The 144,179-nt window shown below is 41.9% G+C and overlaps 1 protein-coding gene across 7 annotated transcripts; it reads left to right on the top strand.

Moving 5' to 3' along the window:
* Positions 1–25,133: 25,133 nt before the first annotated feature.
* NEK7 (NIMA related kinase 7) lies at positions 25,134–141,087 on the top strand. 7 transcript variants are annotated; one of them, XM_053245249.1, is made up of 10 exons: positions 25,134–25,673; positions 62,180–62,262; positions 69,981–70,121; positions 87,545–87,607; positions 93,648–93,758; positions 113,935–114,043; positions 117,002–117,109; positions 120,778–120,872; positions 126,946–127,059; positions 135,717–141,087. In XM_053245249.1, the coding sequence occupies exons 2-10, from the start codon at positions 62,206–62,208 to the stop codon at positions 135,825–135,827; spliced, it is 909 nt and encodes a 302-aa protein (XP_053101224.1). In that variant the 5' UTR covers positions 25,134–25,673; positions 62,180–62,205; the 3' UTR covers positions 135,828–141,087. The 7 variants fall into 7 exon arrangements, with proteins under 7 accessions (XP_053101224.1, XP_053101228.1, XP_053101227.1 ...); XM_053245250.1 differs by lacking the exon at positions 25,134–25,673 and adding an exon at positions 61,118–61,251; XM_053245251.1 differs by lacking the exon at positions 25,134–25,673 and adding an exon at positions 61,295–61,537.
* The last annotated feature ends 3,092 nt before the right edge of the window (positions 141,088–144,179 follow it).

Genomic DNA, 144,179 nt, shown 5'->3' with positions numbered 1-144,179 from the left:
CTGATTTTCTGGTCCTGTTCCAGGATTACCCTTTTCAATTAATGTTCACTGCTTTGTTGTATGGTCATTATAGAAAATGTTATTTCATACACAACACCGTATATTTTTATTTATTTATTTATTTATGCATTTATATACCGCCTTTCGTTAAAAGACAACCCCAAGGCGGTTTACAAAAGTTAAAACATACAATAAAAAGACAATAAAAACATCAAGCTAAAGAGTATTAAAACATATAAAAACAGGCATAAAAACAATACAACAGATAAAAACACACAGAAGCAGCAGTAAAAACGATTATGTAAAAGCCTGGGTAAAAAGCCAAGTCTTTACAAGCTTTCTAAAAGCCGTGATGGAGTCCGAGGAACGAATAGTTATTTGGTGAAAGAACAGTGAAGGACTTGCCTGATTATTGTTGCATTATTCTATTTGTAAAGATAAAAGATGTAAATACCTGGGACATTTACTTGGTGGAAATAACTATTGGTGCAACCAGCAAAAGTTGTACTCCCCCCTCACCCACAAACAAATTACAACAAATATATTCCTGAAAATGTCGCTTCATTTGTCTTGGTGGCGGCAAATATCCACCAAAAAACTGAAACTACTTGAGTAGTTTACTTGTTTTACTACAACTAATTGTTTGTTTTATTTTTATATAAAAATACATAAACCAATAGTCTAAGCAAAGAAAACCAATTCTGATTTTACATGTTAACTGAGCAATAGTGGTTTTAAATTAACATTTCTGAAGGCAATCTGACCTTCCTAAATATAAATTTCAGCTTCTTTTAAACTCATCATTTCAATTATGATAATCTTAACCATTTAAAATACTGGATTTTCTGAGCAATTTCCCACTCACATCTATTTTGGCTTTGATATTGCTATGGTTACTGTATCCAAGTGAATCCTGCGCCAGTTCCTGAGTAGGGTAAAATCAAGTCGTCCCTCTTTTGAGTTCCTTAACTAACTAAGGCACAGTCATTTGGAGATCATTTACAGCAAGGATAACACAATGTGATATGACATTGTGATATGAACTCGAAAGTCCAAGATGCAAATCTGCCCTGAACTCACCTAGGCAAGCCTCTGCCTCTCTCCCTCAACTCTCTATTTAGAACATGGTGATGATAACAACACTGGCCTACCTATGAATTCCTTTAAAGAATTTGCTCTGGTATCATCCCTAAGCAGACCTAACAAGTTTGAAGCCTAATCCTTGCACACAAAAAATGCTTTAAAAATTTTTTGGATAAAACTTAAGGCCAAATTAAGTCCAGCTTTGTCACCACTTACTGGCTGACATCTTAATTACCTTAGTCAGTGTGGAAAGTGAGCTCTGTACATGGCACAGCAATGCACTAAGAGCATGAGGAGACACAGAGAAGTGGGATGGAAATTTTTCCAAAACAGAATATTTTATAGAAAATTGCCTCATACCTTATTTTCCTGTGGATAATTTTCCATTTCTAAAAATGCATTGGCCAACATCCAGACTAGCTCTGTACATGTGCAGCAGAGCTCTAGATACCACAGCACTGTTGCTTGCATGAGGGAAATGGTAATTTTTGCTCATGTCTCCCTCCCTTCACTCATGTCTCCTTCCCTCCCACTGTGTATCACCAAAATAGGAACATAGGCAACTGCCTTATACCGAGTCAGATCACTGGTCTATCTAGTTCAGTATTGTCTACACAGACTGGCAGCAGCTTCTCCAAGGCTGCAGGCAGGAGTCTCTCTCAGCCCTCTCTTGGAGATGCCAGGGAGGGAACTTAGAACCTTCTGCATGCAAGCATGCAGGTGCTCTTCCCAAAGCAGCCTCATCCCCTAAGGGGAATATGTCACAGTGATTTATTTTATCCCAGGAACTCAAGCTTCCTCCTGGACGCACATGACTAAACAGCAGGGAGCTTCCAATTTCCAGGTGAATTTTCTACCACTCTAGTTTCTGTACAACAGGGATACCTGATCAAGACTTGTGTTTTGGTAGGTATACAAATGAGTTAAATAAATAAATAAATAAATAAATAAATAAAGACCAGATCTTTCTCTGTGGCATCAAATACCTGCTTATGCTGGACTGCTTTAAATGGCAGGCCGTAAGTTCCCAGTGTGGACAAAAAGTTCCAGAACTGACTTTGGCTACTAGTCTTAAAGAAAGTCTGTTTACATTTGTTTTCCCTGGTATTGGACTCCATTAAAATTGAGTTATATCTATTCTGGTTGCCAAGAAAAATGTTGGAGGTGTAATGTTTCTACAGCAAACACAAATGATTCTTGTTAGATATGTTTTGACTACATGTTGTTTTTAGCTTTGTAATGTGATATTGAAAAAACACAATAAAATTTATTTTAAAAAATACTGGTCTAGCTTACAAGTTGCTGTTATTAGTGATATAACATATGTGAAACATTTTGAACACTCTAAAGTGTTAAATAGATCAGGCATGGGCAGACTTCAGGGTCACTTTTGATTCTTACTTGAACCCCGAGATCCACCAGCCACAAGCATGTGCAAAATAAAGGCTTGGGGGAGTGGATGGATGGACAAGCACTCAGAACAAAGGTACAGGGTGTTTCTGACTGCAGGCTGAACCCCAGATCCTCCCCAGTCCCCCCTCCCACAGTAGTAGAACTGAACTTCCAGCCATCTCACACACAAATCAATTTCCAGCTTTCCCAGAAGCATCCTCATTTCATTTCCGCAGGCTAAGTTAGGGAAGAAAAAACCTTTTTGTTATTGCTACTGTTAAAAGAATTGAGAGTCAGAAACCTTTGCTGATCTACTGCAAAATACCCAGAGATCTATCAGTAGTCTGGCTGAATTTCTAGCCTTCTCTGATATAGATTCTTAAGTGTCATTATTAATTGCTACATGTATGCCAAACTAGGCAAAAAGGATTTTTCATTTTATCATGTTGTTGGCCCTTGCATCTTTTGTTTATGTGTAAATAACAATTGGCAGGTCCCCTGGCTTTGGTGGAAGGGTGGTTAACTCTCCCCCCACTCCCAGTGCTCTTGATTTGGATCCCCCTCATCATAGATGCTATTTGCATTGGAAGTGAAGCCACCATTTGGTGCCAAATGGCAGCTTCTCTTCTGGGGCAGACAGCTGTCATTGGGGAAGAGGGATCTAGATCGGGACCTCCTGTATATTTACATGCAGACAAATATACACATGTGAGACCACAGAAAGTGAAACGTGACTGAAGTCACATCTAGTTTGTCTCCTAATCAAGCCATTTGATGGTAGGGGAAATAACCAGTTAATACTACATTTTCCATTTCAGTTGTCTCAATGACATTTTTAATCCCTATATCACCATCACAGTTTCCTAGGATTTTGAAGAAAAGAGAGGGAGTCACCCGAGAAGGCGTTTAATAATGATGCATTCTCTCTAACTTAGGCTCTTATGGTAGGGTATGACCAAGCAATACGGGTTATCAAACAGCGTGCCTTTGATATAGAACTGCAAGAAGAGCTAGCAAAGCTGCCGAGAGGGATCTATATAGGTAACCAGTCTTTAAATGTAAGACCTGCTGAATACCTACTCAATGTAACAGCAGCAACATTTAGGAGAGCCATGACCCTTGCGCAGCTAAATGCACTCCCCACCACAGTTTTAGAGGGGAAGTTTAAGAAAATACCACATTCAGCCCGCCTTTGCCCTTGTGGCTTGGGAGAAATAGAAACAGCCACACACGTAATTCTTTAGTGCACATTCACAGCGATATTCGTATCAATTTTATTTCTTTGCTTTTAATGCAGTTTCCTGGACACACCAATGAGTTTTATTTAGATTACCTGCTGTCAAATTTTAAAGATACTGTGTTTGGGAATGTGGGCAAGTTCTGCTATGTAGCTTGTAAAATCCATTAAAAAAACTTACTGAGGCTATTCTCATGATCGGCTAAAATTGGGCTAGGGGAGCCCAGTTGCCTCACAGCAGGTTACCCACTTATGGAGCCCTCCCATTAGCTTAGGTTAGTGGAGTGAGGGTGCTGCCGCCGCGTGACTCCACGCCACAGCAACTCACGAGGAGACTCCCAATCGCGAGGCTAAAAAGCAGCCTCCCGGCTCGGGGGTCTCTCCAGCATGCTCTGCGCACTTGCACAGCAAGCTGGCAGTCATGTGGGTGGCAGATCCAGCTGCCTAGGGAGGGCTAATGATCAGCTGTGGGGAGAGCAGGCTTAGCCCGCTCTCTCTGCAAACCCTATGGAGGCGGGTCTCACCAATCGTGAGACCCACTTCACTATCTGATTATTGTTGATTGTTGCTATGGTTTATCTACAAATTCTGGTCAATGACCGAAATAAAGCTATCTAACTAAGCCCTTGTGGAGAACATCTCAGCTCAAATGGCTGTATTCTAAACTAAGCTTCATCCCTGAAATCTGAGAAACAAGATATGCATGTTCTAAATGTTTATATCAACAGCATGAACAACATTTAAAACTACACTGAGGTCCTCAATCTTGATATTTACTACATGGGTATTCGTAGTCCATATGACTTGACACCTAAACTTGTTTACTGTTAGGTTCATGTAGCAATATAAAAATGATCTATCCCTTTTCTGATTTCTGTTGTTTGTCCTCATGCTTCACAAACATCCTGGTTTTTCCTAGACAATGAGGCTATTCTCACAATCAGCAAAAATTGGGCAAAGAGAGCCTAGCCCGATTTTTGCTGATCATGTAAACCACGGGGTTTGCAGACTTGAGAAGCCCTCCCCTTAGCCAGGTTAGTGGAGCGAGCACTCCGCTAACCAGGGTTAACAGATCATGTGCTGCCATGGCGCGGCTCTGCGCCACAGCAACTCATGAGGAGACCCCCAACCGGGAGGCTAGAAAGCAGCCTCCTGGCTCGGGGGTCTCTCCAGCATGCTCTGCATGCTTGAGCAGGGCATGCTGGAACTTCCGGGAGCCACACAGCCCCCAAACTCCCAAGCCCCCACCAGCTCCGTTACGGAGCCGGCGGTTGTGTGGGCAGCCGATTCGGCTGCCCAGGCAGGGCTTGCTGATCGTCTGTGAGGAGAGCGGGCTTAGCCCGCTCTCCGCGCAAACCCTTTCAAAGCGGGTCTCACTAATCGTGAGACCCACCTCTTCTCGACATTGTGAAAATTGTGGTAATTGGGTTGGGGCTAGTTTGTTCTCTGTACAGTGTTTGCAATTTTCATTCTGTGAAAGGCTTGACTATACCTGCCAATATTTGTGTGGGAAGGAAACAAGAAAAGGTGGGGACACGGGCACAAGAACAAACAAATGAAATGAACCCATGTAGAATGGGCAAGGTACAAAAATGCAGAGGCACAGTGGAAAGTGAAGAAATACTACATGTAATCTCAAACTAAAGGCATCCAGAAGTCAGCAGCAAAAAATACAACAATGTAGACTGTTACAAACTCCCCAATGGCAAAAATGCACTCCCAAAAGAACAATAGTACAAACACTGGTAATGTTAGCAAACTGATGTGAAGCTGCTGGTGCCAGTTTGCTGAAAGTCCATCCTCCAGCATGGAGAGATAATCCTCTCTGCGCAGACCTTGGAAAATCTGGAAACTTTGCACTGGAATCTTGAAGCTTGAATGAAGACTTGAAATTTAAAAACTTGACAGACTCCCTAGATGATAGTCTGTTTCACATACATCTTCATCAGAAGTCCCTAATGTCTATACATCAATGAACATAATAATGTAACATCAACAGTGCAAAGAACAACATGACATATATATAATGCAAATGCAGCCACACCAACCTTATTTGAGGAAAAGCCTTGTCATAGGAGCAGCATGAAAGTGCCTGCGGAAACATGCTATAATCCTTCATGAGCAAACTAAACCTTGGAGTTAAATACTCTATACAAAACTCAATCGATCACATGTGGGGTGAAAATAATTAGCCAGCTGGGCTCATCTTCATGCCCCCTGATCTTAAAGAAACAACCATTTCCAGAAAGCCATAGGAATGCATCTCATGGGTTCTTAAATGCTGTAAGGTTCCCTCCAAGGGAAGATCCTACCACATACATGGAAAAGCCTTATCACTAAACACAGCACCAAAGTGCCTGCTAAAAATGCTAGACCCTCTTAATGGACTTAACCATGGAGTAAAATACTTTCCACATATATCAATCAGTAACATGATGGGTGGAAATGTGAAGCCAGCTGGACTAATCCTCATACCCTCTAATTATAAGCCAAACACAATCACAAAACACACCTACCAAAAATCATACATGTAATGGGCCCATACATGAAGTGAAATACTCTCAAACAGAGAATCCTATGTGTTTCCCTTAGAACAGCACAGGGAGATCAAAGTTACATAGAAATCAAACCTAAGGAAAGAGGAATTCTTCCACAAAATATAGCACCAAAGGGGCAGCCAGTCTTCTATATTATGACCTGGAGCACCTGAACTACAAGGTCTTCTACACTGAATATGCACCTCAATATGGGTGTGACTAAATCAGGAACCAATGGCAGTGATTCTCCAGACAAAACTGCTTTTCGTCTGTCTCGGGGTCCCTTGCTCCTGTGAAAAGAATGGGGGCCCCTAAACTGCCTCTAGAGGTTCTATCCAAACATGGTCTCCCCTCTTGAATATAATTATCATCACTGAAAATAGTGGAGGATTCCTCCTTATCTGTACCCTTAAAGTATGATGTGCTAATGGGTTCCCTCCCTCCATCTAGCCATAGTTTTAGGTGTATTACGCGGGGTATCTGGAGCAGTGAACCAGTCATAAACATGGCCTGATACATAATCCTGACTGTCTCTTGTAAACTTCCAATTTTTAAATTCCTTGAGTCTCTCCTGAAACTGTAAGATATTCGCATCTAGATCCTTATACCTTTTCTCAAACGAATCTGGAGAAAATGACTCCTTCAATGTGGTTTCACAAATCACAATCTCCTTTTGCACAACCTCTGCCTCCCTAAGAGCCTTTTGAATGACCAACAATATGAGATCAAATGAACACTTGTTCAATATAAACATCCACCTATGTTTAAATTCCTCATCATCCCCAAACAAAGCTGGGGATTTTGGAATGCGTAATCCACGTGGAATTTTATATGCTAAACTATAATCTTTAAGGCTACTGGCATGAGATAGCAATATAACAAATTTCTTCTTCAAATGGAACAAATAAGCCCAATCCAAATGATAAGGTAGGTTGCCATTAAAGCTGGGAGGTAAACTCCCTAAAATGAACTCCCTTTCCATACTGGAAAAAGCAAATGAGCTGGTGAATTGAGCCATAAGACAAAACCAACAAATGGCAAGAAAACAAGAAAAGGCGGGGACACGGGCACAAGAACAAACAAATGAAATGAACCCGTGTAGAATGGGCAAGGTACAAATATTTGGTACAAATATTTTGGTACAAGGTACAATATTTATTTGGGAGCTGCCGTGAGTCAGCCTTGTTTTTCACCAAGCTTGCATGAGATTGGGCTTGCAACTTGAAATCTACATTTGAATTCTAAGTGAATGGTATTGGGCCAGTCTGTGGGGTGGGGGTGGGGATTCTGCAGTGCAGGTCAGTATTATTTTCGTTTACACAATCAGACAGGTGTTATTGACTGGTTTGTTTTATCCAGACATCAAGTCCTTCCCAAGGATCTGGGATAGCTGAATTTTATTGTCGGTGTTGTTGCTGATGCTATCATTATCGTCGCAGAATATAGGCTGTTCCCAGTAAAGTTGCTTTTTGTAATTGGCTGATGGTGATTTCTGTGGCCCCTATGTTGTTGAGGTGCTCTTCACGGTCTTTTGGAATTGCACCTAGGGCGCCAATTACCACTGAGATTATTTTGGTCTTCTTCTGCCACAGCCTTTCAATTTCAGTTTGTAGATCTTTGTATTTGGTGATTTTTTTCTATTTCCTTTTCTTCTATTCTGCTATCACCAGGTATTGCTATGTTGATTATTTTAACTTGTTTTTCTTTCTTCTTGACTACAGTTATATCTGGTGTATTGTGTGGCAGATGTTTGTCTGTTTGTAGTCGGAAGTCCCATAATATTTAGGCATCTTCATTTTCTACAACTTTTTCAATGTTATGGTCCCACCAGTTTTTGGCTACAGGTAGCTTCTATTTTTTGCAGATGTTCCAGTGTATCATCCCTGCTACCTTGTCATGCCTTTGTTTGTAGTCAGTCTGTGTGATCTTTTCACAACAGCTGATTAGGTGATCCACGGTTTCATCTGCTTCTTTACAAAGGCAGCACTTGCTGTTTGTTGTTGACTTTTCTACTTTTGCTCTTATTGCATTTATTCTTAGTGCCTGTTCTTGTGCAGTCAGTGTTAAACCCTCTGTTTCTTTCTTCAAGTTATCATTCTTAAGCCATTGCCAGGTCTTGGTGATGTTTGATTTTCCACTTATATTGTGCAAATATTGACCATGCAGTGGCTTCTTTTTCCATTTTTCTACTCGGTTCTTGACTTGTTCTTTCTTGTAGGCCTGCTTTGTTTCATTGGTGTTGAATAGTTTTGCGTTATTGACCATTTGAAGTGCATCTTCTTCACTGTCCTTGATATATTATTCAAGGCCTCTTTTCTCCTCCTCTACTGTTTGATGGACTTGCAGCATTCCTCTTCCACCTGAGCTGCGAGGGAAGTATAGCCTATCTACATCACTGCGGGGGTGCAGAGCATGATTGATGGTCATGATTTTTCTGGTCTTACGATATAGCATCTCTGGCTCTGCCTGGGTCCAGTCTATTATTCCTGCAGTGTATCTGATAATAGGTATAGCCCAGGTGTTTATGGCTTGTATGGTGTTCCCGCTATTGAGTTTGGACTTTAGGATTTTTCTGACTCTCCTGATGTATTCACTTCCAATTCTTCTTTTAACTTCATTGTGTGCGATGTTATCAGCCTGGAGAATGCCCAGGTATTTGTAATGTTCTTTCTCTTCCAGGTTCTTGATCTTGCTTCCATTGGGCAGTTCTATTCCTTCTGTTTTTCTTATTGTTCCTCTGTTCATTTTTAATGCAGCACAGTTGTTTAGTCCAAAGTCCATTGCTATATTGCTACTGAATATACAGACAGTGTTTAGCAATGATTCGATTTCTGATTGGGACTTTCCATACAACTTCAAATCGTCCATGTACAGCAGATGGTTGATTTTACTTGATGTTTTAGATTTTTGGTATCCAAGGCCTGTTTTGTTTAGTATTTGTGAAAGTGGAGTCATGGTGATTACAAACAACAGAGGGGATAGTGAGTCCCCTTGGAAAATACCTCTTCTAATGCTAACCTGTCCAAGTGTCTCACCATTGATTGTTAACTGTGTACTCCACATGCTTTTTAAAATAAATATCTGAATGTATTTGCTTACACCAGTTGCTTCTAAACTTTTTAGTATCCATGTATGAGGCAATGAGTCAAAGGCTTTCTTGTAGTCAATCCATGCAACACTTAGATTTGTTTTTCTTCTCTTGCAATTTTCTAAAATCATTTTGTCAATCAGCAGCTGGTCTTTTGTGCCTCTGGTGTTCGGGCAATTTCCTTTCTGTTCAACTGGAAGCTGCTTATTAGTTAATAAGTACTGCATTACTTCATCTGCTATTATTCCAGTAAATAATTTGAACATGGTTGGCACGCAGGTTATCGGTCTATAATTACTTGGAACTAAACCTTTTTCTGGGTCTTTCATTATGAGATGAGTTTTCCCAGTTGTTAGCCATTGTTCAATATCACCTCCTTGCAAAATGTGATTGAACTGTTTTGATCGTTGTTTATGAAGGGTTGTTAGGTGTTTAAGCCAAAAGCCATGCAGTTCATCGTCGCCTGGTGCAGTCCAATTTTTAATTTTCTTTGCTCTTTCACTTATTAATTCTGGTGTTATTATTAGATCTTGCATTTGTTGGTTACATTTTTGACATCTTTTACCCAGCCTGCTTTTTTATTATAATCTATTGGATTGTCCCATAATTTCCCCCAGAATTGCACTGTTTCTTCTTTATTTGGTGTTTCTATGTTTCTTGCAGTTTCTCCTTCTATGCTTTCGTAGAAATGTCTCTGATTCGACGGGAATTGGAGATTTGGCCTGTGTTGTGTAATTCTGCCTTTGTATCTGCTAATCTTCTTTGACACTGCTGTTATTTGCTGCTTTATTATTTCCAGGACTTTTCTAATTTTCTTTTAATCTAGATGGTATTTTTGGATCAGATACTGTTTGGTGTTTTCATTCGTCAGCTTCTTGTCTGTCATATCTTTCAGTTTACTAGCATCTGATCTAAGCCTGGAGATTTTATTTTCTAATCTAATCTTCCATTTAGGTGATGTACTACTTTCTTTTTTTACAAGTCCACTGATCTTATATCTGAGCTCTTGTGTTTTTATAGTTGCAGCTTGTTTCTTGCAAATTATTGGTTGCTATTTCTTCAAGTGCAGCATTGACATCTTTTAATGCCTGAGCAAGTTGTTTTTTGGCTACTGTTTTTAGAACTGGAAGCCGAACCCTGGTGGTTGTTTGATTCATGTGCTCAGTTATTTTTTGCTTTAGTTCTTCTTGTTTTTCTGTTAAACAGCATTCAGGTTTTTGAGGTGTAGGCAAAGGAGAGGTTGCCTGGTTTTGATTTTGAAACAGTTCAGCAATGGTGATGTACTACTTCAATGGTGATGTACTACCTCTATTTCTGACACCTCCTCCACCTGCGCCTGAGCAACTTCTTCAGTTGGTGGTGATTCTTCTTCCATATCTTGAGCCTGTGTTGCTCTTTGCAGTTCTTCCAGCTCAACTTCTGTGAGTACTTTATTGATTCTTCTTCTTCTTCTTCTTCTTCTTCTTCTTCTTCTTCTTCTTCTTCTTCTTCTTCTTCTTATTTATTCGATTTCTATACTGCCCTTCCAAAATGGCTCAGGGCAGTTTACACAGAGAAATAATAAATAAATAAGATTGATCCCTGTCCCCAAAGGGCTCAAAATCTAAAAAGAAACATGAGACAGACACCAGCAACAGTCACTGGAGGTACTGTGCTGGGGGTAGATAGGGCCAGTTACCCCCCTCCTGCTAAATAAAGAGAATCACCACATTAAAAGGTGCCTCTTTGCCAAGTTAGCAGGGTCTAAGTGAATGGTATAGTAGAAAAAGCCTTTATATTCAGCATTGCTAAAACAGATGGCAGACCCCTCTTTGCCTTGTGGGAGTGTGGGGATCTGGGCAATGGGAGAGGGATGCGGGGCCTGGGTGAGAAGTGGCAACAGTGCAGAGTTGTGGGCCTCCAGCAGCGGTTCCAGCTGGTGACACTGGGGGTGAAGGGCAGGGCTGGTGGGTAAATGCTCACAGCTGTGTCTTCCTCTCTCTTCCCAATTTTCTGCTCTCCTCCCCCCCCTCCCCATGGCTGTAACTGGAGGCAACTTCTTCCTAAGGCACACATAAGGAAGCTTATAAGAAGGATCAAAGTGGGCAGGTCCTAAGAAAGGCACAATGACAGAAGTAGCAGTGGAGCAATGTGTTCAAAGGGCCTTGTGTAAAACCTAAGGACTTCTGTACACATTGGGCAACATCCAGTCTAGGTTAATAATCTTGACTACGTCCCACTGAAATTAATGGGGCTTAAGCTAGTCATGATTTCAATGGTGCTCAGTCATGACTAACTTGTCTGGATGTTGCCATTACAAGGTTTAGGTATATACCTAATATATTCTAAGTGTTTACCTAAAATATAAAGTATAGAGGCAACAAAAAACACATTTGGAAACATATATCATACTAGTGCAGTCAGTGACTGACTAATATCAGTTAGATTTCGTGGACAACCCTTTAACATGACAGTTCTTCAAGTCTATGCCCCAACAACTGATGCAGAAGAATAGGAAGTTGATGAGTTTTATGCTCAAGTTCAGGCTGCAATTGACAGAACATGCAAGCAAGATGTGATGTTGGTGGCTGGAGATCAGAATGCCAAAGTTGGAAAAGGTAAGGAGGAAAACTCAGTTGGCCTTGGCCTATATGGCCTAGGAAACAGAAACGAAGCAGGAGAATGACTTAATAGTTTCTGCCAAGCCAATGATCTCTTCATTGCTAACACATTTTTCAAACAACCAAAGCGGTGCCTGTACACATGGACATCACCAGATGGAGTACACAGAAATCAAATTGATCACATTATTGGTGCAAGGAAGTAGAAGAGCTCAGTTATAAAAGCAAAGACATGGCCGGAGGGCGATTGTAAAACAGATCACAAACTGCTCATGTGCAAATTCCAAGTCAAGCTAAAGCAGAAAAACAAAGCTATCCAGCTTCCACAATATGATCTTGAGAATGTACCCAACATTTTCAAGGAGAACATCAAGAACCGCTTTGAAGTTCTGATTGAACCTCATTGATAGGGAACCAGAGGAGCTGTGGGATGAAATCAAAGAAATAGTTAAGGATGAATGTGAAAAGAGACTGCCAAAGACCAAGGAACCAGTCTGTTTCACCATGTTCCGTTTGGACTGTGGCTTCCTGTCCTGTGTACAGGTTTCTCATGAGAACAAAGAAGTGTGCTGGGACACTCATTTCCCTAAAGATATTCTTGACATGGTCAACTCAATTGAAGGCTTTTCTGTAGTCAATAAAGCACATATTGAGGCTATTCACACGATTGTAGAAAATCAGGCTAGCCTCCGCCTGAAAGCAAAATGGATGTCAGAACAGATGGTGAAAAATGCCAAGAAGAGGAGAGAAGCCAAAGTCAAGAAAAATAAAGACATCAGGAAGGAACTTAATAGGGAATTTCAGAAAGCTGTTAGAAGAGACAAGGAGCAGTATACAATGACATCTGTAAAGACCTTGAGAATGGAAATAGACACGGAAAAACAAGGCAGGTTTTCCAAAAGATCTCTGAACTCAGAGGGAGATTCCAACCTCGAATTGGTATGTTAAGGAATGCCAAAGGACAGATAGTAACTGATTCTGAGAAGATCAAACAGAGATGGAAGGAGTATATTTAAAATCTGTACAGCAGGGACATCAACATTCAAGATACTCTAGAAGATATTTCCTACTTGCAAGAACTTCTAGTACGGAAAGATGAAGTTAGATCAGCAGTCTGGTCATTACCAAATTGGAAGGCTACAGGAATTGATGGAATAGCTACAGAAATATGGCAGGCAACAGAAGAAGAATCAGTCAAGGCTCTAAACAAACTATGCCAGCAAATTTCGAGAACAACACAGTGGCCAACAGATTGCACGAGGTCAGTCTACATACGCATACTAAAGAAATGAGACTTAACAGATTGCACAAACTATCACACAATATCCTTAATTTCACATACAAGCAAAATAATACTCAGGATCATCCAATGCAGATTAGAGCCCTGCGTAGAAAGGGAAATGCCGTATGTTCAAGCTGGTTTCAGAAAAGGCCGAGGAACAACATCATTGCTGATGCATGCTGGATATTTGAGAGAGCCAAAAAATACCAGAAAGAAGTCATTGAGGTGGGTCTCATGATCAAAGAGACCTGCCTGGGGAGGGTGAGCGGGGAGAGCAGGCTTAGCCGCTCTCCCCGCAGACAACCAGCCAGTCTGGTCTGGGCGGCTGCAATGGCTGCCCATACGACTGCCGGCTCCGTCATGGAGCCGGCCAGGACTGGGCATACTGGAGAGACCCCCGAGCCAGGAGGCTGCTTTTAAGCCTCCCGTCCAGGGGTCTATTCATGAGTAGCTGTGCCACGGAGCTGCGCTGCAGCAACTCACGAGCAAAAAAAATGGGTTTGCAGAGTGCTCGCTCTGCAAACCCGGTTTAAGGGGAGGGCTACTTGAGTGGGTTATCCGCTCAGGAACCACTGGGCTTGCAGCCGAGCCCGGTGGTTCACACGGTTGTAGAAAATTGGGCTAGCAGAGGCTAGCCTGATTTTCTACAATCGTGTGAATAGCCTCAATATGTGCTTTATTGACTACAGAAAAGCCTTCAATTGCGTCGACCATGTCAAGAATATCTTTATGGAAATGAGCATCCCAGAACACTTCATTGTTCTCATGAGAAACCTGTACACAAGACAGGAAGCCACAGTCCAGACGGAACATGGTGAAACAGACTGGTTCCAGATCGGCAAAGGAGTAGGACAAGGTTGTCTACTTTCTCCTTCTTTGTTCAATTTATATGCTGAACATATACTGAGAGAAGCTGGATTGGAAGAAGATGAGTGTGGCTTTTAAGCTGGAGGAAGAAACATCAATAACCTGCAATACGCTGATGACTCCACTCTGATAGCTGAGAATGAGGATGATCTGCAAGCTCTAGTAATGAAAGTCAAGGAGCAAAGTGAAAAAATGGGACTACAACTAAATACCAAGAAGACTAAACTAATGACAAGGGTACAGCAACCAGCCTCAGTCTTGACAATGAAGACACTGAAGTGGTGGATAGCGTCTGCCTTTTAGGATCGACAATCAACAGTAAAGGATCCAGCAGTCAAGAAATACGCTGCAGACTAGTACTTGGTAGGTTGCAATGAAGGCCTTGGAAAGCATATTTACAGTAAATGCTGTGACATGTCTATACCTACAAAGATTAGAATTGTTTGGACAATGGTTTTTCCTGTGACACTCTATGGATGTGAAAGCTGGACTTTGAAGAAAAAAGCTAGACTTTGATAGAAAAAGCGTAGACACTTTCGAACTCTGGTGTTGGAGAAGACTTTTGAAGATACCATGGACAGCCAGGAAAACAAACAAATGGATCATACAACAAATCAATCCAGAATTTTCACTTGAGACACAAATGACCAGACTCACACTATCATACTTTGGACACATTATGCGAAAATCCAGCTCCCTTGAGAAGTCCATAATGCTGGGAAAAGTTGAAGGACAGAGAAGAGGATGACCAGCAGCAAGGTGGACTCGATTACGACAGTAACGAATGCACCACTGAAAGACCTTAAAGGCCAAGTTGAAGACAGATCATCCTGCCGGGAATAAATCTATCTATGTGGTCTCTAAGAGTTGACACTGACTTGACAGCACTTAATCAATCAATTAATCAATCAATCAACATATCAAATTGCCCTCAGGGTAGCTATGTATTCAACATACCAGTAAGTTAGTGAGAATCATTTGTCTGTGATTCAACAAACCAAGGTTTTTTGGCTGACAATCTTTAGGTACTGTTAGCTGTAAGGTAAGGTAAAGTGTGCCATCAAGTCGATTTTGACTTCTGGCACCTTTACCATTGCCTCCTCCCTGCAGTATGAGATGATGCTTTTCAGCATCTTCCTATATTGCTGCTGCCCGATATAGTACCAGCGGGGATTTGAACCGGCAACTTTCTGTTTGCTAGTCAAGCATTTCCCCGCTGCGCCACTTAAGGTGGTATGGTTAGCTGTACCTACCTTGAAACAAGATAGTGCAGTAAATTAGATGGCTCTTCAGCAACTCCTGAACTTGGAACCAGAGCCTATGGTGTTTTGATAAATCAGTAAGAGAGAAAGAGAGCACATGAGTGCATATAGGAACAGTGAGGCAAAGGGGGAAAGCAAGAAAAGGGAGAATTCAGAAATAAAAGTGTGCAAAGATGTGAATGCTCAACATTCTAAGCCTCTTGTCATAAGTATGAGTTATAATGCTTCCGTTAGTATGCACAAAGGTAATTTTTCTATTGTATGATTGTGTGATGGTGAATTTTTGACTGACCAACATCTGATCCACCAAAAATGATGGCTACTACTTTTTAAAATGGAAAATATCAGCATGTATTTGGCCTTCAGGCAACCCACAACTCATTTAATCAGAAGACATGACTGAGAGTCCTCTGGCATAAAGGATTTGTGAATTGCAGTTTCTGCTGTAGTCACCCTTATTTGTTCATGAGCTTAATGTAAATAGGCTTGGTCCACAAGTAACTGGACTGTGTGGATTGCAGCTTGCATTTCTACAGCACAGGAGACAAGCTGTAACTCAGTAAAGGAAGAATAAATATTCAGTAGAGTAGAGATGTGGATTACATTTCCTTGGACTAATTTATGGAAATGGCTTCATGGATCTGTAATGTTTTCATTCTATATTCTGAAGAATAATGAAGTATTCTGTGTGCATGGAAGAAATACTAATGTGGATATTCAAACCAAGCTAATGGTTTTGGCACATTTAAATTAATAAAAACTTAACCATCAGATTTGTTTTTAAATGAGAATCTTAGTAGCTCTTGCTGAAGGTTAAATAATCTTTGCTGAATTTTTTTACTGTTTATAAAAATAAAGTCCTTATTTTCTAGCCAAGCAGACCTTGAAATATAAAAATAAAACTAATAAGTATCTTCTTGTTCTGTGGGTGTTGAGTTGAATTTCTATCCCATCCTGTTACCAAAGCTCAGCGTTGGTCACAGCATTTGGGGTAGGAAATCAAGCAAGTCATAGAAAAGAGGAGAAGAGAAACTGTCACTACTAAAGATATCACAGAAGGAAGTGTTGGCTTTAGTAACCTAGAGATGATGCAGACCATGCAGCTAGCTTATTTAAATATGGTAGGTTTCAGGCAGGAATTCTATGTATGTGTGGACTGGAAGAAGGCACCATGCTTTATTAGATGCATTTTCAATTTACTAGGCACCAACTGTACTTATGGTTATCATCTAGTGACTTTTTTTGTTGTTGTTAAATGAGAGATTATCTTCTATACATAGCTGGAAAGCTCTCAGTTCTTAACTTAATCTTATGTATTTTTTCATGCATTTTATTGTTTTTTAAACACACAGTTAAGAATGCTTAAACCCACTGTTCTTAAACACCCTATTGGATTTTGATGTCTATGCATAAGTTGAGAGTGAAACCTAACAGATTGGACAGGTATCTAGAATCACCATTGAAAAACATATATTGTGGCAGTAATAATTCTTACCAGAAGTAATTTGTATTACTGACTATTTATTATTATTATTATTTATTTACACAGTCAGACAGGTGTTATTGACTGGTTTGTTTTATCCAGACATCGAGTCTTTCCCAAGGACCTGGGATGGCTGAATTTTATTGTCAGTGTTGTTGCTGTTGTTATAGATATCGTCGCAGAATATAGGCTGTTCCCAGTAAAGCTGCTTTTTGTAATTGGCTGATGGTGATTTCTGTGGCCCCTATGGTGTTGAGGTGCTCTTCAAGGTCTTTTGGAACTGCACCCAGGGCGCCAATTACCACTGGGATTATTTTGGTCTTCTTCTGCCACAGCCTTTCAATTTCAATTTGTAGATCCTTGTATTTTGTGACTTTTTCTATTTCTATTTCTTCTATTCTGCTATCCCCTGGTATTGCTATGTTGATTATTTTAACTTGTTTTTCTTTCTTCTTGACTACAGTTATATCTGGTGTATTGTGTGGCAGATGTTTATCTGTTTGTAGTTGAAAGTCCCATAATATTTTTACACCTTCATTTTCTTCAACTTTTTCAATTTTATGGTCCCACCAATCTTTGGCTACAGGTAGCTTCTATTTTTTGCAGATGTTCCAGTGTATCATCCCTGCTACCTTATCATGCCTTTGTTTGTAGTCAGTCTGTGCGATCTTTTTACAACAGCTGATTAGGTGGTCCACTGTTTCATCTGCTTCTTTACAAAGGCGGCACTTGCTGTTTGTTGTTGACTTTTCTACTTTTGCTCTTATTGCATTTGTTCTTAGTGCCTGTTCTTGTGCAGTCAGTATTAAACCCTCTGTTTCTTTCTTCAAGTTGCCATTCTTAAGCCATTGCCAGGTCTTGGTGATGTTTGATTTTCCACTTATACTGTGCAAATATTGACCATGCAGTGGCTTCTTTTTCCATTTTTCTGCTCGGTTCTTGACTTGTTCTTTCTTGAAGGCCTGCTTTGTTTCATTGGTGTTGAATAGTTTCGCGTTATTGACCTTTTTAAGTGCATCTTCTTCACTGCCCTTGATATATTCTTCAAGGCCTCTTTTCTCCTCCTCTACTGTTTGATGGACTTGCAGCATTCCTCTTCCACCTGAGCTGCGAGGGAGGTATAGCCTATCTACATCACTGCGGGGGTACAGAGCATGATTGATGGTCATTATTTTCCTGGTCTTATGATCTAGCGTCTCTAGCTCTGCCTGGGTCCAGTCTATTATTCCTGCAGTGTATCTGATAATAGGTATAGCCCAGTTGTTTATGGCTTGTATGGTGTTCCCGCTATTGAGTTTGGACTTTAGGATTTTTCTGACTCTCCTGATGTATTCACTTCCAATTCTTCTTTTAACTTCATTGTGTGCGATGTTATCAGCCTGGAGAATGTCCAAGTATTTGTAATGTTCTTTCTCTTCCAGGTTCTTGATCTTGCTTCCATTGGGCAGTTCTAATCCTTCTGTTCTTCTTATTTTTCCTCTGTTCATTTTTAATGCAGCACAGTTGTTTAGTCCAAAGTCCATTGCTATATTGCTACTGAATATACGGACAGTGTTTAGCAGTGCTTCAATTTCTGACTGGGACTGTCCATACAACTTCAGATCGTCCATGTAGAGCAGAATGTTGATTTTACTTGATGTTTTAGATGTTTGGTATCCGAGACCTGTTTTGTTTAGTATTTGTGAAAGTGGGTTCATGGCGACTACAAACAACAGAGGGGATAGTGAGTCCCCTTTGAAAATGCCTCTACTTATTATTTATTTATTTACACAGTCAGACAGGTGTTATTGACTGGTTTGTTTTATACAGACATCGAGTCATTCCCAAGGACCTGGGATGGCTGAATTTTATTGTCAATGTTGTTGCTGTTGTTATAGATATCGTCACAGAATATAGGCTGTTCCCAGTAAAGTTGCTTTTTGTAATTGGCTGATGGTGATTTCTGTGGCCCCTATGGTGTTGAGGTGCTCTTCAAGGTCTTTTGGAATTGCACCCAGGGCATTTGTTCTTAGTGCCTGTTCTTGTGCAGCCAGTATTAAACCCTCTGTATCTTTCTTCAAGTTGCCAAACGGAGAATAACATTATTTGTTGTTGTTGTTGTTATTATTATTATTATTATTAATAATAATTCGATTTCTATACCGCCCTTCCAAAAATGGCTCAGGGCAGTTTATACAGAGAAATAATAGAAAAATAAGATGGCTCCCTGTCCCCAAAGAGCTCACATTCTAAAAAACAACAACACAAGATAGACACCAGGAAGTACTGTGCTGGGGGTGGATAGGGCCAGTTACTTTCCCCCTCCTAAATAAAGAGAATCACCACAGTAAAAGGTGCCTCTTTGCCCAGTTAGCAGGGGATATTTGTGATAAATTCAATAAATAAAATAATCTCTGTTTATATCAGATGCTACCTTGTGCTACCTATATCAGATACCTACCCAGTGGGGAAATGACTTGCCTCATGAGCAAGAGGTTGATGGTTCGAATATGGGAAGCACCTATATTGGGCAGTAGCGATATAGGAAGATGCTAAAAGGCATAAACTCACACTGCGCAGGAGGAGGCAATGGTAAACCCCTCCTGTATTCTACTAAAGAAAACCAAATGGCTCTGTGGTCACTTGGAATCGATGCCAACTCGAGGGCACAACTTTACCTTTCTATCGGGTAAGTTCTTTAGTTTTTATAGTTCTCAATTTTTAGTTTTTAAAATAACTTTTAATTGGAACTTTTTTTAAAAATTGTAATTTTAAATGTGGTTTTAGCTTGGTCTTTTAGATTGTTTAACTTAAATTTGGTTAACTTTATTAGTCTAATTTTACATTGTATCTTTTTATTATGTTGTGAGGTGCCCCAAGCTGTAGTGTACTGGAGAGGCGGGGTATAACGACTTTAAATAAATAAATAAATTTGGATCTGCCAAGCTCCTGTTGCTGCTGCCCAAATTATCATCATGAAATATATGTAAAACTACTGTGTATTACTCACATAGATTAAGGGAAAGGCCAGAGATTGCTCTTAAAAATTGATGTTTGCCTTTTTGGACATATCTCTTTGAAATGAAACTGAAATGGTGACCTAATGGTTGAAATGGTCATTGTTAGCAAGTTCTTGGTTCTTCTTCTTATTCTCATTTACCATAGGATCTGCTGTTTTGTGGTTTCTGCATAATGCAGTGGAAACACGAAGAGATCTTGCACCTAGCACTATCTAGAATTTGTGGTTTACTAGAGAGCGAGCTTCTTAAAAACACTGCTGTGGAACCTCCAGTTCTACAGCCAGAACTGCATTCCTTTCAACATATTCAAGGCCGTTTCTTTGGCTGACTGTGCCCAATTACCTAAATGCTATATTAAACAGCACGTTTGCTGAATTATTGATGATTCTGGTAACTCTAGAGTAAGGAGACTGACTGACTGACTAATTTCCTCAGGGCATTTGTTAGCAATATCATTGCTTGTACTGCATAAATAGCTGTTCTCAAAACTAAAGAGCTTGCTGTGGGGGCCAAAAGGGATATTTTCATGAGGAGCAGTGGAAGAAATAAATTTCATCTAAATATTGATAGGCACCCATTCATCTTACAACAAAATTGCTTAAGTTAAATTTCAGTGGTGCTTTTCAGAGCTGAAATGTATAGAGAAATACGTTTCTCTTATTCAAGAGAAATGTTGTTTTTAGCCATGCAGTATTGAAAATGAGTAGAAAGAAGATATATTGATGCATTTATTATTCGATTTAAAATGGAGAAATGTGGATAATTCACTAGCTGAATTAATAGTTAATTATTAATTAAAAGTAACTTGTTGAACAATCTGTTTCTGGGGCCTATCCTTCCACAAACAGGTCCTGGCAAGCTTTTCTCAGAAGTGGCCTTCAATTCAAAGTGAATGTGGATGAAACTCCCATTAGAAAAAGTGGCTGGGTGTGTGCAAGTGCTTGTGTACATCTAATGAACAGTTTGGATCAAAGCATGTGGATCAAAGCAATGTATTGCATCATTCTGGCTGGCTGAAGCACATAAAGCTGGAACATTTTAGGAAGTCCCCTGCATGGCTCAAATTATAATACAAAGGTTTATTAGAGTCATGGAAGGTAATGAAATAGTGAACAAAGTTTATCAGTTAGTGCTTCCGCATCTTGAAACCAGGATGGATGTTTTTCCAGTTAATGGTCATTTTTCCTGTTGGAATATTAAATAAAATGCCATATACTGTATTACTTGAATGGGTTGCTGAGCTGTAGTCCTGAGTTTGTTTTTAAAAGTCCCAAGTATGATTTAAAAACAGTTAAATCTAGAGAGACTCTAGATTACGAGGGTGTTTTTTAAAAAACAAACAAACCAAAAACCTAAGATCTATAAAATCTACTATGCCATCTTTGATTATGCAGGGTAATAAGAAGTTGATAAACATGCTGCAGATATATAGACTTATTTTATTTATTTATTGTTAAATTTGTATACTGCCTTTCATTAAAACAATCCCAAGGCACTGCTGCTCCCAACATAACATCCATGATGGATGTGAATATACACTTCCATGGAGGCAAAAATCATACAACAATCTGCCCTTGCAATCCATAGATTACAAAGAAGGACTGCAAATGTGTCCAAACATTATTCAAGATGTAGAGATTCTGAGAGCAAATCATTCAAATTTCTGAATTCACATGCTTAAAATAACCCATGAAGTGATGGAAGATGCTCCTGGAATACTTGCTGCTTCATGTTCAGTCTGGAAGAATATGTAATGCACAAACTGACTTTCATATTTCTCTCATATTCCAACAAAGCCACTTCAAATGTTATGGACTAAGAATATTTACATGAATTCTATCTATCTATCTATCTTCTGTACTGCTTGATATAGACATATCTAGGTTATGTACAAAGATAAAACATAACAAATGTAAAAACAATATAAAAGTTAAAATTCATAAAACAGACAAAACAATTTCAGTGAATAAAAACTTTTAAAAACATTAACATTTACATTTCAGTTAAAAGCCTGGGAAAATAGGTACATCTTGAGGGTCTTCCTAAAAGCAAGCAGAGGAAGAGATGATCTTATTTCAACAGGGAGTGTATTCTAGAGCCCTGGGACAGCCACAGAGAAGGCCCAATCCCGAGTCGCCACCAAACGAGCTGGTAGTAACCGTAACCGGACTTCTCCTGATGATCTTAATAAGCAATAGGGTTCATGACAGAGAAGGTGCTCTCTTAAGTACCCTGGACCCAAGCCGTTGAGGGCTTTATAGGTAATAACCAACACTGTATCTTGTTTGAGAACATATCGGCAGTCAGTACAAGTCTTTCAAAATTGGTATTATATGGTCCCTTCAGGTTGACCCAGAGACCAATATGGCCTCCATATTCTTTACTAATTGTAGTTTCCAGACTACATACAAAGGCAGCCCCATGTGGAGTGCATTACAGTAGTCAACTCTACAGTAGTCAACTCTAGAGGTTATCAGCATATTTACCACTGTTTTAATGTCATTTATGCAGAACTACAATGCAGAAATGGACATATCTGGCCATTATCTGAGAGACCATATCTGAGAGCCAGCGTGGTGTAGTGGTTAGAGTGCTGGACTAGGACCAGGGAGACCCGAGTTCAAATCCCCATTCAGCCATGAAACTAGCTGGGTGACTCTGGGCCAGTCACTTCTCTCTCAGTCTAACCTATTTCACAGGGTTGTTGTGAAAGAGAAACTCAAGTATTTAGTACACCGCTCTGGGCTCCTTGGAGGAAGAGCGGGATATAAATGTAAAAATAATAATAATAATAATATCAATATCAGCCAAAGCTGATAAAATGCCCTCCTGGCCACTGCCTCAACCTAAGAAACCAGGGAGAGTTTGGGATCCAGGAGCATTTCCAGACTACATACCTGATCATTCAAGGGGGGGTGTAACCCTGTCCAGAACAGGCAGATCTAAACCATCTCCTGGGTCCTGACCCCCTACAGTCACTACCTCTGTCTTATTTGGATTCAACCCCAATTTGTTATCTCTCATCCAGCTAATTATTGCCTCCAGGCAGGTATTGGGGGCGGGGGCGGGTTTTGCCATTTCCTGATGAAGTTGATATGGAGAAATACTTTTGGATGTCATCTGCATATGGATAACACCCTACACCAAACCTCCAGATGATCTCTCCCAGAGGTTCCATGTAGATGTTAAAAAGCATTGGAGACAGTATGGAACCCTGTGGAACTCCACACTTCAGCTCTTATATTTTATATTTATCTACTAGCCGACCCTGCACAGAGCATCTGTGCGGCGCTTTGGGGCCGTCTGTTTCCCCCTCCCTCTTCCTCCCAGCCCAGTCTCTCCTCTCTTCCCCTTCCCTCTGGCCCCGCGCTCTCCAGCCCTCTGCCCCTCCCGTTCCTTCCCCCACACAGAGCCGCAGCAGGCGGCAAAGAAAGGCTCCCGCGCTTGTTTCTCCCTCCCGTCCGCCTGCCACGGCGGCGTTTCTCCCCTCCCCTCCGCCTGCCTGCTGCCTTTATCCCCCCCTCCGCCCGCCTGCTGCCTTTATCCCCCCCTCCGCCCGCTGCTGCCTTTCTCTCCCCGCACCCGCTGCCCGCCGCTGCCTTTCTCTCCCTCCACCTGCTGCCGCCTTTCTCCCCCCCGCCCGCCGCCGCTTTTCTTTCCCCCCTCCTCTGCCCGCCGGCTGGCCACCACCGGCACTTTCTTCCCCCTCTCCTCCTCACTTCGGAATTCTCGCAGTGTGTCACGAGAGTTCCACTGTCAAATCCTGGGCACGCATGTCCCAAGAGAATTAAATATGTAGAAGCCCACTCACCCCATCTGGCGCCAGGCCAGGGCCAGTCCATCCCGCTGCCTCCCGCCTCCCAGCCCAGGCTGCAGCCGAGATGGCCCCTCCTCATAATGGCCGGGCCAACGAATCAGGTGCCTCCACGGGCCAAACGGAGCTCAGCCAATCAGGTGCCTCCCTCACCAGCACCTCCCTCACCGGCATGCAGTGCCTTGCCACATCCCCACGCTGGCTGGCTAAGAGAATTATAAAGATTCCACTTGTACGTAAATGGGGAGGTGTGACTAGCTTTAACTCCCTAACATATATACATTCAGTTGGCTATGTGTGTGATATTGTAAATATATTATTTGTACATGGAGTATATCCTTTGAATCCCTAGAGAGTGAGAGAAGTATGAAGGGAAACCCTACTGTGAAGTGTGCCCTACAGTAAATAATCATAAAAATGATCAGGACAAGCCTTTAACAAGTCAGCATACATATCCTCTGTGTGGGCATACATGTCCACAGCTTTCTTCTCCAGTTCATTTATGTCACAAGGCATAATCACCTTAGGGATTGAGAGTATTCGCATGTCTAACTCATATGGCTGAAGCAGTTTTATCTCTCTACTCCACTATGTTTACATGTAACAGGAAACTGTTTGGCTTCAACTTCCATTTCAACACAGTAAAAAACCAACCAACCAACCATGTATTTGTTTCAGATGTGAATGAGTGAGTACATTGGTACATGGAGTGTGCATTCTTGATCCGTTATGACTATGTAGATATTTAATGGACCCATAGTAATGGATCAATTAAATCAAACAATGTAGAATTGGGCAGCAACTATGTGAGGGAAGTCTACTTTTTAATGCAGAGGCTACAGTTATGAGGCAGTGATATTACACCAGGGTTATTACACTGGGGTGATATTACACTGGGGTTGCATAGCAAACATGTGAACAGCATATTTGAATATTTAAATACTTATGTACAAGTGGTTTGGAATCTGTTGGGCTAATTAACTTATAGCAGGGAGTACATGGCTTCCTGCTGCATGCAGCTTTTAGCTGAGTGTGTCCACGTTTTCTGTATTGCAGTATAGCTACAAGAAGTGTGAGAGCCACCCTGAGAAAGGTGTGCAGAATGACTTTTAGGTACCCGCTCCTCCCCCCATACTGCTGAAATAGCTAGATATGAACAGAGTTTGTGAGGACATTGCATTTTCAAATATTGTTCATGCTAATTTAGCATCTGAAGTGAGGAAGATTACAGTGATTACTTGTGAACCACAACAACAAAAAATTACAGCTCACAATAGTTCTAATCACAGAAGTAACTGCCTGAGAGAAGTCTGTCCCAGTATTTAGGGCCTGTATGTTGAGGTGACTGACCGAGCTTTTCTGAGGCTAAGATGTGTGTACATCTTAGGCTTACATGTATCCATAGCCAAATACACACATCTGCAACATTTTCCACCCAAGGGCATCCGCAGGACTTGGGTGGGGTGGGGTGGGGTGGAGGAGGGGCAAAGCCAGCAATCCAATACCCGTCCCCCCGCCACAGTTCCCATTGAACTACATGGGAACTGGCTCAATCGGGATGGGGAGGCAACCACTCTTGCCCTCCACCCCGCGGACGCCCATGACTCCACTATATCCATCCAACGCCAGGCACTTTCTCAGCCTTCCGAAAAACGGACAGGGCTCTGCGCGCTCGCCGAAGGGAGTTGGCAATTAGCGCCGAGCCGGCGGCCGACCAGCCGTCTGACGGGCTGAGGGAGGGCTGGTGCTGGTAGGCGGTGCGCCTGGCCCCCGCCTCCTTCTTGCCCCCCTCGGGGAGGCCAGGATGTTTACAGTCTTGACAGCGGCGACGGCGGCGGCACCACCACCAGGAAGCGGGGAGGAGGCTGAAGGGGCTGGGGTTCTTGGATCTCGTCGCGCTCCCTCCGGCGTCCGCTCGGACCACTTCGCCTCAGGAGCCAGCAGCTCTGCCTAGAGGGGAGTCGAGAAGGAAAAAAGGGGGGGAAATTGGACCTCGCGCGCGGACGCCGGCAGGCACCACCCTGCTGAGGTAACGTGAAGGGCTGAAGTGGGGGAGCGGGGACCAGAAGAGAGCCCAGCAGGGGCCCTCCCTTTGCGGCCTCCTCCTCCTCCGCGTCCTCGCAGGAGCGGTGTAGGGAAGGCGCGAGGCGGGCTATGGGGCGGGCGGGTGATAGCGAGCGAGCTGAGGAGCGACGATGACACGCAACAAGGAAATGGTTATGGGACGGCGGACGAGGAGGAGAAGTTGGCTGCCTGACTAACTCAAGGAACTCCTCCTGCCCGCCCCTCGACCGACAGCAGCTGATAGGCGCGGGGCCGCTCGAGAGCGCTCAGCGCAGGGCCGCCTTCAGCGCGTGCTGATTGGCTGCCTTGGTTAGCGTTAGGGTTCCCCTTGGTTGCTGCCGTTTGCTCTCTCTGACGGACGGCGGGAGGAGGACGGAGGGGGCGCTTGCGCAATGCGTGCTCTGGCGTATCCTAGTGATGGAAAGTTTTCTGGCTTGGTGAAGGGCAAGAAGGGGAGGTGATGCTTCATTGGTACCTCCTGTACACGCCGCTCACTGCGCTGCTGCTGCTGCTGCGTCTTAGTTCCGCTGTGCCCTCTCAGTGAGGCAGTCAGACGCGTGTGCCGTGCTTGGTTCTGAGTTGGCAACTTTGCCTTTTAATGTCCTTCTAATAAAGGGCGAATTGGGAAATATCCAAGGGACGCAACATCTTGAAACTTTAATGGGGAAGAGGCCATTTGCACAGGAATTCGACTACCTCAGAAATTTCTTCTGCAGTTGAGGGTTTTTTATTTTTATTTTTGGCACACTAAGATGCCTGCAGCTGAAGGGAGTGCAAGGCGCCCAAAGGAATGGGAGGAATTTTTATTTTATTTATTCCGATTTCTATAATGCCTTTCCAAAAATGGCTCAGGGCGGTTTACACAGATATATAATGAACAAATAAGATGGAACCCTGTCCCCAAAGGGCTCACAGTCTAAAAAGAAACATAAGGTAGACACCAGCAACAGTCACTGGAGGTACTGTGCTGGGGGTGGATAGGGCCAGTTACTCCCCCCCCCCGCTAAATAAAGAGAATCACCACGTTAAAAGGTGCCTCCCTATTATTATTGTAACAGAGACAGTTCACTCGCCCATACTAGAATGAAGTAGTGACTAAAGGCTAGGGCACTTTAAAAAAGAAAAGGTATACAGCTTCCATCACTGCTGATGCCTGCAGCCTAGAAATAGATTAGGGAAGTTCCATAATACGGATCCCCCACTAAATTATAAAAACATAAGAACAGCCCTACTGGATCAGGCACAAGGCCCATCTAGTCCAGCATCCTGTTTCACACAGTGGCCCACCAGATGCCTCTGGGGAGCCCACAGGCAAGAGGTGTGTGCATGCTCTTTCTCCTGCTGTTGCTCCCCTGTAACTGGTATTGAGAGGCAGCGTGCCTCTGAGGCTGGAGATGGCCCACAGTTTTTCCAAGGTGAAGAACCCCAGAGGCTGTAGCCTTGCCTCATAAGGAAGGTGCTCCAGGCCCCTGATAATTTTGGTTGTGCTCTTCTGCACTTTTTCCAGTTCAACAATATCCTTCTTAAGATACAGTGATCAAAGCTGTACGCAGTATTCCAGATGTGGCTGCACCATAGATAAGGGCATTATAATATTAGCATTTTTATTTTAAATCCCCTTCCTAATGATTCCTAGCATGGAATTTGCCTTTTTCACAGCTGCCGCGCACTGAGACAACACTTTCAATGAGCTCTCCACCACGACTCCAAGATCTCTCTCCTGGTCAGTCACCGAAAGTTCAGATCCCATCAGTGTATATGTGAAGTTGGTGTTTTTTGCCCCAATGTGCATCACTTTACACTTGCTTACACTGAACTGCATTTGCCATTTTGTCGCCCAGTCCCTCAGTTTGAAGAGATCTTTTTGGAGTTCCTCACAATCCATTTACATGATGAAAAAAAGCTATCAGCATACCTTTCTGCATTTATTTAGTCTTCTCTCCACTCTCCACTGGCATTGCTGGGACTAGTAAATTGCAGGGCTATTTGCACTAGAATGTTAGTGTGATTCTGAAGAACAGCTTCTATAGAGGTTTAAAACCACTGTAATGTGGATTACAGTGCAAAGGAACAGTTCCTGTGTGAAATGAGTTTAAGACTCTGCTGTGGGCAACGATAACTACAGCTACCATGTATGTGTGCATACACATGCAATGAATTAGTATTTCTTACTGTGGGAGGGTTTCTTACCTAATGGTGCAGCAGGCAAATGACTTGACTAGCAAGCCAGAGGTTGCTGGTTCGAATCCCCACTGGTATGTTTCCCAGACTATGGGAAAATCCTGTATCGGGCAGCTGCGATATAGGAAGATGCTGAAAGGCATCGTCTCATACTGCACAGGAGATGGCAATGGTAAACCCCTCCTGTATTCTACCAAAGACAACCACAGGGCTCTGTGGTTGCCAGTAGTTGACACCGACTCAACTGCACACTTTACTGTGGGAGAAACATATATAATTTCTACTGTTGTTTTTGTCCGTTCATTGTATTTTAGTTGTATGCAACTTGTACCTGAATCTCAACACTGCTTAGTCATTAAATTCATTGTGACTTTAGGCCATTTACCATCTCTCAGCCTAACCCATCTGTGAGGAAAGAACTGGGGGCAGGAGATCATAAAGTCACCCTGAGCTCCTTGTAAGAAGGGCAATATTAAAAATAGAAGGGCAATATTAAAAAGTAATAAATAAAAACTCTATTATTCCCTACTAACTGAGCAACGAGACACCTTTTAAAATGGTTGTTCTCTTATACTTAGCAGGGGGCGAGCAACTGACCCTATCCAACCCCAGCGCAGCATCCCTCCAGTGGCTGTTGCTGGTATGTTCCTTATGTTTAATTTTAGACTGTGAGCTGTTTGGGGACAGGGGAGGGGACCATCTTTTTTATTTATTCTTTATTTTTCTATGTAAACCGCTTTGAGAACTTTGGTTGAAGAGCTACATCTGGATGACATTCTGAAAACTGCTGTATACGTTTGTGGTATTTCAATATCAATGTACATGTTCCTAGGAAGTGGTAAGAGATAAAGTAGTAAAACATAGAATAGTGGGGACCCAATATATATTCTCTGGCTCTCAGCCAGTGTCAACCACTGGCTAGGACCGGGGAGACCTGAGTTCAAATCCCCATTCAGCTATGATACTTGCTGGGTGACTCTGGGCCAGTCACTTCTCTCTCAGCCTAACCTATTTCACAGGGTTGTTGTGAGGAGAAACCTAAGTACGCAGTACAGCGCTCTGGGCTCCTTGGAGGAAGAGCGGGATATAAAATGTAAAAATAAAATAAATAAATAATAAATAAATAAATAAAACCAGCAATCTCTCTGCCATCTTTGTACACCAGTGTGCATATTTACAAAATAGTTTGCCTGTTACATAGTTAGGATGAATGTTCTGAGAGCTGCTCCCATGGAAGCACGTGTAGATGTGGGGCTTAGTTTCCCCCAAATCCTTTGTTAGGGACAGATTCAAGATTTCATAGAAATGACTTGTTGACTCTGTTACTTGCTTGTTCACTTGAACTTGTCTTTTCATTATAAATGGTAAGCTGCCAAGCTGAAAACAACCCACTAGCCAAGTAGTTTGCCAGGTGTGTGACACTCCTCTGCCCCGTTTTCACAATTGCAAGAGATTTATTGAATTGCTGGTGGGCTGCAAAATAATTGATTAGCTTATTTAGCTCAGTGCATAACAATCCTGATATAAATGAATGCAAGGCTGAAGATAGTACATTGTTCTAGGAAAAATGATTGTGTAGACAGGCTCTTAAAATTAATTGTATGCAAGCATTTTTGCTTCTAAAACCAGGGTCTTTTTAGGTGGTCTAAACTACTGTGATTGCACAGAGTTGCCATAGGGCCTAGATTTTGCAGCGTTCTGGGAATGATTCATGTCTGTTAACTTCACTAACAATGGGGGTAAAAGGTGAGATTTCTTGCACCTCTTTTCTTGCCATTTCCTTTTTTTCCATTCCATTTCTGCCACTTTTAAAAGTGGAACATTTTAAAACCATTTGGCTCTTGCTTTCATCATTCCTTTGGATTTTATTTCTGGTGAAATTGATGTTCCAGTGACAGCACATCTCTCATTTGTTGGTGAGAGATGAGCCTTCCAGAAGTTCCCATTTACTTGAAAAAAGCAGAGAGGAAAAACAGAAATGTCAACAAAGAGTTATGATGTAAGTGTGGGAAGACTCGAACTAAAAAATACATAAGTTTTTGTAACGTGGTACTGAATAACAGCCTGATCTATGCAGGTTTACTCAAAGTCACTTCAAAGCCCAATGGACTTATTCTCAAGGAAGTGTGCATAGGATTGCATCCCAGTTGCGTTATTATTATTATTATTATTATTATTATTATTATACATATTTTTATACCGCCCAAAACTTACATCTCTGGGTGGTTTACAACAAGATAAAAACAAAAGTAAAACATTAGTTAAAAACAAAAACAAGAAATGTAAAACACAACAATTTAAAATTTTAAATCAATATTCTAAAACAACATTAAAACACTCAAAACAATATCAGTTAAAAGCCTGGGTGAACAGATGCGTCTTTAAAGACTTTTAAAAAGTTGTCAGAGATGGGGAGGCTCTTATCTCACTAGGGAGCGCATTCCAAAGCCTCAGGGCAGCAATGGAGAAGGCCCATCCCTGAGTAGCCACCAGACGAGCCGGTGGCAAATGCAGATGGTCCTCTCCTGATGATCTCAGTGGGCGGTGGGGTTCATGACAAAGAAGATGTTCTCTTAAATACCCAGGCCACAAGCTGTTTAGGGCTTATAGGTTATAACCAGCACCTTGTATTTTGCCCAGAAACATATTGGCAGCCAGTGTAACTCCTTCAATATGGGAGTAATATGGTCTCTCCTGGATGACCCAGAAACCAGCCTGGCTACTGCATTCTGGACCAACTGTAGTTTCCGGCCTACGTACAAGGGCAGCCCCACATAGAGCGCATTACAGTAATCCAGTCTGGAGGTTACCAGCAGATGTACCACTGTTTTGAGGTTGTCTATCTCAAGAAACGGATGCAGCTGGCGTATCAGCCAAAGCTGATAGAAGGCACCTCTGGCCACTGCCTCAACCTGGGACACCAGGGAGAGACTTGGATCCAGAAGTACCCCTAGACTGTGTACCTGTTCCTTCTGGGGAAATATGACCCCATCCAGAACAGGCAGATCAAAAATCTCTCAAGTTTCGACCCCGCACAATGAGTACCTCTGTCTTATCTGGATTCAGTCTCAGTTTGTTATCCGTCATCCAGACCATTACTGCCTCCAGGCAGGCATTTAGGGAGGTTATGCCTCCCTACTTATTAACAATAAGATTGTAGGCTCAGTGGAATTTACTTCTGAGTAAACAAGTATGAGATTGAGCTGTGCACTGAGTATGACTGGGTTCAGATGTAACAACAAACCATAGTTTGAGGGTTTACACAAGAGCTGTGTTGAGCCTCAAGCTTCCATACTTCCTTTCCCCATCTCTTTCATGTATAAGGGGGAGGAAAGTTAAAGCTTTTTCATTATGTCTAGGTATGGTTGCATACTTCGAATCTCCCCTTTCATATAGAGAATAATAGTTTTTGTAGGCTCTTTTAATGCCAGCTTAATTGTATTGAATTTCATCCAGTCTTTATGCAACCTGGTCCTATATAAAGTTAGGTATGCCAATGCCTATTGAAATCTAGGGGTTTGGGCACACCTAAGTCTACATAGGACTTAATAGTACTTTTTTTTTTGGTAAGGAATATATAAAAATATTCTTTTTGTGTGTTACAAATGTTACTCTCAGTTAAGCTGGGGTTTATTTGAATTTATTCCTGAAAGGAGGAAACCCTTTTCAAAGCAGGAGAGTAATGGAATGCTAACAAGTTGTTCTAGTAAGAACTAATCAGCCTACTTTCCTTTCACTGTCTCTACAACTGGACTAAATTTGGTGCAAATCGAGGTCCACAAGTTAGATCTCTTGAACCTCAAATGTTCATGTTTCCCATCTTGGATCGGAGTGGATTACAAACTGCACCATTGAAGTGTCCCTGTGTGTCACTCACTACAGCTGTTCCAAATTTGGTTCAAATCAGTTAGACGGTCCTCAAGTTAATGCACTTGTGCCTCAAAGGTTTACGTGTCTGCCATCTTGGATTGGGGTGGAAGACATTGTCACAAACTACGCCGTTGAGGTGTCCCTATGTATCCCTACAACTGTACCTGATATGGTTCATATTAGTCTAGTCATTGTGAAGTTGATAGGCGGGGAAACACGGACGGACACATACAAAATGCCGGGTGGTCTCATAAGCCTACTGGAAAATAGGCTACAAATTACAATGCAGTCTTAGGGTTCTTCTAATATCCTTAAAATGCTGAATTCCTTATAGTGATTTATGTGTTGCCAGCTTTCTTTGTGTGACAATAGTGTTGTTTTTTATCCAATTATAAAAATTTTATCGTAGAGAAATTTATTTTGACATGATAAATATATTTCTTTGTGTGTGTGTGCATTTTCAAAAAAAGAAGCTAAGAAAAATATTGAAGCACACGCCCATTAATCATCTTTAATCAGCCCATCATTTATTGCCTCTTCAGAAATGGAAGTGTTTTCCTTACTATGTTAGTTTTATTATATTGAAACTTTAGTTGTTTTAGAAGATGCTAATGATGAGATATAAAGGTGGTTTGTTTTTAGTTTATTTAGGACTGGGAATATGCTGCATATGTTTCTAATGAATTAGTTTCTTGATAAAAGTACAGCATGCCTGTAGTGTGCAAAGGGATAACAGAGTCTGGGCCTCGTTGCTGAGATAGAGGACATCAGAGTCAGACCAAACCCTGTAATTGTCTGCAGTCTCCCACATAGGAACCAATTCAATTAAAAGTTGGCTTTTCCCTCTTTTTGTGGGGAGGAGGGGTTTCTCTTCTTTTGTGAGTCTCTTCTGAGGTTTTACAGAGCGAGTTGGTGGGGAAGGAGAGAAGAGAAGGTGGCAAAGTGCCTTTCTGTCTCTCTCCCTGAGGCCTTTCTCAGCTTCAGCTGAGAAGGTGGCTTGGAGGCCTGTGCAGTAGAAGAACCCCAAGGAGAAGGATAAAAGCTATAGTCGGGACAGTAATGATAGTCAGTTTGTGTTAGCTCATTCTTTTCTTTCTCTGTATTGCCTGGGTGTTTTAATAAGGCTGAGGCCTATCTTTCTATTCCTCCCCCCCCACCGCCTGCCACCATTTGCTCCAGTTCATATAAGATTGTAACAATGGAGCTTTCTGAGTTGTTAATAGTAAGGCTCTACACACAATTAGTGTGAGGAGCTGAAAGGGGTTCAGCGGGGAGAGCGGGTTTGACCAGGGAGAATGGGTTTGATCATTTACCCCTCCTTGGGTGGGCGGATTGTTGACCCAGATGAGTAGTGGCTTGGCTCCGGTGCTTCCGTGCCTGGCCATGGCTCGCACGGCAGCTCCGGGGGCCGGATGAAGGCATGGTGCCCAGCCCCACCCAAAGCCCCAGTAATGCACCATGCAAGTGCATGGTGCATCCCTGGGATCCCCTCTCCCTTCCCCTGAGTGCGCCAATTGAATGAGGTTGACAGAGCACTCGCTCCGTTAACCTTGTTTAAAGGAGTGGCTCCCTAAGCGGGCTTGCCGCTGAGCCGGCGGCGGAAGCCACACAGGCGGTTCTCATGACCAGCAGAAACCAGGCTGGGCTCCCTTAACCCTGTTTTTGCTTGTCATGAGAATAGCTTCACTGTTTCATGGGTGCTCAGTGGGGAAAGGTGGGCCCCCAGTCACATGCCTCCCAAGCCCTAGGCCGAAGGAGCCACAATTTTCTAATATTTCCCCCAAGTGATTACTTTGCAGTTTCTGGTCTTTGGTGAAACTGTGAGGGAGACTGGGTACCCAGTCTGGTATACCCTCAGGGGAAGGGGTCAGAAAAAACCTTCCCAGATTGTGTACAGGTGGTAGCAACAGTATACTAGTCAGGGCCCACCCAGAAGGTTCAGCACCTTACAGGTGAAACTCGGAAAATTAGAATATCGTGCAAAAGTCCATTAATTTCAGTAATGCAAATTAAAAGGTGAAACTGATATATAAGACAGACGCATTACATGCAAAGCGAGATAAGTCAAGCCTTCATTTGTTATAATTGTGATGATCATGGCGTACAGCTCATAAAAACCCCAAATCCACAATCTCAGAAAATTAGAATATTACATGGAACCAATAAGACAAGGATGGACGAATAGAACAATATCGGACCTCTGAAAAGTATACAGTGTACTGTGCTTGATTGGCCAGCAAACTTGCCTGACCTGACCCCATAGAGAATCTATGGGGCATTGCCAAGAGAAGGATGAGAGACATGAGACCAAACAATGCAGAATTGCTGAAGGCCGCTAATGAAGCATCCTGGTCTTCCATAATACCTCATCAGTGCCACAGGCTGATAGCATCCATGCCACGCCGCATTGAGGCAGTAATTGCTGCAAAAGGGGCCCAAACCAAGTACTGAATACATATGCGTGCTATCAGAGGTCCGATATTGTTCTATTCTTCAATCCTTGTCTTCTTGGTTCCATGTAATATTCTAATTTTCTGAGATTGTGGATTTGGGGTTTTCATGAGCTGTACGCCATGATCATCACAATTATAACAAATTAAGGCTTGACTTATCTCGCTTTGCATGTAATGCATCTGTCTCATATATCAGTTTCACCTTTTAATTTGCATTACTGAAATTAATGGACTTTTGCACGATATTCTAATTTTCCGAGTTTCACCTGTAACTCTTCGACACCTTGACACTTGTATCTCCTAGACATTCATATATAGCAGTAACTTACATTAATTAAAGTATTTATATACCCTCCTTCCAGCACCATGCTGCTTGAGAAGGCTCACAACATCACCACAATGAAACAACATACAGTAAATAAATAAATAAATACACAGGCAGCAAGCAGTATCTAAAACACCAATGGATATATTAATGGGCTTACTGATGCTCCAAGGAACCCTTAGACTGGTTGTCATTTAGACGCTGGAGATCTAAATTCTTTTCTCAGTCTTCCAGGAGACTTTTCAGTTTGTTGCATGTTCCAGCTGGATGCTCCAGAAAGGTTTGATGCATGGCAGGAATACATTTCAATGTGCTCTTAGTTCAGATAATGAGTTTTCTACCTACAGTTATGTGTGTTCTTTATTTTCCATCTCAAGGTCATTCCCCCCCCACCTTAATATCTTTGCTATTGATGAGGAAATGAACAGGTTTCCTTTGCATTCGTGGTTTCCTTCATTATTTATTACTGTCAGTTACTGCAGCCGGAAGAAAGTTTTATTTCCTGTGGAAGTTAGGAAATAAACAAGAGCTGAAAGATACTAATCTTTTCTATTTTATAAGCAGAGACAATATTTTAGAGCTGATTAGTAGATTAAACAAGGCGTGCACACAATTTGTGATCCGCCAACAAGAATGCAGTCAAGGTTGTGTATTGTGCTGGCCTTCCAGATGCTTGACAACCACCAGTTTTGTAGTCTCCGGCAGACAGCAAAAAGAGGTTTTTCAAGCCCCTGGTGGGCCACCACATATGGCAGGTGGGGCTGTGTTTAGCTTTGTAGTTGCAAATTGTGTGGGCTTGGAATTTAAGCAGTAACCAGGACTGTGAACAAGACATTCAATTATAAAATGTCTGTACGTTTTTTTATTCTGTTGAAATGGCTGAGTGCTAGATTACCAATAAACTAAATTAAAACAAATTAAAACAATGTAAAATACACAAAAACTGGAATATAGCCCAGCCATAAAATAATATGTAATATACCTCCAATGAACAGTGTATATTGCAACAGATATAATTGGGAAGCCCCATCCCTGTACTGACACAATTTGAAGCTCTGCCTCCCCTCACTCAGTCCGAGGATAGCATTTGTCCAAAGAGACAAACACTGAACTTGTGGAGAGATTCTCCCTGTGATTTAGAACCCTGGTGCTCCAGTTAAATCCTATACTCAGTCTTCAAAATTTGAATTTAAAAGCCTATTTGTAGCTTTCATTCTGAAAGGTACTCTGGTGACCTACAACATTGCTCCTGCTTCAAGTTTTCTTGTCAACAGTGAGGACTAGGGAGTTTGAACAAAACAAAGCTTAGAAATAGGTAACTTAAAAAGACGCAAGAGATGCAAGTTTTGGGCGGCATAGAAATGTGATAAATACATAAATAAACACCCCAAAATGCAGCAAAATAAGGAAAAACTAAAATACCAATTTTGCAGTAGAAGCTATATGTAAGAGTGCCTCTGTGTGCATGCAGAATGGTATTAAGTAACTAGTCGGTCTGACTCTTTACCAGCTGCTGACAACAACTAATCAGTCCAAGACTCCTGACCTCATTTTCAGTTTAAAACCTGTACAACATGGAGATGACCACATATATTGCGGGCGAGAGGGCAATGGTCATTAACTGGGAGGTAGAAAAGTCACATGCTTTGAGAGCGGAAACGGGAACACGGTGGAGTGCTTGCTTCTGCTTGATGTTGCCATTGGGACTGTCTACAGGTAAAATGTGCCATCAAGTTGATTTTTACTCCTAGCGCCCACAGGGCCCTGTGGTTTTCTTTATACAGGAATACAGGAGGGGTTTACCAGGGGCAAAGTAGTGGCCATGGGCTGCCCCACTACATACAGGTGCTCTTGAGGGAGGGAGGAATGGCTTGTGATCCCTGAAGGTAAGAGATGATAGTCACCCTAAAAATCCCCAAGCAGCAAATAAGGCCTGCTGGCTGTTTTGGTTAAGTGAAAAGAAACAGGTAGGAGAAAATGAGCCCAGGAATAAAGCCTGCAGAAATGCCTCTGCTCCTAGCTACTTTCAATGACAAAAATATGCTTTTAGCAATGTTTTCTATCAGAGCTCATACTGGAATAGGTGATAGCAAGATAAGCAAAAGACTCAGATAAGTAAAGACAATCATTTCAATCTTGATGAGAAGCTGACTTGACTTGAGATATTTCCAAGAGAAAAAACATCATCTTAGAACTAGCAGACCACAGCCACTAGCGGCAGCCTAGCATTTACCGCATTATAGCAAAGGGTGATTACCTTGCAGCTTACATTAATTACATGTGCACATTAGCTGTGTGGTTTTATGTTATTGTTTCACTCTTATTGTTTTATGTTATGTTATTGTTTCACTGCGGTCCTTGGGTATGAAATAAGTTGCCCAGCCCCAGTGGAAACAACTTGAAATGGAGTGGAAAAATATTCCCTTTGTTATGCTTTAACAAAGAAGGTAGCAAAATCCTCTGTGCTGAGGGCCACATCATAAATATATCATGAGCCAAAGGGCAGCTGCAGTGAAACTGCATACCTTATTTGCTGATAATTAACATAAGTTGCCTAACAAATTTCATGTACATGCCAAACAGTGGACAAGATGTCCTTTATTTTACCACATATGGAAATGCTTGAGCCAAATTCTTGAATAATCTTGTTATATGGATAAACAAATCAGTAGTGCAGAAAAAGGCAAAGACTCTGGTCTTCTTTTATTAAGTTTGCTATCACACTTTTCAAATCTAGCATTCATTAAGGCTAGAAACCTATGCCACAAGCCAGAATTTTGTTAAATGCATTTGTGTCCTGTGGAATTTAAGCAGAAATAACTGTATGTTGGGTTACAATTTCTGATTATAATCCATATACTAATGGATTGGTGATCTGACTGACATTGGTTTTAAAGGAGTTGAACTGAATTCCTGATTGTATTAAAGGGACTTATTATGGTTAAGAAGAGATTCTGGAGGCATGAGCATCATCCGTACATCCCCGGAGTTTACGGAATTTAAAACACTTTTGGGTGGGTTTGATATGAGAACTGCTAAAAAAGAATCTCCAAACTGTTTTCTTCTTTAAAAAAAAAAAGCTACTGAGAGGGAAACTTCAGAGAAATTCAGCTGAGTGTACAACTATTGTGCACTCATCACACTCTGAATGATAGTATACATTAGCTGTTCACAGATAAAACAAATGTACTGTTAATCATGTGGACCACACAGTCAACATACTGTCTAGCATTGACACCAACCTGCTTGGCATCCTAATGTGATAGGTATGTGCTTTGGTTTAGGTGCTTTTGAAGCGTACAGTGACTTGTCTATTCAGCAGTAGGAACTACTGTAGCAATGAACAGAGTTAATGAAGCTTTGCCAGTTCTCTCCCATGCATATGGCCTTGACCTTCGTTTAGTGGACACAATGTGGCTCAAGTACGTTAAACAGGACACATATATGTCTGTGTGGTTTGCTGGCATTATCTCTATTGCTTATAAAAGAGTTGAGACAGGAAACATCTCTGGAGCAATAATATTTAGCTACTTAGTACTGTATTAATATGTTGGTAAAGGTGAAAGATGATAACTGGTAGTTTTAGATTTTTAAAAAAATCTAACATTAAAAAACCCTTCTTTTAAAAAGGAGATCATGCTTCTCAAAGTATGTAGTTTATTGCTTTGACATTTGTGAGTGACGTAAAATCATTGTTTGTTTGTTTGCCTTGTGAACCAAAGTGATGTTTCCTCTTGACATATACCTGACAGGAAAGAGCAGAACAGGAGATACACATAGGAAGAATGTGTGAATGTGGGAAGTCAAGTCACCCCCACCCCCCGCCTTTTAAACTATATTTTGAGAACTGAAAAGTTATTCTCTGTTTACACTAGTGTCGTTCCATTGAAGTGAATGGTATTACACCAATATAAAGTGCAAGCCTAGATTTTTGTGAGGAGGGGAATAAATAGTCATAGCTCAATTGCCAATGAGAGCCCACCAAGAATAATACTCCTCTGTAAGTAAGTAAAGCTCTATTTTCCTATTTAAATAAAAGGTGGAAATTGTGTTTGCAATGCTGATATACACTTGGTAAGGAATGACTATTTCTTCAAAGGGTCAAGTACACATTTTTCTTAAAGCAGTCAGGAGCATAATGTAGCCATTTTGCTGACGCTCAACAGGTCAGTGCCTGGATGGGAAACCACTTGGGAACACTATGTACTCTGCTTTGGGTTTCATAATGGAAGAAAGGCAGGATATAGATGAAATAAATGTGAAATGTTGCTGCAACCTAACACTGCTGAATGACTATACACAACAATATAGTAGCAGATTGTAAAGTTGTGCCGTCGAGTCGGTGTCGACTCCTGGTGACCACAGAGCGCTGTGGTTGTCTTTGGTAGAATACAGGAGGGTTTTACCATTGCCTCCACCCACGCAATATGAGACGATGCCTTTCAGCATCTTCCTATATCGCTGTTGCCCGATATAGGGGTTTCCCATAGTCTGGGAAACATACCAGCGGGGATTCGAACCAGCATTGCAATCTCTGGCTCCCTAGGCAAGTTACTTCCCTGCTGTACCATTAGGTGGCTGACTGTAGTCACAAAGAAATGAGAAGCCAATAGATGACTTATTTCAGCTCATGTTTCACTTATTTGGATCAGTTTGAGAATCTAGCTGCTTTAAAAAAAATTGGATTCTTTTTATTCTGTTTTGTCAACTTCTTAATTCTGTTTCTGCTTTTATTAGCTGTCCTGTGTGTTTGGAATATATTTTACATAAACCAGCATGAGCAAGAAAAAATGTTTGGTGGTCTGGTTTTGCAAGTTATTCCTAACCTAAAAACAAGCTGCTGTTTGATTAAAAAGTGCCATAACTCTTTGGCAGGAAAAACTCCAAAGGTGCCAAAATAACACATGCCCCCAACAGTATGCTTGGTTCTTCCTTGTCCATCATACGTGTTATTTGGGTTGTGTTTTGTATATGCCTAACACAGTCCTAAGCATGTCTACCTGGAAGTAATCCCTTGCTCCTAAGTAAAGTGGCAGCCTAAATGTCCCTTCAGGTAGCAAGCTCTCACATTTCCATCACTTTCCAGCAACCCAATGATAAATCAAGTCTAATGTCAAACTATCTTCTTCCTAATAAAATACCAGGCTTTTCACCTTCCATAACAGACAGAGAATAACAAACATGCAAAGTTTCTAGGAAAAGAAAATATATATTGCTTCCAGTCACACTTTCAAAATATCTCAGTACCAAAATAAAAAAACTCGTTATTTCTTTAAAAACAGGATAATGTCACATTTATTTGTAATATACACTAAGAGAGGAGATTACAGCTGCAAGTTTTTATCAACTATGATTAATCACTAATGCTGCGTTTGATTGGTGAGGTCAAATTTTAATTGTTAGTGATGTTTTTTAAGGTAACACTCAGTTCTTGAGGCTATTTGGGTTCTGGTGTATTAGTGTAAAAAGGGATCAAAACAAAAATAGGTAATGAGGTTTTGGTAATATGTAATACTAGCCAACCCTGCACAGAACATCTGTGCGCTCTTTGGGGCCAGTGGTTACCTCTCCCCCCCCGCTTTTGCCCCAGTCTCCGCTTCCAGGCCCAGCCGCCTCTCCTCCCCACCGCCACTTTTGCCCCCCCTTTATTTCCCCCCTCTTGGACTTTGCCTCCGCAGCCAGGCCAGGCCCACCGCCTCTGGCCTCCATGGCCGACCGCCAGCGCGGCAACCAATCTTCCTTGGTGCACCTCAGCCAATCAGGCACTTCCGCTGCCCAGCCAATCAGCTGGCTGCTGGGACACACATTCCAAGGCACACCCAGGAGAATTATATATATAGATGGCACAGTCATGCCAGTATAATAAAGAAAGGAGTGTTTTCAACATTCCGCCATTATATGCCCTGAACATTCTATTACTTATAAAATCAAAAGTATCAACTTAATTCCCTGACATCATGCACACATCACTTTGTGGACAAGAGACACCACCCCTCCAAATGTAGTGCAAATCACAGTTGCAAAATGTCTTAGTTTAAGTTTAAGCAGTGACTTAAACTTAAGCAGTTTACGTTTTTAACTCTTAAAGAGAGGTTTCAAAGTTTTGGAGGTAATTCATACAATCAAAAGCCCTTTTCTACTTGGGTTTGGGAGCTGTGTGTGCTCCCAATTTTAGATTGTGTGGAAGCAAGGTAAGAGGACAACCTGGGTAGAAGAGATTGTGTAAATGACCTCTTGGCGACCTTTCCCCACCACAGATAGTGTGTGTGTAAGCATTCCCCCAAAATTCAGAGCCATACTTGACTGGTGCCTTTTGCTGGTTTGAAAAACACCAATCTAGTGATTTTTGAGAAATTTTTGTTCGAAATCCGCATAACAAAAGGGGAAATAATTATGGGAAAGTTAGCTAAAAGCATACTTGAGTCTGCCCACTGAGAATTCTGAAGCCAAAGTTGGGAGGGGCATGTCTTGGCAACTTTTAGCAGGTGACTTCCTGGTTCTGAAAATAGGTGCCTGACAAGGACAGTCTATGAGAATTCTGGGACTTATATAATTAAACCACAATTTTTCCTCCTCCCTTTCTTTTCATGGGCTTCCCGCACCTGCCCTCTTTGTTCCACTCCCACCAAAGGTGGGTGGGGGGAGAAAAGTTTGAAACAGATTACTAGAAAGCAAGGCCATTGATTTCACTGGAGCTTACTTCTGAGTAAATACACAAATATCAGGACCAGCAGAGATCCTAAGCAAGAATGTGGGCTTTCTTTTTTTCCTTTCTCCCAGCCCCTCAGCAAAACATAGAAAACCTTATTGTGGGGGGACCCCATTTATTTCTCTGAGGTTTGCTTCTAAGTAAATATATAGGGTTGCTAATTGTCCTGAACTATGCAGGATGTCCCAATTTCGTGCAAGGAGATGCTTATCCTGGTCAGGACTCAATTTCTCCCACTTTTTGACCTTTAGGAAGAAGAAAAAAATATTTTTTATACTTTAAAATCCGCTGCTGAGCGACGGGGCAGAGACACAGCGGCGAGAGCTCTCCCGGCCGCTTCCTAAACTATGCATGGCTCTGGATGGGGCAGTGGCAGGGCTTGTTGGGGTGGCGTGCTGGTGACAGGTGTGCCGCTGTGGCGTAGTGCTTACATTCACTGAAAAGCTCTGACTCACCGCCATTCCTTGCAGGAGGGAGGGGAGGACCTGCGAGGGAGGGCGAGAGAAAGGCTCCCTTCCTCGGCCCTGAGAAAGGCTGCCTTCCTTGGCCCAGTAAGGCCCTCCTGAGCCTTAAGACCAGCATTGCAGAGCCTGCTCTCTGGCGCCTGACTAATTCAGATTTGATTTGTTACAACCATAAACAGGGTATTTTCAGTAGTGGCTCTGCAGTAGTGGAATAACTTCCCAGAAAGATCCACCAAACCTCCATACTCGCTGCTTTTGAAGCGGCCTTAATATCTTATTCTGCAAGAATTCTTATTCTGCAAGACTTTTAATAATTTATTGGTGTGTGTCTATTTTTATGGGTTGCTGCTTTTCTACAGTTTGTTTTATTGTAATGTAGTTTAAAATATATGGGGCAGTGGTTATTCCCACTTTTAAATATATACCACCTCATTTTAAAGGCAAGATGTAAAATAAATACTTGACCTAAACAATCCATCTCCTTTCTCATAAATGCACTTGCCATATATATATTTACTAAACCATCCTTGCATTTATTTCACTAGCTTGGCCCTGTGGTCAAACCAATTCTTAGTTATGGACAGAGAAACAAGAATCCCCTGCCAGCCAAAACTATTTGTTTAACCTTTGGAATGAGGACAAATCTTGTGGCAGTTATGCACTGACATATTTATTGTAGTGTGAGCCTATGTGGATTGCAGTACACTTCTTCAGATGTATGAAGTGAAATAATCAGTAGGTAGCATGCGTGTGAGAGAGAGAGAGAGAGAGAAAGAGAGAGAAACTCTGCTTATCGAAGTTTTCAATTCATGCAATTCATGACCACACAAATTGTGTCTGCGCATCCAAAGAAGCCATGTGCACTGTGCATGGGTTGTTGGGAGCGTGGTTGCAGCAGGAAGCTGTATGGGGCAGCGGAAAGCAGGTAAGGACCTGCTGTACTCTCTTTTAAAGGTCCCACTTACTGCTCACCCCGCGCCCCAGTACCGCCAAACCTCGGCACAGTTAGGAACATAGGAAGCTGCCATATACTGAGTCAGACCATAGGTTCATCTAGCTCAATATTGTGTACACAGACTGGCGGCGGCTTCTCCAAGGTTGCAGGTAGGAATCTCTCTCAGCCCTGTCTTGGAGATGCCAGGGAGAGAACTTGAAACCTTCTGCTCTTCCCAGAGCGACTCCATCCCATGAGGGGAATATCTTCCAGTGCTCACACATCAAGTCTCCCATTCATATGTAACCAAGGCAGACCCTGCTTAGCTAAGGGGACAGGGGACAGCTCTCCTTTCCAGTTCTTTGTGCCGATTGATCAGAATGGACTGTGAATGACATTTTAGATTGATACTGCTCTTATTCTTCTGGTTAAAACTAGTCATAAATGACTAAATTAACACTTGCAGGAATAAAAAATCCCAATTTAATATATTCTTTAGACACACTTGTGATTCTAATCCATGCACATCTATTATAGGAACTTTGTGCAGGGCTGCACAACTTCAGCTTTCCAGCAGATGTTGGACCACAACTCCCATCATCCCTAAGTATTGGTCACTGTGGTAGAGGATGATGGGGGTTGTAGTCTAACAACAGCTGGAGGGCCAAAGTTGTGCAGCCCCACAGTAATTTGTAGTGCAGCATAGTGGCTAAGAATTCACTATGTAGCCTTGGACATCCCCTTCCATATGCAACACTGGGATAATAATGTTGATCTACCTCACTGGATCATGAGAAGATCTTCGTATAGGAAGCATTTTGAACGTTCAAAAGCACTAAGAATAGTCATAACAATCATGAAATTTTCTGAGCATGACCTAGGCAAAGTTTAGCACTTTTATGTCCAACTGATTTGACAGAGAGAATTAAGCATGCATTTAAATCTCTTCCACGGAAATCAGTGGAACTTAACTTTGGCTGGACTGTGCCCACTACATTTTGTTACAATGTAAAATCTAAATAGTGGCATTGATAAATTGTACTGTTTAGTGTTAATCATGAGAAGGCTATGCTTACTGGATTTTCAAATGACACTGGAGGTGGTAGTTAAGAGTCTCTTTATCCTTTCATACAGTGCAGTATTTGTAACATACACCAAAGAATGAGTTCGTTTTGTTGAGACAATGTGATTTCCCCCCATCCGTGTCTTACTTTGGAGTGTCCTATTTGTAGATAGGTAGATTTCTTCTTTTACTTGATATTGGAAGCTCTCCAAACACGTCCAGATGCAGTGAAGTGGTTTGTGGGTCTGAATCTATATGGAACTTTGCAATAGGAAGCACTTTTTTTGAGACCTTCCTGTTGCACTACAAGATTGCATTGCTGTTGAGAATAGCTTGCATGAGGTCCCAGTCCTAGATCTGGACTAGTTTCTAGATCTGGACTGGCTTTCGTGGAGGTAAAGGGTGTTTAACTGTTTACTTCAGCACATTTCCCCCCTCCTACTTGCCCATCTCCAAAGCAGCCATTTATCCCAAAAAGTGCCACTGTCATGCGGTGGGGCGGGAGGGGGTGCTTGATTCAATAGCTGGTTGGGAGGGTGATTCTTGACAGACAAAAACAGTATGAAAGTAGTGTTAAATACCCTGGGCAGAAATATGCTATTAAGACTCCTCTAGGGCAAACAGTTGAGGGTCTTGTTGTTGGCCTTGTGGGCCAAACTTTAACTGATAGGAATGGTGAGCAGAAGGTAGCAACAGGCAAAGCAAAACAGGAACTAACCTGGCAGGCAAAGCAGTCCCCAGGTTTTTGTTTTTTTAAACTATTCCTATAATTTCCTTGGGATAAGAATAGCCTCGGCAAGCATATTCAGCTTTGCTTGGCCCTAGTTATGCTTGGAGAAGTTCAAGCATTTGTGAAGGTTCGCTTTGAAAACCCAAACTACAATGTAAGCATAATAATAAAGTCGCCTCATTCTTGGGCTGCATACTGTTACATTTGCAAAAGGATGAGGCATAAGAGTGTACAGTTAACATTTTCTGTTGTGCTAATGCCTCCAGGCCATTTATGTTCTTCGTGTGGTTAGTGCTGTGCAGATCTAAAGAAAGTGACACTCCCTGCTCCAAGGAATTTGTAATATAAAAGATGAAAATCTAAGAAGTGGATTAGTAGTTGGGGGCCTGTAGGGGTTTGGGTACCTATTTTAAAACTCTGATGGCCAATAAAAATCTCGTTATTTAAAAATAGTGCCTACATCCCTCCCCCAGCCCTGCCTTTATATAGGTGATTACCTTATTTCAGTAGTCTTAAATAAGTTAAATAAGGTGATTACCTTATTTCAATAGGCTGAGAATCCATAGATTAGACTGGTGACTTTTGAGCTGTATTTTGGGAATGGAAACCAGGTGCTTCATTGTAAACTTAACAAGGATTTTTCAGTGATAAGATCAGTAATGCCAACAAGCCTCCCCAAAAGACAGCTGGTTCTACCACTGACCTCCCCATGCACTGTGCATTTACTGGAGAGTTCTGGATATCTTCTGTCTCTCTGTAATTGTATTCTATTTCTGTCATTTATTTTTTTTGAATAAGAGAATTGGTTATGTTCTGTATTACTCTCTTGCTTCACTGAGGTCAATGGGCCTGGGCAGTTGCCCATCTGAGCTCACAGGTTAGAGCATGTCTCAGGGCCAAACTAGACAGCACTTTAAATGCATCTGTTGACCTGCAGTTTTCTTTTGTTTACTATAAAGGCAGCCATCGACTTTATGACGTTGGAGTTAAGATGAACGGCACTTAGAACTTTGGTAAATTGCGCCTTGTTTGAATTCTGCAATTGCAACTTGATGACAATCACCATTGGCAGGAGAGGCTCTGCTAGATGGCTGCTGGTGTGCGGGCTAGAGGAGGATGAGACAACCATGGATCAGGCATGCATCATCATTGAGTTTGACAGTCCTGGCAGCAACTGCGTTTGAGGCTGCAGAGGGACTGACTGACTCGCCTGTCCAAGGTGCCTCCCCTTCTGCCACTTCTGCCCCTCCAGGCTCAGATGCTGCATAGTGGCGAGAGGGCGAGAGAACCTGGCCTGTTCCCAGTGCACATGATGCTAACCTTACTGCCTCTTAATGATCACCGAGGAGGATGAGGATACAGAGTTACACTACCCAGTTGCCTCTCTTTGGGGCTCTTTTTCGCTTTCCAGGGAAGGAAGAGAGGTCTGTCTCTTTCTCCTCTTAGCAGGCTCGGACTGGCCCACAGGACATATTCCCAGTGCGCCCCACCTGCAGGGTGCCCCAGCACCCCACCGCACTCAGCAGCAATGAATACTCCCACCCTTAAGTACCCATTCTGCTGAAAACCCGGCACCCTCCCCACATACATTCCACCGCCCTCTCAGTGCCCCCAGTCCGGCCCTGCCTCTTAGGCAATAGTATCTTAGGATCTTGGTGTTTTAGTGGATCACAAGTTGAACATGAGAGGTAGCACTGTGATGCAGCTGCTAAGATAGCTAAGACAATGTCAGGCTGCACTAATAGAAGCATAGGTGCAGATCACAAAAAAGTGAGTTTCACTCCCTTCTGTGCTGGTCAGTGTTGTGTTATTTTATCCTTGTAACAATGCTGCCAGATAGGTCAGACTGACTTGTCCAAGGACATCCAATCAGTCTAATGGCTAAGCAGGAATTTGAACTCAGGTTCAAATATCTGCTTAGCCATTAGATTGACTGGCTCCCAGCCATAAGACTGATGCTTTTTTGCTGTCCTTCTCTGGTTTCATTCCTTTCTGCCTTTAAAAAACATTTTAAAAGAGAAATCTGAGAGATGTTCCTCTGTTAACTCCATCTTATATCTATTTCAGAAAGAGCTGGAAATGTTATGATCCTTATGGATGCATAACTGGAACACCTGCAGGTGAGAGGTACTGGCAGACTTGGGGTAAACCACAGATATGGCGGTTTCACAAAAATCTGAAGGGGGGAAAAGTGGGCAGCCCACCCACAAACTTATCCCAGTATAACTCAATGGAACAGAATATTCATGGATTCAGAGGGCACTTAAAAGATAACCAGGTGGCTGGAGCTAATGGAACTCGGTGATGAGGGTGGGCAGAAGGTGGGCTTGAACAGCAAGAGTGGGGAATTTCTCAGCTTGAAGAATACTCCCTCAAGACAGTCTCAATCATTTCTGCTTCTGAGAAAGAAAGGTGTCTACAACTCTAGTTTTCTCACCAGCTATTTCACACCTTAGTGTTTCTGAGAGAAAAGGGGGTTGACAACCTTAAGCTCTTGATGGGGGAGGTTAACCTCCCCAAAATAACATAAAAACAACTGTATGTGTGTGAACTCTTGAGGAATGGAGGGGGAAGTTGTGCACTGAATTGGTTGATCTGCTGGTTATTTGTGTGCATATGCACACACAATGAACTTGCAACATTCACCATTTTTTCCACACCAGGAATATATTGTACTTACTACAACATTTTGCTGCAGGTCCACACTTGTTTTACATAATATGGTACTGGATCCAATTAGTGAAACCTATTGCTTTGTTTAAGACAGTCTCACAGCCTTAAATTTGTCTATACACCTACTTGGGTACTGAAATCAGTGGTGTAGCTATAATTTAGCAGATGGGTTCAAAGAACCTGGGCCCCCAAGCTCCTGAGGGCCTCCCAGTTCCACCTCTCCCTATCTTCATTATCTCCCTCACTCCAAAGGGCCGCCATAGAGAGGGGTGGACATGGGCCCCCTCTCCCCTAGCTACGCCTCTGATTGAAATTGTGCTTTTTCTCAGGATGACTGCGTCAGAGATCTAATTTTTCCATGGAATATTACTACACTGAGATGTCTTTATATTTTTTGAGTGTTCAAAACCAAGTTGGGATCCTGTAAGAAATTTCCAACATTGTGATCTCATCACACATTCTAAATAACAGGGTGTGTTTGCCAAGTGTTGTGGAGAAAACAGTAGCTGCCAGCAATTTCCCAGCATTATCACCACTTTGTTTTTGTGTTTGGATGTTCTGCTAAATTGTCAGTGTCCCTGTTGCTTAAGAATTATGAGATGCAGTGGCACTTCTCAATTAATTAGTTAAAACTCACAATTGGTGATATAATTAATTGGCAACTATGGGCATTTTTAAGGTGGATTCAATTCAAATGATCATGTTTTTCACATAATGAAAGCAGTTATCATATGGGAGGTGATAGACTTGTGTCTGGGCTGTCCCACTTCAGACTGAAGGTGGGGGCTCGCCTCGTATGACGAAATGTTCCTTCATACTAAAATAAAATTCTGTGTGCATTGAAAACTAGCATGTTAGCAAGAAGGGTTCTAGCGTTCTCACAAATATTCCAATTTTTAGGTGAAGAGAATATTTCTCCTTGTAATATAAATCCTGTCCAGATATTTAATCCCATAAGATATTTAAAATAGGACTACAAATATAGCTTCATATGTATATAAAAATATAGTTTCATATGTATATTAAAACATCTATGTCTAGAAGGAGCATTTAGATTAAAACTCAGCAGAATCAATGAAACAAATAACAAAAACAACAACACTCACAAACAATATAATTCCATTGTACAATACAAACTCCCATAATACAGTGGCAGTCTCTTGGGGCGGGGGCGGGGGGCGGGCAGAGGTAACCAGGCTAATAGCAGGCAGGTCCAGCCCTAAGTTAAAAAGAAGTGTGGAAGGGTAATCACCAGCCAATGGTTTTCTCTAGTCTATAAAGTTGTTTACTTGTCTCAGCCAAAATCTTCATCATTCAAACCAGCCCTTAGCAGCTGGCTGTTTAGTGCTTGTTTAGTGCTTAAAGGAATCATACCCTTAGACTGGTTAGTTGTGGGTGTCAATGTGGAAAATAGCAACACTCTCTCTCAAGTCCCCAGCCTCTTCTTTCCCTTGGTAGCTCCGTCCCTTCTGTCAGCATTGCCTCAATTTCTCCCCCTCCTTGTAACCTCAGCCTTCTCCTCCCCATCCCATGCAGGACTAGGCTAAGATGCTCAACTGAAAAGGGGGTGGTGCGGGGAGGTTTGGAGTCTTGCATCTATTTGCAGGTAGCACACACATTTCACACCACTTGAAAATACCACAATGTATTTGGCCATACACAGAGCCTACTAGTTTCCTTTCTTCTCACAAATATGCACAAACATTTTATTTTAAAAGCAAGCCTTATTTTCTCTGTTTCTCACTATGTAAACATTTCAGGGATATGTCCTTGAGCTGCAATCCTATGCACATGGCAGTTACTTGGGAGTACCTGGAATAAACTATAGAATTGGCTGCAAATCTGGCAACATTTACTAGGTAAAGTGTAGAGGGGATCCTCTATTAGTTTTGAAAATTAAGCCATAAAAATAATAAATCTGTCCAAATAACCTATGCTGTGGACCTCTCCTTTCAATACTACTACAACTTAATACACACACACACCCCCAAGGTAACATACAAAATAACCAACCAACACCACACAAAATCTAAAGATTAAAAATCTAAAGACTAAAGAATGGTGGAGTTACCTGACTATTTTGGACTGGCCTGGTTTCCAAGCTGTGCCTGTTAGGTTGCCCCTAAATAGAAGGCAATAATCTCAGCATTTTTAGAATATATTTATATATTCTTTCTGCAGTATAAACATACATTTCAGACAGGATAAGTTTGAAGTTGCCCATCTAGTAATTTCAGTTAAAATGCCTTCTTTTGTTTGGAAGTAATAACTCCCTCCCCCTCTTTCACTTAGGGCTGTGCACAAAACCAGAAAATCTGATTTGGCTCAATTAGAACCAAACTCAAGGTGAACTGGGCCCAGTCTGACTCTGTACACGTCGAGCTGGGTCCTGGTCAAATGGCCAGTGCAGAAAGGATCCATGTAGAACACAGGAGAGGAGAGCTGGTCTTGTGGTAGCAAGCATGACTTGTCTTAGCTAAGCAGGGTCCGCCCTGGTTGCATATGAAAAGGAGACTAGAAGTGTGAGCACTGTAAGATATTCCCCTCAGGGGATGGAGCCGCTCTGGGAAGAGCAGAAGGTTTCAAGTTCCTTGGCTTCTCCAAGATAGGGCTGAGAGAAATTCCTGCCTGCAACCTTGGAGAAGCCACTGCCAGTCTGTGAAGACAATACTGAGCTAGATAGACCAATGGTCTGACTCAGTATATGGCAGCTTACTATGTTCCTAAGAGCTGGCTTCCATCTGGAGAAAAGGAGGCTGGAGAATGGTAGCAAGGGCCCCTACCTGTTCTGAACTCTATTTGTTTGCTGACTGCTTGCCTCCATTTTGCACAAAGATCTCAAAAGTGTCTGCTCAGCCTGCCTAGAAGGATCTTGGGAAATCAGATGACTGAGCTAACCTTGTTTGCTGGCTATTGGTCAGAATAGGTGCCTGTAAGCTATTGTGACTTCTAATTGGTTGGGGGCAGGGCTCACGCTTGCCCACCCTTAGAACAGCACATCTTGATTGGTGCTGAGGCACTAAATATGCAATTTGGGTAGTGACTATGTGTGATAATTACTTCATTTGGGAGCAAGGGATCCTACTCAACACACTAAGAGGAAGGAAATGGTTTTACAAAGGAATTTAGAAAAAAAGAGCAAGAGACAGCACTATCTATTGGCAAGCAGTAGAAATGCAAGAGCAACATTCAAGCAAGAGAGACAGAAACAGAAAGAGATAGTATGTTTGGTGAAAGAAGTTGGGGGTAAGAAAGTGGGACTGGGCTGGTAAGGAGGGCAATGCCTCCTCTGCCATAATACCAAACCAGGAAAACCAGCAGCCAAACAACTTTAAAATACAAAAACCACTCACCAAAAGTATTTGAAAAAAGCCAAATTTTAACCAATGTCTAAAAACAATGAAGAATGGGGCCATACCCTACTCCTTACCAGTGTTCCCTCTAATTTTTTTTCATCTGTGCATGGAATGAGTTTTGTTCTGGGTGGCAGCATCAATGTAGTGTGTGCACACTTGCATTCAGAGTGGGGCCTTCTAGATTCAATCTGAGTGGTATCTAAAAAGTATTTTTAAAAAAACAAAAAACCCATGTGTGAACATGTGCATGCCTTAAAGAGAACACTGCTCACCATACCTCTGGTCAGGGCATCTGGAGCAAAGCCACAGATGATGGTGTGGAGAAAGCATGTATGGGAGAAGGCAATCCTTATGGTATCCTAGTCCTCAACTACGTTAGGTTTTAAAGGTTATAACCTGCACTTTGAACTAAGTCTGAAAACAAACAGGTAATCTTTTCAGAGGCAGTCTAATTCTGAGCTACCCAAGATTCCAATAGGAGCCTAAGATCAAGGAGCACTACCAATATGTAAATGTAATCCTTAAGAGAGAGTGTGATCCCATCTAGAGCAGGCTGAACACCCACTCCAAGATCAGCTACTGACCCAAACAGCAGTGCCTCCATCTTGTCTGGATTAAATTTCAGCCTGTTCTCCCCCATTTGGTCTTGTATAGCTGACAGACACTGGTTTGGGGGTCTCCACAGCCTCCCTAGGATCCGATGAAAATGAGAAGGAGATATGGGTTCATCAGCATATTAGATGACTTCTCAGCCTAAACCTTCCAATAACTTCACTCAGTGGTTTCACAGAGATACTTCTTTTTAAAACTACCTCTGTGTGTTTGCCATGAGCTTTTATATTGCAGAGGATTGGGGGCTGCATTTTGATACTGCTTGCTTGCTCCATATAGGGTTCCTGCTAGCCTACCTAGCCCCACTGCTGCCCTAGATGACTGTGAGGGTGCTTGTGTGCTCCAGAACACAATCCTGCAGGTGCATATTGCAGGGAAGTCTTTCAGGAAAGCTTCTCTGTTACTACTGATGTTCTCTTTGAGGAACATCTGATAAGGTTCCAAGGAATCCCTCAGCACTCCGTTTAAGAAGTTGAGTGCTTTAAACATAAAAGGAGAAGAAAGTTTAAGGTGGGCTTTTACTGAATGAATTACATAATTCAAACAGGGCAGAAAGGATACATAAAGAAGCTAAATTGCATGGTTGTTAAATTATTATTTTTATTTATTATTATTTTTACATTTTATATCCCACTCTTCCTCCAAGGAGCCCAGAGCGGTGTACTACATACTTGAGTTTCTCCTCACAACAACCCTGTGAAGTAGGTTAGGCTGAGAGAGAAGTGACTGGCCCAGAGTCACCCAGCTAGTACCATGGTTGAATGGGGATTTGAACTCAGGTCTCCCCAGTCCTAGTCCAGCACTCTAACCACTACACCACGCTGGCTCAAAATTCAGTTTCTGCTGAAGTTATTGTCTTAACAATGTGTGCTAATCATTTTAGCATTTACTTCCTAACCCCACCGATAACTGTCTTTGGATGCAAAGGAAGAAAGGAAATTGTATCTGTTACAGAGCAGTTTTATTACCACAATGCAAGCAAAGTGCAAAGACTTATGAACAGTTCTGTAGAAAAGCTTTGCTTCTGGTTCAAGAGTTAAGAGGTGAAAATAGTGATGTTGCCATTACTTCTGAACAGTTACAACAGTTTGAAAACTCCATGAAAGGGGAAAAATAATAAAATACACATTTGAAGTTGATTTATACCACCTTCAAAACTTTAGGCTAGGAAGGGGTTTTAAAACAAAACAAACCAACAAACCAACACCACACAGCCATGCTGTTAGATGTGCTTTCCTTTTGATGGCATTTCCCAGTTAGGTAGACACTTTCACTTTTTTCTGGGTTAAATATATCTGCATTTTGGCTTTGTTTTTAATAATGTTCTGCAGACAAGCTTTTTTTGTTTTTTAAAGCTTTTTCTTTATATATGGATTAGGATGCTTTTGGATTTGATTCTTTCTACATGAACTGAAGCAAAAATGCTGGAAAAGAATTATAAATATCAGTACAGTAATTTTTTGCATTTACATAAATCTTCACTTGTGTTACAGTTTGTTTTGACTGAAGGGCAAGTGATTATACTATTTATGTTTTTGAGCCTATTATTTTAGGTATTTATTGTAGGGGAAGAATGACAGTCCTCAGTCCCCAAATAGCTGAGCAAAACCAGGTTGGTAAGAAAGCAGCAAAGCAAGAGGTCTTGAGACAGTTCTTTAGTATTGAAGAACTACAAGGATTTACTTAAAGAAAAGGTTACAAACAAACGTGAAAAAGCCTGCAGCTTAATTTCAGCTGTCACTCATGGCTGAAGAGAGAGACAAAAAAACCAAACCAAAAAAACCCCAGCCTTTGTCTCTGGAGAGACAAAATGGAGACTAACACTGGAAGTCCAGCACATTTATCCATGACCCTAACCCCTCCCCCCAGTGGTCACTATGAGACATTGCAGCTGAGAGCTGATGCTGCCAGGATCCTAGCTCCAACATTTATCACCTCATACAATATTTCATAAATGTTTAGGAGTGAGCCGCTTTGCACTCAATTAGATTTACTTCTGAGTAAACCTTAAGCTCAGACTGCACAGAATCTTATTTTACCATCATGATATGCACACATACTTGAGAGGGCTGGGCTCTGAACCTACAATCCTATGTACACTTTATGTATGAATGCTCCTGGCCATCCACACTGAGCCTGCTTTGCTTCTCCTCCACAGCTTCACTGCAGGAGGGAACATAGGAAACAGTCTCATACCAATTTAGACCATTGGTCCACACTTACTGGCAGCTGCTCTCCAAGGTTTCAGGCAAGAGTCTTTCCCAACCTGTAATGATCAAAGCAGGGTTGTGTGTGTGTGTGTACAAAATCCTTCCTTTAGCTCTGAGGAGTCCCAAGTAGGCTGCCACTTTTTTATATGGCCAGATTCACCCTTCCTAGGCAATATACTGCGAGAGTAAAGTGAAAAACTCCTCCCTACAAGAAAGGCTTGAGCAGTCTTAGGTTTTCAGGAGTGTGTGACTAGGACAGAACCCTATAAGGAGTGACACTCTATAACAAGAAGGATTTATTGATAATTGGATGATAAGGAAATTATAGAGGCATCAACAATCACTGCTTTCCTAACAATAAGTTAGGATCACTGCTTTCTAATTCAATCACTGCTTCCTAATTCAGTAATCACCCTAACCCTTCCCTAGGAATGACAAGAACCAAACAAAGTCAGATCCAAGCATTTATACATGAATAATAACCCGTCATGTCCAGCTAAACTTATTTCAGGTAAGGAACTTACAGTTGATTCCCAGCCCAAGGCTGTTAGTCTCCCCTTTCTTTACCATAGTTGGTGATAAGACCTCACTCTGAGGCCTCCAGGGAAGAACTGAACTCTATCACACTCCTTCCCTATTCCTCTGTAGGCTGCTTTCCAGTAAACCCTGCCCCTTACTCTGGATTGGGCTGCAGGGATTTGATTCTCCAGGGCTTTCTTCCTGGAGAAATAAATAATTATTTATTTATGAAGATTTATATGTCACCCTACTGCCATAGGACTCAGGGCAGCTTACAAGCAATAACATACACAGCAACACAATTCTATAAAATACATCTTACAAAACGTCATAACCCCAACCCTATACAGTACTCATTCCACATGGCATAGTAACCATGGATTACAAGATCACTCTACGACCAGCTATCTCAGCGACCAAACACCCGACGGAACATTTCAGTCTTACATGCCTTACAGAAAGTCAAGAGATCATGGAGAGCTCTGATATTATCCGGGATACTGTTCCATAGAGCCAGGACCACCACTGAGAAGGCCTTGGCTCTTGTTGATTGCAACAATAATATCCCTAGGGCCTGGGATCACCAAGGTATTACTTGTGGCCGATCAGAGGACCTGGCGAGGGACATATTGAACAAGGTGGTCCTGGAGGTATGGAGGGCCCATACCGTGTAGGGCTTTAAATGTTAAAGTTAATACCTTAAACCTAACCCAGGACTCAACCGGCAACCAGTGCAGCTGAAAGAGCGAAGGTGTCACATGTGCTCGCCAAGGTGCCTTAGTAAGGACCTTGGCTGCTGCATTCTGCACCAGCTGCAATCTCCGAGTTAGGCAGAGTGGGAACCCCACATAAAGCAAGTTGCAATAATCTAACCTAGAAGTGACCGTCGCATGGATCACAGTGGCCAAATCCGGAGGGGACAGATAATACACCGTATTTGGCGTATGAAAAAAGGCCTTTCAAGCGACCTCCATGATCTGAGCCTCCATATTCAAAGAGGCATCAAGAATCACACCCAGACTCTTCACTGTAGGCTGAGGTATCAAACAAGCACTATCAAGGGTTGGTAATTGGAAACTCCCCCCAACCTTTTCAGGCCCAGCCACAGAACTTCAGTCTTATCCGGATTAAGCCGTAGACGACTTTGCTTCAGCCAGTCTACGATCGCGTCCAAGCACCTGGTCAGCTGGGCTATGGTGTCCTCAGCCCTGCTGTCCATCAGCAGAAAAAGCTGGGTGTCATCCACATATTGATGGCACCCTAGCCCAAAACTCCTCACCAGCTTTCCTAAGGGCTGCATATAAATATTGAACAGCAAGGGTGAGAGAATAGCCCCCTGGGGGACGCCACATGTTAATACATGACGTGAAGACCTCTCATCGCCCATTGCTACTCTATATCCTTGGTCGTGTAGGAAAGAACGCAGCAGCCACATCAAGGCCACGCCTCGAATCCCAGCATCAGCTATGCAGTGGTTCAGAATATCATGGTCCACAGTGTCGAATGCTGCTGTGAGATCTAACAGCAACAGCAGCGCCGACCCTCCCCTATCAAGCTGGCGACAGAGATCATCAGCCAAGGCTACAAGGACCGTTTCTACCCCACGCCCAGGCCGAAACCCAGACTGGAAGGGATCGAGAATCACTGCATCCTCCAAAAATGTCTGAAGTGGTACTGCTACCGCTCGCTCTATCTTTACCTAAAAAAGGCAAATTCGATACCGGGCAGTAGTTAGCTGGCTCTGAGACATCCAGTGATGGCTTCTCCAAAAGTGGCCTAACCAATGTCTCCTTCAGCTCTCCTGGGAAAATCCCCATCTCCAGGGAAAGATTGATAATATTCCCAAGGGAGGGCTGCAACCCCTCCTGGGCGGCCTTCACCAGCCAGGAGGGCCAAGGATCTAGGGGACATGTGTTAGGCCTCATAGCCATCAAATTTTTTTAACATCGGCCTCCGAAAGTTGGTTAAAATTCTCCAAAATGGGCCCAGTAGATGACCATGGAGCCTCCAATTCCTCAATTGCATCAGAAGTAAGGGGGAGGTCTCGGCGGAGCAACAAGGTTTTATCCGCAAAAATGCCCTTAAAAACCTCACAGCCAATACCCAATTCTATAACTTCATGATCTGTACCAGAAAAATTTGTCAGAGATAGAACTATCTCAAATACTTTAGCCAGCTGTGAGCTTGCGGATGTGATGGTGGCCCCCCAAACCTCTTTTTTCACATCCCTCACTGCTGTCTCATAGGACCTCATAAATGATCTATAAGATGTTCGCATTGCTTCGTCCTGGGTTCTCTTCCAGCCCCACTCTAATTGTCTGAGATGCCGTTTCATCTCCCTCAACTCCGGGGTATACCACGGAGCTGGGTTCCGGGGACATCTCAGAAGATGCCGCGGTGCGATCGTATCAATAGCCTCAGAAAGCCGGCTATTCCAGTCGGTGACTAAGGCATCCAACGAATCATCAAGGGGCATAGGATCCCGTAAAGCCTGTTGCAATTTCAATGGGTCCATTAATCTCCTCCGAATGAACATAGACCTGCCTTCCCTCTGAACGGGGCAGCGACGTGACCCCCAACCATGCCTTCAAGGTATAATGGTCTGACCATGGCACCCTCTCAGCTGAAAAAGGGACACACCTCTAACCCTATCCCAAAAACCAGATCCAAGGTGTGACCCAATTGATGAGTAGGACCCGTAACAAATTGCGAGAGTCCCAAGGACATCATAGCTGACACTAACTCCTGTGCCTGAGTAGAAACCGAGTCATCAATGTGAACACTGAAATCACCAAGAACTAAAAACCTCGGGTACTTCAGAGACCACTCCGCTACTGCCTCCATCAGACCATGCAAAGCATCTGGCGGTGCATTAGGTGGTCGATACACCAACCAGATAGCTAGACTCTCACTTTAAACGTCCCACTTTAAACCCACACAGTCAACTTCTGGGATCTCAGGGGCGGGGAGTTCACTATAAGAATAATCTTCTCAAATAAGGGCAGCAACCCCACCCCACCCCGACCCCTGACCTGCGACTGATGAAGAACTTTAAACCCAGGCGGAGTTAATTCAATAAAGGTGACTGTCTTGCCTTCCCTCACCCAGGTCTCAGTTACAAATGCCAGATCAACACCTGCCTCCACAAAGTATGTTTGCAAGGTGTTGGTCTTATTAATAATGGATCTGGCGTTATATAACATCAGTATCGGGTGTATCCACTCCGTTCTCCCATTCTCCCTCAAAACAGAGTGAAGGTTAGAGAAGTTCCGAGCCCGTGAATATCTAAGGGCCCTACTCCCTGATATCCTCCGCCTATTGCCATATCTTCCTTTCCCTACCATTGTCCAAATCTCCACCTCCCTTCATTAACCTCTAATCCTCTGCTCTCCATCTCTCGCCCCCTTCCTACTCACCAATATAAAAGCCCAATCCCGTCCCCGGGACCCAGCACCACCAACACTCCTCAGCAGTACCATAACCACAACTAGGCAACAGGTAACAACCTCTAGGTAATACACAAGAATAGCTAATAAGTAACAGGCAGCAACAAATGACAACAGCAACAGAAGAACACAGCAGGCAGGCACTGCTCCACCATGTGCCAGGCTGCTGCTAACGACCTTCTCCTCTAGTAGAAGTCACTGTCATGGTCCAAGCAGCAATGATCTCGCATGTAACGCAAAAGAAATGGGGAGATGACCATAAAGGAGCTATCCAATCACTTCGACAAAGGCCCCAGTTCTGTCCGATGTTCCCGGGTGGCGATCAACAGCTCCCACCAAACCATGATGGCAATCTTATAGGTAGCAGGTGGTGTTGAGAACGATAATCCTCTGGGTAGCAGGTGATACTAGAACGGCGGGCAATCGCAGCAGCAGCAGCAGCAGCAGCAGCAGCAGCAGCAGCAGGGAGGACAGAACGCCAGCAGTCAAAAATGTCAGCTCTCACCTCAACACTAGACTGCTGGCTAAATATCCCTGAGCTCCACTAAGAGATAGTCACAGCCCAGCTATTAGTTGTCTCTTACAGCCCAGGAGAAACAATAGCCGGGAAACTGCTCGGTCATATCCTCTGAGTCTAATTCTGCCAACACTCTCGGTAATCACCGCAGAACGGCAGCCAGTCCACAGTTAGCAGTTGCTTGGTTGGCAATTAGTGGTAAAAGTGAGATATAAACAAAACTTCTCGAAGTCTCGGTCTCCTCGTATTCAGTGGCGATGCAACATGTACAACAGCTGCCGAGTCTCCTCCGTTATGTCAAGAAAGCTGGTCTTATCTTATCTTTGAGTTGGCTCATTGCCAATAGAGCTCATCCACGGTTACAATCCCATTTACAACACTTAATTAAAATAACAAAACTAAGCAATAAAAACAAAACAAAAACAAAACAACAAAATAAACTCCTATCACTCCACACAACAGAACAAATAAACCAGCAAACAATAAAACAATTAAAACCCACTAACTCAGGTCTTCCACACCGCCACTTGAGTGCTCTCTCATTGAGGGAAATCGCTATAAACTCCTCAGGCTTCAGCAACAAGTCGAAAAAAACAGAGGCAGCAGAGATGGGAAATAAGTTGTTATAAACGTTGTAAAAAACCACTCCATTCTGCGTTGGTAGTTAAAAATAGATTAAATACAAATTAAAAAGGCAAGGAGCAACCCACACAGCTTCTTCTGCTCGGCATGCCAAATCGGCATCCCACTCTCCAAGCAGTTATTCTTTGAGGCTTAGTCCTCCCTCAAGCCTGACTATCACTGCACAACCCTATGTGGAGATGAGGCCCTCCTGCTCCCAACCAACTCATTTCTTCAGGCTCAGACTAACCCCTGCTCTGGAAACCTAACCTTCCACTACAGCCATTCTGTCTTCTTCAGCCATTTCCTCCCTTTTACTGAATACCTGCCTGTACTCCCCAAGATATCGTGAGTAGGGATGTGCATGAACTGATTTGGAGGCCCGTTTACGGGCCTCCAAACAGGTTCAAACACTGGGTAGGTTCGAAGGCGGGGGAGGGTGCACTTACCCCTCCCCCCGCTGGCACTCGGTTTTGGTAAAAGCCTTTGGGGTGGCAGTGTACCTCCCTGCCGCCCCTTCAGCCGGAAGTATCGATCGCGCCTGCTCATGTCGTGCACCCGATTGTGACGTGCGCATGTGCGCCCGAAACATTCGGCCACTTCCTGCCGAAGAGGAGGAAGCGGCGGCAGGGGGAAAGCGGGGGGAGGGGTAAGTGCACCCTCCTCCACCCTTAAAGCAAGATACCCCCCCACCCTCTTGAGCCATCCCTAATCGTTAGAGCTCACTCAGCTCTTGTGAAAAAAGCCGTGGGTCTCATGGAACTTCAGCTGTCCGCTCCTTCAGTGGCCATGTTGGTCATCCGGGCAACCCAGTTGGCTTGACTGACATCATCCGGGCATGCCCCAGCTGGATCCATTGTCACTGGTTGGGCTGCGGCTCAGAAAGGGTTACACATCCTCCAATGGATCACTGGGTGAGTCAGAACTGCCTTTATACCCAACACAATGTATTTCAGCTTAGGGGCATAGCAAGGTTGTAGTAGACCCAGAGACAAGATTTTAAAATGCCCCCCCCCTCACTGAAGCTCAGCTCATGAAGTAATGAAATCTTAAATGAGCCTGAATAGTGGTAACAAAAAGCATATATATATATATATATATATATATATATATATATATATATATATGCGCCACAATAGAACATTATCCTAAATTATTTTTTAAAAGGTTTTGTAAATTGTGGATGATGCAAGTCATTTAATGGTACTAGAGAAAGACATGCTGTTCTGGTAGCTCCAGGTCTTAACACTCACATCAATTTCAGAGAATGAATACAACTGAAGGAAGCCCGGGCGGGTGCATGGCTGGGGGAGTCAGTCATGTGACTTGTCTCTGGGCGCCCCCCCCAAGGCAGTGGGCCCCCAGACAACTGTCTCTCCTTGCCCTATTATAGTTACGTCCCTGTTTCAGCTTTATTTTTATTCCCCTTTTCTGCATACACAATCAATGTGTCAAACAATTAAAAATACACACCATTTTAAATTTTAAAAAGTCCTCAAAGCAGTTTACATAGTAAAAAGTGTGAGCACAGGTTTATCTACCCCAATATGGCTCTCCTAATAAGACTTAGTGGCTTAGTGCTTATAAAAATAGCTGATTCACCTATTTTTATAAGCATGTAGTGGAGTAAAGTAGCCCCAAATTCTTTAAAGTGACTTTTTCTCCCCACTCCACCAAAAATGCTTGATATTGTAGTTTCTTTTTCTTTTTTTTAAAAAAATACTGGCCTCAAAATAAGACTTTGCAAAACAGGTGGGGAACTTTTTTAAAAAGTTGCCCTTCTCTCCTCCTCTTGAAATGCTTGCTTATCCTTAAATCCTAAGAAACTGGTGTAACTCCATGTATGTCATGCTACTGTCTGGTTTGAAATCAAACGGAGAGAGAGAGTCTAAAATGATCACAACTACCTTCACATACATATCATTGTATGCGATGATTCCGTTGGAGGGCATGTGGCTAAAAGTCAACATAAATATGCATATGTAATGTGAACACACATACATGTATTATCTGATGATACTTATATCCTGTCCTTCCTTCATGTCACTCAGGTAGGTTCTACTTCCCCCCTTTAATCTGACAACAGTCCTTTGATATGAGGGAAGTTAGGGTGAGAGACAATATCTGGACTATGGTCACCCACGGAGCTTTAAGGCTGAATAAGGAAGGATTTGAGCCCAATTGTTATGCAACACTCCAACTACAGCACACTGACTTTGAATCGTGTGGGGTATTGACTGCAGGAGAAAGATGAGAATGAAATCTTCATTTTTAGCTGCGAAACAATGCAGCGGGTGCCTAAGCATTTATAAGATTAAAAACAATTCTGATTGTATAGGGGCTCCTGCAAACTGCAAACCCGGACCCCGCAAAAACTGGAGACAGCCCTGGTTAAGAAAGACCTAGGTACTCTACTTTGCTCTAAGCCCGGAACAGCCGTGACTCAACAGAACTGTGCCTAGTAAATGCAAGCGCAAATTGAGAATGGATCTGTCCAAATCAAATTGCTCTTGCCCTCCGTTTTTCTATGCACCGACTGTGGCGCACATCCTTCCTTCAGCGCGCAAAAATGCTTGTGACTTGAAAGGTCTATCCTGGCCCCACCCCTCTCTCCATGAGTCCTTCCTCCTCTGTTTGTCATTGGCTGAGGGGTGTGCAGGCTGAGGCTGATTGACAGGCTCCTCTCCAGGCATTTCTCTCAGCCGAGCTGTCAGTCAGATTCAGTCTGTACACGCCTCAGCCAATGACAAGCAGAGGAGGAAGGAGGGATTACTTCTCTCATCTCCTCTTCGGCTTCCCCCTCCCTCTTCTCCTGCTCCGGCGCGGTGCGGACGACGACGCGACAGTCGCGATACTATCAGTAAGTTGTCGCTGCTGCCGCCTAGACGCCGACCGGGGCTGGTGTAATGGGGCCGGCAAGTCGTTTCCTGGGGCCGGGCGCCTTTTGGCTCCAGTGTCGATACGGGCCCGATTGGTCTCAAGCTAGCACCCACGCACTTCAGAGCAGTTCCATCCACTTCAGCAGGACTGATGGACTAAACAAGTTGTGGATTGCAATGACGGCTATTATTTATAGGAACTCTCCGATATGCAGGACATATTGAAAGTGGAATAGCAACACAGTTGTGTGAAAGTTTTGGTGCATGGTGTGTGTTGTTCTGACTTCTGAGCTTTTCTCCTCTCTCTTTCTTTTTGCCTTCTATCCATCTTTTGTCGTATTTGGGGCCGGTTCACACCAGTCCACGTCTTATCATTTGATCTCTCGCAGCTAAACAGACGAATTGCGTCCCTTGAGAAGTTACTGTGCTTGTTGAAGCAATGATAAGAAATGTCTTGCTCTGGTTCGCCTGCTATGGTATCATCGGGCATGATCACGTGACGTGAACTTTTATTCAGTTGTGTTTGTCATTTAAACATTTTTTATGCCACATGGTTGTCACACAATGCATAATTTCATATCACATAAGTTCAAGGTGACTGAATTTGCAAACAGAAAAAGTCTTGTAAAACTAAGGGGTTGACTATTTAACTTCTTAATTGCCACTAGTACTCCCCCGCCGCCAAGCCTTTGTTTATAACTGCAGTTGCACATAATCTTCCTCTTGCTTGCTCTTGCCTTTGCTGTTTCCCGCCCCCTCCACATGTCATAATCAAGACTGTAAGCTCCTTAGGGCAGGGACCTTCTGTTTGTTACCTTGCAGAGTACAACGTATATCCATGGTATTATTTAAATAAGAAGAAAGGATGTATACAAAAATATGATTTCATTGTATCATATTTTTATACAGGTCCTTTGGAAGTGTTGTGATTAACAATGGATGAGCAATCTCAAGGCATGCCAGGCCCTCCTGTTCCACCATTTCAGCCACAGGTAGGAGTTCAAAAAGATACCAAGAGCAGGAAGTAAGCAGTTCATTAAGATGGAATTAAGAAGCCAAATAACCAATTAAACAATATATTTTTTCATTTCTGCTAGTCACTGCTGCCCCAGAATGGTGAAATGGATTTTATTTCTTCTAATTTTGTTTTCTTTGTTGGAACTGGACTTTATAGAGAAGACATGGATCAAACTGCACAGTATTATGCATGATTCTGCTAAGGAAAAAAATGATTCTGCTAAGGAAAAAAAGAATGAACATACCATTGCAAGATTAAAAGGTTTGGTAGTTTTGGATAGTTTTATTTTTCTATGGAGACAAGGGATGCAAGCAGTTGTGACATAAATTATATAGGATGATTGATGGGCACTAACTACTTTTAAAATAGTTTAACTTCATTCATTCAACTACTGCACAAAAAGTAATTAGTTGAATTTCAGTAAAAATTGGAACAACTCCTGTAACTACTTCGAAGCAGTGTTCCCTCTAACAGGGATTCCCAGATGCTGTTGACTACAACTCCCAGAATCCCCAGCTGCAATGGCTTTTGCTTGGGGATCCTGGGAGCTGTAGTCAACAAGATCTGGGAATCCCTGTGAGAGGGAACAATGCTTTGAAGTAGCTAAGTAGTTCAAACTACTTTTAAAGTAACTGTTTCCTCCATCTTTTGATATATAAGCCTTGTGTGTCCCACACCTCTTCAGACTTGCAAAAAAAGAGATGTTGTACTCACATGCAGTATCCTGAGGTCATGCTGGCAAGCCTTGCCCTGGCACTAGCACATGGAGAAGCCTCACACCACCTCTAATTTTTTTCATCTCTGTGTGGAAAGAGTTTTGTTCTGGGCGGCAGTATCAAGGCAGTGTGTTCACACCTGCATTCAGAAAGGGGCCTTCCTGATTCAACCTGAGCAGGATCTAAAATGAACTGAGTAGACATCCAAAAACTTGTGAGCATGCGCACGCCTTAAAGGGAGCAGTGGCCATCATTCTCTCCATGCTTACAGCGCTTGTCTGAAGAGGTAAAGACCATAAGTGTGTCTGAAGAGGTAAACACCACAGGGCTTATGGGCTGGGGGCTCCCCAACCTTCTGATCACAGAAGCAACCGCCCTCACACTCATGGCGTTTGCCTCTTCAGGCAAACGCCGTAAGTGTGGAGAGCCCAGGGTGAGTATGGTAATGCCTCTTGGTTCATTAATGCCAGTTCAGGACTTCAGGTGTGTCCCCAGGACACTGTATGTGAGTAGAACATCCCCCCCTTTTTGTGCATGTCTGAAGAGGGCTCCAGTCTCAGAGTGTATTGGTTAGTCACTACTGCAAAACATTCAGTTTGGACATCTCAAATGTACTTCACTTCTCACCATTATTTTTCAAATTCATCCGTGAAGCCAATGAAAGAATCCTCCAGAACTGAGCCCTGTTTCAAATTAAATCCTGCTGAACACTGGGAGAAGTGAAAGTCATATTGGGTGTGAGGTTTTCAGATTTAATGAGGAGCAGGGCTCCTGTGCTTTCAGTAGCTGCAGAGAAGGGAGAATATACACAGGTCGTTGTCTTTTGCCACACTGCTGCAAGTAGTGGAGGGAATTGCTATTGCTGAAGTTCTCATTTCTCTGCAACTATCCTGTCCAACTTTAGTGTGGAGCAAGCTTTTAATTTAAGTTCCCCGATTTATCAAAAAGTTGTGTAACATCTGGATGAGAATGCAAGTATGGTCCTCTAGGAAGTTGCAAGACTTCTTTTTTTGTAAAGTGGGGGCTTGATGACACATCTGTGAGGCAAGACTTAAGCCTAGAGAATCTTGCTACAGAGCAGTGAATGGGTTCAATGATCCTTGAAGCCTGTCTTTGCTCTCTGATCTGTGACTGTTCTTGGGTCAAGCAGGGATTGGGACCCCTGCTGACTGATAGGAGCCATATGTCATATTTGAATAATTGCTTCAGTCAGAGAATTGGAAATAGGAAGTTGGTGTCTATAACACTATAATCACAGGAGTAGAATATTGCATGGGTGCGGGGGAAGCCATGTATCTGTGCAAGGTTATGTTTGGATAATGTTGTCTTAAGACAGCTCAGATCTCTGGAGCACGTAATATTTTTGTGTAGTTGCATGGGAGTCCTACCAAGGTGCAGCTCTTTCTCCCCCTCTTATTGGCATCATGTTGTGCATGAAGAAAGAATGTGTTTTGTTAATTAGCACAATTGAATCAATGCAAACTGGGGCAATTATGAATAAACAACCAAAAAACCAACCAGCCAAACAAACAAACAAACCCAGTAGCAGAACAGAGTTGTTCTTGAAATTCAGCAATCATAACAATAATGTGCTTGTAATGTTTATGCCTGTGTAGGCTTTATGGAGCTATAAAGTAGCTGTGTCCTGGCTTTTGAAAGAAAAACAAAGTTTAATTTAAAAGTTTGAAAACTTGTTCTCATGTATAGCAGCAGTTCTTAAGGAAGCAAGGGGGTAGAAAGATTGTTAACATTCACACATCTCAGCACAGCTGCTGTTTTGGAATTGGAGCCAATTGGCACTTCATGCTGTAGTCATGTTTTGTGCCTGTACTCTGATAGTTTGCTATCCATATACGTGAAGGGGAGAATGTGTGTCTCCAAACATGCCATTCACCATTTTACATGACATTCACCATTTGGCCAGCTGCAGCTGTCTGGTGTGTATCAGCATATCCCTGAGCATTTGGAGATGTGTGCCTATCTGCTGCATTTTCCTTGCAGTGTTGGGTCAAAATACAGCATGCAAAGTTGTTTCTTAACTGAGGTTCGTAAACCCATTTCACGTCCTGGTTTCAGACTTGAGTTCAGATGGAAACAGGTTAGCATTAGCTCTGATTGGCCCTGATTCATATATGGTATTAAACCATGATTTAGACTGACAAAGAGAGGAGTTCGCATTGGAGGAAGAAGGAAAAGGGAGATGTGACTGCCTTCTGATGTTCAAATTATGGTATACCAGGAGCCTGGGTTTATTGCACTTAACATTCACAATTAGGAAGGGTTTTAATTATCTAGCTCAATATCTGAATTACAGGGTTTTTTTGTTTTTGTTTTTTAAGCAACTAGTTGAGATATGGAAGTCTTTGCTGATTGTTTTTTTTTAATGTGTTGGTTTTAAACGTAGTTTCATTAGCACTGTGATGCATGTAATATGTTCTCTGACCAACTGGTGCCCCCTTGCCCCCCTTATGTGAAATCTTCTTCCTTTTCCAAATTGCATTGTGGCTGGGAGGGAGACCAGGATGATAGTTGGAGATGTGCAGCTATGTTGCTTCTCATGTCAGGTCTCCATGTCTAAATTGTATGACAGGACAAGGGAACAGATGAGACAAGCTGTCAGTCAGGCGCACTGCCCTTTGAAGAAAGGCCATTGGGGGTGGGGGGGAAGGTGCCGCAAATGGGCTGTGAAGTTTACATACACTGCCCACTGTTAAACAGATTACCTCTAATGAAGTGTCTAATGCTCAGGCCATATCAGCCTAATCCTCGGTGGCAGTTCATCCCTCAACTGCCAAAAAAACACCGCCCTCTGGCCCTCTCTCGCCACTCTGGACGCCAAACACAGGGAGGTGCCCGGTCTTAATAAAGCCAGACAGTGTGTGATCTGACATGCAAATGTAGGTCATTGCATATGTAAATGTGTGATTACAAACCTGCATGCCAAAACACATTAGTGAGACTTTGCTCTCAGCATGCGGTTGTCACACTGCCTTAGTAGTTCACGCTAATGTTTGTCAAGTTACTGCACAGACAGAGGATGCAATTCCCAATTCAAATTTTGAAATATATGCTGGTTTGCTTGGTTTTTAAAAAAACAAACAAACCCACAACCCCCCTCCCCCTGCTTAATAAAGCCTCTTTCTGCATCTCCGTAACATGAGCATTGAATAATGAGCACTCCCCAACTTTCTGGGTTTTCCTCCAAATGCTGTAGATAACCTCATTAAACCTACATAGGCTCCTTTTGAATATACATCCCTGAATTAGTGCAGTGCCATCTCTATCAAAGCAGCTGCATACTTTATTTGAATATAGGTCTTCTAATGAGTATTCATTTATTTTTTTGATTGTTTGACCGAGAGTAAGAGAAGCAAAAGCACAGATGCATTTCTAGTATATGAGTCTAGGTGTGCGCTTAAAGAGTTTTTGAATCTCTGCTGTTTGTGCTTTTAAGGAAAGGAAGAAATTACAAAATAGTTGCTATGCTGGAGATCTTCTTGTTATCATTTTTTGTTGCAGATGTTGCATTAGGCCCTGGGTATTTAAGAGACAATTTAAGAATTGTCTTCTTCACTACGAGCCCCACCGCCCATTGAGGTCATCTGAGGAGGTCCGTCTCCAGTTACTGCCAACTTGTTTGGTGGCTACACAGAGACAGACCTTCTCAGTCGCTGCCCCGAAATTGTGGAATGCGCTCCCTGCTGAGATACCTCAGCAGGGGAGCGATCCTCCCCATCTCTGGCAATTATTTTTTTAAAAACCCTGAAAACTAATCTTTTCTCCCAAGCATTCTCAGCTTTTAAAAATGGTCTATTTTAATTTTATGGTTGATTGTAAACTGTTGATTTGTTTTAACTTTTATATGTGTTTTAATTGTTTTATGTTAGGAGCCCAGAGATAGATAAGTTTGTTTGGTCATTGACCAGCAAAACCGCCCAGAGATGAAAGTCTGGGCAGTATATAAGTTCGATCGATGAATGAATGAATGAATGAATAAATATATATAACAAAACAGTATGTAAAAATATGGTGTACAAAATGGTCAGGATACAGAATGATTTGGAAGTATCGGTGACTCTCGGTTTACTATATGGCCCCTTAAAATCTTTACACTATCCCTAAAAAGCATGATGCCACTTGTATATTATACATGAATCAGACGAAGCATGCCATTTTAAATAATGCAAATCGTTAGATAAAATCAGAAAGACTGGAAAATGTGTGGATCTTATTATGCTTCCCCCCTACCCCCTCAGCTTTCTGATTAGTTAAGAAATCAATTAATGGTTTCTTGGTTCTGGTGTGTGTAATGTATGAAGTGCTGATCACAGAGAACATTGCAGTGTACAACTGTGTGAGCTTGTTTTGATTCTAGCCATTCACTTCAGTGCTCTTCAACTACAGTTGCTTGTAGAAGTTACTTGCCCCGATTTCCTTTCCTCCCGCTTTCTTCCATATCCCAGGCCTTGATCAATTTTCTTTGGATTTAGGAGCAAGCACAAAAATTTGAGATCCAGACAGTGAACACTTGACAAAATTACAGGACTTAGTGATGGACACTGTGGTTACCGCATGTGGGACATGAATTGGCTTCTCTTTATCCCCTTTCAAGTAACATACTTCGAACAGAAACAGGGCTGCCTGGGACAAGTCAAGATTTTATTAAATAACACTGCCTCTGAATATTCTAGTCTAGGTGCTATGGCTCCTAGGAACTTGGGATTTGTCAAGCCCTGCCTTATCTGCACTGGTCCTAAGGAAGCTTTATATGGCACAGATATATGATCCTTTTTATCTAGGGTCCATATGGCCAATAATAAATTGACTGAGAGACCACAATAAAACACACACACACACACACACACACACACACACACACACACACACACACATTCACAGTTCACCTGCACTTGGCATGCACAAATGTGTTGCTGGGTGCAGCTTGCTTTTAGGTCTAGCAATCTGAGAGTTCTTTCCTAGAGAGTTAGTTGTAACGGATCTGAATCCTTAGGAAAAATTCCCTGAGGACTTGGGCCAGAGGGGAGCAAATAGAGTTGAAGGTCAAGTGCCAAGTATTTACCCATACCAAAGGATTCATCTACGGAGGACAACTGGAGTCAGTGGGAAAGGGAGGTCATACAGCCACTAACAGGTACTCTGGATCAAGAGCCCAAGGAGCAATAGACATAGTGACTGCTTTGTTGCATATGCCAGCATGGTGTAGTGGTTAGAGTGCTGGACTAGGATGGGGGAGACCTGAGTTCAAATCCCCATTCAGCCATGAAACTAACTGGGTGACTCTTCTCTCTCAGCCTAACCTACTCCACAGGGTTGTTGTGAGGAGAAACCCAAGTATGTAGTACACCGCTTTGGGCTCCTTGGGGGAAGAGCGGGATATAAATATATAATAATAATAATAATAATATGCGCACACTGAGAGGGTTTATTGGAGTGAAATTCTTAGTCTCCTCCTATCCTGTCCTGAAGAGTGTTGCTTGGTAGCTCTTGGTGGCTAGAAAACCTGTTTCCCTGAGAGGTTCATGCCCACTACTCTTCCTCTTTCCTCCCTGCTCCTTTCTGTCTGCATTAAGTTGACTGTGTTTTGAAGGCGTGATTTCCAGGAAGCTGCCCATAGGCATTAGTGACCAGTGAAGCAGAAGTGCCCTGGAAGAGCTGCCCTGCAGTTCCCCTTCTGTAGTGCTTAGACATGGAAAGCAGTTCCCGAAGTGGCTCCATCAACATGCTTCTAAGGCACTCTAGCCATGAATTTAACGTCTGCTAACTGGGCAAAGAGCACCCTTTAAAGTGGTGACTCACTTTTTATTTAACAGGAGGAGAACAATTGTACGTTGTAATTTATATTTAGCAGAAGGAGAATAATTGACCATAGTGTTAGTGTTCTTTCCGGAGGCTGTTGCTGGTGTTTCCCATGTTTGTCTTTTAGACCAGGGGTTGGCAACCTTTTCAGAAGTGGTGTGCCTAGTCTTCAGGGACACTTGAGGAAGGATGCTGCATGAAGCAAAGTTGGCGTCCCTCCCTGCCTTGCTAGCCCCACCCTACCCCCTACATCAGCCAGGCCATAGTTCTGTAAACTTTTGTGCTTTATCTTCTCCATTTTGGGAGCAGACAAAGAAACAGCAGTTAGTTGCTGGAGGGGGGACAGAGAATGCAAGCGCGGAAGACCAACTGCTATGATGCTCACTGTCTGCCTTTGACTGGTGTGTCACTGTTTGTTGTGGCAGGCCCCGAGCATGCAGGATTGGTGACAGTGGCCTTGTTGGTTTACTGGCTGGTGTGCTCTTGCACGTGCATGTTCCTTTTTTCAGAGCGCATACATTCAAGAGAGCCAGCGCAGCCAGAGGGACCTCCACCACTGATCCTGGATATTCGCTGCCTATGACAGCAAGCTGTGGTAAGCAATGCAGAGGCAAGCAGCTGGCATCATAGGCTTCCTAGCATTGTGAGTGGTGCTCAAAATCATTTCACATGCTGCTTTGGCACCCATGCCGTTGACTGCTAACCCTTGTTTTAGACTGTGAGCCCCTTTGAGACAGGGAACCCTTTTCTCATTCCTCTTGCTATGTAAACTGCTTTCTGAACTTTTGGTTGTGAGTGTGACACTTATTAAAACACTTTAATTGTATTTAAAACTGGATGTGTTCTGACTCTCCAACATTAGGACCGTATCCACTGCTAAAATAAGCAGTAGAAAGCTTAGAATGAATGCACCCATCCTGTTTTCAGACGTTGTGACTAGGCACTGCTGGCAACAAAGACTAGAACTGTAAAAGAGTATTTTCCTCCTTCCTGCTAAGACACACATACCTGACTTGATGTGCGCAGCTTCTCTCATATTCATGCTCTTGATGTTCATAGCATGAACAACTGGTTGCCAGAGGGGGGGAAAGGTGACTTCACGTATTCTAGAATGTAATGTATACCTTATTCTATATGTATCTTGTATCTTTTACTGCAGAAAGCCTTGCGACCTGACATGGGCTACAATACTTTAGCCAACTTCCGGATAGAAAAAAAGATTGGCCGTGGACAGTTCAGCGAAGTTTATAGAGCTACGTGCTTATTGGATGGCGTGCCAGTAGCTTTAAAAAAAGTGCAGGTAAGGATGTCTCAAGCTTTGTAATATCAAGAACTCAGCTATTATATGATTGCTTTAATGCTATTTTAGATAACTGTAGTTCCAGAACCTTCCATAAAACAAAGGTTACTGAAATATATTTTAATAATAAAAAGGTACTGATCTGGATCATGATCCATTGAGATCCATAAGAATGGGGTACTGCGCCTGCGCAGGATCCTCGCGGTGGAATGGTGCAGCTCCTCGAGGCAACTGAGCCCCACCTCCATGCCTACAGTGTGCTATGCCTAAGGCAGGCCGGGTGCCATGTTCTTCAGTTCTTTTCCAACTGCTGCTGTGCACAGACCTCATACTTTTGTTCCTTGTCGGTTAAGTTTCTTCTTGTGAGTTCGCTATCTAAACCCCCCTACCCCGCAAAAGGACTGTTTTATTGGTTTTTGACTTTGGAGCGGCTAGACTACCACAACAGTGCTACTGACTTCAGAATGGACTAAGCATATGGATTATGTCTGACGGAAAGAAAACCTTTAAGAGGTGTGAGGGCTGTAATGCCAAACTCACCTCAGAAGGTCTGCATGATTTGTGCCTTATCTGCTTAGGTAAAGGGCATAATGTGTCTGCATGTAAGACTTGTCTGACTTTTTCAAAGCAGCCACGAAAAAATCGGGCTCTTCGGCTGTGCGCAACTATTTACAATGACATGTTGAGTCCATCAACGCTGGGGGGAATCCCATCCATTGACATCGAAATTGGGCTTGATGCCGAAAGCTGGGCCATTGAAATAATCGAGATCATGGATCTGGATTTCCTTTCCAAGGTGGTGTTAGACTTCCACTTTAACCAAGATATTGTCCTTCCAACATTTTTCAGAGACCCCTCGCCTTTAGAGTGTGTAGTGCACTCTCTGGATGTCCGATGGGCTCTCAACGCCTTTTTGTTGCTTACCAGTAAAATGCTTCTGCATTTCGAGACAAAGAAAGTCCTGCTGGCTGGTGGAACTAATTTTGCTGACTTATAAAGCACAGAACGTTGATCCATCAAAGGCTATCAAGGCCCACTCCACCCGTGCCTATGCTTCGTCTGCTGCACACTTGTCTGGTGTGGCTTTTACAGACATTTGCAAAGCTGCAACATGTTCCTCAGAGTTACCATTCATTGAACATTACGTCATAGACTTATGCTCTGCAGTGGAAGCTTACTTCGGGAGAAGTGTTTTAAAGCAGGTGTTACAATAGCTACTACTGTACCCTCCTCCGAGGGCAGCTAGCTAAACACCCATTTTTATGGATCTCATTGGTTGCTCACCTGTAACCTATGAACTGGTAGTGATCTGTTGACATCCATAAGACCCTCCCAAACCACTCCACTGCAGTAGTGTTCCGCAGTGATTGTACTGAGTGTGCATTCATTTGACTTCCAATAGTGAACCTGCCAATAAAGGATGATTGTCCTCTTGGCAGTTGTCCAAGAACTGAAGACTATGACACCTGGCCCCCCTTTAAATAGCATGCTGTTGGCATGGAGGCATGGCTCAGTCGCATCAAGGAGCTGCGGCATTCCACTGCGAGGACCCTGGGCATCTGCGGCATTCCACTGCGAGGACCTGGGCAACCCCATTCTTATGGATGTCAATGGATCACTACCAGATCATAAGTTACAGGTGAGCAACCTGTTTTTAGCTGATGTCAGCAGCCTAGGAAACTGCTTTACTATGAGAGAGGATAAAGAGAGGAAAGCTGCCCAAACTTCATAATACATGTAGGGTTTGAGTGTGTGGTCAAGTTAATGTGCTCCCCTTCTCTCCTTGCCTCATGTTCATCAGTTGCCATTTTAGATGAAATGGCTAGCTGTAGTTTGCCTCAAACCATGAAATAAATTGTTCAATGTTGCTGGTTCAGACAGAGTGGCAAACTGGTTTGTCTCAAGTGAGGAAATTAAGGATGGAATTGCTGTGTATGAGTAGAAGAGGGAGGGAGAGAGAGCAGGGAGACTCCCAAGATTCCTTAAAGCTTGTTCTGAGAGTGTTACACCATAGTTTGCCATTGCATCTGAACCAACACGTGCACTCTCTCAGAGAGATTGTGCATTGAGAAGGTCTGGAGAGGAACATAGTCACAGATCCATCATGCGTATTGCATTGTCTGTATACCAGTTAATTCTGATTGTGGTTTTAGCTTGGGATATTGATTGATTGATTGGTTTTTCAAACTTCTATACCGCCCAAACTTTCATCTCTGGGCGGTTAACTTGTTTAGCTTAATTTGGTTACTTTGATTAGTTTGATTTCACATTGTAACTATTTTATAAATGTTGTGAGCTGCCCTGAACAGTAGTGTACTGGAGGGGTGGAGTATAAATATTTCAAATAAATAATAAACAAAATAGACAGTACTGACCTAGATGGACCATTGGTCTAACTCAGTATGAGGCAGCTTCCTATGTTCCTATGGCCTTCAGTAGAAAACTGTTCTTCCATGGGAATGCCAGAATTCCCAGAGTGGGGTAACTGTGTTTTTCTATGAACAGGCCTCTAATCGTGGTCTGAAAGATATGTGAGGCAGTGATGGTGACTGACTGACACACTGCAGAATAGGATGGTCTTGTCCAACTTTGGTGGCTACCAGTGCAAGGTAATTGCACTGGCAGCCACCAGAGTTGGACAAGACCATCCTATTCTGTAGTGTGTCAGTTCCAAGGCCATTAGTTCAGCTCCAAGGTGGTTCTTCTTGGCTTCTGTGAGGTACCATATATGAACCATTTAGATTTTTGAGGAGGAAGGCTGACGCTCTTGCCCTTTCCATTGCAGCTATATAATTAATTCTCTTAGTAGGCATGCATGTCCTGAATTTGGCGGCGGAACTCTCACGACACATTGCGAGAGGTCTGGCCTTGGGCGAGAGTTGAGGGGGAATAAAAAATGGCAGTGGCGGGACACAAAACAGCCAGAGGAGGTGGCCTCAGCTGGCCACTAGGAGGCGGAGGCGGTGGGTCAGCCTGGCCTGGAAGAGGTGGTGGCAGCCTGACGTGGCGGGAGGCGGAGGTGGCAGGACGGCCTGGCCAGGCCAGGCTGTCCCAGGTATGGAAGAGGCAGCAGAGGTGGCCTGGCTGCTGGGAGCAGGAGGCAGCGGCAGGATGGCTAGGCCCAGGTGAGGGGGGAGGAGGCACCGGCGAGAGGTAACGGGCGGCAGAGCGCAGCCCCAGTGCCCGTTGGAGGCCCGGGTGGGAAGGAAATGGGCGGCAGGACTTCCCAGTTCTCAGCTCGAGAGGAGGAATGGCGGCGGTGGGGCCATTTTCGGCCTGCCGCTGCCCCAGTAAGGATGACCTGGCTGTGGTGGCAGGAGGGAGGAGAGAGGGGGGCAAGAGAGAGTGGGGCAGGAGGGAGGGGGAGGGGGCAAGAGAAAGTGGGGCAGGAGGAGGGGAACAGCAGGCCCCAAAGAGCGCACAGATGCAGATAGTAGAAAGTATTTCCCTTCTACACATGTGTGACAAAATGCAGATCTCCCTCTTAGCTGAAGAGTATCTGACCCTTCCACTTCACCCTGAGTGCTCTGAATGGGGATTTTTCTCACCTTTTGTTATTGAATGAGGGCAATCTTACTCCTTTTTTCACAATAGGTAACCAGCACAACTAGACTTACCTTTAAACACTTAGGTTAAGACCCATTAAGAAGGATGAACCTCCAGTTTGTAGGGAAAGCCTCAACCCTAGATTGGCTTGAGACTAGAGTTACATCAGAGATATGCCTGCTCATTTCATTGGATCAAAGAGCTGTCTATCTCTGGAAGAGTGGGAAATCCTTCTCCCTCTTTAATTGCGATAAATAGAGGCCTAGCCATTAAATCACTAGTCACTATTTTCTATGTGTTCCTGGTGTCCAGAAAGGGAGATGCTGTAGAGAATGGCCCTGAGCCATTTTTGGAAGGACAGTATATAAATCAACTAACTAAATAATAAATTAATGCTCTTTCAGCCAAGGACCCACCTAACCTCTGAAGTCAAGTAAAGCTCAGTGTTAACTAGCTAGTTAATTTTTAAAAAAATTCTTTCTGAATTCCTGTGGGCCTTTCCTTACTCCCATTTCCCCCTATTTTCCCAATTCTTTGTTCAATGTGCAACTCTTATTCTTCTTAATGCATTTAGTGTAATTAGAAGTGGCTTCAGTCTGGTTTTAAAAGTTTCTGGAGGCGTACTTGCGAAATTGTTCCCCGTGCACTTCTTAAGGTCATGCACTACTAATGATTTTGTTTTTAGTCTAATATACTTTTTGGAGCTGGATTCTGTGGACTCTGACTCAGTGCCAATACATCCCAAGCCGGATAGTTTTAGAGTGTTGAAGCTGTATTTGAGCCTGGTCAGTGGCTCTAGATCAGTCTTCAGATGGTGGCATTCTACCTTGAAGGAGTGGCATGTTCCTAAATTGAAATCAGAGCAATCTCTCTGAGGGTAGATCCAGGGAGAATATACAGTAACCCCTCAGCCCATCACAACATGCTTCAAGGAATGGTCAAGAACTTTTCTGCTCAGTTCTCCAGGGTCATAGGAAATTCACTGAGGGACAAGCTCGCAACCTCCTCCCCCTCGCATTGCAAAGTGCCCTAAGCACACACCCTGCGTCAATATCAGATGTCAATGTTCCATGGGACAACCTTTGTTAAACAGATGACAAAGCTTAATCCTAGATTTTCCCTCAACTAATCTGAGCAGGCCCTATAAAGTGCTGGCTAAAATGAGCTGAGGACAGGTTCCAAAAGCTACCTCCTCTGAATAGTGTTGCAATTCACTGTAATGCACAATGTGATGCACAAAGCTCTGGCTGGCCCCGGGGGCTTTTTTCCTCTACCTTGCTGGCTGGAGAGGACTGGGAGAAGGAGCGAACATCTCCTCTTTCTGGAAGTGCCCCCCCCGTGTCAACGTCGGGTGCAGGGGGCATGTCCTATATTGGGAGTGAGGCCACTCAGCCCTGCTCCCAGTTTTCCAGAGTCGGTGCTGACGTTGAGAGAGGGAGCTGTGGCCACTACCAGGAATAGGGGCTGGTCACTCTTCTCCCCATCCTCCCCAGTCAGTACTTTGTACAAGAGCTGACTAGCTGGGGCTTTCTTTCTCTGCCTTGCTGGGAGTGAGGCAGGGAAGAAACCACCAGCCAGTGCTTGAACAAAGTGTCAGCTGGGCGGGAGAGGAGCATGCTTCATGCTCCCAGCCAGTGACTGCTTGGTTGGGTGTGGGAGGGGGCAAGGGAGTGCCTTGGTGCCTTGCCAGATCCAGATGGCCTAGGGATGCTACCATTGTCCAACCCCCTCGTCCAATGGCGGTTTCCCTCAAGATGCAGTGAGAACAGCAACAAAGGGGACCTTTTCATGAGTTCTTCCCCTCCTGTTTTCTTCTTAGGTCCCCCCCCCTTCTTGTTTTTTGATGTTTAGGTGATGTTGTAGATATCTCATGTTCCATCTCTGGGCTATTTTTCTCTTTTTGAGTCCCATATGCGGAGTGCAAGTGAATAGCTTTCCAGTGGTGCCTCTTTTGCATTGGGAAAGTCCCTACATAATTTTATGTGAATGAGTCATCACCTGTCCTGCTGCCATCCTGTACTGGTGATGATCTATCCTGTTGCTTGGCAAAGCACCCAGGCCTGGCTTGTGATGCTGACACATTGTGCATCACCGTGAATCACAGCACTATTCAGATGGGGTTGCTTTTGAAAACTGTACTAAGCACTTTTCGGCCAGCACTTTATAGGGCCAGTTCTGAATAGTTGAGGGAAAGTCTAGGATCAAGCTTTGTCATTTGTTTAGCAAAGGCTGTCCCATGGAGCGCTAGCATCTCTCTCAAAATGTTCTTGAACATGCTCATGGTTCAAAGTTCCCCTCCCCCGCTATTTAGTTTCCAAACAGACCTAAGTAAACTCCTTTATTGTGGTGCAAGGGAAAGGCAGGAGGAAGCAGGTTAGTATTAAATCACAACATAAAATGTCAAAAGGAACACGACTAAGTCAAGCCAGTCTTTCTTTCTTGAGCTATTTTTAAACTTAAGAATGTGGCAGAATTTATAATTGCCCAGCAACAGTAACTTTTTTGTTGTTAGAGAACATTTATCCCTACCTACAGTTGACAATTTCAAGCCATCCTTATCTGCTCAGGAATTAGGTGAATGGGGCAAAACGTTCCAGCAGAATTATCTGGAAAAACTCCTTTGCATTTTGTGCCTTAAGTAGCTCTATGCTTTTCTCCTTTCAATCAACACTTAATACCTTGTGTTAGAAGTTCATAAAAGGATTCCTTTTATCTGGCACATGAATTAATTATTCATTGTGCGTTGTCAGTGAATTGCCTCCTGAGGATTAAATTAGAACTAATTAATCTTAAGGAAAAAGGTCTAGTTTCACATTATATAAAACTATGACTGGCCATTTTGTTGTCCTGGATATAATTTTATTGCTTATATTTTTATAGGTAATTTTGCAGGCTCGTTTAGCCACAGCTTTATTTTTTTGCTGGTTGTGACATATTGCTTAAATACCCTTTATTTAAAGCACCAAGTTTTAAGACCAAAGAGAGAGTACTTTTTCATTGATTAGACTGCCATTCACACATTCTGAATAAAAAAAAGACCTTTGCTCTCTAAGAACACCAGTGATCTCAGAGAAGTATTAAATTTTGCAGAAAAAGGAACTGGATCGCTTGTAGTTGGGGTGTTCCAAAAGAAGTGTCCTTTTAAGTTAACCAACTTATGTTTATATGACTTGAAAAGTTGAGGTTTAAATTAGTTGTTGGATTAGAAGAAATAAATGGTGAATTTGGGAACTTGGATTTAATGGGAGTTTCTTTGGTTTTTAAAATAATTGGTCCAGCTTTGTGCTCCCTCCTGCATGACTCTGCATCTCACTCCCTTCTGCCTGGTGCTACAGTAGCACCGCCCCTTAAGGATCATTGCCTCCACCCTTCCCATGAAGGTTGCCACCCTACTCATGCCCTTGCAAAATATCTTACACTCTAAAGCACCATTGTCCTTTGTCCTTTTCCCTGCGAGGATCCTTGCTGCCCTCTTTGCAGCACTTTGTATTGCCTTTTGGATATAGCTCCTTCAGTCTCATGTCATTGCTACCACCTCCTCACATTTTATTTGGATAGGCAGCAGTGATAGGACTGCCAATTAACAGCTGTTGCTCGCTTCAGAATTGAAACCACATCCACTCAGTGGGTACACTCAACTAGGTTGTTAATCCTGTCCTGAATGGACATAAATCCTTAAGGGGCAAGTCCTAAAACATGGATTTGTCTAGATGTGCCTGAGCTCATTAATAATATATTGGTGCAATAAGTGACAAAAATATGTTTCTGGTTTTCCTTTTGCTGGGAGTGGTGTGTGTGTGTGTGTGTGTGCGTGCGCGCTTAAGAAGCTTTATCAGCCCTCTTCACATTGGGCTGTAGCTCTTGAGAATCTGAAGGCCTCTCTTACAGCAACAAAGGAGAAAAAGCTCTCATTGTTTCTCCTGCAAGCAGACTGCAACCACAACTCAGTACAAGGAAACCTGGCTTGCTCTCTTTCTAGGCCAGCTCTCTTAGGAGCGAGACACAGGCCCGGGGGAATATGTGAGTTTATTTTAAGGGTCCACATAGCTCCTTGTGAAAAATAACAGGTATTAGGCAGTATGACATGGTGCTTAAGGCTGGTTAATGTAACACTCAGGGATTGTTGTGCTCTTTGTGGGGAAAATAATAATTTGATTTAAAATCTCAAATGAACATTATAGATGGCAACATCGACCTCTTAGGAACAATGCAGTCAAAAATCTTCTGCTAGCATTTGAAGTTTCTCTGCTGGTTGATATTAGTCAAAGAGAACGGTCTCATTTGTCACAAAGTTGCTTGGCTGCAGTAGTTAGGGATTGTTAAGGGAAGTAGTAACACAGCATTAATAGTGTGTTAATGGGCTCCTCCACAGTAAACCACAAACAAAGAGCAACTTCTCTTAAATAGTAACCTGTTTTTTTGGAATTCTCCTAAGGCAATCAGATTAATCAGTACCAGGTGCTTTGTGTTGCTTGGACAAACTTGAAAGGATGTCCTTTTAAAAGAATGGCCTCTTAACTTCCTCCCAGTATGATCATTTTAATACTCTAGTTTCTCCTGTTGGTAGAATTATATCTTGGGAAAAGGTTTGATATAGATTATGTCCAATGCTAAACTCAAATCTGACCCTATAACCTAAGGGAAGTATGAAATTGATTCTGACAGGATCAGCCCTTTAGGCCAGGGCTGGACTGACTTCATTCTCTCTCAGACTACCTTCCCCCCCTCTAACTAGACTTTCCATGGAACCAGACAGCTAGGCTACCAGAGTGTAGCAAGAGTCCATATTGAAATGCTTTAATAGTTGAGGCACACCTAAAGTAAAGTAAAGTGTGCTGTCAAGTTGATTTCGACTCCTGGCGCCCACAGAGCCCTGTGGTTTTCTTTGGGTAGAATACAGGTGGGGTTTACCATTGTCTCCTCTCGCACAGTATGAGATGAGTATAACCTTGTTGCACTAGACCAAGATCCACTGAATTCTATTATTATTTCTTGTTTACACAGTCAGACAGGTGTTATTGACTGATTTGTTTTATCCAGACATCGAGTCCTTCCCAAGGACCTGGGATGGCTGAATTTTATTATCAATATCATTGTTGTTGTTCTATTATTTCTTGTTTACACAGTCAGACAGATGTTATTGACTGATTTGTTTTATCCAGACATTGAGTCCTTCCCAAGAACCTGGGATGGCTGAATGTTATTGTCAATGTTGTTGCTGTTGTTATAGATATCGTCGCAGAATATAGGCTGTTCCCAGTAAAGTTGCTTTTTGTAATTGGCTGATGGTGATTTCTGTGGCCCCTATGGTGTTGAGGTGATCTTCAAGATCATTATTATTATTATTGCAAGAATCCCCAGCATCTTTCAGATGCTAGGTAGTCTATTGGAAACTGGCCAATAATCCTCTGATAAAGTGCAGCCTACATCTCTTAGGTTGCTTAGAGCCAGCATTCTGAAAGGATGGAAGAGGATTGTTTCAGCTTTGTGAGATAGTTCCTTCATCTTTAGAAGCAAGTAGACAACTTTCAAGTGTGCAGTACTGGAGTCCTTGCCAGGATCAATGGCCAGCTGCTGGAAATGCTATAAGTGACCTGAAACTGATGAAGCCATCAGGGATGGAAATAGTAGCCCAGATGGGGAACCAAAATCAGGGTCATAGTTAATACAACCAAGAGCAAGGTGGCTTGGATGGGCTGGTAAAGGTAAAGTGTGCCGTTGAGTCGGTGTCGACTCCTGGTGACCACAGAACCTGTCTTTGGTAGTATACAGGAGGGGTTTACCATTGCCATCTCCTGCGCAGTATGAGATGATGCCTTTTAGCATCTTCCTATATTGCTGCTGCCTGATATAGGTGTTTCCCATAGTCTGGGAAACACGCCAGTGGGGATTCGAACTGGCAACCTCTGGCTTGCTAGTCAAGTCATTTCCCCGCTGCGCCATTAGGTGGCAGGTCGTGTGAATAGGGATGCTGGCTCTACTGAATCCGTTTTGCTGAGGAGAATTCTAACCAGTAGCATTGGTTGCCTGGCCCTGAAATGCCAGCAGTTCCCTTCTCTGGCCAGCAGCTGTACTGGCCCAATGAGAAGTGAATTTGTACCTAGCCTGATTCAAGCCTTGAGGTGCCTGACAAAAAAGAAGGCATAAATAATCAGCTGTAAGGAAAATAATGAGTAGTCATGACATAGGCTTGCCAGGATGTTCCTTGGAATGCTTTTTAAAATGCTGAGAAGCCAGGAGATGCAGTTTCACTCTTTCCCCATCATCCTTACCCATAAAAGCCTTGGGCGTGCGTCCGTGCCGCCCGTGTCTTTTTCGCCCGATCTGGGCATGCACGGAGCGCATGCCCAGATCGGGCGAAAAAGATACGGCCGCCCAGAGACGGGCGGCCATGTTGGACCAGGCGGTGGCCGCGGCGGAGCGACTGGCTCCGATGGCGGCCGCCGCCGTTATGGCGAGAGGGCCGGGAGGAGCAGAAGCGGCGGGCCAAGGAGAAGCGGCCGCCGCCAACGGCAGGAGGAGAGTGTGGCCGAGGCGGCGGCGGAGCCGCGGCCTCGGCCAAAGGTAGTTGTGGCCGCGGTGGGGCGACTGGCCCCGTTGGCGGCGGCTGCGACGCCACCGAGAGTGCGGGTGAGGCGGTGGCGGGGCGACTAGCCCCGATGGCGGCCGCGGCCTCAGCAAGAGGTGGCAGTAGCTCCCCTTAAGGCTAGCGCCCGTTATTACAACGGGCTAAAAATTACTAGTTCTTTCATACTTCTGCTGTAGGGCAAAACTGAAGTCCTACGTGCCACAGCAGGGTGGGGAGGAGGGCAGACACAGGGCACAAGAGAGTATTTGCAGCATCTCTGATGTGACTTGGCAACCCTAAATGGGAAGGAAGCTTTTAAAAACTGGAATCTGTGGAGGGGGGGCATTGAATATATTTTATTTATTTAGGATATTTGTACCTGTTTTTCAGTGTTTATAAAATTCATAAGGGTAACAATAAAACAACTAACAAAATGCATTAAAAATTATAAAAGCAGTCAGATCAAACAGCAAAAAGACTTAAAAGGGTACCAAGATAGCATAAAAACCAATACCATATAAAAACCATTCAGTATAAAAGCAAGTCATCCAAGCACTGTTCAATAAAAGCTACTACTAAAATGCTCAGGCCAACAGAATAGTTTTGAACTGATGCTAATTGTCAATATAAGTTGTATGTGCATATGTTGCACACAGCAACCTCTGCTCTGACTCCTTTGTGAGTTCTTTTCAGACTTTATTCTACAGTTCATATAAAAATGTTTTGGGCGCCATTGGAGCTTGCCATTGCCCACTTTGCTCGTGTTGTCTTGGTTGGAACCCTAAATTTGGCATACTGAGATTACAGTTCAGTGGAACTTCTAGGTGCATGGATCAGCTTGTGCATACCCAGTGGGGGAATTTTAATTTTCCCCTCTTAGCAGCTCTTCTCCTCTGTATTACAAACTGCTTTTGAAGCTCCCCTGGGTTTGAAAGGCAACTTGAGATGTGGCATGAAGGGGCTGGTGTGAGATAGGGAGGAAAGATAAAAGCCCTGCTGGGTGTGCAGAGCTAGTTGTACTCCTCTCTGGATTGTGGCCATAGTCTCTTTGACACACACTTGCAAGTGCTCATGGCCTCTTCAAGCTTGTCTAGACAGTAAATTTTACCAGCTTCAGTGTTGATTTCCACGGGGAATGTTGCTGCCTGTATAAATGGCAAACATGCCATTCCACACTTGCTTACTACGAATAGCCCCCAAATCCGTTGAAAAGTTAGAATTTAAAAAACCCTCTTTTGCTGTGTCAAATGCAAGGCGCTTTTGTGAGTGTTAGATTGCAGCATATAGACACTTTCAGCGGGTTTCTTTGGCAGTTGTAGCTGGAACGATTACTTTCTCTGGGCAGAAACTGTAGGTGGGGTTGAGAGGGGTTGCGTGTGGGGCGGGGAGGAGTTTCACGCTGCCCACATCTTTCTGTCTTCTGTGGTCATTACTCTTCTGGTCGAGGCAGGGGCATATTAAGCTGGGCGGTGGCCTAGGGACAGGCTAGAGCAGCGTTTCTCTCCCCCCCCCCCACAGTGGCAGCAGTATTGTTGCTGCTACCACCACTTGCTGCTACCACCACTGCACCCCCACCCCTCGCTGCGGAGGCCAGGCGCATAGGTGTGCACTGGGAAGAACAGTGTGGCGGCCCCTGCCCTCTCCAGCCCACAAAACACTTGCTTCGCGCTGTCTGGCTGCTACCTTTCTAATGAAGCAAGCACTTAATGTGCTGAAGAGGGTGAGAAGGCCACTGTGCTTTCCTTCCCAGTGTGTGCCATGAGGACGCAGAGGAAGGAGCATGGCCATCATGCCTTTGTGCACTCGGCCTCAGCAGAGATGGGAAGAAGGAAGGCAAGCGGAGAGGGACTACAAGGCGGCAGCGTGAAGTGGGAGAGAAATGTCTCTATGGCTGCAGCAGCAGGGAGAAATGAGGGCAGTGGAGTGCGGTGGCGAAGGGCACCCTGTGAGGCGAGGGAGCACCTTGGGGGGCCATGGCTGGAATTTTTTTTTTTTTTTAAAGGATGTGGTTGATTGGGACAAAAGTCAATACCAACAGCCATAAAAATAAGATGGGCAGATGAAAATAAAAGCAACTGAACAACCTGGTTTGTCATGTGATGGTTGCATGCACACCTAGGGCATACTGCCTTTGGGCAATAACAGGTAACAGTAGGCAGAGAAAAAATGGTAAAGATATCAGAGTGGTAGTGATGCGTGGAAGCAAGGCAAGGAGGCAGTGCAGAAAGAGCAAATTTTATATTGCAAAATGACTACAGAGGAGACAAGAAAAGTACACAAAGACTATAGAAGAAAATTATGTGTATGCACAGCCCACAATCACTCTGGATTAAATAAAGTGTGAGAGTCCACCACTCCTGCTGCAAAAAAATACTCCAGTCTAGAAAGGTTCTTCATAGCGCTATCAAGAGCACCATTTTATTAAAACTGATCTCTTGTACTTTTCAGAACTTTTGTTAGTGGTATACCATAAAGGGAACTATGTTCCTCCTGGCTTTGATAAGATGAAATGTAAGAACTGGAGCTTCAATGCTGGTAACTATAGGTGCATTCCAGTGCTATCCAAATCAGTTAGTGGCTTGCCGTAGTGGGATGTACATTCCATCTTTACATCTGCAGAGAATCTGCTCAAATGGATGGGGATTAAATAACTCTGTTCAAAATGGCTTCAGATAGCTAAAGCATTAAAGATGCTGCCCCAGACATTTCTGCTGTTTCAATAGCAGAACTAGTTGTGCCTTTACCATAGATTTTGAACCAGGAGGCTGAAAAACCATTACTGTTGAACTTTCCAAAGGGTTGCTGATTGTTTGCCTTATGTATCATGTAAAATCCAGCAATGCACACATCTAAGTATTAAAGCAGAACACCCCAAGATGACAACTAGTTAGAATTCCTATAATATCAGTATACAGTTCATAATTGGGGGATATGCTGTTGGATTAAATGCTGTTTATATTAAAAATGGGCTGAAAATATTGTTTAAACAACACTTTCAACCAATTTTTAATATAGGCAGCATTTAATTCACTTGCATCCCCCCCCCCAAAAAAAAAATCATTACAAGCATATAGCTAATAATATACAGCTTATATTATAGGAATTCTGGCTAATTAGTTGTTGCCTTGGAGTTCTTTTGCTGTAAAATCTAGATGTTATATGTTATGTAGTCTGCATTCTTGGATTTTATAGAATTAACTATTACAGAAGTGCAATAGTAATGTCTGCTAAGCTTCCTGAGCATGTTTTATTTATTTGATTTTTATACCGCCTCGCCAAATGATTCTAGGCCATTCACAAATATAAAAACAGATAAAAATAGTTTTGCTTATTAAAACAAAATTAAAACCAATTTAAAAACATTTCAATAATCCCAAAAGCCAGATAAATCTGTCACTTTCCAATTCTAATTCTATTTATTTACTTTATTGTATTTCTTTACCCCCCTTCCAAAAGTGGCTCAGGGCAGTTTACATTAATTGTGAATGGTACCATCATGTGATGGTCATTCTGTCTCCTTGATGTAACACAGCTACTCTATTTGCATTACAGAGGTGGTGACCATTTCTTAGCCTTTTGTTTTTGTTCTTTGAGTTGATAATTGCAATAGTGTCCTTTCCCTGTAAAGCACCTGCTCCACCCCCCCATCAATTTTCTAAGGTATGTTGTCATGCATTTCTCTTGGGAAGGTCTCACCATACAAAGAAATTGTTTACTGCTCTCTCTCTCTCTCTCTCTCTCTGATTTTCTTTCTTCCTGCCCCCATTGGTTGAGATGCTTAGAGAGTGACATAGAGGTCCTCTAGCCTAGAGCCTTTGTGGTGGCAGGATCGGTGGATTTCTGCACTTTATTTAATCCAGATGGAGTGTGGGCTGTATACTCATCAATTCCAGCTCCTGGCCTGCCTCTCTTGCTCACTGTCTTGGCAGTGGCAGGAGAAGAGAGAGTGCATGCCTGCTTGAACCATGGGAAGCAGCAGTAGTGGCAGCAGGAGGAGGGAAAAGAGAGAGAATGAGGAGTGTGACTTTGGCAGAAGAAAGGGGTGGGGGAGAGAGAGAGAAATGCACAAGGAGCATACTGAGGGCAGGAGGGAAGAGAGAGCACTGTGTGCTTGAGGCAGCATCCATGTCTGTATCCTGAAATCTAATGAGCATAGGAGCTACTTGCCCATTCAGCACAGCATAAACTAGGTGTGCTTTTGTTCTATCTTTTTTGCAGCTTGGAGCGATTATCATGGTAGAAAAATATGGAATGTCATGTACATCGTTTATATGGCCAGCAACATCTCCCCATATAAATCAACAAATGGCTTGAGACTCTTACAGGCAAGAAGCGAAACAGAATCTGAAGGAAAAACTAGTTGCTTCTAAACTAACAACCCTGACTTATTCTAACCAGAGTTCTGAAACTAACCAGGATCTGAACCCGAGAATCTCTGGTTAGAATAAGCCAGGATTGCTCCCTTTGGAAGTAATGAGTGACCTAACAATAATTGGAAGTAGAATTCTTCCCATCCTTGTGTGTTTGGAGAAGGGACATGCACTCCCAAGGCCATGGGGCATCACACAAATGAGAATTGAATCCTGGGTCCATGTTACACCTGAACTGGTCCCAAATAACTAACTAACTAACTAACTAACTATATATGTGTGTGTGTGTGTGTGTGTGTGTGTGTGTGTGTGTGTGTGTGTGTGTGTATACACACACACACACACTTGCAGGCCAGAATGAAGGAACTACTGCAGGCCAGAATGAAGGAACTACTCTCGCTTAGTTAGATCACCTTGGTATTAAAATCCCGAGGCTCAGCACACACACACACACACATATATATGATGTGCTGAGCCTCGGGATTTTAATACCAAGGTGATCTAACTAAGCGAGAGTAGTTCCTTCATTCTGGCCTGCAAGTACTCTTTTTGCCAGGCATGTTCTGAACCCTAAGTTGTAAACTGTTCCTTCTGTGTTTTCCATCAGCACTGGCTTGCTTTTCAATATTTAGTCAAAACTGAATGTACAGTGCTAAAACGTCGTACTCCCCCCACTCTGTTAGTCAGATGTTGTTTTTTTAGTCTTAACATTCCATTCATGTGACTTGTCTTGCTATCATTCTACTCTGCCCCTCAACCTGCTTCCTGAATCATAACTTGCAGCCTAGAATGTTTGCTTTCTATCATTTGTAATACATGTCGGTGAGAGAATTCTGGGGTGTGTTTCTGTTCAAGTTCTAGATTGACTGTTTAGAATGTATATCTAATAATATCTTTCACATAAGATCTTTGCAAAACTTCCTGATTAATATCTGTTGCCAAAAGTGCTTGGTTTTGCTCTACCTAAGAAGGGGTGTGTGTGTGTTCATGATCAGGTTTGATCATGAGCAAAGATGCACCTTTTAAAGTGGTGATTCTCTTAATATTTAGCAGTGGAGAGCAACTGGCCCTATCCAGCCCCAGCACAGCATCCCTCCAGTGGCTGCTGGTGGTGTCTATCTTATGTTTCTTTTTGTACTGTAAGCCCTTTAGGGACAGGGAGCCATCTTATTAATTTATTATTTTCTCTATGTAAACCGCTTTGGGAACTTCTGGTGAAAAGCGGTATATAAGTGTTTGTTGTTGAAGGAGTGTTTTGAGGAGCAAAAATGGGGACACTTGAATACAGCTTGCTGATGTGCTTCATGAACCTCTACACCTCACCATAATGGCCTTACGCAACTAGAAATATCCTGCTTCTGCAAAACTTGCCTGGGGATCACTTAATATTTTAGAGGGTATCATAAAGGAAATATGATAGAAAGATGCATTGTCCATATCATCTTATAGATAAAGAGGACTTCAGTGACAGAGGGGGGAAATAGACCATTGGTGGTTGTTGCTTGCACTTCTGAGAAATGAGATTGCCTGTACTGAAATACAGATCTGGACTTGTGTAACTGTTCTCATTACAACCACCATCACTCATTTTATGTTAGTGTTTTCCAAACTTCTGATGGCTTAGACAAACTTATTTTTGAATTAGAATTCAAGATGTATTTCACTCTTTCCAGGGTCAGAGTTGGCACAGCTGGGCACCTGCCAACGCCCACACCCTTGCAAGGGGCTCACCAACAAAAGTCCCCAGTCATTGCCTGTCACCAGTGCTGCCTGCCCTTTGACTTAGAAGGAGTGAGTGAGTGGATGACAGTAGTAAGGAACTAGAGGATCTGCTACCATCCGCATTCTCACTTGCTTGTCTATTGGCTCTGTCCCCGGCATGTGAGCAGTCAGTGGTGGTGAGCAATGGCATTGAGGAGGAGATAAGGGCACTTAGTGAAGCCCCTTACTTTGGGTATTTTGCCTAAGGGGAGCCAGCGCTGACTCATTTATCCCAAGCAGTTTACTTCTAGGTATTGTAAACATATCTGACCATGTCAGAGCCTGTGTTTCTGTATGAGTGGCCTCCTAGTTGGAAAGAGGCCAGCCTGTAGCAGTGACTACTTCAGAGGCACAGTAGGAAGCCTTTTCTGCTGTCTCTGCATCAAGAGTGGTCAAATGATCCAATCGCACCCAATGCGGAGATGCTGCAAATTACCCACCTGCCCAGTATACAGGAGACCCTAGTTATTTGTGGGTTCTCCATTCCCAGATTTGCATATCCATAAGGTTTGCATATCCATAAGGACCTAGTTTCTTTATTAACTGGGCTAAAATTGGGTTACTTTTTGCCTATTAGTGGTTCTTGAGTGGCCGGAAATGACTTCCAATGCCATTTCCTGCCTCCATTTTGTAGTACAGAGCTATTTTGTGGCTCGCTTCAGCAAAAAACAAAACAAAAACCCCTCAGAAAAAGAACAAAAACTAGGAGGATTTGGGAGCTTTGGAGGCATTGCTGGAATGCAAGATAGTGTGCTTATTTCTGCTCCTTTTTCTTGTGATTTTTCAGCACACTTCAGTGTGTTTAGGAACCTACCCTCACAGTCCCCATAGGATTATGGTCTCTTTATTTGTGGTTTTGTTAGGTGGAAATGGAACCCCTGCGAATGAAGAGGGCCTCGTGTATCTGATTAGGAGGAGGGATGGTTAGAGCAGTATATCATGTGGAGTTACAGCAGTTGGCTTCCACTATGGATAGGTAATGTGGGCTTACAGGAGCCTTCAGTTATTTTAATTAGTTTATTTCTCATGGTATATGCTTTGGGAAATTCTCATGTGTATATAGTGTATATAGCATACTTTGTATATAGCATACTCTCTGAAACAAACATCGAAGACATATATTTTGTGAATTTACTTTCACTTAGTAAATATCCTTTTTCTTCCTTCCTTCAAAAAAGATATTTGATTTAATGGATGCCAAGGCCCGTGCTGACTGCATCAAAGAAATAGATCTTCTTAAGGTAAATATTATGCTGAGCACTTCTTGGAATTTAAAGTGTGATTCACCATTTTCATATTAATAAGAACAAGATGTAATTAAATGACCAGTGTGTGGTGATAAAAATCTTACATGCGCTATTTCAGTATACAAGTATAATTGGTTTTATTTATTTATGTTTGTATCCCATTCTGTAGAAAGTGCTGAAAAGTAGGCCACAACCCTGCACCTTGTATGAGGGGGAAACAGGGTGCAGGACTGCCTAAGTTTCTGGGTATTTTTTGATAGTGATTGATTTTGTACAAATTAATTGAGCCAAATATATCACACAGTTCCCTCTGCCTCTCGACTACCAGGCTACCTCTGCAGGCTGTTGACTTTTGAATCAGTACCTTCCTGCACCTCATATTAGATTATGTAGGAGTTAACAACAACCGGGCCTAGGTAGCTTGGGGAGAAGTCAACAGGAGCATGGGGGCATATTTTAACATGAGGAATTGGGAAGGTCTTGGTTTTAAAACCAACAGCATGTGGACTTGCAATGCGCTTGGCATGTCAGTAATGCAGCTGTAGAGGTGGACAGGTGGGCAAGGAAATGGCATCCATTTGAAGGGCTGCTTATATACTGCTCAGAACAACAGAAACACACAGCCAGACTTTCAAAACTCTACTACACAGAGCATGCTTTATCAAGGTCAATTAGGGCTATGAACTGATTTTTAAATAATGTTTAGTTGATTAGTCATCTGTATTTTAACTGTTTGATTGGATCAGTCAACTGCATTTAAATACATTCGTGTAATACTGAAATCTACCTCTCACATTTAGGGGGGGAAAGCTCTACTTAATACTACTTTCATATTATAATACATATTATAGTATTATACCAAAATCAAAATATACTCAGAATATAAATAATTGTGCTCATAACTTTCTGCCTCTCCAGTAAAAATGGCGACTTACTGTTTAGTCAGCCTTAATTGATAGATCAGCTGTTCAAATCGGTTAAAGGTTGGAGCCCTAAAAACATAAAACAAAAAGTCAAATGCTCCAGTGGGCTTATTTCTATAAGTCCTTGGGTGCATGTGAGTCTAGGATTGAATTAAATTGCAGTAAAATTGCAACTGCTTAGATGGGTTTAATGAAGTAACACAGTAGTTGAAATCTCTGGCTGCTTCATTGCAGTTGTCGGCCTCAATACGTGCCCAAGGAAAGTACTTTCTGCTTCTCCATATGATAGTTGGAGTCATATCATTGTATGTCTGTGCATCCCAACAGTGCCAGTATTCTTCAGGTTCTCAGGCAAAGACTTTTCGGTCTTTCTTTAATCACACACACACACCCCAAGCCCTGCTACATGGCTGGTAATTTCTGGGATTGAACCTGAGGCTTCCCACAAACACAGCATGTGTTCTTTCCTTAAGTTTTTGGCCTGTTCTTCTTATGGCTGTTGTTTGAAAGCTAATGTTTTGATTGTACGTTAATAAGTTCATTAGTTGAGATTAAGCTCATTTCTATTAGACAAGCCTTCAGGAATAGAATTGTTTTAATTATCTTAGACTTTAAATACTCATTTTTTTTTTTAGACTGAACTGTCATTTTTGTAGGATGTTTTTAAATCACTTTGAAATCCTATTTTCCATGGTTTGCAGTGATCCATAGAATATATGGTCTTGACAGTTTCCAGGTATATCTAGATGGTTTCAGGGTGGTGGTTGTTTTGTAGCAGGGGAGCTAGGAAAGAGTCCCTTAGTAGGTTCCCTTCACCAGCAAAGAGTGGAGAATGCAAAAAAGCTACTGCAGATTCTTCTGCCCAGATTATTCTTCTGCCCAGCAGTAAAGCCAAGCAACATGTTTTTTTTATATATAATATAACCTTCCACCTATCCGTAGCGTATTTAAGTACACTAATTAATTTATATGTATTTAAGTACAAATTTTTTTAAAAAAAATTAAAAAAATATTTTGGTAACTAAATCTGCCATTTTAAACTGGTTCAGATACATGTCATGCAGATTAATTGCCAACTTTTATGATTACAATGTTTTTTCTGTACCATAAATAAATAAAATATATTTATTTTGAGAAATAGTTTTAAACATACTGTTAGCATGAACTAATACCACATCCTCCAGAACTTGGTCAGTCATACTTGTCCACTGAGAAGGAAGAATTAATTTCAATTGCCAAATATTATTTCCATCTGTCTGGTATAGCAGGAACCAAAACCATAATTTCAGTCAGATTTTTTTAATTCTTGTCTCTCCGTGATATAGAATAACATTTATACAGCGATAATATACCTCTATGGGGTAGCCACATCTGTTATACTGAACAGTATCCCGACTAATGCTGCCCTTGTGTTATAACATGATGTGTGAGCAATAACTTTTTTCTTAGACCCACCCCACCATTCCCGCTGCCATACCTCATCTGCCGCTGAGGAGACATCACAGCCCCACAAACATTTGTGCGGAGTGGGCAGCGAGGACAGTAGCATGAAGGAGGGGAGCTGGTCTTGTGGTAGCAAGCATGACTTGTCCCCTTAGCTAAGCAGGGTCTGCCCTGGTTGCATCTGAATGGGAGACTAGAAGTGTGAGCACTATAAGATATTCCCCTTAGGGGATGGAACCGTTCTGGGAATTGCAGAAGGTTTCAAGTTCCCTCTCTGGCATCTCCAAGATAGGGCTGAGAGAGATTCCTGCCTGCAACCTTGGAGAAGCTGCTGCCAGTCTGTGTGGACTATACTGAGCTAGATAGACCAATGGTCTGATTCAGTATATGGCAGCTTCCTATGTTCTTAAGAGGGGATCGGGGAAAATAATTGCTCACACAAACTGCTCTAACTCAAGAGCAGCATTAGTCTGGGTGCTGCTCACTGTGTACAGTTCTGGGCTCCCTCTCTTAAGAAGAAGAAGAAGAAGATGATGATGATTATATAGCTGTAAAAGATATACAAGGTGAACTCAAATGATCCAGGCAGCCTAGGAGGAAGGGATAAAGAGTTTGTCTTTACACTCAGGGCCCTGCCAAATATTTCTCTTTCAACAAGTTGCAATAATTAATTGTAGTTCTCCTAATGGTAGCTACGTTTGTAATAACAAAAGGATGGGAAAGGGTAAAAACCAGTCAAAGATGATTTTTGGGACATGCTAATCATGGACAAAATATACTCAAAAATAAAACAAGTATCAACCCCCAGTCTACAGATTTTACAATGCTGGATACCTTTCTTGAACTATATAGATAAGTCTAAAATAATTCATAATAAAGCTGAATGTTTGGAAATCCGTCCTTATGCATTAAAAAGCAAAACAAAATGACTAGTAGATATAAAAAGATAACATAAATAACTTGACACAATAACTTGACCATTCGTGTGATAACTTTGTTCTTTTGTATTGTGAAAATATCAAAATTAATTTGAAAAAAACCCAATCTGTTGTTTTTGTAAAAATCAGGAAAAAAGTGACTGATGTGGCAGTAAGATAAGAAAGAGGTTTAAATTATGTATAGTTGGAGATAGTAGAGACATCTTTCTGTCTCTTGCAGTATTAAATCATGGAGACATCCACATAATCTGATTAGGCGATTCAGGAGTGATAGAAGTAGTTTTGCACACAAGCTTTTGAAACAACCCAGTGTGGTGGTGGATACTATTCCTTGCTAACTGAGCAAAGAGGCACTTTTTAAAAAGTGGCGATTCTCTTTATTTAGCAGGGGGAGCACAACTGGCCCTATCCAACCGCAGCACAGTATCTCTCGAGTGGCTGCTGGTGGAGTCTATCTTATGTTTCTTTTTTAGATTGCGAGCCCCCTTTGGGGACAAGAGGCCTATTTTTTAATTAGTTAATTATGTAAACCACTTTGGGAACTTTTGTTAAAAAGCAGAATATAAAATAATTGTGGTAGTAATAGAAGGCTGTAGAAAAGGGTTGCACATATTCATGAAGGATATCGGCCATGGTAATTAAATGGATTTGTCTGATTCCTAGGGCAAATAAACAAACAGGATGACCAGCACCATTGTGCTGTGAGATTGCAGAAGTATCTGGGTGGCAGCTGCTGGAAACATAATGGTGGACTTGAGAGATTTTGGTCTTATCCAGGAAGGCTATTCTTACTTTCACCTTTTAACTGAGGCCCAAACTAGATAGGATGTGAAATGCATGTGCATCTAGTTCCCTGCTGCTGCTGTGTGTATCTGTGCTGTGACATCACAGAGGTCTGTACTCCTCCATTGCAGAGACCAGCAGCAGCTGCCAGTGCCATGGACCAGTCCTGGAGTAATATGCTGCAATTTCACCATAAGGGAAAATACTAGTCAGTGTTAAAGTGGGATGCAGAATCTCATGTCTAGGTTGGGCTGGATGACGGACAACAAACTGAGACTGAATTGAGATAAGATGGTGGTACTCTTTGTGCAGGGTCAAAACTCGGGAGATGAGTTTGATCTGTCTGTTCTGGATGGGGTCACACTTCCCTGGAAGGAACTGGTCCGCAGTCTAGTGGTGCTTCTGGATCTGAGCCTCTCTGTGGTGTCCCAGGTTGAGGCAGTGGCCAGAAGTGCATTCTGTCAGCTACGGCTGATACACCATCTGTGTCCGTTTCTTGAGATAAACAACCTCAGAACAGTAGTATATCTGCTGGTAACCTCCAGACTGGATTACTGCAATGCGCTCTAAGTGGGGCTGCCCTTGTATGCCCAGAAACTACAGTTGGTCCAGAATGAGGCATCCAGGTTGGTCTCTGGGTCATCTCAGAGAGAGCATATTACTCACGCATTGAAGGAGCTGCACTGGTTGCTGATGTGTTTCTGGGCAAAATACAAGGTGTGGGTTATAACCTATAAAGCCCTAAACGGCTTGGGTCCTGGGTATTTAAGAGAATGTCTTCTTCGTCATGAACCCCACCACCCATTGAGATCATCAGGAGAGGACCATCTGCAATTGCCACCAGCTTGTCTGGTGGCTACTCAGGGACGGGCCTTCTCTGCCACTGCCCCGAGGCTTTGGAATGCGCTCCCTCCCCATCTCTGACAGCTTTTAAAGTCTTTAAAGACACATCTGTTAACCCAGGCTTTTAATTAAATATATTGTTTTAATAGTTTTAATACTGTTTTAAAATATTATTTAAAATTTTTAAAATTGTAACATTTTAACTTCTTGTTTTTTTGTTTTAGCTAATGTTCTTCTTTTTCTGTTTTTACTATGTTGTATACTGCCCAGAGACGTAGGTTTTGGGTGGTATAAAATATGTATAATAATAGGTTTAAACCTGAGATGAAGTTCATTCATTAAAGTATCCAGGTTGATACCAGTATGTTTGTGTGCCTTACTTTGACAAAGCATCTCTTTCTCTTGCTCCTTGGACCTCTCACTGTTTCAGAAATGTCTTGAGGTCATAATCTGAACTAATGCAGACATTTCTAATTGAAAAATCAGTCACAACTAGTTCACAATTTGGAATACAAGTCCTTGGAAATTCGGAATTAGCCCAGTGATTGCAGAACTACTGATCCGAGAACTCCACCTCACCCCTCTTATGGCTTTCTGGGAAATACAGTATTTTCCCCCTTTCCTTTTATTTAGGGTTGGAGAGATTGAGGTCTTTCCTCACAACTCACAAAAGACTCTCCTGGGCCTCCGATTATGGAACACTTATTCTGAACTAGATGGTGTATTCACAAGTTGAGTTCCCATTTGGATTCAAGGCAATTGAGAGTTTTTAGGTTCACTTCCAGTTCACTGAACAAAACCCTCTTTGAACCAATTTTAAAGTTCTAGTTCAGTCAAATTCCCTGGTCCTTGTTGAGTTTGATCTGATTTTTAAATCACTTTTATGAATTTAATGAACTAAGAATTGCTGTGCATGCAAATGGTAATTAATATATGGTATTAATAGTATTTTTGTACTGTTGTACAGGAGCATACTAACAATTCTCTCATGAGATTTAGTCTTAAATAGAAAAGGACACTTAACAGTGTTGTCACCAACAAATTATTAATACTTGGGGATATGAATGTTCAGCTATAAACTGGAATATTGGTTTATTTTCCTAGCAATTGAATCATCCAAATGTAATTAAATACTATGCCTCATTTATTGAAGAAAATGAGCTAAATATAGTGCTGGAATTAGCAGATGCTGGAGACCTCTCTAGAATGATCAAGGTAGGATTTGTTTTTCTTTTTTAGTAGAATGTTATAAATTTTCTGTTTGAAACTTGTATGAAGAATGTATTTCAATATTAAATTTAAAAACATAAGAAGAGCCTTGCTGGATCAGGCCCAATGCCTATCTAGTCAGGTATCTTGTTTCACACACTGGCCCACCAGATGCCTTCGAGAAGCCCACAGGCAGGAGGTGAGAGCTTGCTCACTCTCCTGCTGTTGCTCTCCTGCAACTGGTATTTAGCGGCATCATGCCTCTGAGGCTGGAGGTGGCCTATAGCCACCAGACTGGTAGCCATTGATAGACCTGTCCTCCATGACTTTGTCTAAACCCCTTTTAAAGCCATCTCAGCTAGTGGTCATCATTATATCCTGTGGAAGATAATTCCATAGGTTAATTCTAAGGGAGCATTCCCCCTTTCCTCAGACTTCTGTCCTCCTTCCCAGAGACTTTCCTTCTCCATGACAGCAGAGGAGCTGTTCAGCCTGGGAGTGGGATGAAGATCTCACCCACACACTTTTCTGTCTCCCTGAGCTTCTCCAGGTCAGCCACCTTGGCTTCGAGGAAACAGACTTGTTCCCTGAGAGCCAGGAGCTCTTTGCACTGAGTGCACACCCATGGATTCTGCCCTTTAGGCAGATAGTCTTACATGCAACACTCTGTTCAAAACACTGGGAAACACCACTCCCTTGCTGGCATTCTACCTTCATAACTGTTTTGATTGGCTATTTAGAATGTATAGTTTGTCCTTCAAGAAAATTACAAAAGTGGGGTAGCACTCACCTTCTCCTTCTGCTTGGTGTTTCCTCTGTGATAAAGGGGGACCTCTTGGGTGCCTCCCTGCACACTTCTCTGCCAGACTCCCACTAAACTCCTGCAAAATGCCTTCAGAATCTGTTTGCAAAGCTCTCCTCTTCTCAAAAGGCAAGAGGCAAAAAATTTATTTTTTGCAAAAATTTATTTTGCTTTGATGCTTTCCTGCTTATTTATTTATTTATTGGATTTTTATACCGCCCCAAACCAAAGTCTCAGGGCGGTTCACAATAATAAAACAATACAAATAAATAAAACATTAAAATCAATTAAAACTCCAAAAAGCTGCCTAAAATGAGAACAATTTACAAAATTTAAAATTACAAAAGCTATTTACCCAGGTCTTATTTCAAACCTATATCCCTGAGTATCCTAAATGAGAAGGAAAGGCTCAAGCCCTATTTTGGGTTACAGATATGTACATCCTAGTCAAATAATAGGAATGAGGTTTGCACATGTGGCTGTAACATTTGCGCAATCATACAGAATAGGATTATAAGAAGAAGATAAGGAGGGAAAAAATCATCATTGTACTCTGAAATTGGCATTGTGTCACTGTAGTGTGTTCTGCTGTTATTTCCACAATTAATTCTCCCTTTCAAGAATTTTGCCATTATAATTGAAATATAAAAACTAGATGTAGCTTAAAAGTTTGGCAACAGCAGTGTGAAATCCAAGAACGTATTAAAACACTCTCTCTTCCTCCTCCTCCATTTATTTATATACACTTTTCAGCAAAGTTCACAAAGCGGTTTACATAGAAAAATAAATCAGATGAGTCCCCAAAGGGCTCACAGTCTAAAAAGGGTTGACACTATCAACAGCCACTGGACGAATGCGGGGCTGGGGTTGAATGGGGATAGTTGCTCTCCCCCTGCTTAATTTAAAGAGAATCACCACTTTGAAAGGTGGCCTTTTTGCTTGCGTTCTCTCTCTTTGAAAGGTGGCCTTTTTGCTCGCATTCTCTCTCTCTCTCTCTCTCTCTCTCTCTCTCTCTCTCTCTCTCTCTCACACACACACACACACACACACACACACACACACACACACACACACACACACACTCTCACACACACCCACACACACACCCCTGGGACCTTGGAAGGCTTCCAGCATTAATGATTTTTACTAACTACTGATCCCACAAGTCATTCTTGTGACAATAGTAATATGTGAAGGCTTTAGATCAGTGCCTACTTAGAAGTCACACTGGAATGATTTGGCCGTTACCCGCAGTGTTAGTTGTGTGACTTGGCATCATACCAGAAATGGCAAGCTAGAAGGACAAACTTGTGCAGGATGATTGCAACAGACACTCTGCAATCCATTTCAATGTTCTGCAGTTTGGGGAAGCAGGAATTCTTATGGGACTGTGTACAGTTCCTACATGACATTTGAGCTTTTGGTGCATTAGATAAGCATTGCAACCAATATTAACCAAATAGCCCACCTCATAGCTTGAATTCCTTACTCATATTGCCACCTTATCCCCCCTCCCCCCGCACCTTTATATCAGTATGAAGAAAATATATTCAAATGTTCATTTTGATCTGTTTTCAATTCATAACCTTCCTATGCTTTAGGAATAATAGCTGATCCCAAAGAGGTATAAAAATGACCTCTAACCTGTGATGTTTTATGCTACATATATTCTTCTACTATAAGAAGATTGAGTATTCTGTGAAATTGGAGTTGGACTCCAGTTAGTGTGAAAACGAAACTTTGATTGTCTCCACATAATGAAAACTCTTACAACCCCACAATAGCTACTTTATCTTTTACTAACATAAAGAGCTGTAAGCCATTTAGGATTGCCTTTTCTTCATATCTCTAGGAGATTTTAAGTTGAAGTTTAAAAAAAAAATGCACAGGTGAGGTATTGATTTTGTGAGACCCAGAGGAATTATGGGGCACAATGGTGCAGCGGGGAAATGCTTGACTAACAAGCAGAAGGTTGCGGGTTCGAATTCCCGCTGGTACTATATTGGGCAGCAGCGATATAGGAAGATGCTGAAAGGCATCCTCTCATACTGCACAGGAGGAGGCAATGGTAAACCCCTCCTTTATTCTACGAAAGAAAACCACAGGGTTGTGTGGGCGCCAGGAGTCGAAATTGACTTGACAGCACACTTTACAGTCCTTACAGACCTTTAGCACCATTCTTGTATATTTGTGCTCCTGTACTATAATCTTTATCTTAATCCTTAATGCAGTTTTATATTTCATTTTAAATTGGAATTGTCAATTTCATCTCTCTTTTTTTGTAAAAATAGCTCCAAACCCTGTGATTTTATTGGAGTGTCTTTGATTCTTACATTATATTAGTGAAGTACCTTTTAAAGTGTAGGAAGGCTAAGAAATATAAACAACTAAAAGTACTGGTATATGTCTCCTTCCCACCATCTTGCTACTGCATAACTCTGTGTGGGACAGAATGTCAGAACCGCTCCTCATGCATCCCTTATACAATTATTTAAAGTAGCATTTAAATCCCCTAGTGAGGGATGCTTCATATATTCTGCTGTGTGTGTGTGTGTGTGTGTGTGTGTGTGTGTGTGTGTACGTACACACACACACACACACACACACACACACACACACACACACAGCATGTATATATTCCACTCATGTATGTGGTGGTGGAATTGTACACCAGGTGATGAAGAGGCATGTGATTCACACTACTCCCTGTGTGAATCAGTGGGCCACCAAGTGGTATCTTTTTTAACTGGCCCGTTTTAGTTCTCAAAGAATTAATAAAGCTTCTACAAGATCCCTAGAATCTGGAGTCTAATTCCATTGTTTCACTAAAATTTGCCTCAGGATACAGGATTGTTCTTATCCTGTTTCACACTCCTACTCTTGGGAAGAAAAAGAACTTGGGCGGGCCTTGGGGGTCTGCCCATCACCACCTATTGTGTTTGCTTCAAAACATATGAACATATGCTCAGTCTTACAAATCCAACAGCTCATCTCTTCCCTATAAGGTTTAAAAGAAGGAATGGAAACTACTTGGCATTGTTAGTGTCCATGACGGTCTGTGAATTTAAACTACACAAGAGCCTAAGCATCGTAGGCTAGCAGAAAGGTAGACTAATTGACGTTTTCCTTTACTGTTAGTGGAGACTTTCCAACGAACTCATTCACAATTTTGGCACAATAAAATTGGGTAAGTAATTCTAGCAATCTATTTCAAATGCTTACAAATATTTCAGAAGCCAGAAGTTCAAGATGTTGAGATCAGCCTAAATCTACAGTGGTTCCATTCCTACCACACAGGTGGATTCCAGATGGTGTCACTTGGAGACTGCTGCTCTGCAAAGCGAGAGTTACTGTATGGAGTTCCACAAGGCTCCATATTGTCTCCAATGCTCTTTAACATTTAGATGAAACCGCTGGGAGAGATCTGGTGTAGGGTGTTATTAATATCCTGATGACACCCAAATCTATTTTCCCCTATCAACTTCATCGGGAAATGACATAACTTCCCTAAATGCCTGCCTAGAGGAGGTAATGGGCTGGTTATGTAATAACAAACTGAAGTTTAATCCTAATAAGATAGAGCTATTGATTGTTGGGCATCACGACCCAGATAGTTCAGATCTGCCTGCTCTGGATGGTGCTACACTTCCCCCAAAAGATCAGATATTCAGCTTAGGAGTGCTCCTGAATCCAAAACTTTCTCCTGTTTCTCAGGTTAAGGCAGTGGCCAGGAGGACTTTTCATCAGCTTCAACTGATACCAGGGGCATAGCTAGCGGGGAGAGGCCTGTGTTCACCCCTCTCCATGGAGGTCCCTTGGAGTGAGGGAGATAATGAAGGAAATAGGCAAGGGTGGAGCTGGGGGCCATCAGGAGCTACAGGGCCTGGGTTCTTCAAACCCATTTGCTCAATTATAGCTACACCCCTGGCTGATACGTCAGCTACACCCATTTCTGGAGGTAGGTAGGGTAAAGCATGCTGTCAAGTCGATTTTGACTCCTGGCGACCACAGAGCCGTGTGGTTTTCTTTGGTAGAACATAGGAGGGGTTTACCATTGCCTAAATGACCATAAAACAGTAGTGTATATGCTGGTAACCTCCCAGGCTTGACTGTTGTAATGCACTCTAATGCACTAATGGGGCTTCCTTTATACATAGTCCAGAAACTACAACTGGAACATAATGCAGCAGCCAAGTTGGTCTCTGGGACAACCCGAAGGGACCATCGAACACCAATTATGAAAGAACTGCACTGACTGCCAATATGTTTCCAAGTGAAATACAAAGTGCCGGTCATAAAGCCACGAATGGCTTAGATCCAGGGTACTTGAGAACACCTTCTTTGTCATGGACCCTGCTGCCTATTAAGATAATTGGGGCGGTCCAGTCACAGTTGCCGCTGGTTTGTATGTTGGCAATTTGGGGACGGGCCTTCTCTGCACCAGGCCTTTGGAATGTACTTCCTGTCAAAATAAGAGCTTCTCTATCTCTGATTGCTTTTAAAAAGACCCTTCAGGCACACCTGTTTTCTCAGGATTTTAATTAAAACTAATTTTAAACTGTTTGATTATTTTACTTTGTGAATTGTTTTTATTTTGTTCTTTGAAAATGGTTTTGTTTTACTTTTTGTTTTTATATTTTAACTTGACTTGTGTACACCGCCTGGAAATGTTTGTGTTAGGCAGTATATAAATAGAATGAATTAATGGGAACATATTCAGTAAGTTCTCAATTGGGTGAATAGTGTGCAAATATATTCAGGAGAAAGAAGAGTGTTCTTGGCTAATATTCTGATTTTAACTCCTTGAGCTAGCACTAAGGTATTTAAAAGCAACAACTTTAGTATTTTTCCTCTGCATGTTGAATTGCATTCAGCTAAGAAAGCCACTCCAAGAGCTGAAGTGCACATTTAAGGTTCTTTAATGTGGTTAGATCATTTTGAGGTAATACAATGTTGCTTTCTTTTTTAAATTATAAAATATGTTCTCTTCCACTATAAGCCTGGTTTTCCATACCAGCTTATTTTTGCTTTTATCTTGTCATATGTGTCTCAGGCTTATTGAAGAGATATCTATCAATATAGAGATAGATATGGATTTCGATTTAAAAAAACATATATACTTTTTTTTAAAATCTTTGACCGAGTGCGATCAAAATTATTGTGCTTCTTAGAAGGCATATTAATTTTGCTCTCTAGCAGAATGCATTAGAAATTTACCTTTGCGGTTTTCAGAATACTCTTTGCCAAGATGACAGTTTTAAGCTAAGACACCAAAAAATGTGGTGCTGCACAGATTGACAGTGTCCTGTTAATATTTATAACCAAAGTGTATATATTAATAATTCTGTGTTTACACTTCCTACAACATAAAGGTTTTGTTTTTTCTTTTGCATATTCCAATTTGACATAACATCTATTAATATGAGGTCTCTCTTTCTCTGTGACAGATTTCATTATGGCCTATTGATGCCTTTATTTTACTTGGGGCTGTCAAACCATTAACTTTTAACCAGGTTAACTGTGTCGCTTCTAACAATATGTACTGTAATGCTTCAGTATTTATTGGTAAAAAAAAAATTTTGAACTTTCTAACAAGATAGCAGTTTCTTTTCAATAGTTAAATACAGATATTTCTATCCCAATTTTGAAAAACCTCTCATACAATTTTCCAGAAGGAAAATTTATAGCAATAGTGTCAGCCATGTATCGAGAGACCTACTCTGATGATGATCTGATGATGATGATGATGATGATGATTTATTTTAAAAATCAGATTTCTAAAAAATCCACATTTTCAATCTATGATTAATGAATTCATCAAATGGTGAATCTGATTAACAGTTTCTATTCTGTCTTTCTCCAGGGATCCCGAAAGTTGCCCTCAGTGTTGTTTGGCTCTATTACACTTTGTGTGTATTTCTTATCCATCTCCATTCTTGAGGGTAGTTTATGATGTCCTCTTAACACAGGCATCATGTTTAATGTAGTGAACTCGGATTGTTGTTTGAAGTTAATGACAGCCTATCAGGCTATGATTAAATATGTATAAGGTGTCACAATGTACTCACATTTTCATAGTTCTTGTAGAGGGATCAGCATGAGTTTATTTTAGGTGTGTAAGGGATGAGGGAGAAGGAAGTCAATGAATGCTCTCCCCATCTCTCTCTCTCTTTTAAATGATACTTTGAAGATTAGAGATATGTAACAATAGAAAAATGAAAATGCCTCTTCCAGTTTGTGAGTTTGTTTTATTTGTCAAGTGAGCGGGGAAAATACGGTAATTATGTTTAGGAACATGCATAGTCTCTTGGGGTCCAGTAAAGATGCTAGTGAGTTGCTGTCTCTTTTTTGGAATGTTCCTTAGGAGGCACAGGTGAATCGTCAGCAGTGTGTTCTGCTATGGTGTGCAATGCTCTAATGAGCCCAAAGTAACTTGATTTGTATAAGTTTAAATGTATGCAGTTGCTATGATGGCATCACCATGTTGACAGTTTTACAAACTGGCTCATTTGTGTAGGTCATGGTTTTGCAGACTTTCTTCCCTGAAGAATGTTAAACTTTTGTGAAACGTTCATTATTTGAAACTTTTTTTCACATCATGTTGTCTGCAAAAAAACCTCCTGGGTTTTGCAAAGGATTAAGGGTGCATGTTCAAGGGTACATCCTCAGTTCATATGAGGCATCTAGGAGGCTTGTTGAGCCTAACCATCACCCTACATGAAATGAATATACATCATAACATGCACCTAACACTCCCTCATGTGGCCATGCTTTGCAAGGCAAGACCAGTTACATGAGCTGTCTGTCAGAGAAACATGTCTGCCATTTCTGAGCTTTTTACTGAAGAACCCCTGATAGGAAACCTCAGAGGTTCCTAAGAACACAGTTTGAAAACCACTGATGTTGATGATTACTCTGTGTTCCATAGAGTTAGCAAGCAACCCAAGTTCTTGCATTCATTGTCTGGTGGTGGGGGTGGGAGGGTGGCATTTGGTTATTTTTAAGCTGGCCAGTGGCCCATACCCAAGACCACATGCCCACACTTAGGGATCTATCACTGTGTGCTCTGGCACAGTAGCCTAGTTTTTACATGGAAATCTTGTTCTAAATAAGGCATTATTATTGTAGACCAAAAGTCATTCTGTTGGCTATCTAGTGAGGCTTGTGCAACCTTCAGCCTAATAGGAATTGATCCTGACTTTGACTACAGAGTTTTGTTCTATTTTAAGGGAGAACCAAGAAGAATAAGAATGTATTTGATAACTTCCTTTATTTTTTTTCACAGAATAAAACAATTTTAGAGTGTAAAGCAATCAAACAGTTTAAAACTAGTTTTAATTAAAAGCCTGATAAAACAGATGTGTCTTAAGGATTTTTTTTAAAGGCTATCGGAGATGGAGAAGCTCTTATTTTGGCAGGGAGTCCATTCCAAAGCCCTGGGGCAGCCACAGAGAAAGCCCGGCCCTGAGTCACCACCAGACAAGCCAGTGGCAGGACCTCCTCAGACGATCTTAATAGGCGGCAGGGTTCATGACAAAGGAGCCACTCTCTTAAGTAATCTGGACCTAAGCCATTCAGGGTTTTATAAGTAATGTCTGGCACTTTGTATTTTGCACAGAAACATATCGGCGGCCAGTGCAGTTCTTTCATAATTGGTGTTCTATGGTCTCTTCGGGTTGTCCCAGAGACTAACCTGGCTGCTGCATTCTGTTCCAGTTGTAGTTTCTGGACTATGTACAAAGGCAACCCCACATAGAGAGCATTACAGTAGTCAAGCCTGGAGGTTACCAGCATTTGTACTACTGTTTTAAAATTATTTACCTCCAGAAATGGGCGTAGCTGACATATCAGCCGAAGCTGATGAAAAGTGCTCCTGGCCATTGCCTCAACCTGAGAAACTAGAGAGAGTTTTGGAACTTATTTGTATATATTGGTTTTGATGTTTGGATGCTGTTTCACCGATGTGGAAGTACTGACTAACCATCTGCAAAGTCGTCCCTCTACACTTTATTGTGGTTACCTTCTGATACTACATTTAGGATATGAGAAGTTGTGAAGTGTGTATTTCTCTTGCATTGTATATATGAACATTTAGACCAGATGGGAGAGGTGTTCACATCATAGCTTCTCTCTGCGCTAGTGCTGCTCCTATTTCCAGGTGGAGGAGCACTGGCGAGAGAAGGAGCTATAGCATCGGGATGGAGCCAAAGAAACATGAGCACTAGGAAATTAACCACAAGCATTGTTCCACGAATGCTTGAGCAAAGAACGTCTACAAGAGTTCATGTGGTGCTACATTCCGAGTTACTTCCTTCTTTCAAATACCACCCCCTCCCTCCTTCCTTCTGTTGGGAAGGTAAGAGAAAAAGCCACGGGATGTATTTCACCTTCCTTCCACTACAAGTACGGCTGCTTTGCTGCCCCTGAGAACTGGCCCACAATCTGCTGCCTGAAGTGGTTTGCATCGCTGTGTTTCATGGTAGGGCTACCCCTGCAGTGCTATTAGAGGCAGGTTCTAAAATGGTTTTCAGTCTGCTGCTTGTGCCAGAGGTTGTACATGTAAAAGAAGCTGTTCAGATTAAGTTGCAATTTTCTCATGCAACATTTTGACATGAGTTATAAAATACCCCTTCTGTAAGCGGAAGATGCTTTCTGCATGCGGAAGAGCACCTTTGGATCCTTCCTTGTAGCCTAGATCTTCAGATGATACTATAGTGGTGCAAGATGAGCACATCATGCAGCATCTCCTACACCCAAAGACAATGTTAAAAGAAGTCTTCAGTTGTGTGTTATACACATTGGGCTCACCAGTAAGCTTTCACACGCTTCTACAGAGTGTGCAGACATTCTTATGGACCTATATAAACTATTTTTGCAGCAGCAGCAGCTTGAACAAATCTGGGTGTTTGGAAAATGGAACAAATAAATAAATAAATAAGGAAACTGCCGATAGAACTGAATGGAGGGCACTCCTCTTCCCCAACCCCTTTCCTGCATTCTCTGAAGTCTAGTTAGTGCATGATTGAGAAATGAGGGACTCATCCCTTTCCTTTGCCTACTTTTTGGTAAAATGTGAAGTAGCTTTAGTGAAGAAAAATATTTGTTGAAGTACGGGAACAGCTAGCCAAACTTTTGAAATTCTAAGGAACAAAAATATTTTAAAATGCCTTTTCTATTAATTGTTAGTTGTGTTTGATAGAACTTTATAAATGAGTTTTGTTTGAGAGTTTCATATAAACTGAAATATAGACACTTGCTTCTACTTAAACATGCTTTTGATATCTACCATATATTTGTATCCAAACACTGAAATGAACCGTTGTCACTTTCTCCTCTGAGTTTTTCCTGTGTATTAGTTTTTTAAAGCTTCTGTTCTCGATCTTTTAAACAATATTTTCAACAGTACACCTGGCAACTGTAACACTAGATGAATTAATTATAGAACAAAGTCTCAAGTTAATATATTTTTTATTAAGAATCTTCTTAAAAGGAAATAAAAATAATGCTTTGAACTGACTAGACCTGTGTTTGCTGTTAAGATTGTTGAAGCTACCTGTAATATCTATTTTGTGTCTATTTTTGTCTTTTTGTAATTCCATTTTTTTTAAGGTAATATGTTATTTCTGAGATGAGGCACTATCCACAACTCTGCTGTTCTGTTTGGATGCAGATAATCCTGACACATGTGTAGGCTGCCAAGCTCTGAGAGGTCCCAACCAAATCTCTGTCACTTTACAGCAGCGGTGTCCAACCTGAGGCTCTCCAGCTGTTGTTGGACTACAACTCCCATAATCCACACCTGCAGTTAAATTGTCGTCCAACAACAGCTGGAGAGCCTCAGGTTGGCAAATTACAACAGCTGGCGACACTGCTGCAACAGGCTGGACCAGTCCCAGGGAGCTGCAATCCACACTCTGTTCCTTCCACAATTGGGTGTAGGCCTAGCTGGGAGCTGCTGCAAGTGCTTTGACTGGTTGCAGCAGTTTTGCAGCTACTCAATGCCGATTCCCACCAACTGTAAACAAAAAGAGGCTAGAATATGATCTCTGCTGAGAGGACTGAGAATTCTGTAAAAGATTCTGTAGCACGTCCCACATTTGCACCACCATACTATGAAAAGCTGCATTTCCTGGAGAGAGGAAATCACCATTAAACAAAGCTGTCTGCGGTGTATCTATCCCCCCAAGAATTGACTAGCGGTTTTTGTACTGTTTCATGTGGGTTGAGAAGATATTGTGAATTGTTCTGTCACTACAAAAAGTAGCTGCCCAGTGTGGCATTAATATTGTCTTTCCAGCTAAGCAGATTGAATGCTAACTGACAAGAACTCTATACACTCTGTGCCCTCTGGCAAGAGTGTGGAAGTGGACACACCTATCTCTGACCTTGGTCACACATTTCTCAATGCTCTTCATTGATCTGGTCTCTTAAACTTCCAACAGGATTGGGAAACAACTGATAATATTGCATACTACACTCTCTTGTGGTAGAGTGGTGCGACTAACATACCTATAATATAAACCTGTCCACTTTCCAGACCCCATTTAGGAATGTGATGGCAGTTAAGTTTATCTTTTAAGATGCCACAGGACTGTTTTTAAAATATGGGGGAATTGTGGGGGGAAATGGCTGGGACTCAGACTTTTATTTCCAAGCAAAACGAATGGCGATGAAATCAGTTGAATTGCGGGGGAGGCATGCTTGCCCCAACCTCCCCCAAATTTTGAGCCAGTAGTTCTCAAATGAAAACTGTTCTACAATAAATTGTAAAATCAGTAAAGTACAGCAACAGAAAATAAAACCTTTTATACCAAGGAGCTAGTTAATTAAACTCCATTAAATGCTTTTAAAAAAGAACTCTAGTGCTGAGAGAGCCAGGTAGGGACTCCTTTTAGGCAAATAATTCCAGTGGTGGGCAACCATCACAGAGAAAACCTTACTCATGCTTCATGATAGAAAACTTCATAATGCACTAAAGTTTCATAAATATTGTGTGGCTGTTACCCATTTAATCAAAATATGAAGCCTAGCACTAATTTTGAGTTAACAGCTGTAATTAGGCTTGTGCCCGAAACGTTTCGGCAGCCATTGAAAAGGCCGCCGAAACGTTTCGGGTGTCGGGGCAGATTCGGTGATTCGGCGCCGGCGGGGGTAGGGCTTTAAGGGCGGGGGAGAGTGTACTCACCCCCCCCCGCCGCGTTTCCCCCGCCGGCGCTCTCCGAATTTGAAGCCCCTCGGGGCGGCAGCGTTCCTCCTTGCCGCCCCGTTTGCCCCCTCGGCCGGAAGTGGCCGGAAGTTCCGAGCGCGCGTGCGCGCGCACGACGGGCGCACGCGCGCTTGGAACTTCCGGCCACTTCCGGCCGAGGGGGCAAACGGGGCGGCAAGGAGGAACGCTGCCGCCCCGAGGGGCTTCAAATTCGGAGAGCGCCGGCGGGGGAAACGCGGCGGGGGGGTGTGAGTACACTCTCCCCCGCCCTTAAAGCCCTACCCCCGCCGGCGCCGATAAATATCGTGCACATCCCTAGCTGTAATAGACCAGCTATTTCTTACTCCTATAGAGGCACTGGCTGGCTGCCAACAGCTTCCATTGTTATGGTCCTCAGTGGGCTTCGTGGTTAGAATAACCTCACAATGGCTCCCAGTTATTTGCAGTTGTGTCTGTAGGGAGGGGGTCCTGGCAAGGTTCCGCCACCTTGCAAGATTCCCAGAGGCTCTCTGTAGCTCCTGCCGCTGGTCCTCTGCAATCAGCTGTGAATCCCTCCATGTTACACAGTTAGCCCACTGAGATTAGGAGAGATAAGGAAAACACCTCCCTCCTGTGCATGCAGATCAGTGTCATTCTGTGAAACTTTTCCTCCTAGCTTCCAACTTAGCCCTTTGAGGCTAAAAGAAGGAGGAAGAAAGTACCTTGTATGGGGCAGGTGCATTTTGCCACTTGGGTGTTCAGATGGGGCAGTTGTGCTCCTCCTCAGGTGGGCAGTCAAGTGGCAAATTCTAGGACCAATCTACTGTAGGAAGGGAAAGTATAACTTGGTCAGGGTTGGTTAAAAATGTATCTTTGTCATTATCCTCCTGAGTATATTCAGTGGGGCCTGATTCATCTGTAGCTTTTCTACTGTAATAACGTCACCATGAGGCAGTCTGTTTTGTGTGAGAGTTGTGGTGGATGAATCCATGTGGCATGATCCCATACCAAATCTTAGAAAATGTGTATTCACAAGTTTGTGTTATACTTGTTAAAACATCTTGGGATAAGTAAATTATAGAATATCTAGGTACAGCAAATATTGCGTGCAGAGTTTTGTTAGTAGGCGAAGTTTATTTAAAAGTGTGTTAATATCTTTTCAGGGTTCATTTTTAAAACAAGGAAGTGTGCCTCAATATGCATATCCTTGAAGTTGTGTATTTGTTTTTAAATGAAAAGAAACCTGGTCTCTCTCTTCTTGTTGGCATCAAACAATCCTCTGATATGCAAATCCTAGCTATGGGGAGAACAGATACACAGAGTTTGTTTGGATTCAATCCAGGTTTGAGTGAAGACAGCATTTAAAGAACAGGCATTCAAGCATTGCCTCATTGGAACTTTAAGAAAATACTATGAGGAAATGATCTACAAGTTATTTTATAAAAATGTTTTCCAGTTTATTTCACTTTGCGCTGTGTGTGTGTGTGTGTTGTCTGAGGGCCAGTACAGATACTTCATTTAACTGCAGTTAGAGAAAGTGACCAGGACTGAGCTGCATGATTGCACCCTCCCTCCCCCATACCCCCCAATCTCCTCTTGGGTGCAAATATTTCTACTCTGCCCATAATTGTCAGTCATGCCCTATTTAGTTATTATATTGTAAATGCATACAAATGTTTGTACACATGTACATGTTTTTGTGTGAATGGCTGTGCATGCATTCATTTTAAGAGTAAACCTTGGCTACCGCCCCATTAAACACAGGGTACAGATAGGTAGTGTGCTACTATAGATGTATGTGGAACATAATTTGTGAATATCTTTATGTGCATACAGGTCTGTACATACAGGTCTGTACATACATGCATGATATACAGATTGTGTGTTGAACAGAACATGTGAATGGGGCTTCATAGTGGAGGCTAACCACAGTTAACGCAAACCTCTTACCTTTTATTAACTACCTTCAAATCCTTAAAAAAAAAAAAAAAGAATCTCCCTAATTCTGTTCATAAAACTCAGAGCTGTTTCTCATGGGACTTTTTTATGCTTGGATAAGGAAACCCAAGTATAAAATGCATGGATTGGATCAAAAGGTTCCCTTCTCAGACAGAAAGACTCCTCCTTCTGATGGAAGGGAACTTATGAACCCAACTCCCTGTGTATTGCATCATATATAAAAGGGTATATGCATGTATTAGTCACTTAAAATACATGTGTGAGAAAAGATTGGGCACCCATACAGGTGTTTTTAAAGAGGCAACCTCTTTTGTTTAACTTTGGCCATGGTTAAGAAGTGGGCAGGAGTTAGGATAGGAGGGAAAGTGCATCTCAGGGCAACCTGCTTAGCTGTAAGTTAGAGATTCAGTTGTAACTACACTAAAAGGTAAAGTGTGCCGTCAAGTCAATTTTGACTCCTGGCGCCCACAGAGCTCTATGGTTTTCTTTTGGTAGAATATAGGAGGGGTTTACCATTGCCTTCTCCTGCACAGTATGAAATGATGCCTTTCAGCATCTTCCTATATCGCTGCTACCCGATGTAGTACCGGTGGGGATTCAAACCAGCAACCTTCTGCTTGTTAATCAAGCATTCCCCCACTGTGTCACTTAAGGTGACCTGTGATTACACTAGCCCTTTGAAATTCTGCTGTCTATGTTTATGTTGTGCATTGGCCAAGGTTTGGCCTACATATGGGAGACCTGGCTCAAGTCTTGCTTTGTAACAGACTCTTTATATGGCCTTGTGAAAATTGCTATCTGGTTTGCAGATAATTAGGAAACACAAATGTTCATTAGATACCATTCAGCCTTCTCTCATTTTTAGCCTACTTTCCAGTAGGCTTATGAGACCACTCGGCATTCTGTGTGTGTGTGTCCATGTCCATGTCCATGTATGTGTATGTCCATCTATGTGTGTGTCTCCTCGACGCCTGCCATCAACTTCACAATACCTGGACCAATACAGGTGAAACTCGAAAAATTAGAATATCGTGCAAAAGTTCATTAATTTCAGTAATGCAAATTAAAAGGTGAAACTGATATATGAGATAGATGCATTACATGCAAAGCGCGATAAGTCAAGCCTTAATTTGTTATAATTGTGATGATCATGGCGTACAGCTCATGAGAACCCCAAATCCACAATCCCAGAAAATTAGAATATTACATGAAACCAATAAAACAAGGATTGTAAATAGAACAATATCGGACCTCTGAAAAGTATAAGCATGCATATGTATTCAGTACTTGGTTTGGGTCCCTTTTGCAGCAATTACTGCCTCAGTGTGGCGTGGCATGGATGCTATCAGCCTGTGGCACTGCTGAGGTGTTATGGAAGAGCAGGATGCTTCAATAGCGGCCTTCAGCTCTTCTGCATTGTTTGGTCTCATGTCTCTCATCCTTCTCTTGGCAATGCCCCATAGATTCTCTATGGGGTTCAGGTCAGGCGAGTTTGCTGGCCAATCAAGCACAGTAATCCCATGGTCATTGAACCAGGTTTTGGTACTTTTGGCAGTGTGGGCAGGTGCCAAGTCCTGCTGGAAAATGAAGTCAGCATCCCCATACAGCTCGTCTGCGGAAGGAAGCATGAAGTGCTCCAAAATCTCCTAATAGACGGCTGCGTTGACCCTGGACTTAATGAAGCACAGTGGACCAACACCAGCAGATGACATGGCTCCCCAAATCAACACAGACTGTGGAAACTTCACACTGGACTTCAAGCATCTTGCATTGTGTGCCTCTCCATTCTTCCTCCAGACTCTGGGTCCTTGGTTTCCAAATGAGATGCAAAAGTTGCTCTCATCAGAAAAGAGGACTTTAGACCACTGAGCAACAGACCAGTTCTTTTTTTCTTGAGCCCAGGTAAGACGCTTCTGACATTGTTTGTTGTTCAGGAGCGGCTTGACAAGAGGAATACGACATTTGAAGCCCATGTCCAGGATCCGTCTGTGTGTGGTGGCTCTTGATGCACTAACTCCAGCCTCAGTCCACTCCTTGTGAAAGTCCCCAACACTTTTGAATGGCCTTTTCCTGACAATCTTCTCCAGGCTGCAGTCATCCCTGCTGCTTGTGCACCTTTTTCTTCCACACTTTCCCCTTCCACATAACTTTCTATTAATGTGCTTTGATACAGCACTTTGGGAACATCCAACTTCTTTTGCAATTACCTTTTGAGGCTTTCCCTCCTTATGGAGGGTGTCAATGATGGTTTTCTGCACAACTGTCAAGTCAGCAGTCTTTCCCATGATTGTGATTCCTAATGAACCAGACTGAGAGACCATTTAAAGGCTCAGGAACCCTTTGCAGGTGTTATGGATCGATTAGCTGATTGGAGTGGGACACCTGGAGCCTAGACTGTTGAACCTTTTCACAATATTCTAATTTTCTGGGATTGTGGATTTGGGGTTCTCATGAGCTGTACGCCATGATCATCACAATTATAACAAATTAAGGCTTGACTTATCTCACTTTGCATGTAATGCATCTATCTCATATATCAGTTTCACCTTTTAATTTGCATTACTGAAATTAATGAACTTTTGCACGATATTCTAATTTTTCGAGTTTCACCTGTATGAACGAAATTGGGTACAGTTGCAGTGAGTGAAACACAGGGACTTCTCAACAGCATAGTTTGTGAAGTACCATAGTTTGTCATCCACCCCGATCCAAGATGGCAGACATGTACACATTTGAGGTGCAAGTGCACTAACTTGTGAACCACCTAACCAATTTGAACCAAATTTGCTACAGCTGTAGGGACACATAGGGATGTCCTAATGGTATGGTGTGTGATGATATAAAGACAGTGAAAGGAAAGGAGGCTGATTAGTTCTTCCTAGAGCAACTTGTATTTATTTATTTTATTTATTTAACTTATTTCTATACCACCCAAAACCATCTCTGTGTGGTTTTTCAATACCCCTCGTGAATTGTCTATTTAAATGGATGAAGGTTATATATCTTTTTTACTTTTTCCTGAATACTCTTATGGATTAATTTAAATATTCAGGAAAAACACATGATACTGTTGTCTCAGGACACTTCAGAATGCATCTGTGATGCAAGGATGTGTGTTTTGAATGCTCCCCAACCTCAAACACTTCCTGCAAATCAAAAGCTAGGCTGGAATTCTTCTCCCTGTTTTGCTAGCTTTCCCCTTTCTGGTGTTTGATGTAGTGGAATATTGGATGGATGAAACTGATATCTAGACCCATTTCAGACTGCCTTTTGGACAGGCTGTGGGGTGGAGACTGCCTTGGTCGGCCTGATGGATGATCTCCAATTGGGAATTGACAGAGGAAATGTGACTCTGTCAGTCCTCTTGGACCTCTCAGCGGGCTTTCGATACTATTGATCATAGATAGTATCATTCGGGAGCGTCGGGTGGGGGTGGGAGGCACTGCTTTGCAGTGGTTTCACTCCTACCTCATGGGCAGATTCCAGATTGTGTCACTCAGGGACTGTTGTTCTTCAGAATCTGAACTTCGGTATGGTGTCCCGCAGGGCTCCATATTGTCTCCCATGTTGTTTAACATCTACATGAAACTGCTGGGAGAGATCATCAGGGCATTTGATGCAGGGTGTTATCAACATGCTGATGATGCCCAAATCTTTTCCTCCATGTCAGCATCATCAGGAGAAGGCATATCGTCCCTAAATGCCTGCCTGGAGTGGGTGATGGGTTGGATGAGGGATAACAAACTGAGACTGAATCCAGAAAAGACAGAGGTACTCATTGTGCGGGGTTGGAACTCAGGAGACTGTTTTTATCTGCCTGTTCTGGATGGGGACACACTTCTCCATAAGGAACAGGCACACAATCTGGGGGTGGTTCTGGACACAAACCTCCAGCAGGTTGAGGCAATGGCCAGAAGTGCTTTCTATCAGCTTCGGTTGATATGCCATCTGCATCTGTTTATTGAAATAAATGACCTCAGAACAGTAGTACATCTGCTGATCACCTCTAGACTTGACTACTGCGATGTGCTCTATGTAGGTCTGTCTTTGTACGTAGTCCAGAAACTACAGTTGGTTCAGAATGTGGCAGCCAAGTTGGTTTCTGGGTCATCTCGGAGAGACCATATCACTCCTATCTTAAAAGATCTACACTGGCTGCTGATAAGTTTCCAGCCAAAATACAAGGTCTTAGTTATAACCTATAAAGCTCTAAACAGCTTGGGCCTTGGGTATTTAAAAGAACGTCTTACTCGCTATTAACCACATCACCCATTGAGATAATCAGGAGAGAGAGGTTTGTTTGCAGTTGCCACCGACTGGTCTGGTGGGTACTTGGGGACAGGTCTTCTCCATTGCTGCCCCAAGGCTTTGGAATGCTCCCTGCCGAAATAAGAGTCTCCCCATCTCTTACAACTTTTAAAAAGACGATCAAGACAAATTTGTTCACTCAGGCTTTTGATTAGATATTGTTTTAATAGTTTGATGGATTTTAATATTTTTAACATTGTTTTAATTTTTAAATTGTTGTAATGTTTGAACCTTTTTATTTTTTGTTTGTATTGTTCTGTTGTAAACCACCCAGAGACTTGTGTTTTGAGTGGTATACAAATATGTTAGATAGATTTTAAAAAAATAAGATTTCCCCCTGCTTTCCAACATGTTGCAGTCCAGAAGGTCTGAACAGTGTGCTTTTTCTGAATGTTTGGATCTGTTCCTAGTCAATACTGGAAATCAATACTGCATCCAAATAAATGTTGTTTAAATGCAGAGAGAAGTGCTATAACTTCTGCAGAGGCAGCTGTTTACTTAAATATAGTATGTGCTTACTTGCACTGAACAAAAACATCAGTATTATGACAGTCGGGTTGTGTTATTTTAAGGACATATGTTGCCACTGTAGTTGTAGTTCCAAATATTTGGTTGCACAGCTTTAATTTCATTTGAGAATCCTTCTTAAACTTGCCTTATCAAGCAGGGGAAAGGATCATATACATGGGATAGAGTGGTGGCAGACTTTGGGGTAGCAGTTTTTCTCAGCTTGGACATTGCTGACAGTAGCCTTACACCTGCCAAGTTTGCAAGTTTTTAGAGTTGGTGGTGTTCAAAGGTTCTTAGCCTACAATGAAAGAGATCCTGTAGTTGTTCTGCTACCTTGGAATTACAGTATGTGAAATAAATCTTTTGTAGGTGTATGTCTCCGTATCTGCCAAGTTTGATGTAGTTTAGTGGTATTACATATTACTTGTTGGGAGTCATTGTAGCATCCTGCATTTGGTCCAGAGAGCAGCAAATTCAGATTCACCCTCAGCCATGAAGCGCAGTGAATGACCTTGGGCCAGTCACTGTATCTCAACTTGAGCTACCTCACTGGGTTATAGTGAAGATAAAATGATGGGTTGGATCCAGAGAACCCCAAAGTGGTGAGTGATCCACTTCCTGAATGCGCTTTCCCACCCGCTGCTCCAAACTGCAGTCCCCTGTATCCTGAAGGGCTGGGAGCGCATAAGAATAGTGTGGGATATAACAGGACAGTCAGCAGACATCTCTTACACAGACCCTTGCATGAGCATAAGTCCCTGTCTACTTACATAGGGCAGTTCTGGATCCAGCTGCCTGATGTAAGGGCAAGATAAAAATGAAATAAATAAAAGTTGGGCAGCAGCTTATGCACCCGTCAAATAGTACCAAAATGGAAGCAAAGTCTCCCTGACTGACATTGTAACTTGGACTGTTAGGGACTGGGGGATAGTCATTGTTACCAAAGTGATACCTCTGAAATCTGAAACTCTAGATTGAGTTTAAGTATGAGCAAGTTCCCAGCCACACTCTGAATTACCATCCTTTCCCTCATGACTGACACGGACTGCTTCTTTTTTCTCTATTCTGTTTTTATTGTTGAGGGCATTTTATTAGATAGTTCTATCTTATTGTTACATTGTTTTTAGTATGTTTCTAACTGATGCCTTGGGAGTATTATTTACTGAAGGTGTGAGATTTAAAAACTATAAATAAATAAAATTACTTCAGGTCACTTTATTTCTAAAGCAGAAAAAATGTCCTTGGGGAACTTCTCCACTTAATCATATTCTTTGTCCGTCCTCGATGTTAAGTATGTCTTGATTTAAATGTGACAAGCTTTATCTTCTCATATCTTTTAAATTGCCATTGTTTTTCAGTATTTTATTTACAAACTGAGATTGTCAGTGTGTATTGTTTTCTTTTTTCTTTTCAAAAAGCATTTTAAGAAACAGAAGAGACTGATTCCTGAAAGGACAGTTTGGAAGTACTTTGTTCAGCTATGCAGTGCCTTGGAGCATATGCATTCACGGCGTGTCATGCATCGAGGTAACTTACTGGAATTTAACCCAGTTTGTGTGATGAAAATATTATGACAATTTTAGAACCGCCCCCCACCCCCAGTTAGGTTGTGTATGTGTTTCATTCTATCTGCTATTATAAATCTTTTGTTTTAAGAATAGGGAACTGCCCCGAGCCACTTCAGGAAGGGCAGTATATAAATCAAATAAACAAATAAACTAACTAACTAACTAACTAATGCGTATGATTGAATATGCATAGTAGTAACCTTGCTTTTCTCCTCCTAAAATGTTATGAGAGTTTTATGTTCTCTGGAAAGAAGTACACATCAGAAAGTTGAGGTTAAAACTAACAATCTACATTCCTGGATATGCTATTGATTCTTAATAGGTTAGAGTGACTCTGTTATGAGGCATATGTACAATATGAAACTCATCTAGGAGGATTCTTTTTAAATAAATAAAAAACATGTTAGCCAGTGTGGTGTAGTGGATAGAGTGCTGTACTAGGACCGGGGAGACCCAAGTTCAAATCCCCATTCAGCCATAATACTAGCTGGGTAACTCTGGGCCAGTAACTTCTCTCTCAGCCCAACCTACTTCACAGGGTTGTTGTGAAAGAGAAACTCAAGTATGTAGTACACCACTCTGGGCTCCTTGGAGGAACAGCGGGATATAAATGTAAATATTAAATATAATAAAATTGGGATGGGCTTTTTAGGCCATCTAGTTCAAACCTTACTCACTACATCCCCAACAGATAGCTGCCCAGTTTCTGCTTGGAGATCTCCAGCAAGGGAGAATAGCAATTGCATTTTTTGTGAAGCTGCATCACACTGTTGACTTATGTTCAGCTTGTGAGAGATTGCAATGAGAACAGAATAAGAGCTTTGCTGGATCAGGCCCAAGACCTCTCTCGTCCAGCATCCTGTTTCCCTACAGTAGCCCACCAAATGCCCCTCAGAATCCAACAAGTCTCCTCTCCCACTGTGGCTCCCCTGCAACTAGTATTCAGAGACGTTCTGCCTCTGAACTTGGAGGTAGACTATCACCATCAATACTAGTCCCTTTTAAAGCCATCCAAACTGGTGGCCATCACCACATCCCATGGCAAAGAATTCCATAGATTAATTATGTGCTGTGTAAAAATACTCCCTTTTGTCAGTCCTAAATTTCCTGGCACAGTTTCATGGGATGACCCCTGGTTCTAGTGTTGTGAGAGAGGAAGAAAATGTCTCTCTTTCTCTCCCCACACTGTACATAATTGTATAAACCTCTGTTATGTCTCCCTTTAGTTGCATTTTTTCTAAACTAAACATTCTCAGATGATGTAGTCGTACCTCATAAGGAAAGTGCTCTAGCCCCCCCGATCGTTTTGAATGCCCTCTTCTGCACCTTTTCTAACTTTATAATATCCTTTTTGCAATATGGTGACCAGAACTATGCACAGTATTCCAAATGTGGCCGCTCCATAGATTTGTATAGTGGCATTCAAATATTAGCAGTTTTATTTTCAAACATCTTCCTAATGCTCCCTAGCATGGAATTTGCCTTTTTCACAGCTGCTGTGTTCTGAGTGGTCATTTTCAATTAATGTTCACTAGTACCCCAAGATCTCTCTCCTGGTCAGTCACAGATAGCTCAGACCTCATTTGTGTATATGCAAAGTTGGGTTTTGGTTTTTTTTGCCCCAATGTCTGTCACTTTACACTTAGTTATGTTGGACCACATTTGCCACTTGGTTGCTCACTAATTCACAATTGGTTTTGGATTTCACTACTCTAAAATAGTTTGTGTCATCTACATTTGGCCACCTCATTACTTAACCCAATTTCTAGATCATTTATGAATAAATTAAAAAGAACTGGTCCCAGTACAGATTCCTGGAGGATCCCACTTCTTACTACTTTTGATTGTGAACAATGTCAATTTATTCCTACCCATTTCCCCTTCTGTGCAGCCCTCTAGCACGTATTCCTGGCGGAGAAGAGGGCTTTTGTGGGGAGGGGAGAGAAGCAAAAATCGCTTTCCCACTCCCCTCCACCCACACTGTGCACTTCAAGCTGTATATGCAGCTCGTTTGTCAGCTTCTTGTGAGGATGGAGCTCTTGCTCCATCCTCAAAGGTTGTGCTGCATGTCAGCCACTGAAACATGACGAGAGGAGTTCTCAGACACTCCTAATAAGAGCCACACTTGGCATCTAAGTCAGAACAACTAGGACCAAATTGTAATAGTCCTCAGAGAAGCTCTGCTGGGCAGCACTGGATGGATACAATGATGATGGTAAAGTAAGAGTCCTTCACAGCCTCAGAATAGGCCTACAAAATAGCTTTTGTTTTGTTGGACATTCTTCAGCTTTTCAACACTTCCACACAAGCCATCATCCCTGCTGTTGCTCCCAATCTCCTTAAATACCAGGGAAAGATATGGGCTCTAATCTGTGGGAGAGGGCACCTCCAAACCTATCGTGTCAACCAAATGAGGCAACTCCCCGTTCCAGAGGCTGATAAGGAATTCAGTAGGTTGTGAAGCCTGCTGAAAACTCCCAAGGGCATTCTAGAAAGTTGCCATATCTATCAGCCAAGAGATGGGCTATCTTAGAAGTTCCACCACCCAGCATGGGCTTGTGCTCACAATGATATTGACTTTTACAAGGGAGTTATCTGCCCATAACAAGGGAAGAGTGAATAACTCACACAGTACCATCTACCCATTTAGAATAAAACATCACATTTCGTAGACATATAAGTTAATTTATTGTTGTTCAGTAATTGCTTATGGAGAATATAGGATGTGGCATTCTTCAGATAATATACATGTTTTAAAACTTCATTCCAAATTATTAATTAGTAGTGTTATATTTGTAAGCATTGCTAAGTATTAAATTTCATATTAATCAAAATTAGGTCCTCACATTCTTGATAATGCTGCAGGTGGTGGATTTCCCTCTCTCATCTGTGAAAAAAAATATTTTTCCTTCTGCAGACATCAAGCCAGCAAATGTATTCATCACAGCTACAGGAGTAGTAAAACTTGGAGATCTTGGACTGGGAAGATTTTTCAGCTCCAAAACCACAGCTGCACATTCTCTAGGTCAGATATATTTCTTTGATTTTATAATGATGTGGAAATTTAATTTCACAGAGTGGATACAAGCAAATCTTTTGTTTTTCAAAAGACTGTCAGCTCCCAAATAGAATCTTAGCAATCTGTCTGCACCAAGTAACAAATATGTTTCATCATTAGAATGCTCATTTGCCTTAGCACTATTTAAATTAAAATGCTTATTCAGAGTAAGGCTATTGCTGTTGTGACGGAGTGTGTAGGCAACCTATATATGTACTTTGGGGCAGGGGTGCCAATAGGATTTTCTGGTTCCAGTACACTCTTTGTAGAGAGCTGTGTGGTGGGCTTCATTAGCAATGACAAAGGTCACATCAGGGAGTGAAACCTTGGACCCAGCCTTGTAAGTGTGATGTGCCCAGGCAAGAGAAGAATCATAGGAGATGTTCAGGTGGCTTTCGGCCAAGTGCCACCACAGTTGCCATCACAGTATACAGTCCCATATGGAGAACTGAATCATACAAATAGTATCTGCATGGGAGTGTCTAGGCCACAGCCTGGCAGGGTGTGCATGGGGACTTGACATGTGAACCAGCCCTAAGAGAAAGGTGGAAACTTCTCTAAAACATTATTCTCTTTTAGATTATATAGTAGTAGCATTCACAGTCTTGACAGTAGTAGTAGTAATCGTTGGATGCAAGTTACTTTGCAGGCTACTGTATTTTTGGTTCCTGCAGTGTTCTCTCTTTGCTTACAATATCTTTGTGTGCGGTCCTCTCTTCCTGCTACACATCTTTAAGACGCTGTTCCTCTTCAGAGGAGTAGTTTTCAGCATAGCGAACTTGCCATGGACTCCTCTAGTTCGTAGAACATTCAATCCATGTTACATTTGCCTCAGATTGGCACTGGCCCATTGTAAAAATCTGGTACTTCAAAAAATAATAAAAAAAAGAGCTATGAGCCAACTATAAGGGTTAGCCCAAAGTCTATCTAATCTAGCTCTCAGCCTTCTAGAGTGACCTACCATATGCTTTTAGGAAGCTCTCAAGCAGGATAAGATAGTGAGAGCACTCCCTGTAGTTTGTTCTTAACATCTGGATATCGGCAGCATGCTTCCTCCACACACAGAGCTCTCATGTCTAGCTGTCGGGCTTAATAGCCATTGATAGACCTCTCTCCAGTGAATTTACCTAACCCTTTTAAAAGCCATTCACGTCAGTGGCCATCACAAGATCCTGCAAGGATGAACTCCATGCTTAATTATGCATTGAATGGAGAAGTGCTTGCTTTTATCCATCCTGTACCTGTTGCCAATTAGTTTTGCTCAGTGACACCCCCCCCCCCCCCAACCCTGGCATGCTCTAGTGTTTTGAGAAGCGTGAAAGAAAAAGCCTTTGAAAAGGCCTACAGTGTCTTTGTTGTTGAACTGATCTTAGTAGAATATAGCAGTTCTGGCTTTCATTTGTTTGTGTGAAGTCAGAAAGCAGTTATTGAAAGCTTCAGTTTGTATTATGGTTAAGGTGTTAGACTAGGCTAAACTCTGCAAAATGCAATCATTTGTTCTTATTTTTCCTAATCACCATCAATCTTTCACACTCATCTCAACCCCGTAATGTAACAGCAGGTTTCTGAGAACTACTGGTTAAAGGTTCCTTTACTTTTGGTAAACTCTGAGCCTTCAAACCTTAGTGTTTTCACCTGCCTCCTGCAGAGTCCGTGAAGTTTTTCTCCATCCAGTCCTCACTCTGTGTGTGAGACCTGCAAAAGCTGCTGATCTATAGCCTGTTACAAGCCAGATTTGTATTAGGTTATGAAACACATTTTGCCACCAGAGATAGTATCAGAACACAGTAATATCTTTGTGGATTTTTTTCAGCTGATAAATGTTGGGTGGCCTTTTCCTGATCAAGTATTTTGCAAGAAGATAATTTTCAAATCTTAAAAATGCATGAAATGGCATCATTTAAGTTCCCATACTTCTTTCTAACAGCAATTTTTACAAGCTAGCTGTAGCGTCAAAACCTCTTGGAATATGAGTATGGAAATAGCCTAGGGGGCTGTCTATACATTGCAATCACTTTAAATTCTTCCATGTGGCAGCCCTTGCCACCCAATGAAGCGTTTGACTTGCCACATGGACTAAGTGATTAATCTATAGTCATCACCTCAGAGCAAAACTCTCCTACTGGATGTTGTAGTGTCATAGAACAGATAGCAAGGAATGCTCTAAATGGGGAGCGGCTACATAGAACCCGCTTGCCTCACAGTAGTGGCCACCAGGTAGAGTGATTAAAGAGGAGGGTTGGACATGGATGCTCTAAAATGTGAATGGGCCCTGGTTGCCAATATAATTTTAGGCAGTATATAAATAACCTTTTAAAGTCAAAGAATCCTCTTTGGTCTAGAACCATGACTTTTCATATTAATATATGATTTAAAAAATAGATGTGTTAGAACTCTGACCCATACCCAATAAATCTTTGAGTTTTAATCTCTGAGGAACATAGGAAGCTGCCATATAATGAGTCAGAACATTGGTCTATCTAGCTCAGTATTGTCTTCACAAACTGGCAGTGGCTTCTTCAAGGTTGCAGGCAGGAGTCTCTCTCTCAGCCCTATCTTGGAGAAGCCAGGGAGGGAACTTGGAGTCTTGTTCTATTCAACTCTAAACACTTATATTTGGAAACAAGTTCCATTGACTTAAATTTATCTTTGGGGGAATTTATATTATTCCTAGGAAGATGATTCCTTCTATACATGTTCTTTTTTCCTACACACTGATGTTTCCATAGCGGGGGAAATACGCCATCTCTTCTGACACAAGGAAGAGTGTTCTTTTTTGCCATGAGTACCTGGATCAGGAGTCCGAGACACATGACACTTCAGAAGTGACAGCATACAAGTCGAAAATTTGCCATCTATGAAGCAGTTCTCAGTGGTTTTGGTGTTGATCTTAGCAAAGCATTCCAAGAAGAAGAAGAAATAAAAATAGTTCACTTTCCTTCCCCCCCTCCTTTCTTTCTGAATTAACCATTGATTCCCCTTAAATCTCTTAAATAAGAGAATTACTGTTTAAATGTTGGAGAAGTGCCCTATATCTAATTTTAAAAACACACCAGAAATGGTTCCTGTAACGTTTTGTGCTGGTTTTAGATATTCTGGTTTTCAGGCAGGATTTAGCCACAGTAAAACAATGATTTCTTCTTAATTGGTAGTTTTTACATATTAGAGATAAGGGCCTGATTTGCCTTATTGAAGAAGATAATTTTTTTTTGGAATGAAATACCCGATTAGTTATACAGTATTGATGAACGTTTATGCAGTAAATAAGTGCAGCTGGGCAAGATATAGGTACTGTAAAATGAATTGTATAAATTGCAACCTTCATGTGATTGATTAATATAACTGAGTTACTAATTAAGTGAGGAAGTAACTTGGCTGATCATTTTTGTTTTTGTATAAATGGTTTTTCATAAAAGTTAACTTAATAAAATTAAACAAATTATTTCAAGTAAGATTGTAAATGCAGAAGTTTATATTCATTTGCAGTAGCCATCCTTATGGCCACCTTTATCTTAATATTTGTTTTAATTAGTATTTCATAATTGACCAAAATATTGGAATGTTTGTTGCTTAGAAGCATTGCAGAATTGTTCTAAATATCTGTTTATTAATTAAATATATTTCTGTATTTGTAGTGGGAACACCTTATTACATGTCTCCTGAGAGAATCCATGAAAATGGATACAACTTTAAATCAGACATCTGGTCTCTAGGATGTCTGTTGTACGAGGTAATGACAACTTTAATAAGATGAATCGGTTGTTGGTTTCTCAAGAGTTCTAAACCTTTCTTAAGATCATGCTTTTCAGTTTTGCTTCTGCTATCCCCTAAGTGATAAGTAAGCATTAAGCAGAATTGGAGGAACTTGACATTTTACAGCCAAGGTTGATAAAACTACACTGTGTGCCTCAGTCCTAAATATAAGCAGGATTTGATCCAGCTCCACTAAAATCAGGGAGATAATTTTGCCATGTATCACAGTGCAAAATTCATCACACTTTTACTTAGAAATTCAGTCTTCATACTGTATCGTTATTAGTACAAATTCAGCATCAAGGTTAGCACTGTCAAAATAGTAGGTCTAAATGGAAACATTGTCAATGAACACACAAAGATTAGAACTGATTGCCAGCTGCCTTTTTATTGACTAAAACTTAAATAACCCTAAAGTATTGCATCCTCAAACTTTGAGCATTTCTGATTAAAATTGGTGGAGCCAGTGTGGGACAAGAGCTCCTGGGCTTCTAAAGAATTGTATAGAATAGAGCTGCCAAAACCTTTACAACTATTACTGTCCGATTAATTAATATCTGACATCCCGGCACCCAAAGGGTCGTGGGAAGATAATACTGTGAGCAGGTATTCGCCTGCTCTCATACATGCTAATTATAGTGCCAACCTTTTCCTGTGGCTTAATGTTAATTATACAGAAATCAACCAGATCACCAAGTTCCAACTACATCCTTCAGGACGTGCACAGCTGCTCCTAAGGTTTCTCCCACTGGGCTAAACAACTCCTACCAAATGCTCTCTAGAGAGGCCCTCCCAGCTCAAACGCATAGGTGAGGTAACAAACCACCTGCTTCCATGATTCAGCAGAACTCACTAAAGCTTACTATCAGGATAAACACCTGCTAGTTCAGAACTGGATTTTGTGAATTATCTGTTCATAGTTCATAACAAGCTTATTGGTTTTTAAAAAAAAACAAATCAGTTCACCACCAGAATGAAATCTCTTGCACAGAAATAAAATTTCTTGGCCCATTAGATCCCTACAAACAACTGCAAGCCATTGTGATTTGAATGTTCTGTGTCAGGATTTGTGCTTGATTTGTGTTTTTGCAGGATTAAACCTCTGTTTTTCATCAGGATCAATTAATTCCTAGGAGAACCCCAGTGGAGACAAGTGGATGTTCGGGCCAAACACTTTGCAAGTGCCCTTATTTAATACTGCTCATAGAATGAATCTAGGATTCTTTTAAATCAATTGATAGAAGAAGAGTTATTGTTCCTGGGTCCTAAAATATTTTAAAGCTTTCATTTCTGATCTAGAATAGACTTAAATTTCTCAAAGAGAAATAAGCAGAATTGGAATTAATAAAAATGTTCTAACAAAATATCCATGTAACACATGTAAAGTTCACATTTCATTTATTTTGGGCAGTATCCACTGCAAGGATTTTGTAAAGGCCATGATCTAGATCAGTGATTCTCAAAGTTGGGTCCCCAGATGTTATTGGACTTCAACTCCCATAATCCCCAACCAAAGGCCACTGAGGCTGGGGATTATGGGAATTGAAGTCCAATAACACCTGAGGACCCAAGATTGAGAATCCCTGATCTAGATCATGATCTAGAATGCACTTACTCATAACCAAGGGATTTTGTAGTTTGCCACTGGCCCTGTTTCTACTATGTTGAACACCATGTTTGGGACTGTTCAGAGTTTTGGAGAGTGGGAAAGGAGGAAATGCTCTATCAGAAAAGAAGAAATGTCCTGTTCATGCATAGATCTTCTCACATGTCTGCCTTAATGTAGATTACAGTATACAACTCTGCTCATTCCTTGAGGAGAATGACCTGAAAACAGTGGTACACCAGCTGGTAACTTCCAGGTTGGATTACTGCAATGTGCTCTATGTAGGATTGCCTTTATATGTAGTTCGGAAGCTTCAGTTAGTCCAAAATGCAGCAGCCAGATTGGTCTCTGGGATATCCCGGAAAAACCACATTATGCCTGTGGTTGCACTGGCTGCCAGTATGTTTCCAGACAAAGTACAAAGTGCTGGTTATTAACTTTAAAGCCATGAATGGCTTTGGTCCAGGTTATCTGAGAGCACCTTTTTCTACAAGATACCCACCACTCATTAAAATCATCAGGAGGGGTCTGTCTTTGGGTGCCACCAGTTCATCTGGTGGCGATCTGGGATTGGGCCTTCTCATTTGTTGCCCCTGGGTTGTGGAATGTGCTCCCTGGGGATATAAAAGGATTATCTTGGAGGTCTTCAGGAGAGCCTTAAAGACCTATCTTTTTAGATGGCTTTTAATTATATCTAGTTTTAATTTTAATGAGTTTCAATATGATTTAAATGCTTTTTTAATTGTTTTATTATGTGTTTATTAATTTGAATGTAAACCACTGAGTCATTTTAGGAAGGGCAGTATATAAATTGAATGAATAAATAAATATATATATTCGATTATCGCTTGTAATCAGATAAAATTGTACAGAATTTCTTTACAGATTGATAGGGTTCAGTGTAGGGATTCTGTAACCTGAGTTTCCTGTAAGCATCTGCTTATAAATCTTATCAAATTAAAATTTTTGTATTAGCAGTGCTTTCTCATTGCAATGTGTTGTAGGAGGCATATAATTGGGAATCATGGAGTTTTCTTTTTGTAGTAGTAGGTTGGTATTGGGTTTCAGATTTTATGGAAATCACTGCTCAGATTTGCTGATTTAGCCAATAGTTCAAAGATGAGTCATATCACCATACAGCAGAAACATCACAATACACAGTGTTGGCATATAATCTGGTATAAATGTTAAGGTTCATGATTATGAAACCTACTTCTTCCACTCCCATTAAAATTACTGAATAATCTAATTTGATTTGGCTGTCAACAGATTTTACTTCCTCAAAATCCATTCTGCTATTGTTTCTGTAGAACAGAAGAAATAATTCCAGTTGTTACAAAAATAAAGCACTTTGTAAAGGTAAACCACAGGCTTTTCCCGCAAAACAGTTAATCCAGATAAATTGTATTTCAGCAAGTTTTGTTTTATTAATACTGATAAGACTGCCAGTGTAGAAGTCTTTTACCTTAATTATGCTTTGGACTGGATTTTTGATCCAAACTGTGATTTGCCCCTTTTTTGTTTAATATAAGGTACATTTTAAAATCTTCTCATTAATTTCATATTTGTATTCTCTTCAGATTAACAGTAGGAAAACTTGGAGTATGTTTATAAGAATTCCATAAAGTTCCAAGTGACCTTTCCAGTAAATGTCTTAGCTAATATTTTAATTTGACAGTTAACTTCTGTCAGTTTGATTAGCATTCAGCTAAACTTAAAATTCCATTGTTTTCATTTCCTTACTATTGTACAGGACATCATTTACAGTTTAATAACTACTGTCTCTCTTTACTGCTAAGATTTTTTTTAAAAAAGATTCATTTTAAACTCTGCAAATTAGACTTTCAAATATTCCTGAGATATTTCTTTAAAACCCTTTAATCACTGTGGTTTTAATTGATATGCAACAAAGTAGACTTACTAATTAAACTCAAGATGCCATGCTTTCGCTACATGGACCTTTACATGGAAAAGTAGGTTTTACACATTTCTTTTATTGTTCAGCGTTGCAATTGCATCCTTACAGGGTCGTAGGTTGGTGGCTTACAGTTCCCCCAAAAAGAGAGAGAGGGAGAGAGAGAGAGAGCGAGAGAGAGAGCGCGCGTTGCCACCAGCCCTGAAGACAGACAGTGGGCTTTCGTCCCTCAGACACCCCCAGAATACTAATCAGGAAAGTCAGACCCTGGAGGTCAGGGAGCAAGTCAATCATTCTAGCGATCGTCTCAGTGTGGAGGATCAAATTAGCCTGAAAAATTCAGCTGCTGGGAGGAGAGGGCGAGCAGCTGTCAGGGGCAGCAGCGAGATGCACTAATGAACCAGATGAATAGTGCAAAAGCTTGAAAATAAAAACAGGACAGTTGACATTTTTCATCTGTCAAAGCAGGAGATGCATGAAAATATAGTATTCCTGTTTTAACTCCTTAGGGGACATTCAGCTTTTCTTCCTTCCTTCCTTCCTTCCCTTTTTTTTTTTTAACACTCTGCAGCATTCAAACAAAAGTACTTTTTAATGAACACCTAGTGTACCAAGAGTGACTATCTCCGCATTTATTTTGAATTTTCTGCATATGTACAGGTTCTGTTGTTGGGCTTTCTGTCTTTGATTCTTATTGCTCTTAAAGAGAAAATATGGCATGAATTATGCTGTTTTTAGATTTAATATTATGTTTGAAAACTGGTATGCTTGAGAGCCTTAATTCCTTGGTCTTGTGGGGCAGGAGGGTGTTAGAATAGAGCATTTATGATATCTAATTAGCATACACATCTATGATGGGTTTGATAGTCTTGAAACAAAATTGTTGCATGTGTGTGTGTTTCTCTTTGCATTTCACTTTCCAGAGTCTCCTTACTGCGGCTAAAACAGTAGTGTTTGGCTGTGAAGGAGTTAATGTTCTATCTGGAAGACCACAAGACAGATGAGAGCCATTTTCAGCTTGTCCTGTCCCTGCTGAAGCTCACTGAGTAGCACAGCATGGACTAGCGTGTTTCACACACACTCTGCCTGTCTGGGGAATGTACACATTGTCCTTCCAAAATCAAACTTATTAGCACATGTAGAAAAGGGTGACTGACTTTGGGGCAGTGCTGCACTCCGAGCAGTGCTCACGCTGCTGCGGTTCAGAGATTTAAAGCGTTTGGAAGGCAATGTGAACATTTTTCTACAAATCCTTTTAAAGTTACCAATCTCATCACAGTATTTGTTTGCCTTTGGAATGTCAGGTTCTAACATTGTATTGAAATAAGCATTAGATGCACTAATTCTATTTTAAAGCTGCTCTTCCTCCCCCCAAAAAGTGCCTTACCAAACATATGTTATAGTAACTGTATATAAAACTACATTGATGTCCACCAAATGGGATATTCAGGAGGATTTAAACTGTGAAAGAAAATATTGTTGCCTAACTATGCTATGCTTACAATATAAGACTCTTTTATTCCAATGGGATACAGTATGTATAGTGGGGTGTGGAATTGCAGCATTTATCCTTTATGCATAACAAATTGCTTTTTAAAATGCTAAATTGCTCTCTACCTTAAATGTTGATGCTTTTTTATATTACACTAAAAATATAGTCAAACAGCAATAAAACATCATGACAGATTCTTTTAAAAATCTGTTTTAAAAATAGAGGACACAAGATGGTATATGCATATTAAAACCAAAAGGATTTGCATTTTTTAATCCAGAAAAAAAAAATCCACTACAGTAATGAGAATGCTAAAATCTATCCTAACATGAAATATTGTATCAGATTGATGGAGGTAGCTAGTGTTTTTGTTCAGGTTAACCTGAATGACAAAGGAAAGGGTACACAACTTTTAAAAAATGATTATTGTTGTCCCATCCATGTATTTATAATATTTTTGTGTGCATGGGTAGTTGTGCCCACTTTGGATGGCATCATTTTAAAACTGAAACCGGTCCTAAAACCTAGGAATCTGCTGGGCTGTAAATGGAAATACTGTACACTAGACAAATAGATGATCATTTAGGACAAATATGTCCAGGATTCAGCAAGCTTTTTTAGGCCTGCCTGTGAGTTTGCCACATGCCCAGTACAAGTTTTAATATTTTTCTTTGAACAGCACACCATATGTCATGACTTAAATTGCTTTTGAAACTCTTCTCAGCGTCCATGGTTGTGTTCCTGTTGCAGTATGGTGTGTATGTGTGGGAGTGTCTTTGAGAAGCACAAGCTTAGAGTCCTCCTAGGTTAGTTGAACTAGTTGCACAGTTTATTAGGACTTGATCATGATTTCCGTTTATCACTTTTTATAAAAATGTCCTTTTAACCTTGTCTTTGTATGTAGGGAATGTGTTACTAAGTCATCATTTGCGAAAAACGTTCTGACTTCAGAATTAAACCTCAGTTAAACAGAATACAACGTAAGTTTGCCAAACTCGAAAAAGTATATCTGACCTTTTTCTTCTTCCATTGAACAGATGGCTGCATTGCAGAGTCCATTCTATGGAGACAAAATGAACTTGTATTCCCTATGTAAAAAGATAGAACAATGTGACTATCCACCCCTTCCGTCAGATCACTATTCAGAAGAAGTAAGTAACTTGCATTCGTGTGGACTGTTTGAGAGTAGAGGTGTGAAAGCAGATACTGTATGGTGAACACTTTTTATTTTTTGGTACTGGGACCTGGAGCCAAGTCTACTGCACAGGAGTGTTCTTGTGCAGTTCCCATTTACTTCATTGTGGTTTGTGCAGGAGAACTTTTCCATGGTATTTTCCTTTTATATGCACTAAGCAGGGTGCTGGTGTGTGTTCTAAACCCTGAGTTTGACTTCTTGGAAGAGTGGTGTCCTTTCAGCATAGTTGCAGGTTTGAAGCGGCTTAAATGTTCTAGTGGTGAAGGGGACAGCTATAATGTGGTTCAGAATAGTTCAAGGCAGGCTGTCTTTTGCAATTGCAAACCCATGCAAGAGATTAAAATTTAAACTACATTGTGAGGAAGAGATCACTTAAAGAGACTGCAGTGTGCCCTTAATACTATTTGCTTAGATTTGCTGCAACATGGTAAACAAGTCTTACATTTTTATATACACCTTTAGGGATACATTGTCACTAATCTGTGCTATCAGAGATTTTCTGAATTAATTCTCTCACAGTGTTCTCATGATAACTAATAAACCATGTGACAGCTGCTCACAAGAGTGAGAATCTTCACCTGTTTGCTCTACTTCAACTACCAGTTTAGCTGAGGTGAAAGGGTTGTTGTACCTTGGCAAGGGGTAGCAAATCTCAAGCATTCTGTGCCCCCTAATCATCATTGAAGGTGCATATAAAAATGAGTTTTCTGCAGTGTAGACATGCCCCTTATTGCAGGAACACTTATCCTTTTCAGCATGGGGGCAGTGCCCAAGCATGGAGGGATCCCCACAATGCATAGCCAAGCCTGTTTCCCCCTCTGCCTCCTCAGTGTGCATGCGCACAGGCTGTATCAACTGTTACACGGAATAGGAGGCATATTTCCAATATCCTCTCCAGCCCTCCCCTCCCCTCTGGCAAGGTGCACAAGCTCAGAGTTTACATTTTTTAACTGAGGGAAACAGAGAGGACTGGATGGATATGGCAAGTGCACACAGCCAGCCCCCCCCCCCACCTTTCCCAGTAGCAGACTAGTGCATTATGTATCTGTGTACATCCCCTGTATACTGAGGGGATGTGGTGGGGCGGGGAAGAGCACTGTTGTACCCTATGGAGACCCCCTTTGCATGTTGATGCTGTGCCCATGAGGGCTAGGATCATGGCCTGAGAGGCATGGGTTAAGAATGTACATCTGTTCCCACAGTGCAAACTTGTGCTAATGATCATCCTTTTTGCTTGAAATGCACTGAAGAGTATACAGAAAACAGTAGCATGTACTGAACAATAACGGTGTATAATACATTCTCATTAACTACTGACATCAGCATAAGAAATGAGCTGGCATAAGGAAAACATGTGTATACCTCTTTTGCATATGAGAGAGTGCATATATGTTCATACGTGTCTATAGCTACTTTTCCTTTGTAATGTACCAAAATGTTTTCTTAAAGTTTGAACAAGGTAAAATAATAGCTACCGCAAACCAACAAAGGCGATAGCAACTTATTCTAGTTGCATGAATTAAAGATTATGTTGAAAAGCAGATAAACGTCCCTTCTGAAATATGTTTTGTAAGTATTAAAGCTTTGTACTGTTTAGCTTCCAGAAAGGGGAGTAACTTGTAATTCTAAACCTTGAATTTCTTGCTTTTTGATTATTAATAAAAGATTGCGGTCCAGGAAATTTTTGTCTCTTCCCCTCCCCCCACCCCCGTCATATTTAGTGTGACGGTTCTTATAGATTTATTATTGTGGCAATTCAAATAGAGAGGGTTAAAAAAAAAAAAACTTAGAATGACTTTATGAAGTGGTGATGATCCTATCCATTAGATAGTGCATGCAACATATCCTTAATGTAGCTTCCCCAATTAACTGTTTTTTTCAGTGGCCATTTTTAATTATTACATTTTTGCAGAATATAAATATGGCACTTCATATAGGCAACTTCAAAACTGGAGGCCTAGAAATACAGTAGGGTGTGAACAATAATGCAAAATGATAGCAAGAATGTCAGGGGCCGTTCTTTGTTGTGTCATTCATGCTGTCTTCCTTTTTCCACGAAGCGCATGAATATTTCACGTATCTGCATCCTCATCCTCTATTCTTCTTGACTAATTTTCAGACTGTCTGAATTTGCATTTCACATGGTAGCTGATTAGGAGATGCCGAGTGCAGCAGTGAAGCCTCAGCAGGCGGTTGCCATGGTGACCTTCAGCAGGATTTTAATGATGATACCACTAGTGGTTCGTTGAAGTCGGCCTGCCTGCAGGGCTACTTCACTGCAGCTAAGTGTGAAGTTGGATATATGGATTCTCAGCCGAGGGGCAAATATCAAAGTCCAGCCCCGATAGAAGGTCTCAGTACTGGGAAAGGGAAATATCTTCCACCATTTTATTTATTTATTTATTTATTTATTTATTTATTTATTTATTTATTTATTTATTTATTTATTTATTTATTTGCTTACTTACTTACTTACTTACTTACTTATTACTTAGTCTGCATACTTTCCAGTTTTGAGGAGGGAGTTGTAAAACAAATCATGTTGCATTTTCTCCATTCAGAAACAGGGAGGTTTACTTTAACATCCCTTGTTTTTAAAACCATTTTGCTTTACAACAATACTCTCGGGAGAAAGAACTGTGCTACCTATTGTAAGTATGGAAATAATTTCTTAAGACATGAAGTGAAATATTTAAGTGGCATCAGCAGAGGAGATGTTATCACTTTGGTTAGTCACCCCCAAATTGATCCTAATAAATATTTTTCTCTAATAATATAGTTTTAATGTGAAAGTTTGTGTACAGACTTGCAATGGCAGAAGAAGAAATAGGCTAGAGTGTATCTGTCAGATTGCAGCAGCATCCTAAAGATTTCTAGAAAATTTAGACTTCAAACCGTTATTCAGGTTGAAAAGTGCACTCAGTTGAGCAGTTGAGTTCAGGGATCACTGAACAACGAAATCCACTTGAATTTTTTATGTGAATAAATTTGATGAAGGAATAAAATAGCTTTGTATCAGCTTCTGCCTGCTTTTACACCAGAATATTAAAAAACCCCTTGATCACTGAATAGTAGTTTAAATAGTAGTTTAAATAGTATTTAAACAAGTTTCTAAAGCATCATGTCACCAGAAACTGATTTTGAACATGTGCGTTGAACATGTGTGTTCAGCACATGATCTAATTTAATAGGGATTGGTTATGGGTCAGGTGCAGGTTTCTTGTTTATAATGGGGGGTATTCAATCTCTGTGTTCTACAAGCAGAAGAAAAATGGAAAATTTTCATCTATCTCTCTTCCTTTCTCCAGCCCTCTGAAAATAATACTACTGAGGGTTGAACTACCTCAGGACCAGGATGGTATGTGGCACAAGGAACTGCAGAAGGGAAGGGATTTGGCGAATTGCATGTGGCCACAAATGTGTGAGAAGAAGTTCTTCCACTCACAGAAGGCAGATAAAGCCAGACCTGTGTGCATTCTCCATTTAAGTGTTCGCATACACTTCTGTTCACCCTACTCATGCACTCCATTCACATGCCACAAAGTCACAAACCATTCAGACTCACTCAGTCTAATGGTTGCTTACCATAGTGATTATGCTGCCTCATCCTTGTACTTCTTCTCGCCATCAATTCCATTTATAGCCAAATCGAATGTGCTGTCAGCTTTAAAAACAATTTCTGAGCAGTTGCAGTGTTCCCAAATCTTCCATAACATCTCAGCAGCTGAACTGAAGGATTTCAATATATTGAATCCATCCAATAGCTAAGTCATCCATTTCAATTTAAAAAAATCTATAGCAGTATATTGAAGCCATCCCCTAAGTACAGAACCTTCAAAGATAGCCTGCATTTACTGCAAGTTGGGTGAATTTGTTGTTTTTGCTTTTAAAAATAATTTTGCTGCTTTAAATCATTTGACTTGTGGAGTGGAGGCAACCAACTAAGCAGTGTTTTTCTGCAAATTTCTGAGTGCAGTGCATTAAGCTGATGCCTTGATTTTTGCAAACAGACACTATCAAAATCTAGTATATGGATATGTGCTGGCTCTTGAGGTCAACTCATTAATGACATTGTACTAGCAGATGAGTTTGCCAGGATTTCCTTTAGGCCCCTTTTATCCATTAATGATGATGTGAAATAATTCACTTGTAATTAATTTGTTTCCCCCAAAGTTTGCTGTTCTCCTTTATGCTCACAATGTGGCTCTAATATTGTGGATCAAGACAGGTGTGTCTGGGCTGCCAAATAATTTTGGAAGTTCTATAAGTTAGGACGCGTGGTTATAAGAACACAGAAAAATAAGGGCTGGCTATTCATTGATGCATCAAGATGATTTGAAAAAGCTAGCACAATTTAATCAACACTTAGAGGGCTTCTATATTTCTCCATGTCTACTCAAAACACACATTTCATTGGAGACGATTCATAAATTTACCCGAGAGCCATTAAATGTTGAGTAATCAAATGATGGATAGGTCAAGTAATGTGCTTGTCTGCATGAACCAGCTGTTTATTGGTTATGCTTTTTGGAAATGTCCCACATAACATCTGTATGGCCCTGGTGTAAACCAAGTCTCATCTTCCCAATACTTGAGACTTGTACTTTCTTTCGCCTCCATTTGGGACAAGCACTACCAGTTATTATGGGTGAAAATTAAGCACTGCCAATTATTATGGCTAGAAATTAAGTACACAAGATGTCTGGTTGCTCCACACAAATGCCCAACCACACAGAGGCTTAGTTCTTCCGATCCCCTCCCCCCCCCTTTTTTTTTCTGAAGAGGAAGAATCAAGAAAATTAGATGCCTGTGAATTGGTCATCTGTGTGATCAGGAGCACTCTGTTCATATGCAATATTTTCACAAACCTGAGAATGACCCTGATGATTTTGAACCACTGATCAGTCTTCAAAAACAAATTGTTATGTTCTATGGAGCAGAATGTTGCACTAAAATAGCTTTCTTGATCTTGTACCTATCTAGAACAAGTTCCTCAGATCTGCCATCCTGGTGATAACAGAAGCAGACAAAGCTTCCATTTTCTCTGACTTCAATAATATCTATCTATCTATCTTTTTTTTTTTACTGGTTCAAACTTCAGAACATTGAGGGTACTTATTATGGGCACATCCAGTGTCAGAGTTGGAAAGGCATATTTTGCCCTCATTGCAAAAGCATCACAAGCACAGTGCTTCCATTTCCATTCCACTTAGAATAACATCCTTTCACTTCTATGGGTATATTGAAGGAGAGGTGAAATTGAGTCCTTCGCTACAGCTGAGGATAGGCATTGCCCTCTCTGAACTACATCCCAGATTGCAGCCCATTTCCTTGGTCCCATTATGCTCAATGGGAATCCCTGAGACTGCTCCTCCCAGCCTCTTGTGGAAATATTGGCACCAGTGTTTTCTGGGATAGTGATACAGAAGGAACTTCCATCTATCTCATCAAATATATGCCTGGTGTTCATTCTGTGCAAGGGCCACGTTTCATTAGTAGAGCTCATGCTTTGTAAGCAGAATGATCTTAATTAGATCTTGCTATCTCGAGTTAAAAAAATACTCTAGCAGGTCTTGGAAAGACCTCAGCCTTAACACTTAGAGAAGTCCCTGCCACTCAGAGCAGACAGGACTGAACTAGATGGACCAAAGATCTGACTTGGTGTAAGGCAGCTTTGTATGATAATATGCTTAAAAGGAAAAAAATCACAAGGTCCTTAGTAACAGGTTTTTAGTAAATTATACCATAAATAGGGTGAATACCAGGACTTTCCAAACACGGGCTTGCCTCCCCCCCCCCGTCCTTTTTTATGACTTGAGGAGCACTATTTTTTTCCCCTTTCTTACTTGGAGACTGACAAACCTGTTAAAGTGAAAAGAAATGTGTCCCGCTGCTCCCCACTACCAGGCTAAGCTCCAGGCAAAATACTGTCATTGTGCTAAGTTCACAGAGGAGGTTAAGGAGAATAAGCAGAGTCGGAAAAGGATGCTGCTCAGGGATGCAACTGGAGCCCTTCCCACCCCCAGCTTGGGAAATGTCCCAGTCTGCCTTCAGTAGATCATGATGGTCATTCCATACCTGACTAGAATATATTTCTATCCCAGAATCTCAGCTCAGCCTAATTCACATGACAGTCCCCCAGGCCAGCCAAGTGCTACTGATGCTCCATGTTAATAGAATGGCTTTATGGAAATAGATATTCCTTGCAGTAGGGGAGGGGGGTATTGTAATCCTGTATTGGGCTCTTTGGTTATGAGGTCATCTTTCTGTACATCTTCGCAAAGAGTGTATAACATTCTTTTGTGCTTTTAGAATAGATGCTTCAGGGTCATAGCATGTATTTGGGCAATAGGATGAGAATCATTGTTTCATCTTCGACAAATGATTCATCGATGATACTTTGAAAGATTTAAGAGAAGTCCGCATCACCGCTTTCTCCCCTGTGAACGTGAAAGTTCATGACATCCATCTAAAGTCTCAGTTTGTTTTGTTTTCTTAGAAACAGTTCAGCTGTGAGTGTCTCTCCCCCGCCCGCCCCCCACCCCATGTTAGGCATTCAAAACAGGAGCAAATGCAACTCCTTCTTTCTCTTTTTTTTTGCTTTCTACTGCTTGTTCAGCATAGACTGGCCATCCTCATCAGGACTAAATCTTCTTACTTTTTTCTTTTAGAGACTCAAGAGAATGGTTTCAGGAAATATTGCTGACTATCTAATAATCACAAGATGATGATGATGATGATGATGATGATGATGATTACATTTTACCTCTTCATCCATGATCTCCATGCTGTCATTTTATAGATTGCAAGTCTCTTGGGACAGGAACCTGTCTTCTCATTCTATGTAAAGCATCATGTACATGAATGGTGCTATATGCATAGTAATTTCAATTTTTAAAAGGGAATTCCCAACACCTTCCCATATGTTTCACAGTTCGTTGTTGTTGTGGTGTGTGTGTGTGTGTATTTATATTTGCTTAAGCCCCTTTAGTGTGGCAGCCTGTGCAATGGATACCACATCATTCCTCCTGCTCTACAACCCATTTCAACATGGAAAATAAATAAATGCCAAGTCTTATTCCATGCATGCCACAGCTATCTACCCTAGGTAGAGACCTGTATCTGGCATGAAATATTACCTGTTTCCTTGGGGGAGGCTTCAGGATCTGCCCAAAAGGATTGTCTTTGTGGAACAGAATCCTTCATTTCTCAGAAATCTACTGCCTACCTACCACATAAGCAGTCTGCAAAGTGTTCAGCCTTTGACTGCCTCTTGGCTAAGCTTACCAATATACTACTCTTGTCAGCTGCAATATATCATCCCCTTGCATCTTTCTGTAGCAGATTATGTAGCTTTTCTTTTGCATCCTGGGTCATCTCCTTCTGGATTTGTGAACTTTGAAGTTAAGTCTTGCTTAAACTCAATGTGTACTCTAATAATAAGGAGCTACCTATTTCCAGAGTCAACCATTGCTCTATTTTGCAACTGTATATTGAAAACAGTAAGGAGAGAAAAAGTAGATCCTACGAACTCTGGTGCCTGTACTAGGCACTTTGGTGAGTCAGGGTGGATTCGCACAATTCCTGCCACAAAGTTGTTGTATTTTCCCATAGCTCCCATGAGAAGATTTATGTGGAAGGGAGTTTAAAGCATCCAGCTAAGTGCATTCTTCATGTGGTAGCAAGCTTTGAAAAACATGGGCATGACCCATCCTCATATGGGTCTCGGGTTTACACAGAATTGGTGAGGCCCATGTTTATTCAGTGTCTGTTGCTCATAAATAAAACCCTTCTTCTGATCTAGTTATATGTGAATCCTGCCAAACGAACTGAAAATAAAACTTACCTCATGGAAGAACAAAAGTTATCAATAGCTAATTCTGTGGTGGATGGTGGTCAATAAGCCCAGTGAAAACAGTGCCCAACATCCTAACTGATGAAGTATGAGTGCTACATGAGGGAGCACCAAAGCAGCTGATGGATTTGACTATGGGGAGGGGAAAATTTTGATGACCTCCTCTTTCCCCAGAAGCACTCTGTGCTACCCATAAATATATATCTGGCTGTGCAGCTCTCAAGGACATATTTCCAGGTGATAGAGTGCTTCCAGCAGAACAGGAAATTGGCAAGATCCAGCCACCCCACCCTGCCCCAAATGCCAGTTCTGCATTAGTCTGGAACTTAGCAGCAGCACCAGCACTTTTCATGTAGCACCCACACTTCATTAGTCAAGATGCTGGCCAGTGATCTTAAGCAGACCTAATTTTTTAAGATTGTGACCTTTATAGGAAACTTGTATTCATTTATCACAGAATTTTGATGCAAACAAAATATTGGAGGCCAGTGAGGCAACTGTAGGCATGTTTATAGGGCTGTGGTAGAAAGTATGTAACTATCCAATATTGTAAATGTTTAAAGAATACTGTGCTTATGAGTATGCACCTTGGAAGTTGTATGTATTATTGCCACATTACTACATTTTTTTCAATATGTCTAATTAAAAACCTGGGAGAGGGGAGTGCTGAATAATTGTATCGCAAAGATTAGAACTGTCACCATGCCTTTTTGTATGTGCTTTTGTTTCTTTACATATTATTATTTTTTCTTTTCTAGCTGCGGCAATTAGTTAATATGTGCATCAATCCAGATCCGGAGAAGCGACCAGACATAACCTATGTTTATGATGTAGCAAAACGTATGCATGCACACACTGCAAGCAGCTAAAAGACTCGGCAGCTTATGCAGAGAACAGCAACCTGGAAATATTTAAGTGTTGTTATACAAACATCCTTCTACCTTTTCTGCAATCTATCTGTTGCCTAAAATTTAGTTGTTTGCAATTAGCGTGTTTAACAATTTTTGTCACAGAGTTTATAACTTAAGAATACTTTTTATATAATAAACCTTTTTGTTTTGTTTTTTTTAAACATAGAACGTTTCTGAAAATTGAAAGCAGAACAAAGAAATGGGCAGTCCAGTATTACTTTGAAAAGCTATGCAATTTCACATACGTTATTGTGTGAATGGCAGAATTTTTGATATGGTTTTGATATTTAGTTATACATATCAGATTTGCTTGTTTGTATATGTTATACCTGTCCTACAAGCAAACCTATTGAATCTGTTCCTCAGTTTTTGATCATTTACATAAGTGATGAATCAGCACAATTAGTGAATTTCTTGTTCTTTAGTGAATGTATAGTTGCTTTCCCCCTTCCCCAGAGGCAATTAATTAATAGGACCTTTTAAAATGAATTATATAGTTTACAGTTTTTCTTGTCAAGATAAACGTAGATAGAAACCATTTTATTGGCTGTTGAGCACTAATGCAGCTTCTGAATGTGAAAGAATAACTTTTAGAGAAATGATCCCACAGGGCGGGGGTGGGGGGGACGGGAGAATCCTGGTGACCTGTCATTTTCTTATCCTTGTACATTGTCCTACACCAAAAATTGATTTCAAGGTTTGTATTATGTAGTGCCTTGCCTCTGGAACCTGCTTGATGTGTGCGGGAGAGAATTGTGTCTTTGTACAGTGCCTAGGATTCTGTTTGGATTATTCTCAAAATCTAGAGCTCTCAAAATTGAGTTGCACAAAGCCAAGCATTTCCAAATTTCTTTTATTTCAGTGGAGAGCTAAGCATGTAGAATCAATGGGTCTGGCAAGTGCTTAATTGTGTCTTCCTGTTGTAAATGGGTTCCTTCTATGAGGGCACATTGCTTTGACTGACCCCATCTCTGAGAGATGAGGGCTTAAAGAGATTTGTTTCAAAGACCTACCCTTTTATGTTTCTCTGTACATTTTCCCCCCTTAAAATAAATTATTGGGGTGATTTTTCTCCTCCATAGTATATGTCTGATTTGATGTTAACGTCCAGTTTACTCCAAGTTTGCTTTGTGTTCTGAGCACTTTCATGTAAACTAGCTGCCATGTAGAAACCACCTGAAGTCACACATTCATGACAGCTGCTCCATATGGCAAGCTGCTTGTGTGCTGTGGCTCCCTATGTGGGCTAGTGGCCAACACATGGCTTTCTTTGCAAATCAGCAACAGGAATGTGTTGTGGCTGCATAAAGTGAAACCACCTAGCAATAGACAATCTGCACAGCAGCTGGGAATTGATATGAACTGTGTGTTTTACAGTAGAAACATCTACTTCCTTGTGATTTAAAAAAAAAACTTTAACTTTAAAACCAGTATTTTTCCGTAAAACGTTAGTGCAAGTCTGAGGCTTAAAAAGAGAGCTTTATTTTTTTGCAGCCTCCATTATCTTTTCAAATGAAGACATACTAATACTTTCCTTGTATTTTGAAATGAAATTCTTAATTGTTTGGATAAAGCACTCATGGGTCTGAACCAACATTTGTTGTGACGTGAAAGAGCATTATGTTGTGATTACAAATGTTGGTTGTTAAGAAAGTCTATCTCATAATCTTTGGAGACCATACAGTCTGCAAATGCATGAAGTGTCAAAACCGTCCTTTGGTCCTCAATGTGAATTTTATGGATAGTGTGGCACAGAAAGGTGCAGTATGTACTTGCAAAGCGATAATAAACAAAGACTGCAGTATGTGAAAATAGTAAACCACAGATCTCTTACTAATTCACCATGCAGTCAACATTTTTACTTTTCCTCTGGTTACACTCATTACCATAAGAGCATGCATGGTAAGGTGAATATATTATATACACATGCGCACACACGTGCACGCTGCCCCGATACTCCCACAGCCACTGTTCCATCCATTTGCTGTTGTGCTTTTGTGGGAGCTACATTTGAAGAAGCGCTTCCATTGTGCTGCTTTGCTTAACTTAAAGCTACATATGCAGCATTCTTCCTCAACATTATAAGCTCCCTCAGTAGCTTGAAGGTTAGAAAGGAGAACCATACCCCAGTATCCATACCATCACCTTGTTTACACACAGCAGTGCCAAAAAAGCTGTCCATGTAGCTGATTCCCACTTCTGGCCTCAAACCCATAGGTCTTTAAGGTTAGAAGGGACAATGCAAGTATCACACATGCTACCTCTGCAGCTCAGTATAAGGGCAGAATAGTGTTATGGTGTCTGCTCGCATACTCCTGCCCCCACTGCATTTATGACATGCTCAGTTGGCTGAAAGCAATGGGTTCCTCAGCTGACAATCGGTCATGCTTGCATTACCTTTATAAAAGTGCTGGCTTTAAGAATGTAGACCCTCTCGTGACTAAAGGAGCACCTGAGAGCTGCTTTCATTTGGATGGATTGTTTTGATCTCAGCAGTGTTAGAGATATTCCAAGCATTTGGACCAGCTGAAGATCTGGCTTCAGGCAAGAAGGAAGGTCCAGCAGCTCAGGTCATGATCTGCAGCCAGAAGAGGCCTGCACAACTTGTGACCTATCAAGTCTAATGGTCATTCACTTAAATCAATACAGCTGTGTATGGAGGCTTACTGTCTATTTCAGAATTCCCTTACCTTAGCCAACAAGCAAAATAGGGGTGCATTTGGCTTGGTGAGTCACAGTTGCTCAGGCCTGAGCCAGAGACTTTGCATTGCTGGCTTTGGATCAACCTAACACATGCAGTATGGTAGTTTATTAGGAAAATCATGTATGTTCCTACCCCCTGCCCTGCCCCATGAATGGGACTAAAATTATGCTAATAATTGCTTGGCCCTGTATTACTATTCAGTCATTCCTTTAAGCTATGGGTTGCCTCCCCCCATTAGAACATTTCATAAGATTGGGGGCCAGAAACCGCCGCATTAAATGCAGTAACAGACTTGCATCAGATACTCTTACAAGGTAGCCTTATGAATATGTACTTAGAAGTAAATCTCACTGAGTTCTCTGAGGCTTGCTCCAAAGTAAGCATGTATAGGATTGCAGCTTTTATGCTCACGTCATTGTAAAAATGCATGCTTTTTTTCAGCCAGAAATTGCTTCTAAATGAAAACAGTTTTGTAAAGGCTTGGCAATAATTATGAAGTTATGTTAAGATAATTTATCTGCAAAACAGTTGTCTGTTTACAAATAAAAAAGCATTTTTCTCAGTGTTGCTCATGTAGGGTATATTATGCCAAATGACCAGTTAACTTGATTTCAAAAGTCAACAAAAAGATGGTAGTACAGATATTTCAAATAGAAGTCATTGAAATCAGAAATATTGGCTAAGGTTATGTCAATATTAGGAGAGGAGAGCTGGTCTTGTGGTAGCAAGCATGACTGATTCAGCATGATTCAGCAGTTCTGAATCTGGGGAATCTAGATCTGCTGCCCAGGTTAAAAGTGAGTTGGGACACAAAGAGAGCCATCCTACCCTTTTTTCTCTGAGTCATCTGCAGCACCAGTGTGTGTTAAACTGCTCCTGGGCTGCTTTACCAATGGGTTATGTGGAAAGTGGCCAGGGAGAGGAGAGCTGCTGCAGCACTGAGGGCTGCCTCTCCACTGCTTCCACAATGCATTGTGGATTATGTGGAGACCCCATTCCCCAGTTTCAGCCATGGAGGACACTGCTGCTGTGGCATTGGTGTGGGTGAATGAGCTGTAGAGCCCAAAGGAGGCTCTGGTCATCTGGAAGGCACACGGTAAGAGCATGCCTTTCCTCCAGCCCACTCCCATTTGGTTGGGAGAGCAAACCCTATAGGTTGTATCTTAACCTGGATTTGTGTGAATGGAAGACTTCCATCTGCCACCCTCAGGAATGGATTTTCAGAGGCTCCAAGAGACTGCTATGGGAACGAGGGAGTAGGGAATTCCTCTTTGAGAACTACTTTCCCTGCATGCTAAGGTTAGGATATGGCCCACTATAATGATGACAGCCCTGTCAATAGACCCAGTGAACATTTTGCTCAACCTTTTTGTTTGCCAACCCCGTCCCAGCCAGGACTCAGAAGTGATCATACCTTAGATGCAGAAGTCCTGCTTCACATGTTACAAAGGAAAGCTTGGTGGGGGTGGGGAGATTCAAAAGTTACTAGTGGTAGTACTGCTGCTCTTATGCTACTTTGGTAACACTGAGAGGAAGAAATGCATATATTCAAAAGTGTCAACATGGTAATTTCATGTGCCAGCATCACCGCTCCTTAGGGGAAGGATTCCTTTCTTCAGATCTCAACTTAGCAGCATGGGAGCAGTTACGCCTCTAGTGGTAACATGAATTGGGACAAAGAGTGACTCACTCACACTCTGACTTTCTTTGCATTTGTGTAGAACATGGTTTAGCTCTCAATAGATCTCTTCATGGTCTATGTTCTACAAAATGGGAATATGAGAGAATTCACTGACTTTGTATTTACAAACTTGATGCTGATTCTGTACATGAAAGAAAATGTTCCTAATTACAGTTATCGGCAAATAACCATGGGAAGACTGAGCCATATGATCCTACCCATTCTGTCCGCTTCCTAGCTAAGTAACATGGTGGAAGGTGGAAGAAAGGAGACCGTAAGAAACAGTCTCAGGGAATGTATGGCAAAGTGCTGTAGGAATAGTATTATTTTCACAGGGACTCCTTTCTGTTGAGCTCTAGCTTGGTCCTAATTGGGGATCATACTATGCGATTCCCTTGTGCTCCCTGTTAAAGAGTCAATGGAACTACTTACTTGACTGCTGGGTCATCTAGGGCTAAAATATCCAACCATGTATACTTCTGAATTACTCTTACAGTTTAATAAATGCCTTAACTTTTTCTTCAGCACGAGTGGAAAATACTATCCTGGACTCTACACTGAGTAGATGTTGCTGTTAACATTTACTGTATTTATTAACCAAGCTGTTTGCATTAAGAGTGCTTATTTTTTGAAATGAATATATTACTTGATAGCCAAAATGTGTACAATTTTTGTCAGCTTTATATATCAGTAGTACTGTAATATTTTTGACTTTATGAAATATTTTCTTTTTTGTGCTTCCAACACCCACGCAAGGATTGTACTCTTGTTTGAAAATGTATGTTGTATGATATCGATATAGACATAATTAAATATATTGTAAATTACAACAACCTTTGTGATGTTTTTCTTCAAGATTTGCTTACTAAGATGCACTGAGAAGTGTTAACTAACTAATGGAACAATTTATTTAAAGTTATTAGAAAATTGACTTGCCCTATTAAAAATGCAAGTTCCAACAATAAATGTATTCAAGTGCTTTAACAATAAATTTCTATAACCTCCCCAAGATAGTTGCCGCTGATTCCAAGAACCTAGTCTGTATCCTTTCCTTCTAGTTGCTCAATAATACAATCAGTGTGTTGAAAGGAAAGGAAATGGAGAAACTGCAGAAACATTATTTACATCATAGCAACTGTGCAGCTCATCTACCAATCTTCCTTGTGTATGCAAATCTTACGATATGTTCACATTCTATAGTGAATCTATACAGAGAGCACCAATAGCTATGCAACAAAAACACAACTACATGCCTGCCACTGTGAAACCCATTCTTCTCTTCCCCCTTCCCTTCCCCTCTCCACAATTCCCTAAACAAAGTGAAGGCTGCGAACATTGTAAATTAACAACAAACCTCCAAAATTCAATACTAAGAGAAGCTGAATTCTTCAATGTATAAATTATGCAAATTTCATGGTGACGTTGAAGACATTCTTGGTTTTTCAGTGCCTCCCCACTTTAGAATTGTATTGGCGTGTGTGTGTGTGTGTGTGTGTATATATATATTATTTATTTATTTATTTTGCGTTTTTGTCTGCCTTGAAGCAATTGACCTCAAGGCAGCTTGTAATAAGTATAAAATCAACTACTTAAAAACAATACTAAGATTCAAAGTAAAAGGAACAGCAGAACAGAATAAAATAGGCTGTTCACGAAATGGATTGTGTGTGTTTCGAGCTTGAAACAAAATGTAGATGGACAAAACATTCTGTTGAAACAAATTGGCGCTTGAAATGTTCCAACTCGAAAAGGGGTTGTTTTGTTCTGAGCTTGAAACAGGCCCTTTTCAAAAGAGGTGTTTTGTTTCAACATCAAGGCACTTGAACAGCCTGTTTCCAGTTGAAACATTTTGCATATCCTTAGAATAAAACAAAGAGATTTTGGACATGAGCCCTTTTTTCCTTGGAGCCGGGGAGGGACAGCGGCGGGGGGAGGGGGAGGGAGGCAGGAACGCTCTCTCCTGGCCTCCCCCAAACAATAAGGGCTGAAGCCCTGTTCACTGCGCTCGGAGACAAGCGCTGCAGCGGTGAGCAGCGCAGCAGCAGGGAGGCCAGAGGAAGGATAGCGGGCCTCCGGATATCCCATGAGGAGACATGAGGCAGACGAGGATGATGCTAGGTGTGAAGAGCTGAAGTCGCTGGCACACTTCTGTGTGCAAAGCACAGGCTCTATCCTATACATTTTCCATGGATATAGGAAGCTGCCTTGCACTGAGTCAGGACTTTGGCCAACCTAGGCCGGTACTGTCTGTCCTGACTGGTGGTAGCTCTTGCAGCCTGGTGGCCAGGGGGCAAATCAGAGCTATGGGGCCACTGTCACATGTGCAAAGCATGGGCTGGGTGCAGGATGCCAAAGGTTGTGTCTGCCAGGGTGGTGGCAGTGGATTGGGGCTGGGCAGCATGGCTGCGGCAGCCAGAAGCGGCAAGGGGCAGTCTGCTGCCTGGGAGGAGGAAGTGTGGAGGAAGGGAGAAGAAAGGAAGCCCAGTCCCAGCATGGTGCTTCTTTTCCCATCACGCTCGGATAGAGCTCATGTGTCCCAGCTGCAGGGCACCAGTACCCAGTGAGGAAAGGGAGGTGGCAGTGGGGTGCACCCCAAGCCCTATGGACCCCCTGACCCTCTGGGCCAGGGGGCATTTGTCCCCCCTTGTCCAATAGACCCTATGCCCATGCTTGCAGCTCCTCCTCAACTCTGCAACCTGAGAACCTTGCAGCTAAAAATTGAACCTAGGATCTTAATGCACACTGAGTTCCTTGGATTAATGAAACACACAATGTGAATCATCCTAAAATCTCCTGCCAATCAGCTTCATTGGATGAACCCTGCAATGAAAATGAGGCAAATAAAAATGAGGAAAGGAGAAGTTGCTTGGAGGCTGTTGTTCTTTTTCTTTTGTTCTAGATTGTTGCCAATTTAGCTGAGGCAGGGGAGGGATTAAGGTGCTGACAACCTCCCTAATTTTTAGCCCAAAGAAAATTAGATGTAAAAGAGGGGGCCCAACATTTCTAGAACCGGCCCTGCTTTTAAATGCAATCTTAGTTTTACTAACTAAAACTAGTGAAACTAGCTTTACTATACGTCAGCTTGAACACCTGCTGGATAAATGTGACAGACAATTAAATTTGTTTATTTAACAAGGAAGCTCTTTTCACAATCAGTCAGAAGAGCTTCGGGCGGGTCTGTGGTCAGAGCGGGTTCATGTACCTCTCCTCATAGACGATCGTCGAGCCATCCCTGGGTGGCCAGATTGGCCTGCAAGCCCGGCGGCTCCCACAATCAGGCAAAATTTGGCTAGACTCCCCTAGCCCGATTTTGCCTGATCATGGGAACAGCCCCATAGTTTGGGATGATGTCATCCACACCAATTGAAGATGGTGGAAGTGTGAACGTTTGAGGCACAAGTGGGCTAACTTGTAAACTGCCTAACTGATTTGGACCAAATTTAGTCCAGTTGTAGGGATAGTGAAAGAAAAGTAGGCAGATTAGTTCTTACTAGAACGTGTTTATCATCAGTATTTCTTTGGGCCACACAGTAGTAGCACAAGGGATGGTCCTGACCACAGAATAGTGGAAATGATGATGGACTGACCTGCCTGCCCCCATTCCAACCCCACAGCAGGCTAGCTGTGTCACATAATTGGTCCTGCTGGTATTTCTGTCCTGCTCATGCGGTTTTTTTTAACATAGGACAGGAACATGCTGAGATACATTCCTTCAGAACTGTGCTTTTTAAGAAACATTTTAAAATTGCAAAGTAGTTATATACTTTTACATTCAATTTATAAGTGATTAAGATTTGTTTTTCAAGTTGAACAGAAATGTGTGTCTTGTAAATTGCACTCTGTTTAAAACATTTTAAGGAATGCACTTATAACCATGGTTTAATGTGTTGTACACATGTTTATCTCTTCGGGGTTAAAGCAAACT

The sequence above is a fragment of the Hemicordylus capensis genome, chromosome 4 (genome assembly GCF_027244095.1).
Source record: "Hemicordylus capensis ecotype Gifberg chromosome 4, rHemCap1.1.pri, whole genome shotgun sequence".
Taxonomy (NCBI): domain Eukaryota; kingdom Metazoa; phylum Chordata; class Lepidosauria; order Squamata; family Cordylidae; genus Hemicordylus; species Hemicordylus capensis.
The sequence above is the reverse complement of the archived record's forward strand: the minus strand, read 5'-3'. Positions and strand labels throughout refer to the sequence as shown.

Excerpts from the sequence above, each read along its gene's own strand:
- NEK7 (XM_053245248.1), top strand. The coding sequence starts at position 61,135 with ATGACAAGCAGAGGAGGAAGGAGGGATTACTTCTCTCATCTCCTCTTC. Across the intron at positions 61,252-69,980 it reads CGACAGTCGCGATACTATCA|AAAGCCTTGCGACCTGACAT; the intron begins GTAAGTTGTCGC and ends CTTTTACTGCAG. Across the intron at positions 87,608-93,647 it reads AAGAAATAGATCTTCTTAAG|CAATTGAATCATCCAAATGT; the intron begins GTAAATATTATG and ends TTATTTTCCTAG.